General features: G+C 46.2%; 4 protein-coding genes across 8 annotated transcripts in view; 3 read left to right on the forward strand and 1 right to left on the reverse strand.

The window, feature by feature from the left end:
• Positions 1–10,751: 10,751 nt before the first annotated feature.
• Positions 10,752–36,397, reverse strand: PRKAG1 (protein kinase AMP-activated non-catalytic subunit gamma 1). 2 transcript variants are annotated; one of them, XM_060272149.1, is made up of 12 exons: positions 36,287–36,397; positions 28,144–28,192; positions 26,004–26,110; positions 20,787–20,868; positions 20,354–20,412; positions 19,825–19,870; positions 19,425–19,479; positions 18,817–18,943; positions 18,495–18,660; positions 15,063–15,100; positions 13,982–14,128; positions 10,752–12,414 (listed from the first exon to the last, which is right to left on the reverse strand). In XM_060272149.1, the coding sequence occupies exons 3-12, from the start codon at positions 26,073–26,075 to the stop codon at positions 12,310–12,312; spliced, it is 897 nt and encodes a 298-aa protein (XP_060128132.1). In that variant the 5' UTR covers positions 26,076–26,110; positions 28,144–28,192; positions 36,287–36,397; the 3' UTR covers positions 10,752–12,309. The 2 variants fall into 2 exon arrangements, with proteins under 2 accessions (XP_060128132.1, XP_034958737.1); XM_035102846.2 differs by lacking the exon at positions 36,287–36,397 and adding an exon at positions 34,128–34,269.
• Positions 34,294–55,477, forward strand: INPP1 (inositol polyphosphate-1-phosphatase). 2 transcript variants are annotated; one of them, XM_035102837.2, is made up of 8 exons: positions 34,294–34,529; positions 36,560–36,802; positions 38,132–38,170; positions 41,102–41,308; positions 42,713–42,773; positions 44,366–44,566; positions 45,467–45,641; positions 47,075–55,477. In XM_035102837.2, the coding sequence occupies exons 4-8, from the start codon at positions 41,105–41,107 to the stop codon at positions 47,568–47,570; spliced, it is 1,137 nt and encodes a 378-aa protein (XP_034958728.2). In that variant the 5' UTR covers positions 34,294–34,529; positions 36,560–36,802; positions 38,132–38,170; positions 41,102–41,104; the 3' UTR covers positions 47,571–55,477. The 2 variants fall into 2 exon arrangements, with proteins under 2 accessions (XP_034958728.2, XP_034958734.2); XM_035102843.2 differs by having other exon boundaries at positions 34,294–34,453.
• Positions 55,478–58,754: 3,277 nt separating this feature from the next.
• Positions 58,755–117,722, forward strand: ESYT1 (extended synaptotagmin 1). 2 transcript variants are annotated; one of them, XM_060272151.1, is made up of 32 exons: positions 58,755–59,234; positions 83,768–83,809; positions 83,948–84,082; positions 85,530–85,603; positions 86,369–86,441; positions 86,989–87,078; positions 87,654–87,709; positions 88,230–88,353; positions 88,440–88,616; positions 88,918–89,000; positions 89,315–89,363; positions 89,677–89,766; positions 90,462–90,554; positions 93,755–93,826; positions 94,503–94,589; positions 94,673–94,822; positions 96,002–96,154; positions 96,819–96,995; positions 98,537–98,619; positions 100,428–100,476; positions 100,571–100,660; positions 103,988–104,083; positions 105,405–105,476; positions 106,265–106,351; positions 107,509–107,652; positions 108,007–108,170; positions 110,512–110,571; positions 110,980–111,078; positions 111,984–112,115; positions 112,434–112,536; positions 112,626–112,675; positions 115,125–117,722. In XM_060272151.1, the coding sequence occupies exons 1-32, from the start codon at positions 58,866–58,868 to the stop codon at positions 115,156–115,158; spliced, it is 3,357 nt and encodes a 1,118-aa protein (XP_060128134.1). In that variant the 5' UTR covers positions 58,755–58,865; the 3' UTR covers positions 115,159–117,722. The 2 variants fall into 2 exon arrangements, with proteins under 2 accessions (XP_060128134.1, XP_034958712.1); XM_035102821.2 differs by lacking the exon at positions 110,512–110,571.
• A 9,290-nt stretch (positions 117,723–127,012) lies between these two features.
• LOC118078799 (myosin light polypeptide 6) overlaps positions 127,013–142,435 on the forward strand; it is a 17,362-nt gene continuing 1,939 nt past the window's right edge. Inside the window, exons 1-5 of one of the 2 annotated variants that reach the window (XR_009557231.1) lie at positions 127,013–128,088; positions 135,207–135,234; positions 137,140–137,283; positions 139,260–139,437; positions 141,255–141,327. Coding sequence is in view for 1 of the 2 variants with exons in the window: in XM_035102808.2 (XP_034958699.1) it covers positions 127,903–128,088; positions 135,207–135,234; positions 137,140–137,283; positions 139,260–139,433; positions 141,250–141,327 (610 nt within the window). In the remaining variant the exon portion in view is untranslated. Of the gene's footprint in view, positions 128,089–135,206; positions 135,235–137,139; positions 137,284–139,259; positions 139,438–141,249; positions 141,328–142,435 lie in introns of both variants that reach the window. The other variant, XM_035102808.2, reaches the window with a different exon arrangement.

The raw sequence follows: 142,435 nt of genomic DNA on the forward strand, positions 1-142,435 counted from the left end.
ACTGGGACAGAGCAACGGGAGCTCCCTCCATTGCGGGGATTCAAACCGCTGAGCTTCGATTGGCAAACTCAGGAGGCCCAGTGGTTTAGTGGTTTAGACCCTTATAAAGGAGGGTGTAGAAGTGCCTTAAATAAAGAACTGAACTTGCGTTAGAATCATGTGGGACGCAGCTTTCATCCATTGCAAGCTTTCTTGCCGCAGCTTGACTGCATTTCTTTCCCCCCTCCCCTGTGGCTGCCTGGCCAAAGGCCATGGTGATGCCCAGGGGATGTGAAAGGGGGTCATTTGCCACACTCTGATTCCTGACAGGAATTGACGGCCTTGTCTGTGTCACTAGACTCTGTTTCCATTGACATTCTATAGAATGCCCTTTTGAAATATTCAGCCATCACTCACCTTGTGCGTGTCAAACCCTCCCATTTGGAAAGGCTGCAGCTCGCTGACAGGGAATATCCATTTCGTGTGCAGGAGGTCCCAGGTTCAATCCTGGCATTTCCAAGCAGGGCTGGCCAAGAGTCCTGTCTGAAACCCTAGAGCATCACTGTCAGTCTGTATAGACAGTACTGAGGTAGGTGGACCAATGGCTTTGACTCTGTCGCTGCTCAGGTCAGTGGTAGGGCCGGCCCGATTGTTAGGCAGGATAAAGCAGCTCACCTCTGACCACAAAACAGTGTGAAGCAGCTTGCTCAGGCACCTAATTCTGAGAGTCATAACTGGGCAGCAGGTTGCTGGCTCTTTTAAGTTTTCATTGTTCTTTTGCATCTTTACTGCCAGGGAGGGAGGTGCTTGTAAGATTTTTCTACCACAGGTGCCAAAATAACTTGATCACCTAGACTTGGGAGGGTGGCTCCATTTGCTGCTTCCCCCCCCCCCGACACCAGAGGTGAAATCTTGGGGTTACCATTAAAAGGCAGCATATGGTGAATGTTTTAACTATTGAGTCTCACCATTTGGATCTTCTGCCTTGAGGTGCCAAAACATTTTGGGCTGTCTCCGCTTTGTGGGTCCCAAACTGCAAGCACTTTGCACGATAAAAGATGCCTTGGGAATCAGGCCTCACAATGTCTAAGGAGGGGAAGGCACCATAGGGCAGCACTGAAGGTCACCTGCAGAGCCCCACACGCCAATTTCAGGTCATGCCTATTTCTGCTTTGCCACCTCCTTGCTATTTCTGCCTGCCCCAGGTCTCCCCCCCCCCCATGTGACAAGATGAAGCGACTGCCTCAGGTGGCAGGATCCACTAGGGTAGCAGATCCCAACGCTATTCTTTCTTGTTCCCTCACAAAGGGGCCAAAGTGTTGGGCCCTGATCTGCCCTGTCTTGGAGAGCAAGGAGAAGGAAAAGTAACCTCTGCATAGCTAAGCTATCCGTTCTCTGGGAGATGGTTGGGCTTCAAGGGAGAAGCCAATAAACGAGGGGGACCCGCTGAGAGGACCTTGTCCAAGAGTCCTCAAATCTTAGAACTGGCTTCCTGCACGATTAGTAGTGGTGCCGCAGGGGAGTGTTGGCAGATAGGCAGGTGCCGTAGACCAAGTCACACTGTTTGTCTGCCTGTCCCAATGTTGTCTGTGCTGATGGAGGCTTTCCAGCTTTTCAGATGGGAGCCTCTTCCAGTCCTACCTGGAGATGGCCAGGATTGGACCCAGGACCTTCCCCAGGCAGATGCTCTGCCACTGAGCTGTTCCCCATGTGCTTCGTCTCCCATCACTGCAGCACACCAAGGAGGAACTGTTAAGGAACTGCAATAGCTGATGGAATAGGAATGGGAAAACTGTGGCCCACCGGTTGGACTCCAATTCCGAGCAGCCCCAACCCACATGGCCAATGACCAGGGATGATGGGAGCTGGAGTCCCGCAGCATTGGAGGGGGAACAGGTTCCCCATTCTTGAGGGAGACTAGGGGGTGCAGCACATGACTTAACATGCACCACGTTCCTCGCTGGCTCAGCCCCTGAGAAAGAGGACCCCCCCTTTTGCTGTGGTACCTCCAGATGTGCTTGGGACTCCCATCAGCCCCAGCCAGCATGCCCAGTGGTCAGGTGTGGTGGCAGGGCAACTGCAGTCCATCAGCGCTTAAGACAGCGACCCAGGCTCCCCATCCCAACGGAGCCTCCTAGACTAGAGAGGGGCTGGGAGTTGACCCAGAACTATGGCTGCACCCATAGCTCAGAGATGCTATTCGCTGAAGTGGTGCCTGGTCCTCTCCCCGCTGCAGAGGGAGGCACCTTTCTCTCTTCTTCAGCCCCCACCTTCAGTGCGTTATAGCTTACTCTCTGGAAAATGGATTCACCCCTCACCCCAGCTAAATGCAGCCTCTCCCTCGCCTCCCCCCGCCAAGTTTCCCAGTAAATGAGAGAGTTCAGTACAAACTCCCACGCCAGCTCCGAGTGAAACCTAGCAACTGAGCACCAGCATGGCAACTGCATTGGCAACGGATGGCAACAATGGGGGTGGTTAGCAGAGCTGCCAGTGACACAGCCCCATTTATTATTGGGGGTGGGGGAACGGGGAGAGAGAGATTAGACCTTGCATCCTTTTGTCCCCCCCTGCCCTGGAAGCAGCCATAATCTAGGTTCCGAAGGGCCAGGGATGGACTCGGGGAAAGGAATCCGGGTTGTTGATATCCAATCTAATAGTAGGGGTGGCTTGGAAGCACTTTTTTAGTTCAACGGCCACATTCCAATCTAAGCAGCCTTCCAGGTGCCACCTGCCCATGGAGGGGTGGAGCCAAAGGCAAAAGGGAGCAGAATGATAAATAAGAAGTTTTACCTTTTCTTTCTACACATGCTCCCACACCTCTCTCTGTCCTCCATGCAGGCAAGACAGAAGCACCGTTGGATTCCATTGAGATATTCCAGCCAGGCAAAAACACTCAGGGGTGGGGCAAAGCAAAGCAGGTTTGGGAGGGTGCATGGTCTGGGGAGACTCTTGAGAGCCAGGTAAAGAAACCTGGAGGGCCACATTGGGCCCATGGCTCCTCATCCCTGATCTATATCACGTCCCTGTGCAGAGCACTTAATAAATCTCATTGAATTCAGGCCCACAATAATCCTCCAAGATAGGTGACTGTTATTCCCGTCTGACTGATGGGGAGCTGTCTCAACAAGGACAGCACATTCAAGGCATATTTCCTGTCTCAAAGAATTATGGGCACTGTGGTTTGTTAAGGATTGCTGGGAACTGTAACTCTTTGAGGGGTAAACTACGGTGCCTAGAAGTCTTTGAGGATGAAAATATGCTTTGAATGTACTGTTATACTAACTATGTACACATTAATTTACCTTTCTTTTCTTTTCAACTGGCCCTGCTCCTGGGCCTTAAGAGACATCTTTTTGAAGTGATTATAGAGACTGTAATGTTTGTTTTTAGCACTATTATTATTATGAGTCACTTGGAGCTCAACATTGTTGTTTGAGAAGTGGACTACAAATATTAAATTCAAAAAATTTTCACACAATAACATTTAGCCAGAAGCTTTCCCTGGCTTGGAGGGAGTTCACCTGTTATATTTCTGGGGGTTGGGCTGTGTTGAAGGCACAACAATGGGGCCAGTAAGAAAAAGGAGTGTGTCAAAGGACAGGGATAGCTGAGCTTGGTAGAGCATGAGACTCATAATCTCAGGGTTGTGGGTTCAAGACCCATGTTTGGCAAAAGATTCTTGCATTGCAGAGCATTGGACTAGAACAGGGTAGACAATCTAAGGCCCATGGGCTGGATGCGGCCCAATTGCCTTCTCAATCCAGCCCGCAGATGGCCCGGGAATCAGCATGTTTTTACATGAGGAGAATGTGTCCTTTTATATAAAATGCATCTCTGGGTTATTTATGGGGCATAGGAATTCTTTTCATTCCCCCCTCCCCCCAAAAATATAGCCCGGCCCACCACATGGTCTGAGGGATGGTGGACCGGCCCACAGCTGAAAAAGGTTGCTGACCCCTGGATCCTTGCAGTCCCATCCAACTCTATGATGTGAGGTGAACTTCCAGAATCAATTAACCAAACCCTGAGCCCCAAGGCCACACAGGAAAAGCTTAGCCTACCCAAGGTTTAAATATACTGTGTCTCATGTATTCATGTTGAACACAACTCCATCTGATACCAAAAGAAGACTTCAGTGTGCAAACGGAGGAGGTATGTCGCCAGCTTACATCTCTGCCAAGCCTTTGTGCCCATGCAAGTGTTCAAATATATGATTCCCATATCTAGAGCGTGCTTCTGCACTAGGTTTGTATACGTTCCAAAAGTTAACAGAGGAAACTAGTTACCCTAGTTTTTGCATGGATGGGGGCAGGTGGGGGGAGGGGGAGAGAAGAGCATACGAGTTTGCTAATATGGAAACAAGGAAACCAAGTGAATGAGCTGCTATGGCTGGTTGCATGAGGTTCTGCAACTCCAAACTATCTCATTTCCCTGCCTTTTCACAACCGTATTTTCACACACATGCACGTGTTTACATTGTCATATAATAGCCCCCCCCCCAAAAAAACCTAATCTTCACACATGAGAGCTAGTTCTGAAACAGACACAAGCCATTTGGTACAAATTTTGTATTCAACAACAACCTGACTGCATGGATAACCTGTTACAGTGGGGGAAAGAGAAGAGTGTCTAGATCTAGTTTACTCTATCCTAGGGCTGCCGTATTTCAAAAAGTAAAAACCAGGAACCCCAAAAGTTGTTCACTTTTTTCTTTTTCTTTTTACAAAAACACAAAAATAACCCTGCAATTTTTGGTTGACTTGCCTAAGATCCAGGACAAAGCACCACCTTTTGGGAATTCCCCCCGGACGTCAATTCTGAACTTAAAATCCTGGTAACATCCAGAAAAAATCCAGAAGTATTGCAGCCCTACTCCATCAACCATCACCCCACCTTCCCCATACCCAGGTGTTTATCCAATGGTCTGTGCCAAGAGCAAGCCATGGGTGGAGGGGACAATTCCTAGAGATCTAAATCCAGGAAGGTGTGTGAAGCACAGACACCCTCCGCCCAGCGGCATGCTTTTCCACGCACGGACTGTATCCAGGAAGGTGAACTGGTGTGACAACCAGTTTCTACAGTCGGATCACTCTTGCTGAATCAAAGCAATCATGTACTGTACCTATTGAACAGCAACATGAGTTTGCGTCGGTGAGGTTGAAGGGCAGCTATCTCGTGCACAATATCCTGATCTTTTACATTCTCTTCAGCCAGCCCTAAATCTGCTTCTAGATCCACTCCTTTCGTCCATAGTCACCGAATTCCCAGCTCCCTTGTGTTATCCAAGACAGAGCAATACCAGCAAGCCCAAGATTTCAGGAACCCAACCTGCTCCACGTCATCCCAGTTCTGTGCTCTGTCGGTTTCAGGCGCAGCACGCTTAAAGCCAAAGGAGCTCCAACCAGCGAGTGCAGCCTTAGCCACCCTCTGCTTGTCCAGCTCCCACCCTATGGGGAATGTGCTGTGTCAACAATGGAGGGGGGAGTGAGTGGAGGGGACGCCAGGACTCAAAAGTAGCTGTGTAAGCTCACAATAGAATTGAATGGATACCAACGCCAAGCTATGGTGTAGGGCTGCTCTCATGTCATTTGCTCTGTGGTAGCAAAAATGCTTTTAGGCGAGTCCCTTTCACTCTGCGCTTTTTATACCTGGCCCATCAAAGAAGGATTGTGGGTCAACAGTAGCCCACAACACTAACTCTGAGAAGCCAGGCCCACGGCCATCGACTCAACTGCTTCTCACTCCATTTAGTGTACACAATCCATTATTGGTCTCCACAGATCGCTTGGGCGCAGCACCCCCTTGCCCAATGTGAAACAAGTGTAAATGGTGCCTTGCATAAAGATCTAGACCGGGCATGGCCAAACTTGGGCCTCCAGCTGTTTTGGGACTACTATTCCCATCATCCCTGACCACTGGTCCTGTTAACTAGGGATGATGGGAGTTGTAGTCCCAAAACATCTGGAGGGCCAAGTTTGACCATGCCTGATCTAGAGCAACTGCTTCTAGCTCTGCTGGGGTCTTCAGGCCTTAAGATCTTTCCATAGGCCTTGAGTGGAGGGTTCCCTGGGCACACAAACTAGTGGGGGAAGAGAAGCTCATCAGGGGAGGAAAAGAGATTCCTGTCTCCAGTGCTCTGTGTGGGCAGAGCTGAGAATCCAGGCTCCCTGTGACAATTGGCCTCATGGCATATTCCCATAGCAACCTTTGCAGCCCATACCCCATTCACCCACTGTGTGTCCCCAGCCGTTTTCAATACTTGGGGAAACCATTCGGGAGCTGCAACCACATTCACCACAAGCTCATCCGATTCCATCTTTCCTCGCTGGCCCTTCTGCTAGGCGGTGCCATCACCACCCATGGCTCCAGCTGGGTGCCTGGGAGGATTTCCGCCCTTTTAAAAGCCACGGGCAGAACAAACAGGGATTTGGTGTCTGAGCGGTGATGCTGGCTCAGCACATTCCTAGTCCTAAGGCCCCCCCCCCCCAGCAGCAGTGGAGGAGGGAGGGAGAGGAGGAATGACGGGGGCCAGGCAGACAGCTATACTGGCCTGGTACCTAGATACAGGGCAGGGTGAGAACAAGAGTGGCCACCTTTGAAAGAGAGGGTGGAACTGCTTCAGGTTGGAAGATCTTTGGACCCCACCAAGGCAAGAGTTGCCGGGGGGGGGGGGGCGGTTGTCACTCCAGCCCCACAGAGGGAGCAAATCCTATGCATGAGCAGCCTTACATGGCTGTTGAATAGTTCCTCTTCAATGCCATGCTTTCGAACACAGCGCATGTAAGAGAGGTGTGTGACACACCCTTGTATTGCAGCAGGGCCCAGAAGCTTCCCAAGTAAGCTGAACACCAGTGATGTGGTGGGAAATTCTTCATGACAACCCACCCCCCAAACACACACACACACACACACACCATACAACAAAAATGAACTGGCCAGTGCAAACATCATCACTTCAACATATTAAACCAGTTTCCCAAGGACTCTCTGTACAATGAGTGAATTCAGAGGAAAAAGCTACCAAGCCTCTGGTGCTTTTCTTGGAAAAAGAGTGGAAGAAGCATAAATGGAACGGGTGGTCCATCTCTTTCTGTGTGAGACAAGGATTAAGAGCTACCTTTGAGAGAGGATTCTGCATTTCATTTCATTTTTCTGCTTTTTTTTGGATTAGGTAAAGGTAAAGGGACCCCTGACCATTAGGTCCAGTCGTGACCGACTCTGGGGTTGCGCGCTCATCTCGCATTATTGGCCGAGGGAGCCGGCGTACAGCTTCCAGGTCATGTGGCCAGCATGACAAAGCCGCTTCTGGCAAACCAGAGCAGCACACGGAAACGCAATTTACCTTTCCTCTGGAGTGGTACCTATTTATCTACTTGCACATTGATGTGCTTTCGAACTGCTAGGTTGGCAGGAGCTGGGACTGAGCAACGGGAGCTCACCCCGTTGCCACGGGGATTTGAACCGCCAACCTTCTGATCGGCAAGCCCTAGGCTCAGTGGTTTAACCCACAGCACCACCCGCGTGCCTTTATTTAGATTAGTTCGTTTTTAATTATATTATGAAATAACCTTAATAAAATTTTATGGGGGGGATACCAAGTCATTTTCCTCCCGCCCCTCACCCCCAAACATGCAACCCAATGGACTCAAAAGCTTGCTCAGTATTTTGTGACATTTTGGTGGGTTATAATCAAAACACTTTTGCAAAACAAAGCAGGCACTTTTACTGCTTCCTTTTAATAAAAAAATTCCTTCAGTAGCACCTTAAAGACCAACTAAGTTTTTATTTTGGTATGAGCTTTCGTGTGCATGCACACTTCTTCAGATACAGTGAAATGGAAGTTTCCAGGCACTTCCATTTCACTGTATCTGAAGAAGTGTGCATGCACACGAAAGCTCATACCAAAATAAAAACTTAGTTGGTCTTTAAGGTGCTACTGAAGGAATTTTTTTATTTTACTTCGATCCAGACCAACACGGCTACCTACCTGCTTCCTTTTAGGTTAGCTGGTGGGTTTCTGAGAAAAAGGATTGCCTCTGAAGATGACGTCCTTTAGTCCTTGCATCACAGCTGAGGGGGGGGGGCAGGTGGTTCATCCTGTCTAGTGGAAGCCAAAGTAACTGCTTGCTTGCACGAGATGGTGGGGAGACTCTCATACAAATATCAGGTCTGTGAGGAAGGAGGAGCCCCCAACCCAGATCTGCCACAGGATGCTGCTGCTGACATTTTGCTCCCCCCCCATTATACCATGTGTACTTGTCCAATTTGTTCTTTGTATTCCTTGTTATATCGCTGTGTGGGCTGCCCCCCCTTGCAGTGCCTGGTTGCCTGGGAAACCAGCCAGAGGCCGATGTGGACAAGCCCCATATGGTGAACTGGATGTGCCTCTTGGGGCTGACGGTTGGATTGACAATACCAGGTATGTCACCAGCTGAAAACACTTTAAAGCCTGTTAAATGACTCCCTCAGGTGAAGGGGGTCAGCAGAAACTGAGCCAAAACAGGGTGAGAGAGGCTTTATCTACAGTGGAAGCCAGAGGTTTGTAGGCATACCAAGTATCTCAGGAAGGAGATAGGGACCCTGTGTGCCCCCTCCCCCCGGATGTTGTTGGGCTCCAACACTTCCATCCCAGCAGCCAGCATGGTCAGTTGTAGACCTTCCTCATTGGACATAGCCTGGGGAACCTCTGCATCCTCTTACTTCCCCTCCAGCCAGCAGTCCCAGGCTTGGAAAAGCAGAAACGTCTAGGGCCTCATCTCCCTGGGGGCTCCTGGGGGGGAGCAGTGAAGCCCATGAGGGTCCTGGCCTCAGGTGAGTTGCTTGCCAGCAAGTGAGCATACCCTCCAACATTTCTCCAATGAAAATAGGTGCATCCTAAGGACATTCTGGGATCAAATCAGAAACAGGGATGGCTTCTCTAAATCAGTAAGTCCCTGGACATTAGGAACACTTGGAGTATCTGGGTGAGATGGGCCAGAATATCGGGCCTCTCCAGACCCCAAAACGCCTGTTATGCACCCCTAAAAGCACTTTTAAGAAACAAGAGTTCTCAGGCCTCCAGCATAGAATTACCGTACGTTCTTTTCTTGCCTTCTGCTAAACTAATCTAGATATGATCCTGGCCACACGAGTGTGAGGATGAGGAGTGTGGGACATGCAGCTCCCTCTCTTTTTATTGTTGCTAAAAATAGAGATTGTGTGGGGATTTCTCATAAAACTTAGATTTGCTTTAAAGATGTAGAATGTGTACAGCCTTAGTTTTTCCTGCTGTTCAATAAGCTTTGTTTATTGTGTGGTATGAAACATAAACAGACTACAACTATGTACACACAATACCTTTAATGCCCATTTTAAGCACCTTCTTTCCCTCAAAGAATCCTGGGCACTGTACAGTCATACCTCGGGTTACAGCCACTTCAGGTTGCGTGTTTTCAGGTTGCGTACTGCGCCGAACCAAGAAGTCCCGGAATAGGTCACTTCTGGGTTTCGGCGCTTGCGCATGCACAGAAACACTAAATCGTGCTATGCGCAGAAGCACCGAATCGCGACCCTCGTGTGCACAGAGTTGCAAACGCTGCAGGTTGCGAACATTCGCACCCCGAGCGTCCACTGTAGTTCACCCCTGAGTTACAGTTCCCAGCAACTTTAACAAAGTATAGTATGCAGAATTCTTTGAGGCAGGAAACATGATTTGAATGTGTTCTAAAGGCATAGTGTGCTCTCTCTCTCTCTCTCACACACACACAAACACACACACACACCACATCTTTCATGCTACCTAACCATTGCCCATCTCATCAGCACCCCCCCTCCCTATGCCATCATGCCTACCTCCAGCTCACAGGCACTGCCAGCACCATAGCAGTTGCCTCCTGCTCCTCAACCCTGGTAACAGTGGCCGCATGGTCAACCCAGGGCCAACCCGAAGAGAGCAAGGAGGAGGAAGATGGCAGCCCAGTGGCAAGTAGAGGAGCACATCAGTGGTGGCAGATGCACAGAGGGGGCATGCACCACCCCAGGCACCCTGTGCCCTAAGTAACCGCTCAGCCCTGGTGCAGTTACTGTCCCTCTCAAGGGTTTCCAAGCGTTTCAGCCTCTCTTTCAAGTCTGTTTGACTTGGAGGATGGCTGGTACATGTGGAAAACTACAAAGGACCTCCTGAAGGGGCTGCCCACCCCAGAGGTCAAGGTGTATTGCACCTATGATACGGATACCAGCTCTGGAAACCTACATTTATGACCAACGCTTCCCCTATGAGGACCCCATCAACTACAATGCACTTTGCATAACAGTGTACATTTTAAAGAGGCAAATTAATAAAATGTCCTGGGCATGGCACAAAGAGGCTAGGATGGGGAAAGAGAGAGTATAGGCCAGGCCGCTGGATCTCAAACTATCAAGAAATCCACAAACCCCCGTTGCCTCTGCTGCTTTGCGTGAGAGAAGGAAGGAAGGTTGATATTTTTAGAGTGAGGCAGCTGAAAGGGCCACAAATGGTTATTTATTCTTAATTGTATTCTTACTGCCCGAGAGGGAGAGGCACTTGCAGGATTTTCTGTCTCCAGTGCCAAAGTAACCTAACTGACCTTGGGTATTTGGGAAGGGGGTCGCCTCAGGCAACATACTGCCTTGGTCTAGCCCTGAATATTTCCTGCTTAACTCAGCCCTAGAATTGGAGTCACCTGAATCAGGAAAGTGTTTTCATCCCTTGGGGGGAAATCTTTCTGTTGCTTGCGATGATTCATTTGTTCTTAAGACAACACAAACTGAAATAGGATACCTCAATTTTTTATTAAGTACAGAATCTCAATAAAACAAATAGTAATTGACATCGCACAAAGGGAAGGGCCCCAGAAGGATCCCCTGCATGGACCTGAAATCATTTTTAAAAGTTCCAAGTTGAGGCAGAGCATGGAGAACGAGTGCTGCCACCCTCCCAGCAAAAGAAAACAGGAAGAGTGTGGACAGAGCGTCAGAAACGTGGCTTTACAAAAATACATGTTGTACAATTTACAAGGGGAGCAGTTGTAGGAATGTGCAAAGAGGTGAGTTTTATGGCAAGAAAAATACTCTTGTGCAGTGGAGAGACTACGCAACTGCCTCTGATTTGGTAAGGAAGAATTAGGTGCTGATTCTCAAAAGCACTCATGTTTCTGCCTCAAAAGGAGAACTTGAATATGCCTATGGACAACCACATTTCTCTCTGCCTGAGCACGGATACAGAGTCCTATCATTGCTAAGTTGATAGGCAGGACTGATAGGCAATATATTCAAGACCAAGGTGAGCAGGAGCTACTGAGGCTGTCCCCAAACAGATCAGCAGGAATTCAGGGACTCTGGACAGCCAATGACCACCGCAGGCTCATCACAAGGATCTGGAAAGTGGTTTTCAGCTCCTGCGAAGGTCTCGTTTGCGCCATTCAGGAGCTTATGGAATGGGGCTTGGTTCTGCTGCTGGGAGGACAGCGCAGGGGGTGGCAACTCTGAAACAGAACCCTCCCCCAACCTGTGCAGAGACTAAGAGGGAAAGAGTATTGCTTGGTGGAAGTGACAAAGTGGCACTAGGATGGAAACTTCTCACCTACAATTCCTGTCTGTGCACATATGGCAAGCAGAGATACAGGGGTTATGCAAACACACAGTTTGCCCACTCAAGAGTTGCCATGACTGATGCTGCCCACAAGGCACCTGCAGAGGTTCACCTCCTGAGTGTCTGTGTGTGTTTGGGCTTTTGAGGTGGCCCCTTCCCCATGTACAGTGGTACCTCTACTTACGAATGTTTCTACTTACAAATGGAGCTCCGTCCACCATCTTGGATGCGGTTTAGATAGGATTTTTTCTACTTACGAATTTTTTGATAGGATTGCCTCTACTTACGGATTTTTTCTCCCAATGCATTCCTATGGGATTCGACTTACAAATTTTTCCGACTTACAAATGTGCGCGCAGAACGCATTAAATTCGTAAGTAGAGGTACCACTGTATCTCCTTTGCACTCGTCCTAGGAAGCATGTTTCCCTTTTCTTCCCCTCCAAGTGTGGCAAGTATAGCTCCCCTGAGCCTGCAGCCGGAGGGGCCCCCTCAATACACCTAGCTCAAGGGAACAAGCAAGCCTCAAGGCTCCTTTGCAACCAAAACAGAGAAGGAGGAGACACACAACCTGGTGAGGTGGGAAATACCAAGGGAAGTAGCCCCACAAAGGGTTGGTTGATGACTGGGCTGGCTGCACAGCCTGCTCTGGGCTTCAGCTGGTTGGCCAAAAGGGCGATGCAGAAGGGATAGCTGCTCCACGCTTCAGGTTCACAGTGGGGGGCTCAGCCCTCCTGCAAGTCAGGGCTTCTGACCGCCAGGCAGGACCAGGGCCTGCAAGATATCCGAGAGGGACACGATGCCTTTCACCACATTGCTTTCATCCACCACAACCAGCCGATGAACCTGTGGGTTAGCAGAAAAGGCCTGTGAGGACTTGCTTGACACAGCCAAGATTATGGGGTGGTAGTGATTTAGAGAGCCAGACTAGTTTAGTGACCAGAGAGCGTTGGACTGGGCCAGTCATCTAACCTACCTCACAGGCTGTTGTGGGGGCAAAATGCAGAGGGGAGAAACTGTATACTGACCTGAGCTCCTTGTAGGAAAAAGTGAGGTGAAAATGTGGTAAATTAAGACATAAGTACAAAATTTGTATCTATTTGTCCCCAAGTCTATATGAAAAAGAAATTTGGTGTTTTGGTACTTGCAAATACTCTCTCATGCTATTCAAAGCCTTCCAAGTTTCTCCATGGAAATGAGAATCCCATCCTTCAGTGATAAGCAACCTTTTACATAACAGCTTCGTGGTTAAGCAGCAAGTCAGGGGCACCTTGGGTTCCTTGTCAATCTGCATAAGGTTGTATAACGTGTGGACTTCACTAACTGACAAATGCTGTTCTGAAGTCGTCCTCACATCTCAGGTTTCAGGCAAGACTCTCCCCCAAAAGAGCCCCACTCACCAACTTTCCCTCGTATTCAGTTGTCAGATTATGTGTGCACCAAATTTCAGCTGTTGTAGAAGCACCTTCATTTAACTACTTCCACAAAGAAACCAAAATAACTATTTCAATTTCATCATTACCTTTTCCAGGAGGTGGGGAAATCAACCCATACAAAATCTGGCACTTATGGGTACCCGGAGTTGAAGCTCCCCGACTGCAGGAGTGGGGAATCTTTAGCAACATATGGAGGGCCAGAAGTTCCCCACAGCTGCCTTATTGAAACAGAGTTGCCAAGGAGCAGTTGGAGAGGAAGGGATTGTGCTACAACTCAGCTTGCATGGGAAGGAGGCAGCAGAGAGAGGAACCTCCAAGTTTCCTAGACTGTTGTCCTTGCTGACCTAACCTGTGCTGACCTTCCATCAGGTGCTAGGCTTGATACTCCATTCCTCCCCCTCCTCCTTTGTCCTCAACTTGGGAGAGGAGACACTGTTTGTATCTCTGCTGTGAAGATGTAAGAGCAAGCATGGCTCAAGGAATCTCCACCACAGCTAGAAAGAACTAGGATCTTTCCTATCAAACATATATTCCCTGTAATGTCGCGTTCTTATTTTCCTGAACTCAAGATTGCCTTGGTGTGATCATACCCAAGGTAAAGTGTGCTCCTCCAATCGGGATTCAATACAGGCAACTCCCCATTTATGCACATTCAATACACATGCAAACACGTATCACTGCAAACTCGGAAGTTACATGAAAAGGGGCAAAAGCGTGTGAAAATGGCAGAAAACAGTGCCCGTGAGCGTTTGCAAGTGCAATCCCAGGAGGCCTGTGGAGAGTTGGAGTCTGAGCAAGGAGGCTCAAGTAGTGTTTGCAGGTTTTTTAAACTGTGTTCTCAATATATGTGATTTCACATAAACACATGGTGCCTCAGAACCTAATCCCAGTATAAAATGGGGAGTTGCCTCTACTGTATTAAGTTCAACTTTGCTGAGCATTTTAACTCCAGATAGGGAGTTACCAACAGGGATTACCTCGGCCTCCACCAACCGGTTGATTATTGTCTCCAGAGTCTCATGCTTGTAACACTTTAGCACACCCTCAAAGTACTGTGAGCGATGCTGCAATGCCTTGGTCACCGTCACATCCAGGTTGTTGTACGTTTTCTCTGCTGCCAGGTTCTAGTCACAGAGAAGACAGAAAAGGTGAGGAGATCTGGCGGCAGACTTGACCTTCAGGTGACTCCCAAAGTCTGTTCTCCCCACATCTGTGTGAACTGCAAGAATGTGGGAGAATGTTTTTCCCCACTCTGTGAAATTTGAATCTGCATGATGTGTTTCCATGCTAAGGCTGCTTGCAGCACATTTACAGAAGACAAGACAGAAAGACCAGAGACACATTCCTTGCAACAATACAGGATCATCCTTTCATCAGTGCTCTATTATGCCAACACAAGTTAGACCCAGTTATATCTGCAGTCAACAGCTGCATTGCAGAATGTCAACAAAAGTAAATTCCCACAGGCGATTTAAGGGAGTGAGCCGAGTCATGTTCCATGGCGGAAAGAGATAGGAGTCCTAGGTCACAAAGGCCACATTCACAACCTACATTTAAAGCACTGCAGTGCCACTTTAACTGGTCATGAAAGGTAAAGGGACCACTGACCATTAGGTCCAGTCGCGGACGACTCTGGGGTTGTGGCGCTCATCTCACTCTATTGGCCGAGGGAGCCGGCGTACAGCTTCCGGGTCATGTGGCCAGCATGACTAAGCCGCTTCTGGTGAACCAGAGCAGTGCACGGAAACGCCATTTACCTTCCAGCCGGAGTGGTACCTGTTTATCTACTTGCACTCTGACGTGCTTTTAAACTGCTAGGTTAGCAGGAGCTGGGACTGAGCCAAAGGGCCTACAAACAAAGCAAAATGCACTCCCATACAAAGAAACATAGAACTGCAGTTGAAAGGGACCCAATGGTCATCTAGTCCAACCCCCTACAATGCAGAAATCTTTTTGCCCACCGTGGGGCTCAAACCCACGACCCTGAGATCAAGAGTCTCATGCTCTACCAATTGAGCTATCGTAGCTGCATTAATCAAAGACAGGGGAGATACTTACAATGACATCAAACTTGGAGTAAATGTCTACAACCCGGCCTGAAAGACAGAGATAGGAGTTTTGTGAGGTGATCTCAATATTTTACTCAGTTCCCTCCCCTGATAGCATACGTTGTTCATATCTCTGCTGCAATGACTGTATTGGCTGCAGTGCATTATAAGCAAAAAGCAGGTGGGTTAGGAAATGCTGCTTATAGGATCAACGGCTGGAGGTGGTTCTGAGAAGAATAGCAACCCACACAGGGGAAAAACACTCTTAGGTCACTAGCCAATTAGAACTGGGCAGAGGAAGAAATTCTTTTCTGACCCCACACATAGTAGCCAGATCCTGAACATGAACAGTTATTATTTCATGGGTACAAACCCTTACTTTTCAACAGCAAAACAACAACAACAACAAAAATGAGCACGTAAAGCATTCTACATTTTTTAAAAAATAAAATAAAATAAACAGCCAAGAGAAACCACACATATCTATATATATAAAAATGTAGGCTTTGTGTGCGCAGAGGTCACAGCCTTTCTCTGTAACCGCTGAACTCTAATGTAACAAATTTGGCCACAACGTTCCATGCCCATCAGTGAGGGATCTGGCATAATTTTTTTTCCAAAAAAGCACAGCTTTCACACCTAAAATAGTGAATAAACGCAAAAAAGTGGTGCCCAAATTAGACATCACCACCAAAAGCTCTGAAGACTCCAGCAGCATCCAATAGGAAGGCAGATTGCACGCTGTTAACAGCAAAAGCTCTGAAGGGCCGTGAGAGGGATTCCCAGTTTCCCTCACTGCTTTAACAACAGAGTGCTTCTGTACTGTGCTTCTATACAAACGGGGGTGAACCTCCAGTGTCCAAATTGGACCTGTCCCCAGGGTACCTCAGGGCTCTGCGTTCGAAACCTATTGCCACCAGTGGGGTCTCCCTCCCATGGACCCCTACTGCTACAATTTGCAACTATGTGGCTCCCTTGGCTTCACTAACCAGCCCTTTGTATGACAGGAGAAAAAGCAAACAGTTTCCTCTTCCACAGGAAAGCTTTGTTCTCGCCTCTTAGTCACACCTCTGAAGGTACTGAGACACTGCCGAGTCAGTGAACGTTTAAGCACATTTAACTTTTATTATTTAACTTGAAAACGTGGATTTCTCTGGTTCTTAAAAGTGCATATCTTCTTTTCATATAACACAGACTTGTTAATACATCTCCTGCATCTTGATAATAACAGTTACAGTGGTACCTCTACTTACGAATAACTCTACTTACAAATGTTTCTACTTACGAATGGAGCTCCGTCCGCCATCTTGGATGTGGTTTAGATAGGATTTTTTCTACTTACGAATTTTTAGATAGGGTTGCTTCTACTTACGAATTTTTCCTCCCAATGCATTCCTATGGGATTCAACTTACAATTTTTTTCGACTTACAAATGTGTGTTTGGAACGCATTAAATTCGTAAGTAGAGGTACCACTGTATAACCTTTCTTCCCATCCACCCAAACCTAACCTCCTGTTCCCTCTCTAACCCTCCACTCCCCAACTGCCAACCCCCAACGGCCTTTCAAGGGTTGTTCCCCCTCCATTTAGAACGCCGTCTAGCTCTGCCTCCCAGGGAACACCTGCCTATTATGGGAGTGATAGGCTAACCCATGATGAACCAGAATCATCATCAGGCACTATTCTGCCACAGGCAAATAATGACATCATCAACTGAAACCACCAAGGCGGCCATTACCAGACCCCTAGGCCCCTGCCAGGCTGCTAGGCCCCCACTAGGTCCAGGGGGGAGGGGGGAGCGCTCGGATCGCAGGTCGCAGCACGGCCTTTGTTTTATGTAGGCCCCTAGGCTGCCAGGCCACCACTAGGCCCGGGGGGGGGGGAGAAGGTGGTTGTGTGGGGAGAGGGACAAAACAATAAAAAAAACAATCCACAAACAAAAACATACAAAATACTCAACAACACATACCAAAATCTCTAAAACCACACACCACACCAACTACCCACACTACAAATACACCACAACACACAAACACACCACACCCACATCTTAAAAAACCCACAAAAAAAACCCACAGCAACGCGTGGCCAGGTCAGCTAGTAGTTTTATAAAACACCAGTACATCATCTTCCTTAAATAATTTCCTAAGCTCCATAAATCCATAATTTCCAAAAATACAGGTTTCCAAGCAATTTTTCTTCCTTTATTTATTATAAAAGGTATTTAATTATAATAATAAATATACTATATGATATTAAAAGGGATGTGGGTAGTGCTGTGGTCTAAACCACAGAGCCTAGGGCTTGCCAATCGGAAGGTCAGCGGTTCGAATCCCCACGACAGGGTGAGCTCCCGTTGCTCGGTCCCAGCTCCTGCCCACCTAGCAGTTCGAAAGCACGTTAAAGTGCAAGTAGATAAATAGGTACCGCTACAGCAGGAAGGTAAATGGCATTTCCGTGCACTGCTCTGGTTCGCCAGAAGTGGCTTAGTCATGCTGGCCACATGACCCAGAAGCTGTCTGTGGACAAAGCTGTCTGCCAGCTCCCTTGACCTATAGAACGAGATGAGCGCGCAACCCCAGAGTCGTCCGCAACTGGACCTAACGGTCAGGGGTACCTTTACCTTTTTACTATAACTTTACAATAATTATAATTATGTTATAAAAAGATATTTATTTAATAATTATAAAATGTATCTTCACTCTGCTTATAATTACACCAGTTATTCTGCATCACTGATATACATGGGTTTAAGCTAATCCTTTCTTTATTAAATTGTGTACCATACCATGTTATTCTTTAAACTTGCTAAAATATTAATCTGTTCTAAGACCAATAACTTGTCAGAATAGAACCACATTCTTGGGTGAGCAAATATAGCCTCTTCATAATATATTGTAATAGGTGGAACGGCTATCTCTCTATTTTTATTCCTCTGTTTTTATGGCTACTCTTTTCATTTGCCAAATAAAATCCTTAAAGTTCTTTTGCTAGTTATCAAGAATTTCAGGAAGAACTCTTATTGGTAAATTCAATAGTATGAATATAACTTTTGTTAGGATTATCATATTTAGAACCATGGTTTTCTTTAGCCAAGGTGTATTCCACTGTGACCAGCAGTTTAATTCACTTTTAACTTCAGGTACCAACTTTTAATGGATTTGGATGGGTTATTTAGATCTTGAGATATCTATCTACCCAGACATTTGACTGGGGAATCTTTCCAAGGTATTTTAGATCACTTTGTAATTCTATCGTTGGAAAAGTTGTTCAAGTTAAAGGTTTGAACTTATCCAGTTCTTTTTAACACAGTGCAGCTTCTCGCTCATACTGCTGTTTCCAAGAGACTGATTTAAAGTATAAGCCACTGATAGACAAGAAGTGCTTGAACCCTAACTGTCTACATTGGCTGAGCTCCACTCTCTGCAGAGATCTACCTCACCTGACTCATCCACCACAGGCAACGCAGAAACCCGCTGTTGTACAAAGATGCCCAGCGCCACATAAACAGGGGTGTTGGTATGGACCATGGCAATATTTTCATAGGTGCCAATCTTCAGCTCCTCGATGCTTTTGGACATGAATTCTGGCTTGGGAAACTCTGCAATCTGCAGGATAAGAAGATACAGTTTTTTATAGCAACCTGGAACTCTGTGGACAAAAAGGAACAAGATGGCACCTCACAGCTATGCCAAACAGCAGAGAGGTGGGGGGAGGAATGCAGCAACGCCAGTTTGAAGTGGCCTGCACCAGGGGTCACTCACAAACAGCTTGAGGAACTTGAGGATGCGCTTGTGGGTCAGGATGTACAGCGTGTTCCCAGAGTCAGGGTCGATGACAGGCAGGCGATGGATCTTGTTCCGGATCAAGGAGGTGACTGCATCATACAGGCTGGAAGTCACAAGTTTGGGGGAAGCATATCACAGATGAGAAGCACCAAGGACACTCAGGGGCCTGACTCCACAAGGGACGTGTCAAAAGCTCAGGGAGAGAGAAAGAGGAGGTGCAGCTGGGATTCTTGGAGGAGAGGGAATGACTTCTGGGTTTTGCTCTATTTATAATGGATGGTTCAACCTATCCCAAGGAGAGGACAGAGGGAGAATGAAGGCACAGGTGAGAGTTGGAAAGGAAGGCTGCCACAAGTGGGAGGTGCAGCTACTATTTATCTTGCTAAGTCTTGCTAAGTTTGTTTATGAGTGACTAACAGACATGATTGAAGAGCTTATTGCTGCTGTGTTTTTTTCTTTTCTTTTTACTGAATGTATTATTTTTAGATTTGTTATGCTCTGTTTTCTACTGCTAACCATCCTGGAACTGACTGGAGCATAGAAATTATTGAACGGAATAATCACATATTGGCAGAGCTTCTTACCTGGCACTAGGTGAAATGCAGACCAGGGGCTTGAAGGAGTCCTGCAGGTAGACTTCTGCATGTGGGAGAGAAAGTCTCAGTTATGCAATGGAACCAAAGTGTTGGGAGGTAGCAGAGGAAACACAGGTCCTGTGTTATCCTCAGGGTCCCTTCCAACTCTACAATTCTATGATTCTATGCATGGGGAGCAAGAGAAACCTGCAGCTCCTCCTGCTGGCCAGGGGAAGGAGGGCATGAATTGGAAACCATGGAGAAAGAAAAGCGCTTTGCCAAATGCATAGCAACCCCTTCTCCACCATGGCTGGAAACACTCAACACACTTTCTTCTGGATCTATTTCTTCCCCTCCAGAAGTGCTCCATATTGTATTTGCCACACATCATCACCCTCCTCCTCCTCACCTCGCCATGTTTCGATCTTGTGCTCCTCCAGCTCATAGATCTGCACCTGCATACACCAGAAACAGAGCAGATCATCAGCGGAACAGAAGCCACAGGCCTTTGTGCCCACCTCTGCAAATGTTGGGAGCTCCAGCTTGCTTTGGGAACTCAGGGTGGAATTTAATATCCCAGCTATGGAAGAAGTCGTTCCCCCACCAATATCAGAGGCAGGACCCAGTTGGCTACAGCTCTGGACTCCAGAGAGTGACACCAGTGTCCACAATGATTGAACGGAATAGAAAAACACTCCTGAGACCAAACCTGAAGTCGAGCCCAAGACTCACCCTCTCTAATCTGTATGTTTCCACTCACTCATTGCAAAGGAAAATTTCAGAAGTCCTAGGGGGCTAGAAACTTGCTCTTGGGAAACTCAAAATAGTCAAGATTCAATGGCAGCTGACAATTCTGTATTAAAGACCACTTTCCATACAAAATCATCACAATATATTGGCTTTTTATTGGGGCTTTTTATTGCCCCAAATGTACTTACCATGGCTGATTTGTAATAGCGATGCAGGATGTTGATGAAATCTGTGATTGTGAGCATTCCTATATGGCAAAGAAAAGGGAGGAAAGAGTTCAGCTTTAGCAGACAACTGGGGGTGGGCAGGAAGACAAAAGATAAGAATAAGAATAAGAATAAGAATAATTTATACCCCGCCCATCTGGCTGGGTTTCCCCAGCCACTCTGGGCGGCTTCCAACAGAAAAATAAAATAATCGATTAAACATTAAAAGCCTCCCTAAACAGGGCTGCCTTCAGATGTCTTCTAAAAATCTGGTAGCTGTTTTTCTCTTTGACATCTGATGGGAGGGCATTCCACAGGGCAGGCGCCACTACCGAGAAGGCCCTCTGCCTGGTTCCCTGCAACTTGGCTTCTTGCAAGATTGAAGCCTTGTGTGCTTCAGAGGAGAAACACTTACCTACAAAGCTTTGTGTTTTGCTGTCCCAGAGTGGGGCGGCTCTCACACCATTAGTCACCAGCGCAAAGAAGGCTTTCTTGACCTGAAAGTCAAACGAAAAGTACAGTCACACAGTAGGGCCGATTCAGCTACTCGATTCTGTTACTGGAAGCTCAAGGACTCCTGCTAGCACAACAGGGCTTCCTCCCCTCCTTTCCCAAATCTGCTCTTGCGGGGTGGGAGAACCCCCAGAACAGCATGCGACAGGAGGAAAGAGAAGCTGGCTTAGTTGGGCAAGCAGAAAGGCTTGCCCTGAGGGAACAACCTCCAGAGCTCTAGTTACAGGTAGGTAACCATGTTGGTCTGCCATAGTCGAAACAAAATTAAAAAAATTCTTCCAGTAGCACCTTAGAGACCAACTAAGTTTGTCACGGGTATGAGCTTTCGTGTGCATGCACACTTCTTCAGATACACTGAAACAGAAGTCACCAGACCCTCATATATAGTGAGAGGGTGGGGAGGGGTATTACTCAGAAGGGTGGTGGGAATGGGTGATTGGCTGATGGCTGTGGTAAACCTGTTGACAACTGTTAACGGCTGCAATTGTCTTACAGGAAAAAGCAAGGGGTGAGATGGCTAAAAATAGTTTTACCATGTATAAGATGAACAATTAAATAGTCCTGAGATGGTATGTTTGATGTTGTTGGGGCCAGTAATGGTGTTATCCGGGTGTATGTGGCAGCAAAGTTGGCATCTGGGTTTACTGCAGGCTCTGGTACCAGTGTTGTATTATTGGGGGTGAGGAGTTGTTTCAGATTGGGTGGCTGTCTGTAGGCAATGAAAGGTCTTCATCTCAGAGCAGATGTGGAATCTCTGTATACCAACATCCCACACAACGATGGTTTACAAGCCATAAGGAACACCATTTCAGATAAAATCACAGCGGACTTTGCTACCAAACTCTGCCATTTTGTCCTTACCAACAACCACTTCAAATTTGGTGATGACCTGTTCCTCCAGATCAGCGGCACAAAAATGGGCACCCGCATGGCCCCACAGTATGCCAACATCTTCATGTCAGATTTAGAACATTGTTTCCTAAACTCCTACCCACCCAAACCTCTCTTGCACCTGTGATACATTGATATTTTTATTATCTGGACACATGGACAACAGACCCTGGACACCTTCCACCAGACATTCAGTGACTTTCACCCCACCATCAGCCTAACAACGAACCAATCTATGCAAGAAATACATTTTTTGGACACTACGATAAAAATACAGGATGGGCGTAGAGACACCACCTTATACCATAAACCAACTGACTGACAAACATATCTACATGCTTATAGCTACCACCCCAAACATTCATTGCCTACAGACAGCCACCCAAGGGTCTGGTAATAATAATAATAATAATAATTTATTATTTATACCCCGCCCATCTGGCTGGGTTTCCCCAGCCACTCTGGGCGGCTTCCAACTGAATATTAAAAACAGTACAGCACCAAACATTAAAAACTTCCCTAAACAGTTCCGCCTTCAGTTGTCTTCTAAAGGTAAAATAGTTACTTATTGCCTTGACATCTCCTGGTGCGGGTGGAGACGCTCCTTCAGGTATACAGGACTGAGGCCGTTTAGGGCTTTAAAGGTCAGTACCAACACTTTGACTTGTGCTCGGAAACGTACTGTTGATCTCTCAGGACCAGTGTTATGTGGTCTCGGCGGCTGCTCCCAGTCACTAGTCTAGCTGCCGCATTCTGGATTAATTGCAGTTTCCGGGTCACCTTCAAAGGTAGCCCCACATAGAGCACATTGCAGTAGTCCAAGCGGGAGATAACCAGAGCATGCACCACTCTGGCGAGACAGTCTGCGGGCAGGTAGGGTCTCAGCCTGCGTACCAGATGGAGCTGGTAGACAGCCGCCCTGGACACAGAATTAACCTGCGCCTCCATGGACAGCTGTGAGTCCAGAATGACTCCCAGGCTGTGCACCTGGTCCTTCAGGGGCACAGTTACCCCATTCAGGACCACCTGCCCGCCTCCTGTCCCCCCAAAACAGTACTTCTGTCTTGTCAGGATTCAACCTCAATCCGTTAGCTGCCATCCATCCTCCAACCACCTCCAGGCACTCACACAGGACCTTCACCGCCTTCACTGGTTCTGATTGGGGGAGAGAACGGAACCCTGAGGCACCCCACAAGTGAGTGCCCAGGGGCCTGAACACTCATCCCCCCCCCACTTTCTGAACACGGCCCAGGAGGAAGGAGCGGAACCACTGTAGGACAGTGCCCCCAGCTCCCAGCCCCTCTTGACGGTCCAGAAGGATGTTATGGTCGATGGTGTCAAAAGCCGCTGAGAGATCCAGCAGAACTAGGAAACAGCTCTCACTTTTGTCCCTAGCCTGCCGGAGATCATCAACCAGTGCGACCAAGGCAGTTTCAGTCCCATGATGAGGGATCCAAATGGGATCCAAATGGTCCGCTTCTTCCAGGCGTGCTTAGAGTTGTTCAGCAACCACCCACTCAATCACCTTGCCCAAGAATAGTAGATTTGAGACTGGGCAATAGTTGGCCATATTAGCCGCATCTAAAGATGGTTTTTTAAGAAGCTGTTTAATGACCGCCTCTTTCAGCGGGGCTGGGAATACTCCCTCATAGAGGGAAGCATTCACCAACCCGTGAAGCCCATCACCCAGCCCTTCCCGGCTAGCTTTTATTAGCCAGGATGGGCAGGGCAAGGATCAAGGAGACAGGTGGTTGGTTTCACTCGTCCAAGCAGCCTGTCCACATCCTCGGAGGTAACAGATTGGAATTGATCCCATATAACATGACTAGACAGGGCTCTAGCACTCTCCCGCCCTGGCCCTGCTCCCATGGTGGAGTCTACCTCCTTCTGAATCTGAGCAACTTTATCTGCAAAAAACTTTGCAAAAGCATTGCAGGAGATCTTGGGGTCCCTACCAGACCCCGATGATGAAGGTGGTTCCGAAAGACTGCGAACCACCTGAAAAAGTCTCCTGCCGCTGTTTTCTGCAGATGCAATAGAAGGTCCTCTTCGCCGTCACCATTGCCACTTGGTAGGCTCGATGTTGAGCTCTAACCAGTGTCCGGTCTGATTCAGAATGAGTTTTCCGCCACTGGCGCTCTAGCCGTCTCAGCGATTGTTTCATCACCCTCAGCTCCGGGGGAAACCACGGGGCTGTCCGGGCTCCATGCAATCGGAGAGGGCGCTTCAGAGCCAGACAGTTAATAGCCCTGGTTAACTCCACATTCCAGTGGGCCACCAGGGAATCAGCTGAAAGGCCATCAACATGGGATAAAACATCCCCTACTACTCTCTGGAAGCCAATTGGATCCATTAAGTGGCGGGGGCCGACCATTTGAATCGGTCCCACCTCTCTGCAGAGGGGAAGGGTTGCGGAGAAGTCCAGTTGCACCAGGAAGTGATCTGACCATGACACTTCTTTTGTTTCACTTTTACTTAATGTCAGATCACCAACATCCATAGAGGTAAACACCAGGTCAAAATCCTCCATCCACAATCAGATCATGGATGACAGTGGTTTTGTTCATCATTGACCTGGCATTACACAGCAACACTTTCAGGTCATGTGGGTATCCCTTGCTGATTCCAGTATCTTTCCGGCCAGGACCTGGAGGCAGGTATAGTCCTCAGACGACTAAGCCTGCCTCCTCGGTAATGACATGGTCTGGTCTTAGCGTAACTCCTCCTCCTGAGATCGGGTGTCCCAGTACACCCCCCCCCCTCTGTGGAACCTGCCCCAGCCATTCTGGTGACTTCTGTTTCAGTGTATGTGAAAAAGTGTGCATGCACACGAAAGCTCATACCAATGACAAACTTAGTTGGTCTCTAAGGTGCTACTGGAAGGAATTTTTTAAAATTTTGTTTCCACCTCCACTGTGTCCCGCTCAACTTCACCCAAAGGCAGCTCCTTCAGCTTAATGTGCCCCTTCATGCACTTTCAACTCAGTGTGCTACTGAGAAAGGAGTGTGAAGAAGCAGGAGTATCAATCTGTCCATGGAGATTCCCAGAGGAGCGGCTGATCAGCAAATGATGCCTGGCGTCCTGTGGCAACTTCAAGGCTAACACATTTATTGTAGCAGAAGCCTGCCAGTGGCACACATCCAATTCCAGTTCTCCCCGTTAGAATAATAGAATTGTAGAGTTGAAAGTGACCCCAAGGGTCATCTAGTCCAACCCCCTGCAATGCAGGAATCTCAACTAAAGCATCCATGACAGATGGTCATCCAACTTCTGCTTAAAAGCCTCCGAGGAAGGAGAGTCCACAACCTCCCGAGGGAGATCATTCCACTGTCAAACAGCTCTCACTGTCAGAAAGTTTTTCCTGATGTTTAGTCAGTATCTCCTTTTTGTATCTTGAAGCCTTTGGTTCGAGTCCTACCCTCCAGAGCAGAAGAAAGCAAGCTTGCTCCTTCTTCCATGTGACACCACTTGAGATACTTGAAGATGGCTGTCATATTTCTCAGGCTCATCATTTTCCAGCCTAAACATCCCAGCTCCCTCAAGTGCTCCTTGTAAGGCCTGGTTTCCAGACCCTTGATCACCTGGTTGCCCTCCTCTGCATACCTTCCAGCTTGTCAACATCCTTTTTAAATTGTGGCACCCAGAACTGGACACAGTACTCCAGGTGTGGTCTGGCCAAGGCAGAATAGAGTGGTGGTACTATTACTTCCCTTGATCTGGACACTATACTTCTGTAGATGCAGCCTAGGTAGCTTCTGTGGATACAGCCTAGAATATCAATAGTAGTAGTAGAATTTGATTTATTACCTACCCTTCACTCCAAGGCCCCAGGGAAGTTCATAACAATTCAAAATACAACATTAAAACATTAAAAAAACAAATTACAATAGCAGAATAGAGTGATCCCTAAAAATATGCTCTCTAGTGTCCATCAGGCCCCATAAATTAGATAAGTAAGCAGCAGGCCACCTGCTTTTGTAACACACGGATGGTTTATGCCTATGACTGCCCTCATGCTGCCGGGGTTCTACGGCACATAAATGCCGTACTTATATGCACATACATGCATGCGCGCACACACAGACACCTGCTCAGTCTTCCAAACTGATCTCTCTCTGCACCCCTGGGTGTCCCCACTTTCCAGCCGAATGTTAAGAAGGAATCTTGGAAGCCTGCCAGAGGCTCCTCCTCCTCCTCTGCCCTCTGGAAGAACATGCTGCTACCCACCTGCAGAGAAGTGTCAAAGACCACAAGCTTGGAGCTTGTTGGAATGAGGTCGTAGCAGCGATGCGATTTCATGAAGCAAGTGTAGATGCCACTGCCAGAATCCTCATCTGTTGTGGAAAGAAGCACAAGGGGCCTATGAGTGCAGACTGCCAAAACACTCCTCCCCTCTCAAAAGTGAACAGAAGGCAAAGGAGGAGCATGAGATTTGGAGTTTTCTATGGTGCAGAGTGGAAGTCTGCAGAGCAGGAGTTCCCATTCATCCAATGGTTAGAATGGGGAACTTCAAGCTCTTTTATGTCTCATTATTATTTATTCTTTTTATAGCTTCATTGCTTTACAGAATAATATAAACAGGGTGTGGGGAGGGGGAGAGAGCCCTGCCTCAAGGAGCTTACAATAGAATAGCAATTATATTATTCTCAGGACTAAATCAGCCATGCATTATAACACTCGTGGAAATCAAGCAAATCTGTATTTCTTTGTACAGCCTTTTACACCTTCCATTCTGCTTTTTCTACCCACCAAGGAATTAGTCAGAGCACCCATGCCTCCTTCCAACCCCCCTGCCCTGGTTCAGGCCTTTCTCCTGAGCTTCCCAGCTTATCTTCACAGCCATAAAATATCATTTGCTTTCAAAAACTGGAAGCAGAGATTCTCAGGATGCTGAGGCCACAATACCACCGAGCAAGAGGCTGGGAGACTACCTGAAGTGAAGGCCTACCTTGGTAAAGAAAGAGTATTAAAGAGACTAGAAGCTATGAGCCCAGGAAGGGGTAGTGGCCATTCCTGGAAAGACGGGAATTGCATCATTTACCTCTGCTCTGAATTGCCCAGACAGCCACTTTGGGTGGGAAAATGCTATTTTGGCTTGTTCTGGAGAGAAAGACTGTGATGAAGAAATCCTCGACATTTGGTGAGGTGGCAATGCAAGGCTCAATGGCTGGTCCACAGCTCCCATCATTTCTGACCATTAGCCATGCTAGCAAAGGCTGATGAGAGCTGGAGTCCCAGGGCCACAGGTTCCCCCTGCCTGGAGTGACCCACTCTGGGGATTGAGGAGTAAGCTTGAGGGGTGTAGGAAGGCATATATTAAAAATGTCAAACTTCAGTAAGTGCAAAAACACATGAGACTGAGTCAGCCTATGGCCATGGCCAAGTGTCCACAAATCACTATCTTACCAGGGACAAGTGATCCCAAGCCAAAGGAATGCCCAACAGCCTTATCCACCCTTTCACTGGGCCTGGGACTCATGTGCACGGTGGTTTGAGAAAGAAAAATTTGCAGTGAGTCTTTCCCTTCATTCCTTTTCGTAGTCAAGCCTCTGTGCAAGTGAGATACAACTCCACATCTCCAGGCCTTGCAATCATAGAGTTGGAAGGCACACAAGGTAATCAAGTCGAACCCCCTGCAATGCAGGAATCTTTTGCCTAACTCCCAACCCTGAGATTAAGAGTCTCATGCTCTAGTACCAACTGAGCTATCCCTGAAGGCACAAAGGAGCACCTAAGACTTGGGAGTAAAGTCTCCCGCTGTTTCTTATTTTCTTCCCCCACCTCACCTAAACATGAATGAGGGAAATCCCCAACTTTCCCCCCAAAACCTTTTAAGGATGCCAGAAGACTTGTGGATGGGGAGGTGATGGCAAGGAAAAATGGAGGCTGGTTTGTAAGCCAAGCAAATATTGGTGAACCCATGCTCAAAGTGAGTCAGAATCCCTTAGGAAAACTTTAGCGATCCAATAGGGCAGTGGTCCTCAACCCCCGGGCCACGGACCGGTACCGGTCCATGGATCAATTGGTACCGGGCCACCCAAGGAACATTAAATACAATTAAATTAAAATTATTAAATCAAAACAATCTAAATAAAATATAAATAATCAACGAAAAAATCAACGGCCCCCCCTCAGCGGGCCGCAGTAAAATTATCAAACGTTGACTGGTCCGCGGCGATAAAAAGGTTGGGGAGCACTGCAATAGGGCCTGTGAGTATCCTGTCATCCAGAAGGGTCTTGCTGACTGAAAGGTGAAGAGTGCTCTCCAAAGGCACATTACAAGCGCCATATCTTCATAATGTCATCACACACATAGACCATCCTCTGCTCAGCAACCCAGAGCATCCTCCCGAGGTGTGACACTCACCTTCTGACGAGGGCAGGCTTTTCTCCAGTCCACTCTCAGGAACAGTGGCCTGCAAAGAATAAAACACAGAGAAATAGGAGATATGGGGTGATTAGCTACAACTCCTCCAGCATCCTGCAGCTGCCAGCACAGACAATGGTCTGGGATTATGGGAGGTGTAGCTGAATGCCACCTTGAAAGTCACAGCTTCCCCAAATCTGAGCTAAGGGAAGATTGACTGACTCGTACACACAAAGACAGACATATGCAAGAGAGATGCTTGACTGCAACTATCGTATGAACAGTTCAGAAAGGAAAGAAACAAGGGTCTTGGACATCCAGGCTATCAGGATTTGAACGGGTTCATCGAAGCTCACCTTGTCGCTATTACTCAGCCTAGTTCCTTCACAGGATGGTTAGGATGGTGCAAGGAAGAAAACCTATGTACACACAGATACAACCCATGCACAAACACAGGTGCACAAAGCACATGGTGGCACAGCAGGAAGACATGCCTCAGAGATTGCTTCTGTGCGTGAAGGGGGAGGACACACTCATTTTTCATGTCCAGGATGCAACTAAGACCTCCAGCTCAGGAGACCCACCTCCTTAAAGCCAGGGAATGTGAGCACAGCACGGGGAAATGCTGACAATAGCACTTCTGCAGGCTCCTTCCCGGCAGCTGGGAGGGTGAAACTGTGCCCTCGGTGACTCCTGTCCCCTCTCCCACGAAAACTTCATTGCGCTCCCACAATGGTCAGCAGAGTTTCCAGGGCATGACAAACCCCAGCTGTCCACTTCCAAGCTGGGAAGGAAGCCGCCACCATTCAAAACCTGCCCGGAGAGCCTGGCCATGTTAAAATAGGAAAGGCCTCCACAGCAAAGGGAAGTGTGGCCAAGCCTCACCTGAGCAACAAAACCTGTACAGTACAATTTAAACTGAACTCTGGGCCAAGATTCTTACTGCAGTCTAACCAGGAGTCTGCCTACAGAAAGACGTTTGTCTACCTCACACACACACACACAAAACGGTGTTTACAGGAGAAAATGTAAGCCAAAGATAACCCAAAAAGCAGGCTTCCCAAGCAGATTGCACTGGTTGAAACCAAAACTAGCAAACATCTTGCTGCAGGTGACAAGAAGGTGTTCTGAGATGAATTTGTGCTGAACAAAATTATTTCAGAAATGTGGTGTGCAAAATTTTTCCATGTTCTCAGTCTCAAGGACTGTAAGTAAATCAAACAAAATCCAGATTGTTGGAGACACACACACACACACACACACACACACACACACAAAAGTTCTCAAGAAGCGTAACTTACACGGCAGTATTCCAGCGTCATGACAGTTTTCTTAACATACATTCTGCAGGAAGTTTGTAGCCTTCAGTACAGACGTGGGCACTCCAGAACAATTCTACATGGCCTCTGGCACCAGATTAAACGTGAATCAAGAAACCTCCAGGTACAGTGGCACCTCTACTTACGAATAACTCTACTTACAAATGTTTCTACTTACGAATGGAGCTCCATCTGCCATCTTGGATGCGGTTTAGATAGGATTTTTTCTACTTACGAATTCTTAGATAAGGTTGTTTCGACTTACGAATTTTTTTCTTCCAATGCATTCCTATGGGATGCGACTTACAATTTTTTTTGACTTACGAATGTGCGTTCGGAATGCATTAAATTCGTAAGTAGAGATACCACTGTATAGGGCAGAATATAAATTCAATAAATCATCTGTGCATAGCCTCTCATGTAAGGATGTGGGGAAAAATATTTTTAAGAAAGAGAAGGTTTCCACAGGGTAAGTTTCTCTTTCGATTTTGCATAATTGAAGCTGCTCCAGAAACCGGCTAAAGGGCAAGATACTACAGGAAGGAAGCAGCTGGAGGAACGGCTTATGGTTTCAGTTGTCTGTCTCTACACAAATGCACACAGTATGGGAAACAAATTGAGCTTTTAATACAGGATGGCAAATATGTCCTGGTAGACATTACTGAAACCTGGTGGGATGAGAATGAAATGTAGGAATTGAGGGATATACAGTCATACCTCAGGATATGACCACTTCATGTTGTGTCTTTTCAGGTTACGGACGCACCGAACCCGGAAGTCCTAGAACGGGTTACTTCTGGGTTCAGCGCATCCGTGACCTGCGCGCATGCACAGAAGCGCCACATTGCGTCACATTGTGTAGACTTGTGAAGAAATCCATGATGTGGAGCATGAAAAGCAGATTGAGAGTATATGAGTAAAAATTGTAGGAGAAAGAAACAACAGTTACATAACTGTGGGTGTCTGCTATAGACCACCAAGCCAGACTGAATACTTATAATGCCTTACTAGAGCAGATTACCAAACATTCAAAAATGAGAGATATAGTAATCATGGTTGGACATGACCCTTGGGTCTCTTTCAACTCTCACGATTCTATGAATTCAAATTGCTGGTGCTGACCTTTAAAGCCTTCGCCCTGTAGGCCTGAAGGAGCCTCTTCACTCCCATTGTCCAGCCCAGACCCTGAGGTGGGCCTTGCTCCGTGGGCCTCGGGGGGGGGGGGTTTCCTCACTGCGAGACCTGAAGCCACAGGGAACCAGGCAGAGGGGCTACCCTGAAGAATGCCCTCCCAGCAGAGGTCAAAGAGCTGGACAACTATATCATTTTTCATAGATATGTGAAAGCAGCCCTTTACTGTTAGTGAAGTTTTTCATATTTGAATGTTTCACACTGTGTTTTTATATTTTGTTGTAAGCTGATAAGAGTGGCTGGGGCAACCCAGTCAAATGGGCAGGGCACAATATTATTATTATTATTATTATTATTATTATTATTATTATTATTACCACCACCACCAAGTTCATGCGCCTTGTAACTATAAATCCTTGAATGTGAATTGCAATCACCTTTATAATTTTAAAAAGAATTACCGGTATTACTTTTTTTGTTTTGTATCTCATTTAAAAAGACAATTCCCACTACAGAAGCCTCCATATGTGCAGGGATTCTTTAACTACAGTCCATCTGTACATAAACCCAACATTTAGCTTCAACACACACTCCGGCAGGCAATCTCACATAGTGTGAGCAATACAGATAAATATCTGCATTTAAAAGAAGCCTGTTTCACTGCAGCCCAGCCCTTCCCCACATATGTAGCCTGCAAACCTATTGAACCCCCATCACCCATGTATGTGTGCCAGCTCTCTCTGCTTGCCAGTGTCCAGGACTGGTGGGCTGTCACTCCTGCTGTAGTCCCACACCAGTTTGTGCGTCATGCAGGAGGCACCATTGGGGGATATAAATAAGAATTAGGATTAGACTAGGGAAGGTCACGGGCTCAGTGGCAACAGGCCTCGGCTCACATGTAGCAAACAGCAACAGAAACAGAGAGGAGACAGGCTCTCATGAGCATAGATAATTGGATTTAAAGGCAGCTGGAGAAATTGCCCTCCTCCTTTTTCAGAGAACTTGAAGATTTGCTGTTACAGTAAGGCTTCTGGCCATGATTTCACCCGTTGGTATCTAATACTCACCAGAAAACAAGCTGAGCAGGCTTTATGGCTTCCTATTCCTGACCACGCCTGAGCACACCAATAATTCTGCCATGCCATTGTTTCTCCCACAGCCTCCACAACACAGGAAAGAGGCACCCAGCAGCCAGGGTTTTTTTAAAAAAAAAATAAGCAAGCTGGCAGGGCAGAGGCAACATTTCAAATTCCTTCCAGGGGCACAAAGCTTTGGCAAATTATTAGGTTAGATCAAATGCCTCCAGTGAAATACACCACGACTTAGAATTATTAGTAACTCTTCAAAGTGAGAATATCACAAGACCTCCAAGGAGAACAGACCGATACTTACAAAACAAAACAAAAAGGGGCATGTTATTATACTCCAATACTAATAAGTATTCTTCTTCCCAGGATTCTGAATGCAGCAACTCAAACTTGAGCCACTCTCCTTTTTATGTTTAATTTTTTCTTTTAACTATGGTATGTTGTATTTTCTCTCTCCATTTCCTTAGTTCTTACGTGATATAGAATTCCATGTTTTTGATTTAATGAAAAGAAATATTAAAAAGAAAAATTGAGGTGGATTTAAAAGATGCTTCTGGGATAATAATGCCTCATAACTATTTTTATAAAAGAATGTTAATAGCATATTGCATTATGCTTGTTGCATTGAAGCATCGCCATGAATAGAACACACATTACTGTATCTTGAAAGGAGGATAAGCACAGAGACAGTGCAGATATTTCACAACGCCACAACATGCTAGGCCACATCGCACCCTATACTCATGGTTACTCAGAAGTAAATCTAATGGAGTTAATCTAACTGTGCAAAGGACTGTGATCTTTGCCTGCTCCACGTTCCCTCCAGGAGGAATCAGAAGACACTGCTGCTGTGCATCCCATCAGTGCACACAGTTCTCAGAGGTTAAGGCTGTCTTTGCAAAGAAGTTACTTTTACTGACAGCAGTTACTGCCAAGGCAAATGGCTTCTTTGCTGAGATAGTCACAGTGGATGGTTAGCAGCACTGGTTCCGCCTCCTTTTCATTCCCAAAGAGGGAAGGAGGTGGCTAAGTTAACTTGCAATCCTATACCCAGTTAAAATAAGTGGGTTTTTTTTTCATTGTGGTCCAAGGTATCCTTAAAGAGAAGATAGGCAGCAGTGATCCAGATCAGCAAATGTACTTGAGGAGATAACTGCATCTTAAAGCTTTTCAAATCAGTCACAGAAATAGCTGCTAGCATTTTTATGTGCCCCCGCCAACACCCCAGACATTCTTTTACACCCCTATAGCTCTGTCTTAAGCATGAATAGTTACAATCAGGCTGCAGTAACATTTGCATTGACAACCAGGAACAAGTTAAAACAGTACAACGCATCATCAGAGATCTACAGCCTCTCCTGGACAATGACAGCTCCCTTTCTCAAGCTCTGGGAGGAAGACCTTTCATTGCCTACAGACAGCCACCCAATCTTAAACAACTCCTCACCCACAATAATACAACCACCAGACTTAACATGGACACTGGTACCAGAGCCTGCAATAAACCCAGATGCCAACTTTGCTGCCACATACAGAAGCTGGGACCGAGCAACGGGAGCTCACCTCGTCACAGGGATTTGAACCGTCAACCTTCTGATCGGCAAGCCCTAGTTTCTGTGGTTAAACCCACAGCGCCACCTGTGTCCCTATATATCTATACACACACACATATACACATGCAGTATATAATATATACATGTGCTCACTCGACCATTTTGATCAGCCTATATGGTACTACTACAGATGCCACGTAATACCCATTCTGCACTTGTAAGAACTCAACCATTTTGTAATATGGCAGCTATGGAACTCCCAGGCTATTGAGAGCTCAAGCAGGCGCCTCCACTGTGCCCTGGAAAGATCCAGCACCTGCTGAAACTTCTGCTGTTTAGACAAGCCTACCCAGATGCTTAGGAAGTTGAAGTGATTCTAATCTGTTCTAGTCTCTTAACTTCTGCATGTTTTAGGAGGGTCACGAACCTTTCTCGATTTCACTGTTTTATCTTTTTGTTAAGTGCTTTGAGGCTTGGTCTGGTTTTTTACAATCAAGCAGCGCATAAATTTTATGAAACAAAGTAGACGGAGACATATAGCTACACATATTGACACAACACACACAATCTAGCCCTGATGTGATAGCTCAGTCGGAAGAGCGCGAGACTATTAATCTCAGGGTCCTGGGTTCGAGTTCCTCGTTGGGCAAAAGGGGTTGCACTACTAGACGACCCTCGGAGTCCCTTCCAACTCAGCCATGATTCTGTAGCCTCACCCACTCGCTTAAAAGACCCCCATCCACCTAATGAAGTCCATGCCGGGCGGCCCCCAGAGCTCTCTATTAAGGGTGGGGAAAGGGAGCAGCAGCAGGAAACCTCCCTCCCTCCTACTAGCCGAGCGGAAGGAGGGAGGGAGCACGAGACGGAAACATCCGAGCCCCGCTGCCACTTACCGCCTCCATTATCCCCGCCGCTGCCCCCGGAGAAGGGCTGGCAGCTCCCGCTACAGTTGCCGCCCAAGCATAAACCTGGACGTCCGCCTTGACGCATCACTGCCCTCACTTCCGCCAGAACGCGGCGTCACGTGAACGGAAGCGGAAGGATAAAAAAAGAAAAGGGCGCTGCTCCACGTCCGGACGTAAAAATAAGGCGGTTTCCGCGCCCGCCCGCCTCCTACCTTCTACTTCTATGGCTCCACCTAACAAACCTGTGCACAAATCTTACTCGAGGCTCAGAAGTCTACGAATATAGAATCGTAGCGTTGGAAGGGATCCTCACGGTGAGCTAGTCCAACCCCCTGCAATGCTAGCGGTTCTTTAATTGCTGTGCCACACAAGCTTCCGGCTTCTTTGAAGGTAATAATTAATCAACAACAACATTTATCCTTACCACACAAAATAAGACCCAAGTTAGAAAGAGAATAAACTCCTGGCTTCTAAATTCTCCCTTGATGTTTCCACTATTTCCTGTGGGCAGCTGCCTCCAGAGGGGAATGGTGCCAAAAGTAACCAGGAAGCCCCCACTTCCTGATTTTAATCTAATTAAAACCATTAAATTAATCTAAAACGGATTAAAATTACCTCAATTTCCTAAGATATGAGTTGTGACTTTCACTGTGGCAACCACCCAAGGGATCAGGAGGCAGCTGTGGCCATCCAGATGTTGTTGGACTACCAGCTCCCTGGGACCGATGAGCACTTGGACATTCCATGTTCTAGCCCAATTGTATCCCCTAATTTTGTCCTTGTAGCCCAAAACAGCTGGAGAGCACCACTTTTAGAGAAGGCTGCCTTACAGTTGCACAGCATCCAGTCTTTATGAAAACATCCACTCAAGGGCTGCAATCATAATCTAATTTACCTGGGAGTAAACTGGGACGCGGGTGGCGCTGTGGGTTAAACCACAGAGCCTAGGGCTTGCCGATGCTCGGTCCCAGCTTCTGCCAACCTAGGAGTTCGAAAGCACGTCAAAATGCAAGTAGATACAGTAAATAGGTACCGCTACAGCAGGAAGGTAAATGGCGTTTCCGTGTGCTGCTCTGGTTCACCAGAAGCGGCTTTGTCATGCTGGCCACATGACCTGGAAGCTGTACGCCAGCTCCCTCAGCCAATAACACGAGATGAGCACTGCAATCCCAGAGTCGGTCACAACTGGACCTAATGGTCAGGGGTCCCTTTACCTTTTAAACTCAGTTTAATTCAATAGTGCTTACTTCTGAGCAGGCATGGTTCACTATCTTTCAGAAAAAAATTAGAGAACCACATATGCTACCTTGAGCTCCTTAATTAATAAATAAACCTTAATTCTTCATTCAGACTGTATTGGCAGCTCTAAACTGATAAAGGATCTGTGAACTGCCAGATAAGGAACTAGGATATCACATACACAGCCCAACAAGAAGACAGCATATGAATCAATCTGGCTTACCTGACCCAACAAGCCCTCCCCCCCCCATGCAAACAAACCCCACTGCAAACAAACCCCACTAATACCTCTCACCACCAAGGAAATGTATACAAATAGAAAGAGAACTTACCCAGTTGACACTGACACAAAACCCCACATGTACACTATACAAAAGAATATAAGCCTCAACACCCTACCCCTCCTCTCCCCCCCCCTTCTTCCCCAACCTTATACTGTACTCAACACTAATGTCTCACAACAAATGTAACTGATTTGTAAGAAAGACTGTATGTACAACCTGGAAAAAGAGACAAGGCATGTACTTTTGTAAACCAAGAAAATCTTTAATAATTTTTTTAAAGGAACTAGGAAACAACTCACCACTTTGTCTGTGTGCCTACAGAATACTTTTTTCTACAGCAGTAAATAAAACTACAACCTGGGATTAGGATATTCTAGCTAAAGTGCAGACCAAAGCTGATGTTGTTTTTAGGAAAAAATCATAAACATAATCACTGGGAGTAGGAAGTAAACGCTACTGGGTGGGACTTAATTCTGGGTAACCCATGTGTAGGGTTGCACTGTCACTTTTTCTACAGCACCTGGAAATTTTAGGAATAATATACCAAGAACTTTTGCTTGGCATGCAGTGACTTCTAGGCAGGCATGAGCCTTGGCACTACTTCTGTTAGAAATTAATGCTTACCTGCGACAAAGTCCCACTGAATTCAGTGTGATAGGATTGTACTATAGTCAATGCTGCCTGCAGCTCTTTGCATACAACCCAGGGGTTGTATTCTATTTCACACAGTGGGGCTTTCTTCTCTAGACGAATGTGCTACGTGCCAGTAATTTGCAAACGGTATGCTGAATGAATGAATTCAATTATCAAAGACTCCCTTGAGCCTTGATCCCCGTTGATTGCACCGTGTCTCGGTATGATTTACTGCTCTTGCCTTGCCTCGCTCTTCCCCATCAGCCACGCAAACCACAACAGCCCCCTTTTCGGTGTCAGGGTGAAGGAAGGGTGCCTTCGGGGAGATCCTGAGCGGAGCGCTGCGTCGCCTGATGTTTCCCCGCCCCTGCGAGGGGCCGAACACAGAATCACATGTTTCAGGTCCGTCGGGGCAGAGTTGGGCATCCGCCTCCTGGCCCGGCAGGCGTGGACTCAATGAAGTGCGAGCTGCGATCCAGCCGGCGGCAGTTCCTCTCCTGGAGAACTTACCGTGTTTCTCACATTTTAAGACACCGTCTTATAACTTTTTTCCCTCAAAAAAACACTGGGTGGCTTATTTTCAGGGAATGTCTTGTTTTTATTACGTCAGGAGCAGTGCCCCTCTTGCTCCCTGGCTCCCTGCGGGGCAGGATTCTTGACTGAAAGAAAAGGACGGGCAACAGCCACCACCAAACTCCGTGAGAGGGAGTCTGAGGGAAGGGAAGTGTGTGCGTCCCTGGCCCAGCCCTCTCTCCCCGGCCCTGGGATGTTCGTGAGGGAGGGAGGGAGGGAGCTCCTCCGAAGGGCTGCTCTCTCTCTCTCTCTCTCTCCTCCCAGGTGGGGACTCACTTAATAGCAATCTGCTACACTGGAGCTTCTTAAATTTAAACCAGTACAGTATAATGGAATCTATCTGTGTGATGCAGTACGTATAGCAAATAAGGATCTCTACCAGCCAGCCCAAGACTTAAGAGCGAAAGTTCCAACAATGTAGCACTTTGTAGCACTGATAGCAAAGAGGCTACCGGCTGATAAGAGATACTGTAGAAAACAAGGCAGTTGAGCAGCAATTAAAATGGTAAATGGTAGCAATTGTAGCAATTGAGCCAGCAGGAAAGCGGGGTGAGATAATCTGCTGGTCCTAACTGCTTCTCTTACCCACAAAATGTTAACTTTTAGCAGCTCCTAAACAGCGAGAAGCCACCGGCAGCGATCCCGGTACCAGTAAAAATCCTTAAAGGGGCAGCTCTACAGACAAGCAATAGAAAGAAAAAGAATCCTCACTTTTTAAAAGGTTTTTAAAAGGGGGGAAGGTGGGGGGAAGCGAGAGGTGGGCTCTGTGTGTGTGTGTGTGTGTGTGTGTGTGTGTGTGTGAGAGAGAGAGAGAGAGAGAGAGAGAGAGACACGCAGGGGAGAGAGAGAGAGAGAGAGACGCGCACACAGAGTCTCTCCCTAAAGGGGAAGGCAGCGTCTTCAATCGCCCCTCTTTTCTTCCTCCTGTTTCATCTCCTCCCCACCGCAAATGCCACTTTTCTCCTCTTCACTCACACAGCCTAGCTAAAAAAAAAAAAATCGAACGGGAGGGGAAATCACGAGTCTGCAGCAACCAGCAGCTATGGCTCTTCGGTGCATTTTTACAAGCTTTTAAAAGAAATACGTGTCTTTGGAGCGACAGCAAAATGGGGAGAGATTTTTAGGGGGGGGAGTTTGCTGGCGGGAGGGGGGAAGGGTCTATCACTATGTCTTATTTTCGGGTTATGGCTTATATCGCACAATTGCTTAGAAATCCTGCTATGTCTTATATTATGCCTACGTCTTAAAAAAGGAGAAACACGGTAGGCGCTAGAGCTGCGCGGAGCCCTGGCCGGGAGACAGGTGAGAAACGGGCGCCGCGGGAGCGGGGAAGATGCGCCGCGGGGCTTCCCCCTCGATTTGGCCCAGCGCCGGCGGATCGAAGGGCGGGGCTGCCCCGGTTCCTCCAGGTCTGCGGGTGTCTTGCCCTGCCCTGCCCTGCCCGGCCGGCCGGGGAACGGAAACTGGCGCGGGGCGCGGCAGCAGGCGGAACGTCGAGCGGCTTCTCATCCGGCAGCGAAGGCGTTAATTTCCGTGACGTGGCACGCCGGCCGACGCCGGGGTGTATTGGGGTCGGGGGGGGGCTTATTTGGGGTCCCGCGGGTGTGTGGATCCCAGTAATAATAATCGGAGTGGGATGGTGCTGAATAGGAAGGTCGAAATTTAGGACACAGAGCCATGGTTTACATGGGCTATGAAATATGTAGTCAAAGCTGCTTAAAAAGTTCTAAAGTGGAGATGGGGAACCTTTGGTCCGCAAAATGTTGCTGAACTACAGTTCCCATCACCCCTTGTCATTGACTATTCTTGCAAGGGCTGATGGGGATTGTAGCTTGACAACCTCTGGAGGGCCAGAGGTTTCTCACTATTGTGCTAGGAGAGAGGTTCTTGCCCCTTTATTGAATACAGTATGCATAAGCATAAAGAGGGATTCTAGCAATTAATAGGAAAGGACATTCAAATCCACTGTTCCCTGCTCCATTTCCCCCTCCCTTTTAACCTCCTTTTCCTCCTCCTGTGTGTGTGTCTGTCGCCTGTGGCTGTGGACCAAGAAGAATATTGCCAAGGGTTTACTCTGGAATGTCCCTAGTGTCCTTCCCCTAACTACCTAATATTTGGCGTTTTATCTTTTTATGTTGGGGTTGCAACTGAGAGCTTTTCATAGCAAGAGAGGTGTGTCAGGATACTGGATGCTGTTGGCAAAAGGCATCTGTAGCATAGAGGTGCTAATTGCAAGAAACACCAGTGAAATGAATTTTAAGAGCTCATAAAAATGCAAAGTGCTATGCTTCCATCCATTATTCTTATCAGATGATAGAAGCCTGGGCAAAATCCCAGAGCTTTTGTTGGTCATTCACTCCAGCACTGTTCTCAGAGGTGGGAATGAACACTATGTCTTCCTGCTGTATACATCTCTAACTCTCCTTGGTAGTTACAGGTAGGTAGCCGTGTTGGTCTGAGTCGAAACAAAATTAAAAAATTCCTTCAGTAGCACCTTAAAGACCAACTAAGTTTTTATTTTGGTATGAGCTTTTGTGTGCATGCACACTTCTTCAGATACACTGAAACAGAAGTAACCAGACCCTTATGTATATTCAGAGGGTGGGGGGTGATGGGAATGGGTGATGGGCTGATAGGAGTGGTAAACCTGTTGATGACTGTTAACGACTGTTAATGACTGCAATTGGTCTTGGGGGGGGGAGCAAGGACTGAGGTGCTAAAGAAAGCTTGATCATGTATAATGAGATAAGAATCCTATGTCTCTGTTCATACCAGGTGTCTCCATGGTCTTAAGCTTGGTAATGAGTTGCAATTTAGCAGCTTCTCTTTCCAGTCTGTTTCTGAAATTTTTCTGTAATAAAACAGCTGCTTTGAGATCTTGTATAGAATGTCCTGGGAGATTGAAGTGTTCTCCTACTGGTTTCTCTGTCTTGTGATTCCTGATGTCAGATTTATGTCCATTTATCCTTTGGCGTAGGGTTTGGCCTGTTTGTCCAATATAGAGAGCTGAAGGGTACTGTTGGCATTTGATGGCATACACAATGTTAGAAGATGAGCAATTAAATAGTCCTGAGATGGTATGTTGGATGTTGTTGGGGCCAGTAATGGTGTTGTCCGGGTGTATGTGGCAGCAAAGTTGGCATCTGGGTTTATTGCAGGCTCTGGTACCAGTGTCCATGTTAAGTCTGGTGGTTGTATTATTGTGGGTGAGGAGTTGTTTAAGATTGGGTGGCTGTCTGTAGGCAATGAAAGGTCTTCCTCCCAGAGCTTGAGAAAGGGAGCTGTCATTGTCCAGGAGAGGCTGTAGATCTCTGATGATGCGTTGTACTGTTTTAACTTGGGAGCTGTGTGTGATAACTAGTGGTGTTCTGTTATTTTCTTTTTTGGGTCTGTCTTGCAGCAGGTTCTCTCTGGGTATCAGTCTGGCTCTGTTGATCTGTTGTTTAACTTCATCAGGTGGTTATTTTAGTTCTAAAAAAGTTTGCTGTAGATCTCTTAGGTGAGATTCTCCTTGGTAGGAAGTACATGTTCCTTCCTTTAGTGCTGTGGAGTGCATCAGTGCATACTTTCTCAGGAGATGAGTAAACATGCATAGGGTCGCACTGTTAATCTTTCTCTCTGCCCCTCCACTTTCAATAGGTAGCACTGTATCTTTCTGGGTTTATTCTCTTCAGGGTGGCTAGCTAACTGAGTGACACTGGAGCAATTAAACAGCAACACAGAATCCCACCCCCCAAAAAAGGCTCCGTACTGGTCTGCACATAGGTGACTTTGCAATCCTATGCCTTTTTACTTGGAACAAAGTCACCCTTGTTCCATAGGGCTTACTTCCCAGGAGTATAGGATTGCAGCTGTACTTGTTCATATTTTAACCCTTTCCTTCCTTCAAGGAACTCAGGGCTACATACAAGGTTCTTCTCCCCATCCCTCCTTATCCTTCACAACAATCTTGCCATCTCATTATTAGGTGTGGGCAGCTTGGTGCCTGACTGAGGATTTGAACCTGGACCTCCATGGTCCAATACTCTAAGCACAGTACTATGCTGGCTTCCACTACACCCCAAGCGATGGAACAGTAACCTAGGAATCTTGTCTCCTGCATCACTGCACCTTTCCCTCTGGGCTTCTCCATGCACTGTAGCAAATCCGAGAGGATGGGGTTTAGGATGAAGGAACGTGACTCTTGAATTTGCAATCACGGTTGCTTTTGCCTTCTTCCTTCCCCTGCCCCAGACCATGGTGGCTCTTCTGAAGAGTCTGCTTGCGGCATCGGAGAAAGCAGCCTGCATTGCCCAGCTTTGCCGTCAAGAGGAGGCGCTCTTCAGCTTGCTCATTGAGGAGAAGAGAGGAGCAGACAAGAACAAGAAGTTCTTGCAGGACTTCAAGACGTTGGCCGACGTGCTGATCCAAGAGGTTATCAAGCATGATGTGGGGCAAAAGGTATCTGCTGTGGGGAAGGGGCCCCATCACTGTAGGATACATAAAGAAGGGCTTATATAGCAATCGCAGGCCAGAGCTAGGGGAAATGGAGAAGGGGAAAAGCTCATAGTGGCTGCTGCACTTCTCCTAAATTGCAACCCAGCAGGACCTGGGATTGAGCTGGAGCCATAAGACTATCAGAAGACCATCGCACCATCTAACTCTGCATTACCCACACTGGCTGGCCTTGGTTCTCATGAGCTTCAGACAGGCTCCTGTCCCAGCCCTGCCAGGAAAAGCCAGAGATTGAACCTGGGACCTTCTGCATGTAAAGGAGATGCGCAGTCGCTAAGCCACACTGCTCCCAATGGTTGTGATAGTGGGAACATCCAGGTGCCTTCATTCTTCACCTGTTGGAATAATAACAGCTCACATCTATAAAGTGTTTGTCATATATTGCATGGTGTTTGCATAATTTACCCAGTAATCCTCAAAATTACTCTGTAAGGCTACCTTACGAAGGTAGGCCATTATTACTATCCACAAATTAGATCAAGAGAACAGTGGCTTGCCCAAGAGTTGTGTGGTATAGAGTGTTAGACTAGGAGACCAGGGCTCAAATCCATGAAGCTCCCTGGGTGACCTTGCACCAGTTTTCCTATGTCAGCCTATCCTACTTCACAGAGTCACTGTGAGGATAAAATGGGGGGAGAGAGAACCAAGTATGCCTGCTTGAGCTCTTTGGAGCTCAAGATAATAATAAGATTATGTCATCTAATCATGGATGAACAATTTGAAATGGGGGAGGAAATTTTTGGGGCCATAACTCAGTTTATTAGACACATGGGAGTGCCTGTAGAGAGGATTCTTTCCCTGGGATTGAGAGAAGAATTAGATCTAGTCACAAGCCTGTGTGTGTGTGTGTGTAAGGCTGCCCAACCTACTAAGAACATTACAGAACGCAGACATGTCAAAGCAGGACCAGCCATTCAAATAGTGCTAGTGCATTAAGGAGAAAAGTCTGGGTTATTTTAAATACTCCAGTCCATCAACACAGACACACACCAATTATGAACTTAAAACATAAAAGCCCTAAGGGGTTAAAGAGCTAAAAACACATATGAGAGAATGAACTTGAAAATGAATTAGAAATTGTTCAGAATTCTGTCCTAAAATGAACAGTTCACCTGACAATTATGGAAGCTACTCTCACATGCAGTTTAGAGATATTTGTCCTAATTCCATGAACATCATTAAACCGAACTAATTGATTCCAAGCACTGATTTGCTCTGATGCACAGTTGTCTCTTTCTTGGGGTGATGGGGCAGAAAGACCAAAATAACATTCTCTTAGAACTGACTCAATAGTGTGACTAAGCCACTCTCTCTTCTTCCTTTCCCCTTCTCCATTGTTGGCACTACCAGTTTCCAGAATTACAAGATCATATCCGTGGTGAGGAGTCCAACAAATTTGAAAATGGCCTTGGTGAGTGATGGCGTCCTTAAGTGGCAGGGAGAGGGCAAATTTTTAGTAATTGCTCTATCAAACTTCTGGTCCTCTTTCTCAACTTTATCTTAATTAGAATCATTGGCTGATCCATCATCTTCTGTTGCTGCAGACTCTGATGTACTTTATGCTTGAAACAAAATTACAAATTTCCTTCCAGTAGCACCTTAGAGATCAACTAAGTTTGTCATTGGTATGAGCTTTCATGTGCATGCACACTTCTTCAGATACTTTATTATTGAAATTAGACTCTGTTTTCTATTCCTAAAGACAGTTCTTCCACCTCCAGGTCCCTTTTGGTGCCCTCAAAAAACTTTTATGAACTGCACTTGACCTTTCTTATTGGCCTTATATTTTTCAAATCTACCCTTTTCACAACAACTAGTCATCTGAGGAACCCCTATGCATTACCCCTTGTAGTTTCTCTGAAATTTGTTTAGATACTGCCTTTAATTGATTGTACTGATGGCTATTTGGCTATTCACTTATTTGTTTTTAATACTCATAACACTTCATGTCCCACTGAAATTAAAATAACTCAAAGTGGGTTGTTCCTAACATGCCATTGATAGCAATGGGACATAAGGACAGATGACTTTCACTCGAATTGGGGGCTTTGCCTCCTAAGAGCTGCATATTTCCAGTGCTTCTAAGAACAGAATAGATGGTTTGAAGCCAATAAATATAACTCTAGTCTTGCAGTCTCTTCCTTCCTACACCAGAAGAGCCTCTCACAGCAGGAGCATGTCCTTAAATGCAAATCTGCTATACTGCAAATCTGCAAAAATGCTATACTGAGCCAGCCTGAATGCTGCTATGGTGCACTTCAGCTCATGGACAAGCATGGAGCGTAGGGAGTTTCTGTCAAGCCCTGTCACACGAGGTTGTGGAGGTCTTTCCCACCAGTGAGGAGCTTGAGGTAGAGATAGGGCTACAAATCTGGGGGGCAGGCTTATTCTGCCCCATCCTCTCACAGATGGGCAGGCCTTATTCTAAGGTTGGCACAGCCTAACAATCTGGCCCTCCAGATACTCTAGGACTCCAGATTCTGTCAAGCCCAGCCAATACAGCCAATGGCCAGCGATAATGGGAGCTGTAGTCCAGCAACAACACCTGGAGGGTCATAGCTTCCCTAACCTTGGCCTAATTAAGGGGTTTCTGTGGTATAGAGGACCTGCGCTTGCATGGACTGAGGTCATTCACTGAGGGTGGAGTGAAATAAACCTGCTCCCTGAGAGATCCCTCAAGAGGCAGATTTGCAGTGTGTCCTTGCTGTTCCAGAATGTACGCCATGGGAGCTGACTCAGGTTAGTGATTGATCTAGCTCAACATTGTCTATGCTGACTAGCAGCTCTCTTGGGTTTTTTGGGTGGGGGCACTTTCCCAGTCCTGTCCGGAGATGCCAGGGATTGAACTTGTGACCTTCTGCATGCAAAGCAGATCCTCTTCCACTGAGCTATATTTCTTTCCCAAGTGGTGTCCTAGAAGAGCGAGAGCGCAGCATTCTTTCTTAGCCAGGAGTCCAAGGAAAAGCCCTCCAGCACACTAAACTTTATTTTTTGGACTTCTAGGGGAGACGGTGGTGGTGCAGGTTTGCGCCACACAACAAGAAACTGCTGCCCTCTTGGAAAAAGTCCTTGACCGGAACCAAGCAGCAGCCGAGCTGCTGGCTGCAGCTATTCATCAGGAAGTGGTGCTTTCAGACCCAGCGCTGAATGATGTAGCTGTGACTATCTCCACAGAGAGCATGGCTGTGTGGATCGATCCCATAGGTAAGCCATGCGTCAAGGGCAGGTGTTGGATTGAGCACTCCATGGGGTCGGGAAATAAGAGTTTGGGCTCAGTTGGGCAAGAGGATCTTCCTCCATGGGGATTTTTGCTTGCTTGCTTTAATGTATCTACGTGGGGGTGTTTTGAACTACCACTCCCATCATCCTCAACCAGCATGGCTGTTCTGATTGAAATGGATGGGAGTTTTCCTCCGAAGCCCCTGGGTGATGCACCAGGTCGGCAATGGCTGCTCTGCTCTGACTAAAAGTGGCTCTCCAGGGTCTCGGGCAGAGAGATTTCCTTAAAAAAAAATCAACCAATCAATTTTGTTAGTTTATAGAGAAAAATACAAAACTTAATATCAAATATCTTTTTAACCCAACATTAGTCTAAACAAGATAAAAACATAGTGGAAAAGGACAGAAAAGAAAAGAGAGAGAGAGAGAGATAGGAAAAAGCTTTAAAAAGCTATAAAAAAGTTTTTCCTATCACCTGCTACCTCCTCATTTACTTCCCTAGCTGGAAATGCTAAGGAATGAACCTGGGACCTTATGCCTGCAAAGTCTGGGCTCCAGACACAGAGAAAGCTGCCCAGCACTTGGGCGAGATCCTTAGTCCATCTCAGCCAGTGTTGTCTGCATTGGCCGGCAGTGCTTCTCCTGATTTCCAGCATGGGGTTTCTCCAGGCCTACTTTTAGATGCTTGGGAACCGACACCCGGGACCTTCTGCATGCAGAGCAGGTGCTCTACCACTGAGCTACGGACCTTCCACCATGAAGGGGCCCTTCTGCTGCCCATTTAGAAAATGGGAATTCTGCTGTAAGGAGGAGCTCTTTGAGCCTTACTCTCAACTTCCTTCACCAGGCTTGGAACTGGCGATCTCACAGGTTCTCTCTCCTCAGATTCCACCAATCAGTACATCCGTGGGCGTGGCGATGTGCTGCCTGTGGATGGCATCCACCCCTCAGGGCTGCGCTCGGCGCTGGTGCTGATAGGCGTCTACAACCGTCACTCAGGCGAGCCTGTCCTAGGCATCATCAACGAGCCCTTCTTCCAGGAAAAGCTACCAGCACGCAGGTAACAGCACCACCACAGGGCACTCTTGCACAGGTGCCCGTTGGGTACCCATTGGTGCATGCTGAGGGAATAGGCTTGACCCAGACTTGCTACTGTGAAGCTTTGCTTTAATCCATGTTTCATCTAGAGAAGTTGTTGCTTTTCAATTCCACTGGCTCAAGTGGGGAGGCTTGGCATCAGGGCTGTCTTTACCTGGGGGTACAAGGGGTGCGGGGCACCTGGGTGCTGAATTCTGGGGGGCGCCAGGCACCTGCCGCTGAAGCCGCCTAAGCTCTTAACTACCTGTTATGAAATAATAAATAATTTTGATCAAGCTGACATTCAAAGCCGGCTGCCTCCTCCTCCTCCACCCTGGCCACTTTCTCCACCCCAGAGCCCGCCCTGCATGGAGAGGCATTCCTCTCTCGCCTGCTGTTGGTACGGCTGCTGCGTCACTCTTCTTCTCCTTCCTCCTCCTCCTCCTGGGGAGCTTTTACAAGTGCCTGGGTGTGAAGCTGCGCGCCTTTGCGGAGCTCGGGTGCCCGGTTCATGAAGGGCGATGGCAGCGTGAATCAGAAGAGCACGGCACCGCTGCTGCTGCTGTGGCCTCACCTGCAACCACGGAGAAGTATATCTTGGGTGTAGACGTGGGCAGCACTAAATTTGGGGGCGCTGGGTGGATCTTTGCACCCCGGCGTCACATATGCTAAAGACAGCCCTGTTCGGCATTATCACCTGATCTAGCCCATGTCTGCATATGGACCCCTCTCAAGCCAGGTGTGTGTCTTGGTGGTAGAGCGCATCTTATGCAGCAGCAGGTCCAGATGCCATCCCCAGCATCACCTGCCTGAAACTCTGGAGAACCCCTGCCTATCAGTGGGGGCAGTCCTAATCTAGATGGACCAAGTGTCTGGCTTGGTATAAAATTGCTTCCTGTGTTCTTAATGCATGCTGGCCGCACCCGTGCAGACCCGTCTGGATGGCCCTTGTGGTCTCTTCCAACTCTATGATTCTACATGCAAGGAGTGTAGTGCCTCGTCACTCACAAAAGCTCCAGCTCTCACACCGTCTGGCTATAAAAAATACCCTGCTGAGCTGATTCCAGGGCAATTTGTCCCATCCCTTAATAATAGAATCGTTGAATTGTAGAGTTGGAATGTACTTGCAGTTCATCTAGCCCAACTCAAGGCAGGGTCCAAAGGACATTCCTTGGTTGTCCTCTTATCCCAGTTGTGTTTTTCTATTCTAGCAATCAGTGTGCTACAGCCTCGTCCTTTGGCTTTCCCCTCACACAGCACTGATGACCACCCCATCCGTCTTCCTTGCATCAAGGTTCTTGTTGGGGGTGGGAAAAGCATCATCAACCAGTTGCTGTCTCCACCAGGTCCTAGTATAGTGTGACTCTCTGGTGCTTTTCCTGGCTAGCCTTCTCCGACACATCCCTTTTTTTGCAGGTGGCAGAGCAAATATCACTGGGGCATCTCCTATGGGGGCACCCGCCTGAGCTCGCTAAGCCGGCCCCAGCTGCGGACTTCCCCTCGTGTGGTCCTGAGCAGCAATGAGAAAGTGGGGCTGCAGGAAGCCCTGGCCCCCCTCTATGGGCAGCAGTTGTGCTTTGCCTCCGGTGCTGGGTACAAGATGCTGTGTGTGGCGCTGGGGCTGGCCGACGCCTACGTCCTCTCGGAGGGCAGCACCTTTAAGTGGGACTCCTGCGGCCCCCACGCCATCCTGCTAGCCCTTGGTGGAGGCATGGTTGACCTTTCGGAGGCCTTGAAGTCCTGGCAGGCTGGGCAACGCAAGCCGCTACCGGAACTGACCTACAACAAGCCTGTGGAGGGCGCTCTGGGTGCCGAGCGCTGGGCCAACCAAGGAGGGCTTGTGGCCTACATCCACCGGGAGCATTTGGAGGCTGTGATGGCCACTCTGGCAGCAACAGCAGACACCTTCTAAAGCTCCTCCTCTTCCTCCCTCCAGGGGGACGGGGAGCCAATCTCTGGGCAAAGGGCCCCGGCTTCCTCACCTTCCAAGGGACCAGAACGTTACTGACAAAGGCAACACACCTGGATCAACTGAGGTTGTACCTTTCACCTCTGGCATTTCTGTGCCCTGTTTCCGCCACGTGCCAGTGGGGAGGAGCAAAGTGATCACAAATCCCTCATGTACCGCAAACCATGGTTTTTATCTTAACTGTAGCCAGGAAATGTAACCTCCATGCATGCAGAGGTGGCTGTGGTGACCTTAAATTGTGCCCCCCCCCAATCCTTGGTGCATTGCTCCTTTTACATGAGTAATATGTATTATTGTTATCAAATTTAAACTTAGTAACTGCGCTGCGGAAAGCATGCTGAGGAGACTACATGTTCTGAGCATAATTAAGAGAATTGTTTTAATTAAAGAAAATAACAGAAGTTACATTAACTCTGCAAAACGTTACAAAAACATGACCCACCCACCAGGATACTGAGAAGTACACAGACCTCCTTATATACTATATCCGATTGCTGACACAGCTTAATTAAACACAAACATATCCTCACCTGCTGTACTGCCCCACAGCTGCAAAACTAGGTCATGGCATTTACTTCTGGCTTTTAAAGAGATACACATTCTTGTGAAACAGTAATGAACCTCAAAACTTAAGCCATTCAACAGTTATGAGTAATGCAGTAGACATGCATTGGGGACCGTTCTATAGCTTTCAATCAGCATTCTCTGCTTCTAGCATCTTGCATAGGGCCCTGTGACCAGCACTGCTTTTAGCTGTCCATTGCACAGGCCTGTTTTCTAAGGTGCGTCCCCTGCTTTCCCTGCTTGTGACATGTGATCTGGATCATCTACAGCTTGATCCATGAGCAGCTAACAGTCGGTTGGTTGGTTGGTCCTGCTTCCCTGCTATGAAGACAGTCTAGGTGGCCTTCAGCTCTGTGAGGAGTGTCTGCACCAGTCTTCTGTAACACAAACTCCAATGGGACAGTGTTTGGTTGCGGGAGGCTAGGCTGCAGATCTGTAACAAAGAGTTCCTCAGGATCATTTGTAAGGAGCAATGGCAGCTGAAACAATCAATCAAAGCATGTGCTGTGATTCTGGGAATATCCTCCCAAATTTGCCATTGTATCAAATTGCAGCTTATCCAGATGGATTCACCTTTACAGTTCTATATGAGCTCAGTTTCATGCAGAATAACTGACCGTTTCCTGGGAGTCCCAAAATCATGTCTCCAGCCCCTTTGACAAGGATGGGGAACATGGCCCTTTGGATGTTGCTGGCTAGACCTGGAGGAAGTTGAGAGCCCAGCAAGATCTGAAGGCCACAGGCAAGCCATGTCAGGAACACAATTCTGGGGAGGGAGAGGGAAGAAGGCCTGGCTGCAATTCACCCATTCATTGTCCTTGTCCTGGAGCCACCCATATTTCAGATGTTTCTAACACATTGCTTTAGAAACCAACCATAAATTGCTCAGCTTTTAAAAAGTATTTGCAATCAGAATAAGAAAATTAAGGTTGACCAACTGTATACAGATGAACACACAAACTTATATATGGTTTCTGTAATTTACTTTGAACATATCATGTGAGTGTTCTTTGAGCAGAATTTGAATTTTAAAACATTTCTTTTTACTTGTTATAGCAGTTACCCAGTATTTAAATACTAATAAACTGTATCTAAGATTGGAATTGCACAGAATATTCTCAGATATTTTTTTAAGTAGGTGAATCTGAAATATTAAACACAGCTGAATATTCTGATAACTGCTAAAGTGTGTGCTTGGGGAACACAAGTACCAGTTTTTCTTCTACCAAGGAATCTAACCTGCAGTAAATAGATTTGCCTCCTTTTCATGAAATGCTCAACATAATTTTACCAGCAACAAAGATCAGATATAAAATAAGTATTTTAAATAATATGAGATCAAAACTTAAAGTAAAACAAGGAATATGTCCGAGCAGCAATAGTATAATTGGCCAAAATACACTCTCACTTTAAAAACACAAATTGTATCTCTGAGAATTTTGAGGGCAAATTGTGTTTTGTTTTCTAGAGTGCAATCCGATGCTTCAGTCTCACTGTGTGCTACATGAGAGGAGCACAAATTGCAGTGCTGCGATGATTGATTGTTTGTTTGTTGTTTTACCTGTCCTTCACTAGCAGATCCCATGGCTGGTGACAACAATTTAAAAATTAGTATTAAAAAATGCTGAAACCAATTACAGTCACAGGAATAGGGTGAGTCCTGAAAATGCATATGTCAGGTGTCAAAGGCCAGGGGGAAGAGGTGCGTCTTCAGCATTTAGCAAAAGGTTCCTGGTGAAGGGGCGAGATGCGCCTCTGTGGGAAGGGAGTCCCACAGCCCAGGGGCTGCCACAGAAAATGGACTGCAGCTCCAGCTCCATCTGCCCCAGCCAAGGTACCAGGTTGGGGAAGGCTAAGCTACGGGAAACTGCCTCTCTGGTGTGATTGATTTTTAACAACATTTAATTGGAATAACTAAGAATGCTGAGGATGTTGTGATATATTGCCATCCTCTCTGGGCACAAGAAATATAATGGTTTAGAAATCTTAATGAATGACTTAAAGCAGCCTTGGGACCACAGGTGTCTGTGCTGCTCCTTCGCATTAAAACAAGCCGGCAGTCTTGCAATACTCTTGTGCCACTAGATGGCACGATAGCCCCTGGGTGATATTTATTTACCAAGAGTTGGATTGAGAGCCTGGAGCTGAGCTTTCGCCTACGACAGTGTATTTTATAACACAAACCTGGCTCAATTCCATATTTGCTTGTTGCATATTCTGTTTAAACTCTAACGGAAAGGCAGATGTAATCAGATCTGCTACGGTCTTCTTTTAAAGGAAAGAGCACAGACCTGGTACATAAAAACACTTATGCGCCATGTAAAGTGGAGCCACATTTGTTTTTACTGTTCAGCTGATGATTTATATTGACCCCTAATTATTCTGTGCAAATTCAGGCTTCTAATATTGTGCAGCCTGAGAATTCCAGCTGCTGCTGCTCCCGTTTCCTCCTCCTCCTCCTTTAAAAAAGCTGCTTTGAATAAGCAAAATGCAGCACAATCCCAACTGTGTCCAGAGAAGTATGTCCTATTGAATTCATTGGGGCTTACTCCCAAGTAAGTTGGCTTCAGATTCCTCAGTGGTGAAGAACAGGAGCCTTTTCTGGCTGCTTTGGACTACAACTCCCATCAGCTCAGCCAGCATGGACAATGATCAGGCATGTAGGGAGTTGCCATCCAATAATATCTGAAAGGCCCCACCTCCTTATGGCTGACAAGATAGGCCAGGTGTTGTAGGAAATCTCAAAAACCCACAAGGGGATTGAGTAAAATCCCCAAGTTAGACGGAACATCCTCAGGATCAGGAGAAAACAAAAGGGCCTGACTGAACATGCAATATTGCATCCCTAGATACTCCCAGTTGCAGAAATTGGACATGTCTTCTTAGAGTGGCCATTGACACTTGGCCAAATGAATGGACACCAATTTGCATATGCTGTGTGTAGAGGCGCAATTAAAAATATTAGTAGGTTATATCCTACTAAGTCATAGTCACTAGACCCATTGATTTCAGTGATTCCAAGTACAACTTAGTTGGGTATATGATATTATGACGGATGTGTTATGTCACCCTATAATTCTACAAGGGAATACTATACATCTCACTCTAGTGGGGAAGACTCTGCCTCTGTGTTTGTACTTAGTCTGCTGCCAAGGTGATATCTGTTGATGGGCAACTTCAGGGCCCCTGCTCTTCCTTCTGTATCTTTAAACCAGACCTGGAATGCAGGGCCATTCAAATAGAGGACACCTTCGTACAGAGAACTGTCACCTGTCCTCATCCTAAGCTTCTGATAGCTCTGAAAATCGACAACGATAGGACGTGGCGTGCTGCCCACAGGGGCGTGGCATGCGTCAAGGGGGCATGGTGCACCGCCTGCAGGGGTGTGGTGCCCAGTGCGGGGGCAGCCACAATGGCACCCCACTGGGATTGTGCCACCGGGGGCAGTGTGCTCCCCCCACACCCCTGTTCCTCTACCAGTGCCAGCCCCTTCAAATATTTTATTGGGGAGGGGGCTTAATTTATTATTATTATTATTATTATTATTTTATTTATACCCCGCCCATCTGGCTGGGTTTCCCCCACCACTCTGGGCGGCTTCCAACAAATAGCAAAATACATTAAAATATCACAGACTAAAAACTTCCCTTAACAGGGTTGCCTTTAGGTATTTTCTAAATGTCAGGTAGTTGTTTATCTCTCTGACCTCTGATGGGAGGGCGTTCCACAGGGCGGGCGCCACTACCGAAAAGGTCCTCTGCCTGGTTCCCTGTAGCTTTCCTTCTCGCAGTGAGGGAACCGCCAGAAGGCCCTTGGTGCTGGACCTCAGTGTCCGGGCTGAACAATGGGTGTGGAGACGCTCCTTCAGGTATACAGAACCGAGGCCGTTTAGGGCTTTAAAGGTCAACACCAACACTTTGAATTGTGCTCGGAAACGTACTGGGAGCCAATGTAGATCTCTCAGGACTGGTGTTATGTGGTCCTGGCGGCCGCTCCCAGTCACCAGTCTAGCTGCTGTATTCTGGATTAATTGCAGTTTCCGGGTCACCTTCAAAGGTAGCCCCACGTAGAGCGCATTGCAGTAGCTTAAGAGGGGTTAGCTCCTAAGTTGGGGTATGTGTTGTTCGTGTATCAATGTCTTTGGTTGCTTGGCTATGTGTAGCACCTGCTGTGCCTTTGAACAGCATTTTGCCCATTTATCACACTGATCTGAGCATTAAAGATTTTGGTAGACACTGCAACCTGAGTTTGAATTCTTCATTGAGTGGGAGACGGGAAACTCCCCTCCACAGCATGCTTTTCTGGAGATTCTCCTGACCCTCCCATAGCCAGCTTTTGGGGGGCGGCATGTGGGTGTCTGTGCTCTTCCCTTTCCCTATAACAATATGTTCTTGTTCCTCCCATAATTTCTACCCAGTTGTAATTGAAAGTGGCAACATGAGCAAGCATCTCCTAAAGGATCGCAGGTAAAAAGTTGTCTTCTAGCTTTTATTTTTTGGTTGCTTGGAAATACTTTGGAGAAGAGGGGACCTAGACACCTGTGGAAAGATGGGGACTTTCAGTCCTTGCAACCTACTGGGGAGAGTTGTTGAGATCATTAGAATCATAGAATCATAGAGTTGGAAGATACCACAAGGGTCATCCAGTCCAACCCCCTGCCAAGCAGGAAACACCATCAAAGCATTCTTGACATATGCCTGTCAAGCCTCTGCTTAAAGACCTCCAAAGAAGGAGACTCCACCACACTCCTTGGTAGCAAATTCCACTGCCGAACAGCTCTTACTGTCAGGAAGTTCTTCCTAATGTAATGTCAGGAAGTTCTTCCTAATGTTTAGGCCTGAATTGTTTTGGTTTCTTTGAACAAAGAATTAACATCCCTGACACTGGTGTTTTTATTGTTGACCTGCTCCTGACTCCTGCTCCCCAAGGTCCTTCCCAACCAATTGGAGACTCCACTGCTATGCCCACCTTTGCTCCTCTCACTTCATACCTCTCTGGGTCCTGGGGGAAGAGGAGGCTGTCACAGCAGGAGGGGAAGACACCCTGGCTTCTTCACCAGCCTGACTCATCTCTGCCTCTTGGCCTCCGTCCTTCCACTTTCCTGCTTCTGCTTCTGCTTCTGGACTTCTCTCTGCCACAGACTCTCCCTGCTCACTAAATCCTGTTACCTCTTCAGCTTCCAACACCACCTCCTCCCCGTCTGTTCCCTCTTCTTCCTCTGACCACTCATTGTTGCCCCACCACCACCACTCCCCGGGCTTTGAGCCTTCTTCCCTTGGGGGTTCCCCAGCTGGTGACTCTCACTATTCCTCTGTGTCCAGCCAGTCCATGACACTAATTGTATGGCATTTTAATACAGAACTCTGAATTTCAGTGCCAATAATATTTGATGAAGACCTCAATAAGTGGCATCATTAATGGTGCTTTTTCTTGTGTTGTAACAGGGTTCTGGGACTGTCTGTAATTTAGGTTAAACAGTAAAACGGGTAAGCCAAGATGGCCTCAGATGTCAGCTGTGTATTAAAAAGCTTATTTGCACATCCTGTGATATCTGCTCGGCAAGTAACAGCTACTCTGTTGCACAAAAAATGCTTCTAGCAAGATAAGCTTATGAGAAATGTAATCACCTAATGCAGGAAGTATTTATTCCTGCCAAGCGCCACATGAATAGTCTATAAATGTGAAAAGGGAAGGGAGCCTGATCCTGTGCAGCATGAGGATTTCAGTGCCTTCGAGCTGCACACCTCACTCTGCATAAGAATAGGGTTATTGATGCGCAGGGTGACCTTGGGAGGAATCCTATCCCTTTCCTGGGCTTTCCTTTTGCTTCTGACAGCAATAACAATGCAGAGCCTTGGTGGCTGAGCAAACCACAGCCCTCTTTAGCTCTGTAATGTCTGTGTATTCTGTAGCACAATTTCCAGGTCATCGAAGTAAAAAATGTGAACTTCCCTGGGATCTGCACCAGCTTGTAAACCCAAATAGGTTAGCCATGGAGAGAAAAGCCTTCATTCCCCCCACCCCTTACTTCAAGTCAGGCATAGGCAAACTCGGCCCTCCAGATGTTTTGGGACTACAACTCCCATCATCCCTAGCTAATAGGACCAGTGGTCAGGGATGGTCAGTAGTCCCAAAACAGCTGGAGGGCCGAGTTTGTCTATGCCTGCTTCAAGTCTAGTGTAGGTAAGGAAGGAGCCCAAAGAATCCATTCCAGAAGCTGCCGTGGCAGCTGGTCAGCAGAGCCAAAGCAAGATACATTACTGTATTGCCTAAGATGGAAGATCCGAATGCTATACACACACACACACACACACACACACACACACACACACACACACACACTTTTCAGTTGGAATTCCACAAAATCAATTCCTGCAGGAATGTGTGTTTTTGATGGATCAGTCTGTTTATCTCCGAACTGCTCTGTTTACTACTTTTGCACGTGTAAAATTGGCTAGCTCTCTGGCAGGACCATGCCAGATAAACAACTGCAATATAATATACCAAATACGTATATTATCGTTGTCAAGGAGTCAATTTAGACCTAGGTTCAAATCCCCACCCAGTAATGTGACACCCAAATATCAAATGTATTACTGTAGCATTCCTTGGCAGAATGGTAAGATAACACTCCCAAGTAGCAGGTCAGTGTAGCTCCTATGAAATTTGTAGGACTTAATTCTGCCCATTTATATAGCTTCTTCTTTCTTTCTTTCTTTTTTGCAGGGGTAGGGGAGGATTCACTAGAAAAGTGGTTCTGAAGGGATGTTATGCATCACACTGGTGTGCCATGGGGATTTAAGGACAATCAATATTGTATTTTAGGAATAATTCGTGTTCTTATGTAGCTGCATTGTTTTAAACTTTCTGAGGTCCCCATGATCATAGTATAAGGTAGTTGTGTTCTGTGTTATAAATCAAGCACTGCTAGGAGCTGTTTCTTTTTGTTTTCCAATGTATTTCTTATCAATAAATAATTTGGTGTGGTGCAAGCAAATTTTTATTCTGAAATTGTTGCCCAGAGAAAAAAGCTTGAGGACCACTGCATTAGAGGAATGCATACAGCTGTTTAACACGCATGGTGTCAGGCAGCTTCCTAGGTGATGAGCGCAATAAACATGGAAAGAGGATGCTGTTGGACCACATCTGTTTAAAGAATGGCAAGAGAGATTATTTCTGAAAAGAAAGATGCAGATCTTCAAGCCTGTTTCAGAAGGTCTTGCCTTTGTTTTTGGTGCCCTCTTCTCCAGCACTTGTGACCTGCCCATTTGTGCCTCGTAGTAAGAAAAACAACTTTTTATATGATTTTTTGCTTTATTGTCAATGTGTTTGAGCCTCAGTGTACTGCTTAAATTAAACCTTGTTTGACAGAGCATGAAGAAGTCGCACAAATCCTCATGGACAGTGTTTGTATTCATAATACAGTGTTAGGTAAAGGTAAAGGGGCCCCTGACCATCAGGTCCAGTCGTGTCCGACTCTGGGGTTGCAGCGCTCATCTCGCTCTATAGGCCGAGGGAGCCAGCGTTTGTCCGCAGACAGCTTCCGGGTCATGTGGCCAGCATGACAAAGCTGCTTCTGGCGAACCAGAGCAGCACACGGAAACCCCGTTTACCTTCCCACCGGAGCGGTCCCTATTTATCTACTTGCACTTTGATGTGCTTTCAAACTGCTAGGTTGGCAGGAGCTGGGGCTGAGCAATGGGAGCTCACCCCGTCACAGGGATTCAAACCGCCGACCTTCTGATCAGCAAGCCCTAGACTCTCTGTTTAACCCACAGCACCACCTGGGTCCCTTATAATACAGTGTTACAAGCAGGCAAATGCATCAGTCTTGGGAATTCAGATGTAGGGACAGTGTGTTTGTTTGTTTGTGTTTCAGTAAGTAGCAGGGAAGGGACGCGGGTGGTGCTGTGGGTTAAACCACTGAGCCTAGGTTTGCCAATCAGAAGGTTGGTGGTTTGAATCCCTGTGATGGGGTGAGCTCCCATTGTTCGTTCCCTGCTCCTGCCAACCTAGCAGTTCAAAGGCACGTCAAAGTGCAAGTAAATAGGAACCGCTTCGGCAGAAAGGTAAACGGTGTTTCCGTGTGCTGCTCTGGTTTGCCAGAAGCGGCTTAGTCATGTTGGCCACATGACCCAGAAGCTGTACGCCAGCTCCCTCGGCCAGTAAAGCGAGATGAGCGCCACAACTCCAGAGTCATCCGCAACTGGACCTAATGGTCAGGGGTCCCTTTACCTTTAAGTAGCAGGGAAGTGGTAAATGGCACAGTTGTTGGTGTGGGGGTAGTGGGAAAGAGGAGGAAATGTATGCAGAGCTGCAACATGCAAATAAGATAAAGCCAGTACAGTTTGCCTGATAAAAGATAAAATGTTACTATGTTTTTTGTAATTGCACATCCAGCCCTTGAACTTGCAGCTGGTCTATGGAACCCATCTAGAGAATTCACCAGCATTAAAGATACCCGTCAACATGACATTAGAATTTTACTACAAAAGTTGTGGTTATTTAACATAATCATATATTTTCTATTTCATTTCTCAATGAAATAACAAATAGGTAATTGGAATATATACCTTGCCATGGATAGTTTTGAATGCCTAAAAATATGGTTACTGAGGTTTAAAGAGGAATGTATTAATTTCATTGATTTTTTTAATGAAAATCGGTGAAATATGCTACCCAGTAATGAAGGTTCCTGAACAGTTTACAGAATTGGACTTTAAATGAAGCCTCAGACTCCAACTAGAAATATTGATCTCACTGAATTCTCATAAGTCTAAACAAGTGTTGTTTAAAGGGAGAGGTTCTCCAACTTTACAGAGAGGGTATTAGAGGCTTCTCATGTCACACTTCATGTTTTGGTTCAAAACTAAATGAGATTTACATCAGAATTATGCAAAGGCAACGGACGTGCTGAGGACACATTTCTAAAATACCTACAGATACAGGATCATCTTCACAAATCAAGAGGGGATAGCAAAGTTTGGGCTGACAGCTAGTGGTTAAAATGAGGCAAATAGTGACAAAGGCCCTTAAAATTGTAGCATGCTGTATGGATAGTCCCTATATATTTAGACTTCATTTAAAAAAAAATGAGTGTAAAATTAAAACATTTGTATTAATATAAGCACATGGTGCTGAGAAGAGTACAATACCAATGGCCTATTCAGTCATTTCCTTTCTCTAAAACTGTTGAGTAGCTAATTTGAATAACATTCCAAACTACACTTATATTTTCATATACTGTAATTCCAGAAACAGAAGGATAGCTCTGGTAAATGGCTATAAAGAGCAAGCAAGCAAGAAGTCTTGCTACACTGGAAAAGAGAAGTGTAAAAAAGATGAATGTGGTTTATTGAATCACAGTGGGGGAAATTAACTCTGCACACAGTAGTCACTATTACAGTGGTACCTCGGTTTAAGTACACAATTGGTTCCGGAAGTCTGTACTTAACCTGAAGCGAACTTTCCCATTGAAAGTAATGGAAACTGGATTAATCCGTTCCAGATGGGTACTACTCAACCTGAAGAGTACTTAACCCAAAGTATGAGTGTAATTGGTTCTGGAAGTCCATACTTAACCTGAAGCGTATTTAAACCGAGGTATGACTGTACACTGCACAGGGACAGTGCAGGGACAGATGTTGCTGGACTATGAGTCTCATCATTCCTCCCGCTTGTCTTGCTGGCTGGCACTGATGGGAGTTGGAGTCCAGCAACATCCAAAAGCCATTCACATGCGGCGCCTCACCTTTGCTGTTGCCGTAACACAGGTGTGCATTGCTTTGATATGTAGAGTTTGTGAAGATTCGGGGGGGGGGTATTATTTTTGTTTGTTACGTATTTTTGTGCTTTTTTATTGTCAACTGCCCTGTGCTCCTCGGGTGAGGGGCGGGACAGAAATTAACCAACTGACTTTCTGACTGTAAGAGCTGATCGACAGTAAAACAGACTCCCGCAAGAGGTGGTGAATTCTCCTTCATTGGCGGTTTTTAAGCAGAGGTCAGATGGCCATCTGTCATGTATGATCTAGTTGAGATTCCTGCATTGCAGGGGGTTGAACTAGATGACCCTTAGGGGCACCTTCCAACTCTACGATTCTCTGAATGGGCTGGAATAGGGGGAGGAGGAAGCCTTGCGCGCTGCTAATGCGCTGGGAAACTTTGCTTTGGAACCTCTTGTAATTAAAAGAAGCAACAGCAACAGCTCCTCGAACTGCGCCCTGAGGCTAAGGAACCACAGAAGGGCTACCACGTCTCCCTCTCTCCCGGCCCAAGACCCATCGGAGCCCTTCAAAGAAAGAAGGGGTCGATTCTTTTGTCTGCCGGGCGTGCGGACAGCACTCAGCCCCGAAGGAACTGCAGAGTGAGAGAGGGAAGGGGGAGGTGCCAGGCTTTCGTTACTTTCTTTCTCTTGGAACGGCAGCTGCCCAATCGGAATGGAGGGGCGCGGCTTCGCTCCGCCGCCTGGCTCCACCTCCTCCTGTGCCCAATCACGGGGCGCGGCGTCCCGCCCAGCCTCGAGCTCGGCTCCACCCTCGGAACCTCGCCTTCCAATCCGCGGGCGGAGGGAGCGAGACTCGTTCCCGGACTGCAGCAGCCGCGGGAGCTGGCGAGTTGCTCGCTTATCCGCAGTGCGAGACTCGCGGGTTGCTGTGTCCAAGGCGGGAGCACCATGGAGCTGGCCCCGGAGCAGGAAGCGGCGGCGGCAGCGGCGCCGGATCCGGCCACGGGGGTCTCCTCCGGCTCCAGCGGCAGCGGCTCGCGCTTGCCTGGGGGCATCGGCTCCGCGGAAGCCCTGGCGGCGCTGGGCGCGATCGGGCGGCGGCTGCTGTGGCTGCTGCCCGTGTACCTGGCGGGCCGGGCGGGGCTCAGCCTGGGCTTCGTGGTGGCCGGCGTGGCCCTGTACATGGGGTGGCGGGGCCGGCGGATGAGCAAGGAGCGATCGCTGCGAGCGGCCGGATTGTTCCTGGGAGACGAGGAGGCTGCGGTGAGCGCCACGGGGCTGGGCCGAAGCCTGGGGCAGAGCGAGCTGCCCGCCTGGGTAAGAGCTAGGCTATGCCGTTTTACATGGGGTGTCAGTGGGGGCTCCGGGATTCCTCCCCAGGGAAGCTCCCCGGGGAAGAAAAGGAGCGGCAAAACAAGGGGCGAGCTTTTGGATCGCAGGACCTCAACCATGCCCCAATCCTCTTGCCTTGGATGCGCTCATACGGAATATTTGCGCATTCTCGCTTTCACATGCGTGGCTGCTTGCGTGGGTGTCGGTTTCCTGCTCCTGCAAGCCTTATTTTGGAAGGGGGTGGGGGTGGGTGAGTGGGCAAATATTGGACCTGTTGGTAAAAATACAGTTGCAGGGCGGTGATCCAGTGTCCAAGAAGGAAGCACGTGAAAGTTACTTGGCCACTCAAATGGTTTCTCAGTTTGTCTGCCTTGCCACACATGCCTGCACCAGCTGCCTCTGAATCCTCTAAATATTTGATTTTGTAAATCTTCCCTGCCTGGTCACTTGGAGGCTGTTTATTATCTGGCGCATTTATATCACCACCCTCCTTCCATGGTGGATCTCATACATACTGTTCTGTCCAAACCGGCTGTGGCCCCAGACTGTCCTCAAAACTTACTTTCTTGCAAAAATCAATCAGGCGTCTTTTAACCTGCATAAAGTGATGCTGAGTATACATTGTTGCACCCCTGCATTTTTGACGCCTAACTCCATGCCCTGCTCCATCCTTAGTTTCCTTGTGGGTGCCTTTACCAAGCCTGTGGAAAGCAAAATACGGTATCTGTGGGTGAATCTCATTGCTTCTGCTGGCATCCCAGGTTTTTCCTTCCTCTTCTCCTTGGCAAAGGAAACAGGGAAGCAGTTAGCCTCGGTCTTCATCTGCAAAATGGGGATAATACTGGCCTATGTCACAGGGCTATTGGAAGTATAGCAGTGGACATGGAAAGCGTTCTGAGCAATAGAAATGCTATGTATTATTAAGCAGTGGTATTATTATCTCCCTCTGCCCACCTTCCAGCAGCTGCTTTGTCTTAGAAGGGTGCTTGTAGCCATCAACCTGTAACTTTCCATGTTTCACTGCTCTGCATGAGGGAAGAAATGAAACTGCATCTAGGAGGGGAAGGGAAAAGGCAGTATCCTCTGGCTAGATGTTGTGGCTTGAGGAGAAGCACATGTTCACACCCTCTTGCAAAATAGCTGCTGCATTTAGCACCCTCCTGCAATTTGCAACTCCTCCTGCTCTCTTGATAGGTTTCCTGCTTTCTAAGGCTCTCCTTTCTGCATCTTTAACTCTTTTGATCCATTATTTTATCATCTGCTTCCCTATTTAGCTCCCCTTACAACTTCTTTCCAGAACCCTCCCCCTTGAGGGAATCCTATTTGATTTTCCTGCTTTCTGGCCTCTACAGTGCTTCTCTAGCTGTGTGGATGCCCTTCCTGGAGACGGGTACCTTTTCCCACCCTCCCATTAGAATCATAGAATCATAGAATCATAGAGTTGGAAGAGACCACAAGGGCCATCCAGTCCAACCCCCTGCCAAGCAGGAAACACCATCAAAGCATTCCTGACAGATGGCTGTCAAGCCTCTGCTTAAAGACCTCATGTCTTCTGCCATGCCTATCTTGCTTCTTTCTTGGCTTTTTCTGTCCTCTCTTTACATAAATACTGAGGAAGAGTTGAATGAGCAACCCTGTAGAATATCTAGCCAATAAAAGGAGTAAAACAGCGGTACTTTAGTTTCTCTCTCTCTGTTTCTTTCTGGAATCTCTCTCTGTGTGTCACAATATTCTTCTATCTTACGTTGGTGTCTTACATGGCACCTTACATGGGTGTAGCCAGGTTTTTTTGTTGGGGGGGGGAAGGACTTATGTTGGGGGGGGCAGAAATGGCATGATTGGTCAATTAAGTATTTTTATTGTTTTACTTGATGGGGGGCAACTGCCCCCCTAAGCCCACTCACTCTATCTGGGTGTGATGGTGGAATGTTTCTAGTCCCATATCTGTGGTCCAAAAGTAAAAAAAAAAGGGGGGGGAAGCACATGTGCTTTTTGGACCATATCTGTTTTCCAAAAAGCACAGGGGAACAGAAGACTGCCCAAAGGGATGAAAACAGGCGACTGGGTGGGAAAGTCCGCCCCTCTGTTTTTTACTGTGTCCCTGATTGTAACCATTTGCAGATTTGAGTGCTGTTGTAGTTTCAGGGGATGTTCAAAGAAACTGAGTATTTGGAAATTGATGATAGTATCTTTCAGCTCTCAGTTCTGTAATGTGGCTTTTAGCACCCTAATCTAAAGTGAGTTCATAGGTTATCATTTTCCATGTGGCAATTGCTGCTCTTCTGAGATAATATGGATGTGCATAGCTGGTCCCAGCATGATGGAATAGAATGTTGTCTCTTCAGGAAACCAGCTAACATTGGGAGACGGTTTTGGAATGTGATACCTTAGCTCTGCTCTTGCTGTCAAATGGAACATGTGAACTTGCCCTTGGTTAACTGTAGCCTGAAACCTCCGTGTGCGCAAGCTGAAAGATCCCCATTGCTTCAGGGGCTGCACCCCTTGCTGGTCCCAAGGGTCACACGGTTAAACTAGTTCTCCAGCTGGGCACTAACATTGGCCGAAGTGCATGCTGGCTTGCCTTAATTCCATCTTAATTGGACCTTTTGTAACTGAAACTGGGATTGCACATCACACACTGAAAACAACTGTTCAGTGCCAAGCTCCTGCGGCTCTAACACCCAGTGTGCAAACTGAATGGCATTTGTGGACATCCCTGAGATGTCAAGGTATGAAAAAAATGGGGGGGCCCTATGAAAATGAAGAGAAGTGGTTAATTCCACCCCAAGTTTTCCTGTGTTTATTTCAGACTTCTAGCTACGCCATTCCATCAGCAGAAAATGAAATGTGGAATGCCCTGATAAATTGCCCGAAATGTGGGAAGGTAGAATTAAATGTGCTGTTGCTGTTGCAAAGTGTAGGTGTGGCCAAAAGATGCCTAACAGGGTTCAGTTATATTAACAAATATAACTCCCAAACCACCTTGCCTCCTATTATTGGCTTTACTTGCTTTCACCTGGCTTGTCCCTTGTCTCCTCTAACTCTCCTCTGCTGGAACTTAAGCTAAAAAACAAAAAACTCCTGTCCATTATGTTTTGCTTGATCAGCTTCCATCCTTCCGATCTTAACATCCCCTGTTTCCCTGAAAATAAGACATGCCCATAAAATAACATGAGTCTGACCAAACTGTGGGAGGCATTGGAAGACAGGAGTGCCTGGCGTGCTCTGGTCCATGGGGTCATGAAGAGTCAGACACGACTAAACAACAACATAAAATAAGCCATAACAGGATTTCTACGCATTTGCACAATATAAGCCATACCCCGAAAATAAGACTTAGTGATAGGCGCAGTTCTGGAGGGGGCCAAGGAAGAGGCGAGGCTGGACACGTAATAAAAAATAAGACATCCCCTGAAAATAAGCCATAGTGTGTCTTCTTGAGGAAAAATAAATATAAGACAGTGTCTTCTTTTCAGGGAAACACGGTAATTCTCTAGCGCCTGATCATCAGCCTCAATTCTCCTTCTATTTGATGGGTGGAGTAAAATAAGATAAGGTGGTTAGGACTGAAGATGCAGCATGTTAAAATCTGTTGTGGCAGGAAGTGATCTGAGGCTCCCCCTTCAACCCAGTGTCTTACTGATAAGGAGAAAAGAAAATCTCACAGGAGATACAGAAACTTCCTCAGCCCTGGGTAAGATAGCTATCCAGTTTTGCAGTGGCTGCTGAAAAGTGAAAAGTGAAATAGTTCTCTTTATAGCCTGATGCAACGAGTATGGCTTTGTTGCATAGTGGCAACAGAGGACCTGATTCTAAAGGGCTATACGGTAAGCAAGGACTCTCTGGTCTGAAGTCTAGATGCAACAAATGAACTTGCAGGAGGGTACTAGGCTCCTTGCACTCCGGGGAGCCAAGACCTGGTGAGTGGGTACCTCAGATTTATTGACTAGTATGGTTATGGGCAGGAATAGGAGCATTTGAATAAAAATTCTGTGCCAAGATTCTATGGCAAAAAGATGCTAAAATGTGCAACCTGTACAAATAATGTAACATGTATAGTGTTACTTGCATGCCCACCTCAAGTGGCAGGATCCACAGGGCAGCGGATCCATCCTCCAAGGAACACCCTGCCAGTTGCTGCTCCCGCAGTGGCATTGGTTCTGATTTGAAAGAGAGGTAGAGCTGGGTATCATCTGCAAACTGATGAACACCCAGCCCAACCCCCCTGATGATCTCTCCCAGCGGCTGCATGTAGATGTTGAAAAGCATGGGGGAGAGGACAGAACCCTGAGGCACCCCACAAGTGAGAGCCCAGGGGCCTGAACACTCATCCCCCACCACCACTTTCTGAACACGGCCCAGGAGGAAGGAGCGGAACCACTGTATGATAGTGCCTCCAGCTCCCAACACCTCTAGACGGTCCAGAAGGATGTTATGGTTGATGGTGTCAAATGCCGCTGAGAGATCCAGCAGAACTAGGAAACAGCTCTCACCTTTCTCCCTAGCCCGCCGGAGATCATCAACCAGTGCAACCAAGGCAGTTTCAGTCCCATGATGAGGCCTGAATGCCGACTGGAAGGGATCCAAATGGTCCGCTTCCTCCAGGCGTGTCTGGAGTTGTTCAGCAACCACTCGCTCAATCACCTTGCCCAGGAATGGAAAATTTGAGACTGGGCGATAGTTGGCCATATTGGCCGCATATAAAGATCATTTTTTTAAGAAGCGGTTTAATAACCGCCTCTTTCAGCAGGTCTGGGAAGGCTCCCTCACAGAGAGAAGCATTCACCAATGCGCGAGGCCCATCGCCCAGCCCTTCCCGGCTAGCTTTTATAAGCCCGGGTGGGCAAGGGTCAAGCAGACAGGTGGTTGGTTTCACTCGTCCAAGCAGCCTGTCCACATCCTCGGAGGTAACAGATTGGAATTGATCCCACGCAACTGGACTAGACAGGACTCTAGCACTCTCCCGCCCTGGCCCTGCTCTGTTGCTCAGTTTTGATGATGCAAAGATGTTACCATATGTTGCCAACTTGCATACTTTGAACTCTGTCTTTGTAGGATCGAGGTCTAGAAGCCTATAAAAACAAAATGAGATTTCCAAGTTGTCAAATGCAGTGCAGGTAGCAGTGTTGCCCCCTCTTTTTAAAAAAAATCAAATTGTTGCATGGAGCTGTGGAATGCAGAGAATCCTTGAAATGGAAACTAAGAGCATGATCTACTGGGGCACAACAAACTCCAGGGCCAGGAAGGTGGAACTGCTGACCAAAACTCTTGAAGCCACAATGCCTTGGTGGATATATTTTAGTATCTTGCTGAGAGTGCAGAACTGTTAAAGATGGAATAGGTTTGTCCATTTGGATGTGGCTTTCAGCAAGAAGGAAGGTCATGTTCCAGGTAGTTTGAAAGCGTATTGTCCCTTGAAATTGATTTTGTAGTGAAACTGTCAAAGCACTCATATAGTATGAAACTTGCTGACTTCAGTTTGTTAGGATAATAACAATAGCTCTTGACCTAAGACAGCAGTAAACATGGGCAACACATTAAAAAGAGGGTCTAAAATTCATTCTTTTTCCTGTTGTAATCAATAATCAAGGGGAGCAAAACTTAAGGATGGTGTCATTCTAGCTGAGAGTGTGATCCTGTGCTTAAAACAACTGTCAGTTGTCTTTAAATTGAATGTCTGCAATCCTACCTAACTTAAGATGAGGAAAGATGAGACAAAGGGCCTGAAAGAATCTTCTTTAAATAAATTAGTGCTGCACAATGAATGTGCAAAACAGCCAACTTATTTTTGTTTCTGGATTAAGAAAGAAGTCAAAAGCAGCTTTTTCCAACCATACTTTAGAAGGTTGGCTGTTTCTGTGTTGAGGAAAGAGTGGCTACAGTGTGCGTGTGCACTTAGTGGTGGGGGAAAAAAACAATTCATTGCATGCCATAAATGGAGAGTTTTCTGCTTTTGCTCGTCGCTGCACTGATGACATCAGGCTCCTAAGTTTGCTCACAGATGCCCAGAACTTGAACTGCTGCACTTGGCCAGCTTCATTTGCTGAGGCCTTTGGGTTGCAGTTCTAACATCTGGAATGCTCAAACCTCTTGCATTAAAAATAACCAAGTTTCATTCCTGGCAGTAAGTGGCTTGAATTGACTTTTGGCTTACTTGCCTTTTATCAGAGATGTCTGAAAGTCAAAAGCAAGGTTGTCTGTGTGCTAAATCTCTCCTGGAAGCATGTTCCCACAGCATGGAGTCTGCTCTAGTTGTGGCCAGCTGTGCCTTTGGAACTGGGGAAAAGCTAACATCATGTCTCTGGATGATCTCTGTGAACAAGCTGTGAAAGGGCCCTTAAGGTATCCCAACTCCATGTTGCAATTGCACAAGAACCATTTAGCACCAAAGGAGAAGGCTGCTTTATATTGGCTCAGATTGTTGGTCCACGTAACTCACTATTATCTAGTACAGTTGACTCTCCAGGAAAATCAATAGAGTCATGTGGCACCTTTATGACAGCATGAAGTCTGTTGCATGAAGTGGTACCCTGAGGTTGTATTTAGGGGATGTGAGGAATTGTAAACAGTGAGGTCGAAGGAAATGTAATGCAGAAAATGGAGACAGTGGAAATTATTAAATAAACAGTGGTAATTCACAAAAACAGTTTTGGGCGGCAAGGCCTGGGCTCTCCAGGGTCTCGGATAGAGAAGGGTCCTGTTACCTCAGGAGTGGAGAACCTCTTTCAGCCCAAGCTCCTCATTCCCTCAGGGACATCTTGGGACCACATTCCAATGGTGGGTGAGGCATGAAGGAAAAGTGGACAGAAAAGTGAAGGTGACACTTACCTTTTTTTACAGTAGGCTACATTTCATCCACACTAGTCAGTAAGTTCTGCACACACCCTCCTTCCAAGCAGCTAAGAAGCATTATTGAAGCCTTCCAGCCATAGAGAGGGGGTGTGACCTGGGGAGAGTCATATTTGGCCCACATGAGGAGATAAACTCCTGTGTTTATCTGGTATTTTTAACTGGAAATGTCAGGGATTGAACCCGGCACCTTCTTCATGAAAAACATGTGCTCTGTCATTGGGCAGGGTTTAGGACTATGGTGTTGTGCAGCCCAAACCTCTTCAGATTTGCTTGGAAGCAAAATCCCACTAATTTCACTTCCAGCTAAGTGTGCATACACTTGAAGCTTGACACCATTTCTTAAATGTGATGAAAGCATGTTTTGCTACTACATTTCCCTCCTCAAGCCTCAATGGCTCTGCTTCCTACATCTCTTCTGTTTTCCCCCTATTGGCTCTCAACGCCATAGCTCCTACTGTGCTGATCAACCCACTGTGTGCCTGTCTCCTGCGAACCCACACACCACACTGCTGTGTTTCCCCAGCTCTTACACCCCCTCTCTCATTGTACTACTTCCTGTGGCCCAGCAATAGTTAGGATAGCAATGCCCCCCTTTCTCTTTGGTCAGTTTTCCTCGTGGATCCACTTTTGTGAGAAACCCTGAAGCTTTAAAACCTGCAAAATGTCTTGTGTGTTTTTAAGTGGAGATGCATTATCTTTCTCTCGGTGATTTTTTTTTTTGTTGAGAGAGGAAAGAGAACCTTTGCAGCAAATAGGAAGCAGCTAGATCGGGTTCAGAGTGTTTACACCAGAAGGCAAGATATTATAACAGCATCCTTTCTCTGATGAATTTTTCCTCTAATCTGGGATTAGCATGGGTCTGTCCAAAATGACCCACTTGCCTGGTTTTATTATTTATTAAATATGTATATTGCCCTTCACCTGAAAAGTTAAAGTGTGGCTTATATTGACAGCTTTATAGTATGCAGCCGGGAGCGCGGGGCAAAGAGTGGCAGGAGCACGGCAAAGTGGTCCCCCATCCTCTCCCCCAAGGCCAGGAAGGGTATTCAGGAAGGAATGGAGTGGCGTATATTTGGGTATTTTTTCTTTTTCCCCTCCCCACGCCCTTCCAATTTTAAAAGTGCGGCTTATATTCAGGTGCAGCTTCTATTTGGGGCAATACAGTAGCATTTGATTTAATACTTAAGGCTCCTAAAAGCTTCACCTGCCTGCTGTATATTTGCATAACTCACTGCTCTGGACACGCCTCCACCAATTGGGCTCCCTTTCTGAAGAGAGCAATTCTCTGTCCGTTGAGTTACCTGTGCTTTCTCTGCCCGCCCACCTTGCAGAGAATATATTGCTTATTTCCATGAGTCACTTCTGTGGGCTTTCTTGCTTCCAGTCAGGGAGCATATCTAGTAGATGTGACTCTTTGGACCAGATGGTCTCTTACTTTTTGCACTTACAGGTAGGTAGCCGTGTTGGTCTGAGTCGAAGCAAAATAAAAAAAATTCCTTCAGTAGCACCTTAAAGACCAACTAAGTTTATATTTTGGTATGAGCTTTCGTGTGCATGCACACTTTTTCAGATACCTTTTTGCACTGTGAAAGTAAATCTTTTCAGCAGTAAGCCTGGAGTAGTGCCTCCAATTTTAATTCAGAAAAACAATCTCAACTATCTGAAGTTTAGAAAATCTCATCTGTCTCCAAATAGCCTTTGGATACTTTAGGGGAAGTTAGAAGGTTTTTAAAATTGATATTATAGCCTTCTGAGTTGCATGGCATGAGTAGGAATTGTGGTTTTAAAAGCACAACTACAGTGGTACTTTGGGTTAAGTACTTAATTGGTTCTGGGGTGCCATTCATAATCCAAAAAGTACTTAACCTAGGCGTTGATAGCGCGCGTGCACGAAGCGCTGATAGAGCGCTTCTGCGCATGTGCGCACGACGGAACCCGGAAGTAAACACTTCCAGGTCTGCTATGTACTTAATGCCATGGGGAAAAAATAGTGGTTCAATTGACTTCCAACAAGCACACAGAGTGCGAACAAGACTGAGTGTATGGGGTGGGGAAGGGGGGGCTCATTTAATTTCACTGCACACAGGTAGTGTAGTGACAATAAAGGTTGTTTTTATTATTATTATTATTATTATTATTATTATTATTATTATTATTATTTAACTCTTCTATGAGAGAACCTCCCTGCCAGATTACCTGGAGGCTATTTTGGTCACATGCAACCAGGCAGGTGGCTGTTACCGAGTGTATTATCTGGCAAGGCTGGTAGTTTAGATCTTGTTAGGTGCCTGTCTAAGCAGATCAAAAATCTCTCAGTATCGGAAAAAGATCCCCTTCTCTGTGCCATGGAATCTGTCTTGGCAGGCCTTAGCAGCAGCGGCATTTGGGGAATGCTTCTGTCTGACTCACCACCTACTACTCACTCTGTTTCTCCTATACAGGATATGCTGCTGCTGCTGCTGCTGCTCATTTTGGGGCCACATGATTAAGAATAGTGGGTGTAGCATTTGGGGCAGGCTGTCGAAGGGAGCTTCTAAATATAAGCTGGTCTGGCATCTTCCTCCCACTTTTTTGAAGACCACCTGCCATTTGCAGCTGAGCTTTCAGAAGAAATGAATAACACTGCAAGCTGTGTTTATGGGAACTAACGAGCCGTTAGATGAACCCCATCGAAACCATGTGCCCACATCTTTCTGTATGGAGTCAGATACTGGAGACATTTGGCTTAGGACTATGCCGACCATCTTCAAGGGTCTCACTGTGACCTGTGCTTTGCGCGCGAGCCTGTCCCTCCTCCCTAAAAGACTTCCACTTGAAACATAGTTCAGTGCAGAGTGACTCAGGGCCTGAAGGACCCAAGTAGGCTTTGCTTTTTGCCTATTTATACCCTGGCTTGATGAAAAGAAGTTCAAGGTGGCTGATATAAACTGCAATGTAAAACATTACAAATGTGGCACTAGTCTTGTAAATTGTAAGCAGGGTGAAAAGGGAGCCTGTCTGCTGGAGTGGTTGGAGTGTTGGACTAGGACCTGGGAGACCAGGGTTCAAATCCCCACTCAGCCATGCTGCTTACTAGGTGACCTTAAGGCCAGTCACACGGTCTCTCAGCCTAACCTACCTCACAAGGTTGTTGTGAGGATAAAATGACAAGGTGGGGGGGGGACCCATCTACCACCTTGTGCTCTGGCAGTAAAGATAGACTGTAAAAATAAATATATAAAATAAAAGATCAGATAGCAGAAACACTCTGCTGAAACACTCCTGTAACTTCATTAAGACACACTGAATGTCTTTAAAAAAATAAAGGAGACCTTGCATGGCTTTCTAAATAATTGCAAGCTTGGACTGAGGCAGGTCCCTCAGTGGGGGGTGGGGGTGGTGTTGCTTGCGTGTATTGTTTGGACCAGGAAGAATACACTTGCTTAGTGAATATGAGTACACATTTACTTTTCCTCCTCAGTATAACAGAAGTGACTTTGAGGTAAGCTATTCATTTCACTGCCACTTGTGTGTAGGGAGCCCCCAAGCCCCCTTCTGCCTTGCAGTGCTCTGGGGAGGGGGCTGTTCAGAGCGCATTCATTCGTAGGAGGGCAGAACTGAACACTTCCAGTTGAACTCTTCCCTACCCTTTCCCTTGCTGCTTTTACCTTGGCCCTCCTTGGGGTGAAAACATCTTGTAGAGGGGCCAGGAGTGCATGGCAAGGGGAATTTCAGTTGCTTCCTTCCTTCCTTCCTTCCTTCCTTGTGAGTAGGTAATTTTAGTGCCTCCTTCATTTAAAGGGCAGTGTCCACCTAATTCATTCCATCAGTGCAAAGATTTCTGCTTGCACAAAGGATCTTTACCCCCTTTCTCTCCACGTGTGCCCTGTGTCCTCTACAAATCTGCTCCATAAGGTTGGGGGAACCCCAGAACAGATCTGGAGGGAGAGGTGGGGGAGTTCCATTACACAAGCAAAAATCCCTGTGCAAACCAAATGAGTTAGTCGTATCCTGCTCAATATCTTTTTTGGGGATAATTGTCCCAGCTGGGCAATGGTTGTCACAGCTTGTGAGCCAACCACCTGGCACTCCTGTTGCCACAATAAGATTTGAGGGTGGGTTTTCTTCCGTATTGTCCAGAGATCATCTTGTGTTGCGTTTTGTTCTGGCTGAAATGAGAGCATATGCAGTGGGGGTGGGAGAATAGTTGGGTGGAGCAAATTTCCAATAAATCTGTACAAAATTTAACCAACAAATGCAAAGCCCTTACAATTAAGTAGGGACTGATTCCCAATATCCTCATTAAGGCTGTTAACTCCTCTGGCAGCAAATCTGTTGCAATAAAAAAGGAAGAAAACTAGACTGGGGCTGTTGGTGTAATGGGACTGTTAAGTAGACATTATCTTCAAACGATGCAACGTTCCATTGTTATGTTTTTAGAATGATCTGTCAGTGGAGTAAAGAAAACATTTACTCTTTGAGGTTCCACAGTATGCCCACTACAACATGTTCAGAGAGGAGATGTGTTTGAATACCTAAAAAGTGTTTATGCATTGCAGCCAAGGAGGGGTGGAAGATATTGTTTGCTATGTACTGCATTGTTCCCTGTATAATTCCCCTAGGGATAGGTTTTTGAAAGAGGCTTTTCAGACACTTTCATTTTATGATGGCATGGTAGGGAGAAAGCTTGTTATTTATGGGTTGATGGGGATAAATTATACTGTATTGGGTTTCAGGGCCGGCCCACCTATGATGCAAAGTGAAGTGACTGCCTCAGATGGTAGGATCCACAGGGGCAGCAGATCCTGAAGTCAATTTTCCTTCCCTCCTTGTTCCAGATGTAAACCTTCCATCACTCTTCCTTCCCTGGACGGAGGGAGGGCGGTGTTGTTTCGGGGTCTGCCTTGGGTGCCACAATGTCTTGGGCCAGCCCTGTTAGGCTTCTATGTTTTCCTCTAGCAGCCCATGGATCAGACATCTCTTCATTATGTCTATATTTTTGTGACGGCCAACAGTATCATGGGCTGTTTTTAGCAAATATGCTTAAGTCTGTTGTTTGTTCTTAGTCATGGGCTGCTCAGGTCATTTGACTCTCTGAATTTGAGAAAGCCCCTTTGTGAGATGACTGTGTGAGGAAGGCAGATGTTTGCCCACCAGCAGGCCCGCCCGCCCACACCACATATCCAGTGATCTAATCTTGTCAAGTGGCACTGCAGCTGAAGTCTCTGCAAAAATTGATTTGCTTCTGCATGTAGCAAAGCGGACTGAGTCAAGCATCTGCTTCTGGTGCATTTGTGGTACTTGCCGTGGTGACCAGCGCAGGCATATGCATAGCTGCCAAGTTCTCCCCTTTTTAAAGGGAAATTCCATTATGCTGAATAGGCTTCCTCGCGAGAAAAGGGAAAACTTGGCAGCTATGGGCATATGACCACAGACCCCAAAGTGCACGTGGCTTCTAGCTCCTTGCTACTATCGCCTTACAGTGCGCTGTCCCAAGGCAACATGGGGAGGTGGCCAGAAAGAACTTGCCCAGAACAATGTTAGGAGAACAATACAGGAGCTGAAGCGTGGTAGCCTGTAAAACCACTGTACATACTCGAAAGCTACTTGTATGTTCAGCTCAAGTTTCTTCATTTAGGAAAGCAAACATCTTGACAATTTCTTCAGCCCCAGAACAAGCCCAGCCGGTTTGGAAGTGGACCTGAGCAAATTTTCTATATATTTTAATAGCTATGGGGCAGAGTTAAAAGGAGGGGGGTGGGATGCAGTCTTTGTGAACCATCTTCAGTATTGCACTGTTACATTTAGTTGGGTTTTTCCTCTCCCCGCAACCAAGCTGGTTGCCAAAATTTGGTGGGCAATTTACATATACCAGGTTTATTTATTTAGATCATTTCTATGCTTCACATTTCCAAGGGAATCTCTCATCAGGCTTAAATAATCAACTAGTAGAACAGGCATCCCCACCTGGAATTCCCCCCCCCCAACTACCATTACAATCTGCTCTGGAGGGCTGAGAGGCAGTAGGGATAAATACTGCTTTAAAAAAACCACAACCAAAAAAACCACAACCAGAGACCTTCTTACTGGGAATCATAGATTCAGATATTCCTAAAAACATATTCCTTTATGCCACTGTGGCTACCAGGATGCTTATTGCATCAAATTGGAAAAGTGATAAAGTTCCTTCAAGGACAGAATGGATTAAAAAACTGGTTGAATATGCGGAGTTGGATAATCTATCCGAAAAAATGAAAAATAAACCAAAACACGTATTTATTTCAAAGTGGGAACTAGTTAAAATATATTTGAAAAACAGTTGTCACAGTCTAAACTCTGTTGTAACATTCGAATAACATCTGTAGTAGTTACCGGTCAAGTAAGAGTTGAGACCATAGACATTTAAATATATGAGGCAGTAGGAGGGACTGTTGGGGGGAAGATAGATAAAATTGCCCTCCCCCTTCTGTTAGGGAGGGCTTCACTGGTTCAAAATGTCTGTTGTATCTCATAACTCATCAGTGGGTGCATTTAGACATGGGAATTATTGTGTTAGTTTTCCTGATTATAATACTAATGCTTTCTATCCCGTATTCTAACCTTCCTTCTAGCCTATTGCTTTATGGAGCTGTAGCTCTTTGATTGATGTATGCCACCATGTCACACTTAAGTTTTAAATAGTGTGAAATAACTGTATGCTGAACATTGCGTAAAATTTCATTGCTTGAAATTACAACGTAAAAACTCCTCATGATTTTCCAGGTTAACAGGGTTGCAAATGTTTGGGGTTTTTTTTGGGGGGGGGAGGAGCAAATATCCTGAAATGGGTGCTAAATTCCTGATAGACTCTGCTAGTTTTCCAGAAGTGGTTTATATGTTGTGTGAAAGATCACACACACAACATGAAAATGTTCAGGTAAGGAGACGTGGGGAAAACAGAATCAAGTGTTGCTGCTGCCTGAATGCAACCATAAGGCTGAAGGCTGTTAAGTTGGAGAAGAGAGAAGAGAGAAATTGCTGCATGTTAGTCTATTCCCAGGTTCGGCTTATGAAATACTGTAGCAGTTTTTTAATACTTTATTCTGGCAAACCCTGAGGTTTTTGGAAACTTATTGGTATTTTCCCAGTGAGAAGATAATTAACAGACAAGCTTCACTGAAAAGCAGCTTGTCTTCCACTCCTGATCTACCTATTATAATATGCAGCCACCGGGGGTTGTATTGTGGGCCCACATTCATTTTCAATGAAAAAGTCTTAAAAGTCTTGCCAGTGTACACCCCTGGTCTGGGAGCCGGGGATAGCACACGAGTGTTCCAGAGAAATGTCCCTGGACTACTGTATTGTTTTTCTGTGAGCAAATTGTTTCTATTTTATGGGGCAGCTTTCAAGTGGCACAATCTGGAAAGGCTCTATTGCTTGATTCTCCTCCACATATAAACTAGACCTCTGCCATCCGAGTTCACAGCCACATTCCATTAGGATGTAGAGGAGGTGTTATACGGTAGCTCAGTGGTAGAACACCGGCTTTGTATGCAGAAGGTCCTGGCTTGAATTGCTGACATGCCTGGGACAATTTGGAAAGCCAGGCAGGTACCGCTTTAAATAGACCAGTGGCCTGACTCTTCAAGTGGGGTGTGTCTCCCTGCCTCTGTGTTGCTCTTTTGCCACACACGCCATTCATGCACGCAAGGAGGAATGAACATGAGGGTAGCCTTTAAGTAGCTGCTCGCCTATGGGGAGTAAGAATTGCTTCCAGCTCGCGCTCTCTCTCTCTCTCTCTCTCTCTCTCTCTCTCTCTCTCTCTCTCTCTCTCTCTCTCTCTCTCTCTCTCTCTTGTTCTTTCAAGGGACAAATGGCAAACAGAGATGTGTGCTCAAGTCAGAACACTTTGTAAGCTACATGCATTTTTGGATGTATTTGCCTGAGTGCTTGAGAGTTGGCCCTCTGCTGTGTTAACCCAGCATGGTGTAGGGGTTAAGAGCGGTGGACTCGTAATCTGGCGAACCAGGTTCGCTTCCCTGCTCCTCCACATGCAGCTGCTGGGTGACTTGGGCTAGTCACACTTCTTTGAAGTCTCTCAGCCTCACTCACATCACAGAGTGTTTGTTGTGGGGGAGGAAGGGAAAGGAGAATGTTAGCTGTTGGGAGACTCCTTAAGGGGAGTGAAAGGCCAAAATTATTCTCCTCCTCCTCCTTGGATCATAGAATTGGAAGAGACCACAAGGGCCATCCAGTCCAACCCCCTGCCAAGTAGGAAACACCATCAAAGCATTCCTGACAGAGCAGTAAAGACCTCCGCTTAAAGACCTCCAAAGAAGGAGACTCTACCACTCCTTGGCAGCAAGTTCCACTGTCAAACAGCTCTTACTGTCAGGAAGTTCTTCCTAATGTTTAGGTGGAATCTTCTTTCTTGTAGCTTGAATCCATTGCTCCGTGTCCGCTTCTCTGGAGCAGCAGAAAACCTCCTTTCACTCTCTTCTATATGACATCCTTTTATATATTTGAACATGGCTATCGTATCACCCCTTAACCTTCTCTTCTCCAGGCTAAACATACCCAGCTCCCTAAGCTGTTCCTCATAAGGCATCGTTTCCAGGCCTTTGACCATTTTCGTTGCCCTCTTCTGGACAGGTTCCAGCTTGTCAATATCCTTCTTGAACTGTGGCGCCCAGAACTGGACACAGTACTCCAGGTGAGGTCTGACCAGAGCACAATACAGTGGTACTATTACTTCACTTGATCTAGATGCTATACTCCAATTGATGCAGCCCAGAATTGCATTGGCTTTTTTAGCTGCTGCATCACACTGCTGACTCATGTCAAGTTTGTGGTCTACCAAGACTCCTAGATCCTTTTCACATGTACTGCTCTCAAGCCAGGTGTCACCCATCCTGTATTTGTACCTTTCATTTCTTTTGCCCAAGTGTAGTACCTTACATTTCTCCTTGTTAAAATTCATCTTGTTTGCTTTGGCCCAGTTGTCTAATCTGTTAAGGTCATTTTGAAGTGTGATCCTGTCCTCTGGGGTATTAGCCACCCCTCCCAATTTGGTGTCATCTGCAAACTTGCTCAGGATGCCCTCAAGCCCATCATCTAAGTCATTGATAAAGATGTTGAATAAGACTGGGCCCAAGACAGAACCCTGTGGCACCTCCTCCTCCTCCTCCTCTTCTTCTTCCATTTAGGAGCAGGTGTTGCAGCTTGATGCTTAAAATGTTTGGCTGGAGTGCCTACAAATCAACCTACTCTTTTCAAGTGGTGAGCTTTTGGAGAACAATGTGTCCTCCAAGTGATACTCAAATCCACAGTGGGAACTCTTTGTGTGTGTATGTTACGAGAAAGGGAACGAGGCTTGATTTTAACTGTGTGCTTTTTATACTTATTGAGCATTATGCATTGATTCTGCATTATCTTGGTATAAATGGGTTTATGGAGCTCCAGGCCTGGCTTTTGCCCATCCTGCTTGCTATCCCTGTGCTTGAGGGTTGCTTAGTTTCCTTTCCCAGAAGCAGATGGCCCTTCTTCTTCTCTTTGCTGCTTCTCTGTGTGCTTTCTGCCTTTGGCTCATGTTTAATCGGAATAACGCATTAATCAGGTGCTCTGAGGTGACAGAAAACAGTCCTTCTCTCTCCAAATCTTATCTTGCTAAGCTGTGGGGTGACTCTTTTCCACCTGGGGGGACTGGAGGTCAGATTTATATATGCACACCTCTGCATATTGTATTGTATTGTATTGTACCATTGTCTGTTTTAGAGTGCATTGAATTGGGTTTACAGCTGCCTTGAGAACTTTGGTGAGTAGGTGAGGATATAAATACTTCTAAATAAATATAGATAAGGGGAGAGGGGATACTTTAATTCTGTTGGGATTTGGCTTTGATATCCAGGGTTGTTTCTTTCTTAGCCCCTACAGCAACACTGAAAGACAGTTACCGTCTCTTTGAAAGCTTTCGAAGATAATGGAAGAGAGCCGTTGGCATGTGCTTGGTTTCCTATCTGTATGTGGTTTCCTCTGTATGTGCCACGGATGGGGAACAGGGTGTCCCTTGGAGAGCCCACCAGTTCATCTCAAACAGCACCTAAAAACTGCGGATCCTGTGTTCAGGACGAGCCCGAAACATTTTGGCACCTGAAGTGAACCACAAAATGGCGACCCCCCTCCATTCCTGCCAGGGAAGAAAGGAGAATGAAGATCTACATCAGGAGCAAGGAGGGGGTACGAATTGTCTCATAGGTGGGCCGGCCCTGACTGTGTTTCATAATCTGAGATTTAACATAAAAATCAGTGCATTCCAAACTCCAAACATGATCCCCATGCAAATCGTCTTGTACTGTACCACTGTTGAGAAGAGATGGCATTTTAAGGTTGGCCCTGTTCATCCCTGTGGCAAAAGTCTGGGTGCTTTATTTCCCAAGTGCTAGTCTTACTGCCAAGGAGGATCCTGCTGCTATCAAGAAGCATGTGGGTAAATGTCTGGCAGTCCCCTCCATCCCTAACCCTCCTATCTCCTTTTCCCACTTCTGTATCAGTAGTTCAACAGTATTTTCTTTAAACAAACATTCTACAATCCTTTACGAAGACCTCTGACCCTCTCCTGTTTTTCTGTGCACTTAATACCTGTTTTGCCGTCTGCAACACAAGCATATTTTCAACACTCTCTCCCTTCCGGGTGTTGCACACCCTCTGGTGTGTTTAGCTGTGCCCAATAGTGGCACATACCTGGCATGCATGCATGCATGCAAATATGATGCGTCTTAAAACCAAATCAGCAAGTGATTTTCCTGTCAGCTCCTGCCCATACACACACAGACACACACACACACAGAGAGAGAGAGAGAGAGAGAGAGAGAGAGAGAGAGCGCACAGAAATAACAGAGCCCTGATTACTATGGAAGGAGGAAGTGGGTGAACTGGGTACAAAACCACTGGGTTAAAATAAATCACCCAGCTATTGAGAAATAAGCATCATGGGCTTGTATGGTGATGCAGATGGCTTGCCTTTGAGCTGCAGTTGTATCATCTGTCCTTGAATGTCTGCAGCAGGGTGTTAGGTTATCTTAAACCAGCAGTGCTGTACAAAGCCTTTCTTCTCCTTGGTCTTTTCTCTCTCTTTCCTACCCCCCTCCGCCCCCCTGCCTGCAACCTTACTATTTCTCTGCACAGAGAGGAAGCGGAAACAGCTGCCCAAGGATGTTCCCTTCTGGCTTAAGGAGCCAGGATTGCTGGCTCCTCCCAAGGACAGTGTGGTTTTCTTCTATTGCTCTATAGATCTGAGAGAGAGAGAGAAATTACTGCAGATGGCAGCCCGAAAAACAACTGTACTCCCCCAGCTGGCAGCTGTGATAAGAGCCAGGGAAGTGGATGCATGCAGTCTCCTTTTTAAAAGTTTGGCTGGCCATGCTGCTTGCATTGTGTGCTGCTGGAGGCCTCACACCCACGCAGCAGAACATAAAGTCCCTTTTGTCCAGAGGATAAAGGAGTCTATTGACTTGCTCCTGTCCTAGTTCTCCTCTGGACAATATTATAGAGAACAAATTGACCTTGAGTAGCTGCTGTACATTCAGCGGACATAATGGGACTGAATCTCTGCTGCCCTCTTCACATTCTCTTCCTCCCCCCCCCCCCATACTGAGTCATGAAGTTACTTGATGCTGAATCACCATCCGTCTAGCCCAGGAGTCTTAAACGTCTTCAAACTGGGGCTTGCTTTGAACTCAAGCCTGCATTTGGGGGGAACCCTTCTTAATTCTTTGACATATGGTAGTTGTGCTGCTTAGACCACCCTGTGACCTGGGCGCGTGTTCTGACCCACCAGTTAAAGACCAGTGATCTGGCCCAGTAGGGACTATTCTGACCCTTATCAGCGTGCTCTCCAAGCAATAATTCAGTTTACCTAAACTGGAGTCCTCAAAGCATCATTTACAAAAATCTATACATTTTAGGCAGCAGTGGTTTATACTGTATAGTGGAAATTTTGGGAAATCAGACCCAGAACCACACAACCTCTTCCAGTAACACTCCATATGCTTTTTCAAAAAGGCAGATCAGGTGTTGGCATGAGAGCTATTTAAAGATAAATAAAAAGGAATACAGATTTTGCACTGTATTCTTTATCACCACACTGTTCTGTATCTGTCCTAATATAAATTAAGTCCTCTGAGCAGGAAATGCGACACTCCCTTAGATACCAGTTGACTCTCCAGTAAAGAGAGCTTGCTCCCTCTTATTTCTTATTTCCTGGGGAGAACCCCCATTGCAGCTGACTACAGAAGGAGCTGAAGGACAGGCCGGAGTTCCCATCCACTGACCAGAGGACCACTTCCTGACGGGAAACTCTACGCCTTGCCCCTCTGCGAGGGCCCTGCTGGTGTGGGGTGCTATTTGTGGAAGGTTTAGGGCAGAGATGGGGGGGGCTGCATGGCCCTTCAACTGTTGTTGGACTCTTAATTCCCATTAGTCCCAGCTTGCTTGGTCAACAGCCAGGGATGGTGGGGAGTTATAGCCCAGCAACATCTGGCTGCCCAAAGGTTCGCCATCCCTGGTTTAGGGCAAACTCTTCTTTTGACCTTGTTTTTCTTGACTTTCTTAATGGAGCTGCTTCAAGGCTACAGTGGAATGTAAATATGGAATAAATGTGAGCTGTGTTCCAGACCAACAGTGAACTTTTTTTGTTTGTGGTGAGGGGCGGGAATTGAGCTGGGTCTTTCACCCATCAGCCCCCATTTGTGTTATTCATATCTGCCGTATCAAAAGCAGAGAGCAAGAATGAGAGAGTTTGGGGTCTGTGTGCAAAATAGGTGGCTCCAGGTAAATCCGAATGAGTAAGGCAACATAATTATTATTATTGTTATTGTTGTTGTTGTTGTTGTTGTTGTTATTATCCTGCCCATCTGGCTGGGTTTCCCCAGCCACTCTGGGCAGCTTCCAACCGAATATTAAGAACATCTGCCCCCCCCCATTGTGGTTTGCTTCTAATACTTTGACCATTATTCTGTTTGGAAACCAAAATATAGGGTTTGTTGTATATCCTCCTTCACCCAAGCCTTGTTCCTATAAATACAGCTTCCCTTTACCCCAATCGCTAGTCCTGTTTTGCCCTGAATAAAGAACTGTTCTCTTGAAGATGCATATCTGGACTTCTTAAGCCACGACACAACAGGGTTCATGAGTCCTAGTTCTAAAAAATAATCTGAAATTACACGGAAGCAGAGTGGGTGGGAGAAACTGGCCGCTTTCATTTTAACTGGCTGGGGGTTTCTTTTTTTCCTTTTTTGAAGTATTTTTAATTAAAGATTTATTGATTTACAAGGGTGTGTGCAGTGTCTCTCTCTCATATTTTTACATGTATCATTTTTGCAAATCAGCTGCATTTGTTGAGACACTGGGAAGAAAGATATATTATTTTACTTAATATATGTGGGGTTTGATGTCAGCGTTGCTTGTGCAGGTTCTCTTTTATTTGCTTGTGTTCTTTTGGTGTAGGTTTCTGACTAAGGGTGGTGGAGCTTGTGGCTGTGGCCTTGTTGTGCCAGGCCATTCCTGTTTGTGTTAGTTACCATGGCAATTTAGCTGAAGTTGGCTGCAGTGCAGCAGGTACTGCACAGGAGGGGGAGTCCGAGAGAGCAGGTGTCTGCAGAGAGGCAGGAGTTGTTCCGCGTCACTGAAGCAGATTCCGGGTATCACCTCATCAGTTCTCTTCTCTCAGTATGAGGCAGACTTAATTCACCCATTGTTGTTTTTTAATCCATTTTTCCAGCATTGCATGAATAGGTATTCTGCACTCCTTCATTGCCTAATTGTAATTGTCACAATTGTGGAACAATTTATTTTTATTTTTACTTCAGCTTCTACTTCCTTGGTAGTCATGGGCAAGAAAACTCAATCTTTACCATTCTGTACAATTTGCTTTGCTTCCACATACAGTGGTACCTCTGGTTAAGAACTTAATTAGTTCTTAACCTGAAACTGTTCTTAACCTGAAGCACCACTTTAGCTAATGGGGCCTCCTGCTGCCGCGGCAGCACCATTTCTGTTCTCATCCTGAAGCAAAGTTCTTAACCCGAGGTACTATTTCTGGGTTAGCAGAGTCTGTAACCTGAAGCGTCTGTAACCTGAGGTACCACTGTACTAGTTCCTCATCATTTTAATCTGCACTTTCAAAAATAGAAATTCCTGAGGGGGACAAAAAGGAGTTTGGGCCAGACTTTGAAGAGAAATGCGCTGTGGAATAGCGGCAGGGTGTGGAAGACTTCTAGTGTTAGGCAAGGAGGTCTGCGGCTGTGTCTTCTCCTACATCCGTGCTCCAACACTGGAATTCCTGTGGATTTCATCAGGTGCAATCTTACTCATGTTTACTTAAGCTTTTCTTCACAGTTGAAGAAGAAAGGCAGGAGGATGCATGTTTGTGTGTGTGTGTGTGTGTGTGTGTGTGTGTGTGTGCATCAAGTTCCGATGTTGATTCAGATCTCAGCCATGTATTTTCATCATTCTTCTATGAAACTTCTCAAATGCATCCATAGCTTAAAACAAAAACAAAAAGATTCCTCATTTAAACTTACCGGTATCAAGTTTGTTGGAAATGATATGCTTTTCCTGTGATACTGCATCCCAAAATAACATGTACTGTACTTGCTATATGAAAGTGTCAGATCGCTCTGTTTGGTGTGAGCCATTGAGAACGAGGAGTTGTTGTGTCTTTGAAGTTCACATTTTGGGAATGGAGAAGGTAAAATTGGGGGAATAAATTAATTTTTCATTTGTTTTCTTGTTCACTTTAGTGTGTTTAAATTCAGTTAAAAAAAATAACACCAGATATTTTTTTCAAAAGATGCAGAACAAGAGCAGTAGAATAAGATATCATTCACAATGACTCAGGCATCATAAAACAGAAGCTGGGAAAGACCATTAGGATCCTAGCGTCCTGATTAATTAAAGCAAAAGCAGGAAGACATTAGCATTAAGAAGCATTAACAAGCCACAATCAGAGAAGGTTTGAGCAGGGACGGCATATATAGGGTTAAAAAGGTAAAGGTAAAGGACCCCTGACAGTTAAGTCCAAACGGCTCTGGGGTTGCCATGTTTTTCTGCGTCATGTGGCACCAGAGCAGCGCACGGAAACGCCAACGCCATTTACCTTTCCTCTATTTATCTACTTGCACTCTGACATGCTTTCGAACTGCTAGGTGGGCAGGAGCTAGGACCGAACACCCTGTCGCGGTGATTCGAACCGCCGACCTTCCAGTCGGTAATCCCAAGGCTCAGTGGTTTACATCACAGCACCCCCAGTGTTCCTCTATATATAGGGTTGTTGTTGTTGTTTAGTCGTTTAGTCGTGTCCGACTCTTCGTGACCCCATGGACCATAGCAAGCCAGGCACTCCTGTCTTCCACTGCCTCCCGCAGTTTGGTCAAACTCATGTTTGTAGCTTCAAGTACACTGCCCAACCATCTTGTCCTCTGTCGTCCCCTTCTCCTAGTGCCCTCCATCTTTCCCAACATCAGGGACTTTTCCACCTCTTCTCATGAGGTGGCCAAAGTATTGGAGCCTCAGCTTCAGGATCTGTCCTTCCAGTGAGCACTCGGGGCTGATTTCCTTCAGAATGGATAAGTTTGATCTTCTTGCAGTCCATGGGACTCTCAAGAGTCTCCTCCAGCACCATAATTCAAAAGCATCAATTCTTCGGCGATCAGCCTTCTTGATGGTCCAGCTCTCACTTCCATACATCACTTCTGGGAAAACCATAGCTTTAGCTATACGGACCTTTGTTGGCAAGGTGATGTCTCTGCTTTTTAAGATGCTGTCTAGATTTGTCATATATAGGGTTACCATATTTCAAACAGCAAAAATCCTGATTTTTCAGGACATTTCGCCAATTTTTGCCTGGACACTGCTACCAACTGCAGTATTCCGGATAGGTCCAGGAACCCTGGGCATACATCATTATCATTTGAAAGGAAATGTCTTTTCCACCTGGCAGAAAGAAAAGAGGCAAGGTGAGTCCCTCTGGGGAGGGAGCTCAGAAGCTCTGTCTTTCTCCCTGACTCCAGCCACACAGATTGACGAAGCACATAAGAAGCCCTCCACTGATGACCTTAGTGAGTGGCAAATTCCTCCGGTTCGGTTCATATGTGTCGGCTTAGTTTCATGTGACAATCTAATCACAGGCTCCTCACCTATTTCCTACTAACAACTGAGCTCTGAATAGGGCATCTGTAATGTGCGAGGCCTCTCTCTCACACATGTATACTTGCGCAGGGCAGAGGGCTCACACCCTCTAAGAAACTGCAGGCTGTGCTCAAGCTGCCAGTAGCATGATTCCTGTGGAAGAGGAAGGGTGTGTGCTTGATAACCGTGGCCTGAAGGTCAGCTGCTTTCCTTATGTCACCCATCACCCACCCACCCTGCGGGATTTCAGAGAATCTCTTGCACCCGCTCCTCTTCAATTCCACCCCACTCAATTCTGAGCAAGCGGATTAAGAAAATGCACAGTCAAAGATAGAATTGCTTCACCAAACAGCTGACATGGGGATGGAGGATGACTAAGTGTGGCATTGGCTCATCCTATCATACCAGGGTCTGAGCTCCAGCCTTGTGGTCCTCTTGGAGTTCTGCCTCCCCCCAAATTGCTCCACCGAACAGCTGACATGATGGACAATGACTAAGTGCAGAACTGTTTCATAATATATGGTCCAAGGGTCTGAACTCCGGATTCATGATCCCTCATCTGGAGCTCTGCCTATTTTCAGAGACATATTTTTCCTGATAACCCTCCTGTTTGTTCATGAGTCTGTTCGTGGAAAGGCTTCTAAACCGAATTGTGTGTGCTAAAGGGGGTCTGGTGTGTTGAAGGTTTCAAAGTCAGCAGCTACAGAGCTCTATGCGTGAATACGCTGAATTAAGTTTAGGTTTGCTGTTTTAGCAATAATCTTAAAAGTTTTCAAGAGTGGGTTGAGACCTCTCTTAGCTGGTGGTCAAGAAGTGAAATCGTGAGTGGCTCATCTTGTCATTCCTGGCGGAATGTTATGGCATACACTTTGAAATACTGTAGCCAACTGTTGAGAACTCGCATTGCTAAATACTGCAACTTGCTTTTTTTTAAAAAAGCTCCTTCCAGCACCAGATACCCAAATTGTGCTCTCTTTCATGGTTCACAGTTGTAATGTGCCCTTCCTTCAAGAAGCACAAATGATGTCATCCCATTTAATCCTGTGTTAGAGATCAGGAAGAGAGATGCTGGCTAGGCCAGGGCACCTCATGATCTTCATGGACCTTCAAGGATCTGAAGCCCAGCCTCCTCAGTGTGTTCCCCATAGACACACACAACATCCAGACAACAAGAGCCATTTGCAGTTCAAGGATCCATTCCTGCCAGGAAGAAGCACTAAGGCAGGGTGTGGGTCAGGGAGGGCTGTGTCCTGGGGAGGAGGGTCCCAAGGACCAGATAAACCTGAAGGCCACATTGGGCCCCAAGACCTGAGGTTCCCTCCCCCCTGCCCCACACCACATTGACTCTTCTATAGTAAAGTCTCACCAATTCCTCTTGCGAAAGTGATCTTGCCTAAGAGTGATGGAGAAAATCTTTCTCTCTGCGGGAATGAGGGAGGTATTTCCTAGTGTGTCTAGGAACCCACAGCAGGTGGGTCTCTTGCAACTGGAGCTAATCTCTCTATATATTTTCTTTTATCTAGGTCAGTTTCCCAGATGTTGAAAAAGCTGAATGGCTCAACAAGGTGAGAATCAGTCAGCTGAGTTGTTCCTGCCCAGCCATGGCAGCATCATGACATTACTAACATCTCTCTCTCTCTCTCTCTCTCTCCCTCCCTCCCTCCCTCCCCCTCCCCCTCCCTGCTTACCCCACGGCATGGTAGATCCTAGCCCAGGCTTGGCCCTTCTTTGGCCAGTACATGGAGAAGCTGTTGGCGGAAAACATTGCTCCAAGCATTCGAGCCTCCAACACCCATTTGCAGACCTTTACATTCACCAAGGTTGACATGGGAGAGAAGGTAATTGTCAGCTGAAAAATAGTTGGTGAAAATATTAAGGGAGAGCATCCCCCCGGGGACAAGTCCATAAATAAGGGGAAAGAAATAATTAGATTGCATCCCATATGTGTGCAGAGGGTTTTTTTCCACCCCAGACACACTTTGGGCTAGTACTTATTGAAAGCATTGAATGATTTATTTATTTTAATGTATTGCTAGTGCCATGGATTTTTTCACCTATTGGGATGCTAGCAGTAGTCTGTACATTTTTTCTTGTTTATTTGAAACCTTACATTATAATCCTGCTGGAACATTTTGTGGTCTTGCATTTTGTATTGCTGTGTAAATGCAATAATAAGATTTTGTGAATCCAATCATTCTGCTGTGTAATCATTATACTTGCTCCTGGGGTGGTGGTGATTCCTTATTAATGGACCAAGGGCCACAATCTCATATCTTGCCTTTCCATCCTAGTCTTATAATCGCTATCTTATTTATGTTCTTCCAGCTTCCGCATTTGAGTTAGAGCTACTTAGGTTTTGCAGTTCTATGGTTGGTGTGTGTTTGTTGGAGGGTTTAGTTTCTAGAACAGAAGCCAGTGTTTTATTAATGTACACATTGCATTTATTACACTGCCTTTTGCAGGGGTGTTTTTAGGGTGGGTAGGGCCTCCTTCCTCAAATCCAAGGTCCTTTGTGCTTCTTCTGCCCCTTTTCCATTTATTTATTTAAACCCTTTTGCTGGAAGCACTGTAAAGCTCCAGGCTGGTGGAGACCCCAAACACACAGTTTCATTTGCCCAGAAACATGGATGCATATAATCTAATTAGTGTTATCCAAATTTCCGCCGTGGGCCTGTATCCAAGGTGTTTAAGTAGCAACAACATTTCAGCTAATGCACTAAGGCTTTTTATTTCTAAATGAAGTTTTCTGGTCTCTGTGACTTTGATGAATGTTGCTGAAAGCTCAGGTTCCCGGGGGTGGCTGGGCAGTACTGTCAATTGTTCACGTTACAGGGATCTAACCTAATTCCGTGTTTCTCCCTCTTGGCTAATGTTTCCTAGCTCCTGATCCTGTAACCTTGGGGTTGCCGTATTTCAAGAGGTCAAAATCCAGACATAAAATTGTTCAGCCCAATAGTCCTGCCAGCGATCCCGAGCACCTGAGCCTGAACCAGAGCTGCCCTCTGTGCAGGAGCCTAATTTCAGTCCTTCTAAAGCCATTTTACCTCTTAGTGGGTCTCAGTTGACCCACTGAGTGGCAGCAGTGTCTTGGAAGAGGAAAAGGGATCAGAGGGTTATCCCAGAGGCAGGCATATATTTGGCAAAGCTTTGACATCCACACACCATTAGTGGGTTAGTTTGCCTTAACAGAGATTGCTGGGGAGTGAGAGGTGGGGCATTGCCTCCCTTGTTTTAGTCTATTTTTATTTTTATTTGCTTAAACAACAACTCTTCTTCTGCTCCTAGCCCCTCAAGGTCATTGGAGTTAAGGTTCACACTGGCCTGAACAAGAAGCAAATCTTGCTGGACCTAAACATTAGGTAAGTTCTAAGGTTTCCTTATGTTGCTGTGTTAGCTTCATAAATGGAGCAGAATCAAGGCGGGATGGGGCAGGGAGAGTGGATTGTTCTTTATTGTAGGGCCACAAAGCACTTGGCACTCTGACAAGCTGCATTTTGGTACTTGAGCATTTGCTACACTTTTCCTGGAATAGCGGACGATCTGAGGGCAAGTCTTGTCCTGCACTGTGGAGGTTGAGCTGCATTGCAGAGGGAAGGTGTGAGGTCCTATTGTTCTCATCCCCTGCTTGTGGGCTTCCCAGAGGCGCCAGGTTGGCCAATGTTGACCCAGAACATGACTGGGTGGTCCTGTGAGCTGCTCTAGCAGGGGCCTCCTTATGTTCTTAGACCCCTTTCCTTTGTTGCAATCCCACTGCCCCTGTCACAGCTGACTTTCCTTTAAAGAGGCAAGTGACTTGCAAGGGAGAGGCATGGGAGAATCAGTTGCTCTGCTGTGAGGCTCTGCTTTGGGTGAAGGTAATGTTTCTTTCTATGCAGAGCCAGAGACTCATTCATGCCTCGTCCCCACACACCTCCTGGCCAAAGGAGAGGGACAGGGTGGGACAGGAGAGCACACAAAATCAGCAACCCCTGGAAAAAATGGTCCAAGAGGGTGGGTGGAGATTAAGGAGGGAACTGTTCTCTTTTAGGGCCTTGGTGTTTCATTCTTGCAGTGTCTTATGGCTTTATTTGTTTTCTGGAAGCCTCATGCTGCTCTCTTGGTCTCCCTCCCTCTCTGTAACACAGCTATGTGGGTGACGTCCAGATTGATGTGGAGGTCAAGAAATTTTTCTGTAAGGCCGGGATGAAAGGCATGCAGGTATGGTGGCCCTATTTTTGGCTTCATAAAGGTAGGTCAGAAATCTCAGAGGCTGATACGGTTCCCAGTAATGGATTAGGGACCCCTGTCTTTTTAGGGACAGTTTGGCTTCTTCTTTTTTTTATAACCCAAGGAACTTCTACTTTGCCATGACACGGGATCAGTCCAACCTCCCAGCAACCGCAGGCCTTCCTTCTTATCCATGGGCTTCCTTGAAACGGTATCACTTCCACCCAGTTCCTTAATTCCTTTGAGCTACTATTTGAAAAGCACTGCAGCTCCTGGTAATTAAAAGCAGAAATCTTTGGGCGCCCCTTCCCTTCAAGAAGCCACATGTGGAGGCAACCCTGCCTCCCACAACCCCTGAATTTAAGGGTGCATCTTGCCGTGGGGCTGTGATTTGTGACAGGCTGCCCCTGCTGCTTGTCAACCTGCATTAGCGGCTGGCATGGTAGGTTCATCATTTGTATTAGAGCACAGGACTATGATAAACGACTAAAGCAGCATTGACTGAGCATCCGACCTCAACCTTCTCTTTTTCTCTCAGCTGCACGGCATGCTGCGGGTCATCTTGGAGCCCCTCATTGGGGATGTCCCAATTGTCGGGGCACTCACCATGTTCTTCATCCGCCGTCCGGTAAGTTTTCAGCGTTTCTCTTGAGACCACAAAAGCTAGAAACTTGCCTACTCCCACTTTAATGAAAGCTTTTACAGTCGCAGGTAACAATACCATAGGGAGAATTTTCATGCTGTCTCCCTAAAAACATGCAGGGGAATCAGTTCCTACATTCAAGGGGCCGGTCATTCCAGTGCAGAAGTGATGCACTTGAGGAGAAGTCTTGGTTTGCAACTGGCAAAGTCTCTTATTAAAATGAAGTACGGGAGGATTCATGCTTTTTTGCAGCTGTGAGATCTCCCAAGTAATTTTGACAAACCCCACAGGAATTGTTATTAATTGAATTTATTTATTTGTCCAAGGAGCTCTGAGTGGCTTAGCAATGCTCTCTCTCACAATAATCTTGTGAGGTAGGTTAGGCTGAAAGAGATGGCGAGGGGCCTGAGGTCACGCAGTGGGCTTCAAGGCTGAATGGAGATTTGAACCTGAATATCTTCAGTCCTGATTGCTTCTTCCCAACCCCCCACCCAAATCTCACCCCCGTATCCAGTATTTCTGTAACTGGTTCTAAATCACACCTCTCCCTTCTTTCCCAGACTCTGGACATTAACTGGACTGGAATGACCAACCTCTTGGACATTCCTGGACTGAGGTAAATGCTTGATGATTGACTATAAAACCAGAGATGGGGAACCTCTGGCCTATGGACTACAGCTCTTGTAGGAGGTCGGAGAAGGTGTTGTCTTGTTTGCTTCCTCCATCAAAATTTACTGCTCTGGTAAAAGAATGAGCCTCCTGTGTTCTCAAGTTTGCTGTCCAAGGTGCTTTTTCTCTTGGAGATAACCAGAGTGAGTGTGTGTGCAAGAGGGCTAAAGGGGGGACACTTCAATCCTAAACCCAGTGGGGTTGGCTGCACTGAAGTCAATAGGACTGGTGAGAAGTGCAATGGAAAACAGGTGAGAACATTTGAGAAGAAATTGGTTGGTGGGAGAACTGGGTCTTGAAGGAGAAGAGCTTTCTGGGGTGCAGTGAGACAGAAAGGTCTTCTGGGAGATTGGAGAGGATGCATGGTGGCAGCAGAGGATTTGCTGGGGAGTCTCCACAGTGGCGATGGGCAAGAGGCAGGGCAGGGTGGTGTATACTGCGTTAAAACAGAAGGCTTTTCTCTGCAGCTCAATGTCTGACACAATGATCATGGACTCCATTGCCTCTTTCTTGGTTCTCCCCAACCGCCTGCTCATCCCGCTGGTCCCCGATCTCCACGAAGCGGCTCAGCTACGCTCCCCAATTCCCAGGGTAAGGCAGACACTGGGGGAAGGAGAGGGTCTTATCCTTGTGGGTGGGCCAGAGCCCTGCACCTGATGCATGCCTCTCCCCTCCAGGGTGTCGTCCGTGTCTTTCTGAGGGAGGCCAAGGACCTGCAGTCCAAGGATAAGTACATCAAGGGGATGATTGAGGGCAAGTCAGACCCATACGCCGTTGTGCGTGTGGGAACCCAGGTCTTCACCAGCAAAGTCATTGATGAAGACCTCAACCCAAAGTGGAATGAGATGTATGAGGTAATTGGCTGCCAACTGAGGTGGCAAAATTGAGTGCAAAATTTTAGGGGGGTGCTCAGCCCCCTTTCCTTCTTTCTTTCTTTCTTTCTTTCTTTCTTTCTTTCTTTCTTTCTTTCTTTCTTTCTTTCTTTCTTCCTCCCTCCCTCCCTCCCTCCCTCCCTCCCTCCCTCCCTCCCTGGCTTAGCTTTTCCTCTTCACGCAACACAACTGTCATTCCTTTCCTTTCTCTGTCTGAAGAGGGCCCCTCCGGCCTGCACAATAGGTGTGTCTGCTCTGACCCCCCACCTCACTATCCCCACAGTTCATTGTACACGAGGTCCCGGGGCAGGAACTGGAGGTGGAGCTGTTTGACAAGGACCCCGATCAGGATGACTTCTTGGGCAGGTGAGAGGCTGGCTGGGCTCTGTTCCCAGCTCCTTCAGGGGAGTGAGACCTAGTTGGGTGAGTAGCTGAGGGGAGGGGAGGAACTGGAGCTACTCTGCTCTTTTTCCTGATGCTGAGAGGACTTGGGGGGCTACAGAGTTAGGCAGGGCCAGTTCAGGAGTCATTGGTTTCATCTCCAGCTCTGGAAGTTAGGTTTTCTTTGTGGCGGGAGATGGGATCTCTATGGATGAGGGTCACTTGATCTGCTGTACCTTGGGCTTGAAAGCAAGGAGACAGTGTTTATGCAAATGTCACCACCTTCTTTTCTTCCTCAGGATGAAGCTGGACTTTGGGGAGGTGTTCAAGGCTCGTGTGCTAGAGGAGGTGAGAGCAGAAGAGGGGACAGGGCTTGCTTCATACATGGTGCCAGACAACAGGATAGGATAGCCTTTGAGTTTGATACCGGATCTGTGGGGAAGAATGAAGAATAGTGTTTCATCATAGATTGGTAAAGAGGTGGTGTTAAAGTCTCTCATGAAAAGAATGGTGGGAAGGGGGAGACAGAGTGGGCCATATCATGTAGAGCTGGGCAAAATAGTTAGAGGGGAGAGTCCATTGGCTGTAAGTGTGATGGTACCTCAGATTCAGACTCTGTCCCTGTGCTCCTAATCCTCTCCCTCTTTCTCCCACCTGGCAGTGGTTCCCTCTGCAAGATGGTGGTCGGGCTCGTGTGAACCTGCGCCTGGAGTGGCACACCCTCATGTCAGATGTCTCTAAGCTGGAACAGGTGAGTGTAACCTTGATCTAATTTGACCTGGAGGCCAATTCAGCTCAGGGGATGTGTCTGGAGTTGGCTGGGCCTGAGTTGCTGTTCTTTTCTGACAAAGCAGGAAGATGCCCAGTATTGTCTACTCTGATTGGCAGCAGCTTTCCAAGGTCTCAGGCAAAGTTCTCCCCACCCCCTTCAATCCTGAACCCTTTTAAAACAGGCGATGCTTTGGGTTGGTTGAGCAAGTCTAGAGGCCCCCCCCATTTTTTCCTATGAGGTATTTCCTTGAAGAAGAGTTTCCTCAGAAATGGGCAATATGTGAGGATTGGGCAATGACCCTGGATGGAGGATTCCAAATTCAGACTCCCAAGTCATATATATAGTAACTACAGCAGGGAAATCGGGACTCTGTTTCCATGAGGCAGGTCAGATTATGTGGGAAACTGGCTTGGAAGACCTAGGGGCAGAATCAATAGTTGGACCTCTTGTGTGGTCTGGGCTCAGATGAACAAATCAGTAAAAGAGAGATGGAAATAAAAAGATATCCTTTGGCAAAATCTGTGTCTCCTATTGTTTGTGTCTCCCCAGTTTGTTTGTTTTTTTGGGATGGCGTGGGGGGAGATGTCCTTCAAGGTGAAAGATAGCAAGGTATCTTAGGAAGAAATGGTGGAGCTGACTTTATGCTTGTTTTGCTTCTTGCGTGCCGTTTAAAGGTTCTCCAGTGGAACAAAACTATCTCCTCCAAACCAGAACCACCATCAGCAGCAATCTTGGTTGTCTATCTTGACAGGGCACAAGAACTCCCAGTGAGTAGTCAGAAACTCCGATGGTAATGGGCTTCCTGATCTCTTCTAGTTGGGGCTGGTTGGAGTGGATTGGTTGTGTATTTAAATGTCTTACTTTGTCATATCCCAAAACAGATATAGGTGGGGTTAAAAAAAAGTATTGCAATATTCTTCTTGATTAGGAATGAGGAACCATTGGTGCTTCATTGTTGGACTCCAGCTCCCATAGTCAGGAATGATGGGAGCTGTAGTCCAGCAACATCTGAAGGACCACAGATTCCCATTCCCTGTTCCAAATAATATACGTTGAAAATGCTACTGTATTAATAGGTTTTTCCCACCTCCCAACTTGGTGCACAGCTAAAGAAAAGACTACCACATATGTACTCCCAAATTTGATGAAGAACAAAATATTAAAGTTGGCCCTTTCCCTTCAGCAAAAGTGGGAGCTTGTTGTTTATTAAATTGTAATCCATCTTATACTTAAGAGAAGCAGTCCCAAGTCTCCAGTTCCTTGGCAGCCCTATTTAACCTGCTTTTAGATATTTGGGGTTTGGCAGACAGCATTGCATCATCGTGAGGGGGCCACCAAAAATGTGCTTCTGTGTGCTCTTGCTGTCCAGCTTCATAAACAGATGGCAGTTTTTAGGGGCTTCTTATTAGGCAGCACCAGAATAACAACTGGTGGGCTTCGCATCTGGTGGCCTGGAATGTGCAAACTGGCATTTCCATGCAAGCTGAGACACGGGCAAATGGCTCTTTAAAATAACCCTCCTCCCCGGTGTAAGTAGCAGTACAGTGGTACCTCGGTTTATGAACACAATTGGTTCCGGAAGTCTGTTCATAAACTGAAGCGTTCATAAACTGAAGCGAACTTTCCCATTGAAAGTAATGGAAAGTGGATTAATCCGTTCCAGACGGTCCGCGGAGTAACTGTTCATAAACTGAAGCGAACTTTCCCATTGAAAGTAATGGAAAGTGGATTAAACCGTTCCAGACGGGTCCGCGGAGTACTTAAACTGAAGCGTTCATAAACTGAAACATGGGTGTAATTGGTTCCGGAAGTCTGTTCATAAACTGAAGCGTTCATAAACTGAGGTTCCGGTTTCCGCCTGCAGGAATGGCGGACCTGTTTTCCATCCCTCTGACCTTCGTAAGGAATTTGGCGGTTGCTAGGGGAGTAAATGGCAACCCCCTACCCTCTTCGGGGGTTACGGAGAGGGGCCGCTGGCCCGCGATGCCCCCAGACCCACTCCGACTGTTTATGGAGTGGGGGGAGCTTGGGCTGAAGCACTTACGAGGGCCAGGACTCCCGGACGCTAATCTGCATGGCGGGGATTTCCATGATTAAAGAAGATAATTAGGCTTAAATCTATGGACATACTTCAGAAGGAGGGGCAGAAGCGCTGTTTACTGCCGAGAAATCTATGCTGCTGAGGGTGAGGAGTTAAAGGCTGTATTTCATCTGGAAGAAGAATTGATGGGGACGGAGCGATAAGGGAAGCGAGTCTTTTTTATTTTTTTTCATATGAGTTACTTCGTACCTTCCCAGACGTGATGTCCTGGCTTGTTTGGAGTGAAAGAGAAGCAAAAGACTGTGTGAGTTGAACTTTATAAACTGTTGTTATTGAGCATATTTTTTGAAGATGAGGAGTTGTTGACGAGAAAAGCCCCCCTCTAGTTGGATGGGAGGAGTGCCTGGACGCGTTCGGAGGATTTATGAGTTGTGACGCACTTTGAATTGGAGCAGCGACCTGAAGCTAAGTTCAGCTATAGGGCAAGGAGATCCATTAATTTACCAAGAGTCTATGCATGGTGTGAGGTCTGGTTCTTCTGCCTGGAAAAGCTGTAAATTTTATAAAGATCGTTAATCTATGAGAGAAAACGAAAGTGATTTGAGTTTTTTTAAGATGGCGCTGCTTCGTGTTGAGAGTCGACGCAATAGGGACGCTCCAGACCAAGAAGATTTATGGGGAGGCTGGACTGATTAACTCACACAGGAGAAAGAACATTTGTGAAACTTTGTTTGACATTTATCTCAGCAGCTGGGAAATAATCGGTTGAAAGAGGAAAACATCTATGTGACTGTAAGGGAAAGATCTGGATTATTATGAACTCGGAGAGACGATTTGAACTTTAGAAAAAAGACGGCAGTGGACGGTTGCGAGGAACCCCCAATTTCTTGAAGCATGGGAACCCAAAAAAATTTTTTCTAGATGATTTGGCATAACATTCGGTTTGATTGATATATATGTGTATAATTTGAAATAATGAATGTGATATACTGTATATTCCTGCGTATAAGACTACTTTTTAACCCAGGAAAATCTTCTCAAAAGTCAGGGGTCGTCTTATACGCCAGGTTGTATTTCTTATACGGCGAGTATATCCCAAACGCTATATTTTTACTGGAAAAGTTGGGGGACGTCTTATACGCCCAGTCGTCTTATACGCCGGAATATACGGTAATTGGTTTTAATTGGAAAAATTAATAAAAATATATTTTAAAAAAAAACATAAACTGAAGCGAACTTTCCCATTGAAAGTAATGGAAAGTGAATTAATCCGTTCCAGATAGGTCCGCGGCGTTCATAAACCGAAAATTCATAAACCGAGGTGTTCATAAACCGAGGTTCCACTGTAGAGGCTTGGGCAGAGCCGGCCCCTTGTTACACAGCAGTGCTGTTCACTTCCATTTACTTGAGCTCAGAAATCAGCAGCCAAGTTTCGTAAGGGAAGAACTCGTGACAGAGCCTGTGTTTCTGTTCATGTGGGGAGATAACAAGGAGCACTTTCTCAGAGTGAAGGAAGGAAGGGAAGGACTTTGCCAAACTAACTTGTTTTGTTGGTGCTGCGAAGGTGAAAGAGCCCTTTGCTTGTATGTCAGCTCATGCAAGAGGGTGGAGCTGGTGCTGGTGGCCCTTCAGCTCTTACTCTGCAACCCTTTAAATGTTGTGGGACACCAGTTCCTGTGAGCCCTAGCCAGCATGCCACCATTATTGGGCCTGTAGTCCAGCAATATGGGGAGCGGGCAATGGGTCCCCTGTTGCCACCTGGCACAATTTAACCAAGGAACTGGATGTTCCATTGAGCCCCATCTTAGGCCAAGAAGGGGGGGGAAGGGGGGTCTCTTAGATATGTTGGGATAAACCTGTTAAGGGCTGTATAGTTAATGGAAAAGTTCTGTGTCCATTATTTCTCTCACCTCATCCTGTACGTAGCTGAAAAAACCCAGTAAGGAGCCCAACCCGATGGTACAGCTCTCCGTTCAAGATGTCACCCGTGAGAGCAAGGTAAGGGTTTGGTTTAATTCATTCATTCTTGTCTTTAGTTATTGCTCACTGGACACCTCCAGGTGTAACCACTTGGGGTGCTGGTGCTGGGGTGTATGCAACAGTCACAACGGAGGTGGCAAGCTTAAGGTGCCTGGCAGGTTTTAGCTCCCCTTCCCTCCGTTTGTTAACATCCCATGATAATCCAGGTCTTGTTGCATGGTGCACTGTATCACAGGCCAGGATGGATGGTGCAGGGAAGTTCTAGCTATAACCTCCACTTAATAATTATCATTAAATAACAAGTAAGACCCTTATTTCTTTATTGTGTTTATTTCCCACCTTTTCTCCAAGGAGATCAAGCTGGCCTACAGTGTCTCCCCTGCCCCCTCTGCATTTTATCCCCACAACAACCCTGTGATCAGGGATAGGCTGAAAGTGTTACCCAGGAAGCTTAATCCCTCAGAGGGGATGTGAGCCCTGGTTCCCCAGCACCTAGACCAGCACTTTAATTGCCACAAACAGAGTGACAATTGCTTACTGGAGGGGTTCTCTGGTGGAGTTGGGTCAGGACATGGGCTCCTGGCTGCTCCTCCTGCTCCTTTTGACTGCTGCATGAAGGACTGATGTTCCGCAGAAATTGGTGATATTTCTGTTTCTTACCTCTTCACTGTCATTCTCCCCGTCACACCACCAGGTTGTCTATAACACTTCTTCTCCTGTCTGGGATGATGCTTTCCGTTTCTTCTTGCAAGACCCAACCACACAGGACATTGATATACAGGTAGGCTCTCCCACCTTTTCCAAATGCTTCCCATAGTTCTGCCTGCACAGAAATGCAAAACCTCTGTTTTCATCCTCCTGCAGGTCAAAGACGACAACCGTCAGACCACCCTGGGCTCCCTCACAATCCATCTGTCCCGCCTTTTGAGTGCCGACAATCTGGTTCTTGACCAATGGTTCCAGCTGGAGAACTCTGGACTCAACAGCCGCATCTACATGAAACTCGTTATGCGGGTAAAACACTTGAAAATTGGGGACTTCAAAGTCTTCTTGTGGCTCTGATGATTCACCTATTCATCCTTCCATGCCAGCTCAACAATTACTGCTCAATGTCCTTTATATAAAAATGCAACAAACAAACAGCATTTTGAACTTCTTCTTCAAGAGTGGGGAAGGGAACGATATACAGTGGTACCTCGACTTACGAATGACTCAACAACCGAATTTTTAGACTTACGAATGGGGCAAATGGTCGCATGCTTACAAATTTCTCAACATCTGAACAGAAACCGCGGCAGTTTTTTCGACTTACAAATTTTTAGATGGGGTTGCTTTGACTTACAAATTTTTCCATTTCCAGCGCTTTCCTATGGGAAATCGTGTTTCCAATGGCGCTTTTCAACTTACGAATTTTTCGACCTACGAAAGTGCCTTCGGAACGGATTAAATTTGTAAATCGAGGCACCATTGTAATCTACAGCAGGCTTCTTCAAACTTGGCCCTCCAGATGTTTTGAGACTGCAATTCCCATCATCCCTGACCACTGGTCCTGCTAGCTAGGGATCATGGGAGTTGTAGGCCAAAAACATCTGGAGGGCCGAGTTTGAGGAAGCCTGCTCCACAGGATGTATTTTGACTGCAGGTAGAGGCCAGGTGGCTTTCTGAGTGGCTGTTACTGTTAGGTCTTGCTTGTGAGACTTTTTATCTCCTTCCCTTCTCCCTGAGATGGAACCATGGATGGGGAATCTGTGGCTCTCCAGATGTAGTTCAACTCCCATCAGCCAGAGCAAGGATGATGAGAGTTGTAGCCCAGGAATATCTAGAAGCCCACCACCCCTGCCTTATGGACATGTGATACAGGGCCACAAAGGAGTGGAAAAAGGACCCAGAATATAGTATGGGGCTACTAAGCATTGAGCATTAAACACAAGTGGAGTCTAAGGGCAAAACTTTGGAGATCTATGAGTGAATCTCCAACTGCGTTTTCTTTTTTGAAAACCAGCTGTTTGAGAGAGGGTCCCTTGCCCCCTGAGCTATCCTTTCCCCTTCTTCACTGATTATCCAGTGTTAGTGTTTATGTTATCTGGTCCTGCAGTTACGTTTTGTCCTCTTCCTTCAACAGGCCGATGCTTCCTAACTATTTTGACTCTGCTTCCTAACCTCATGCTTCACTGTATGCCAATATTTCTGTAGATCTTGTATCTGGATGCCCCTGAGGTTTGCCTCAACCCCCGGCCATGCCCCCCAGGAAATCTGAATGTCACTGAGGGTACCTACGTTGGAAGCAGTGTTGACAGGCCTCCTCGCCCCACCCAGGCCAGCCCAGATGCTGAGTTTGGCACTGAGGTAAAGGTTGTCTCCTTGAGAGAGTTGATGTTTCCTGAGCATGATATAATGTCTGTATTTACATATGTCCATCCTGCCCTTCATTGATTTTACAATCCCAGGATGGGTTATATATAAAACCACAGAAGAATAACAAACTACAGAAAAGTTCATAAAATCAGCAGGAGCAGACAGAAATATCTAAAACAAAGATACCAGTCACAAACAATAATGCTGAATAATAATGCTATAGACAGTCTCATCAGTTAACAGTTCAGCTTCTTCAGTAAAAATAACAGTACAAAGTTGGAGGACCCTTCTAAATCACCAGTTTTATGTTCTTTATTTATATATTTTAAATATATGAAAGATATCAAATATAAATTGCATAAATTATGGATTTTCCTCTTCATATTTAGCTTGGCTTTTTTTGAGTTTTGATGAAATTTTAATTGATTACAGCAAAAATAATTGTATTACAGAAGCTAGGTGCTCCAACCTCTAATCTTAGTTGATTTCTGCCCCCTCCAGCTACTGGGATGAAAATTATTGTGTTGCTCTCATAAAAACCTAGGATGGTTTGGGGACCCCAGAAAAGCAAGATAAGAGACCCGCCGCTTTGCAGGATGATGATTGCGGTTCCCTCAGGCAAATTCTTCTTCTTTTTCTCTCATCCTCCCCTCAGAGTGTGATTCGCATTCACCTGCTGGAAGCTGAGAACCTGATTGCCAAGGATAACTTCATGGGTGGGATGATCAAGGGCAAATCAGACCCTTATGTCAAAGTGCGCTTGGGGGGCCAGAAGTTCCGTAGCCGCGTCATCAAAGAGGATCTCAACCCCCGTTGGAGCGAGATCTATGAGGTGAGAATGCACGCACATATGTCAAGTTTGGATCTGCCAAACCTTCCAGCCTTGGCTGGTGGTGGAGGAGGGTGGGTTTAATGGGGAATTGTTCTGCAACAGAGTCAGATTGTTTTAACTGAAACAGAACCGATACAGTACCTGATAACTCATAGTGTCCTGAGATGTCTTCCTTGTAATCAGATGGATGAAAGGAAAGCACGCAATAGAGCTTTGCATATTTCTGATTTGGACACACACCTGAGAATAAGAAAACCCAAATGAAGCCTGTTCAGGTTTTTACCTTGGTTCTATACAGAGCAAGGATGGCTGTTTAGAGGTTTTTGGACTCACATCAGCCCCACTCAGTATGGACAGGGATGGTGGAGTCCACCTGCATCTGGACTCCCAACCCCTGTCTAGAGTGTCTGTCAGTCAGTTTCAACATTTTTTTACTTCTGCCTAGCAATTATGTGCATGGAAGTTCTTTACATATAGAGGTTTCCACATCAACAGGTGGTGCTCACTCACAGCTGGGTGGAGCATTTGGGGGACACACACACAAACGGCCCCAGAATGGAAGGCCATAAAGCCTAAATGCAGTGTTTCAATCTCAGCTTACCATAGAGGATTCTCAGTGCTGTATAAATGCCACAAAGACCCAAAATACTCAGAAATGTCATACCACCTAAAGGATGCATTGTACAGCAACGTGTCTTGCCTCTTAACTCCCTCCTCCAAAATAATAAAATCATCTGAAAGATCAACTTGGATATGTCTTCAGAGATTTTCAAACTTTCTTATGCATGCAGCTTCCATCTGCATCGTGCCACTGGTAGCCTGAAGTAAAATATTTTTGCACTGAGCTTCTGTATGAATTCCTGCCAAATCCTACTTCTTGCTGGAGCCAAAGATAGAAACCAATAGTCCCAAGTATATGCCCTTCATCTTTTGTTCCCTAAAGGATATAGATCTGTCACCAGGAATGTTAAAATGTTATTTATACATACACACAATACAACACATTCATTTACTGAATCATGCACAGACAGCCATTGCCAAAAAGTCTAAGGTAGATGTCAGCAGAGAATTGTCTCCAAAAAAATCAGCAAGATAAAATAGGCAACAGATCAATAAAGCATTGCTCACTCTCGCTCTTGGTTAACACCCAGCCTCTTTAGTGTATGAACCTAGTTTCACAAACTTGGCCCATCAAAGACATAAAAGCTGTGGTTTAAAAATATTCATAAAAATCTGCTGTCCGGTCTTTTTTAATTAATTGATTCACATCATAGTGCTGTCCAATGTTTGGTTGGCTAATCTAACCAATTATTTGGCCAAACATGGAACCCTACCTAGGCCCTTTCGAAGTGGTGGGGGACAGAATCCAGGAGACCAGGTCCCCCCCCTTCCATTGCTGCCCTAATGAGTATGTTTGCTTTCCAGAGCCAAGATCAGAACCAACCTTGGCTTTCACTCTTAATCTACTAAAGTCCCCTAAATTTCTGCTGCTGGTGGTTTGTGAGGCTCTGTATTGTGACCCACTTTGCTATATCCTCCAGGTCGTTGTGAGTAACGTCCCAGGGCAGGAGGTGGAGTTTGATTTATATGACAAAGATGTTGACAAGGATGACTTCCTGGGAAGGTAAGTCTGGAGCAAAATGAAAAATTGGACAAGCCAGAAACACACTCACCTCTCTTCCTTTGAGTCGGGAGTGGAGGAAGGTGTGTGGGTTGCCTGAGTACCCCCCATGAGATGGGAGGAGGGAGAAAAGCACTCCACTCCCTTCCTATAGATGTCTTCAGTCCCACAGCCACAGAATTTATTCTGGTGAGCTTTAGTAAATCAGAGTGAAGAAGGCAAGTGCTTCCAGGTGGGTGTTTGTTGTGGGATCGGTGCTCTTCATGCATTCAGAGTTTTTTGCAGCATCCACATGATGTCATTGGCATCAATATGCCAATCTTGATTTATACTTTCCTCAGAAAATGTAAGAAAAACGTTGCCAATGGCTTGCTTTCAAAATGTGAACCATTCCTTTGCAATACTAAGACCCCATCTGGATGCACCCATAGTTATTTATTAATTTACAGCTTTATAGGTAAAATTCAGCTACTTTTCAATCATCTCTATGCATTGGCATTAATTGGGAGTGGATTTTGCTCCTTACACAGACCTGGGGTAGAATACTGCCTCCACATTTGTCCTTGTACAGTGGTACCTCGACTTACGAACAACTTGACAACCAAATTTTTCAACTTTTTAGAATTTTTTTTGATGGGGTTGCTTTGACTTACGAATTTTTCCATTTCCAATGCATTCCTATGGGAAATTGCGTTTCCAATGGCGTTTTTTGACTTACGAATTTTTCGACCTGTGAAGGTGCCTTCGGAACGGATTAAATTCGTAAGTCGAGGCACCACTGTATCTTCATTAGCTTAACAACTAGACTTCTAGCTTTCTTAAAGAAAGCTGAACATTCAAGGTGGGACCCTAGATATCTCCATAGGCCCCACTCCCAGTGGATCTGGGCTCATTTTTAGGGGGCGCCAAGGTTGTTGAGTATGTTTTAGGGAGCCACTGAAAACATGTGCTGTATCGACAACCTTAAAAGCGCTGAAAATGCATGCCACGCCAAATCCCAGTCCATCCAGGATCTGCTAGAATGCTCAGGGAAGGTTCCGGAACTAAGTTCCAGAGTGTTTTGACTGAAAAAAGCTCTGCCCTCCACACCATACTAGAATTGGAGGACCCAGGGCTCTGAATGTGAGGCTTTGCAGACTGGGTTGTAAGTTTACGCTTCCAAGAAAGCACTAGAATTGAACACTCTGGCATTTTTTTACATCCTTCTTTCGTATCCCTGCATCAAACCACTCTTTCACCTTTGTGAATCAGGCTGCCTGAAATCCTTGAGAGCTGCAGCTAAACAGTATATGGAGCGATTGTCTCGCTCAGTTTAAGGCAGTTTCCTATGATGATGATGATGTTGTTGTTGTTGTTTAGTTGTTTAGTCGTTTAGTTGTGTCCAACTCTTCTTGACCCCATGTCCAGAGCATGCCAGGCACTCCTGTCTTCTTTTGTCCATGGAGTTTTCTTGGCAGGGATACTGGAGTGTCTTGCCAGTTCCTGCTCCAGGTGGATCACATTTAGACAAAACTCTCCACTATGACCTGTCCGTCTTGGGTGGCCCTGCATGGCATAGCTCATAGCTTCTCTGAGTTATTCAAGCCCGTTCACCACAACAAGGCAGTGGTCCATGTTGCCAGACTGCAAGTTTACACCTTCTGCCAACGTTTAGTAATTCCTGGTAACCTGTGCATGGATTGCAAACTAGGATGAGGCCCTGTGCTTCGTGTCACATGGATCATGGCGTTAATTCAGTTTTGTAGGACCTGTGACAGAAAGAAAGCCATTTGTTCTTCTCACTCACCTCTTCCTCCTCCATCCCCTTTCAGGTGTAAGATCCCTCTGAGGCGAGTGCTAAGCCAAAAGTTTGTTGACGAGGTAAGTCAGTGGTACCAATGGCGCTGGAGAGGCCGGGCAGGAGATACCAATGTTCAGCAGCTGTGCTGGTCTTACCCCCTGCTCTTGGTTTCAGTGGCTCCCCCTAGAGGATGTGAAGTCAGGACGGCTCCATGTGAAGCTGGAGTGCTTGCCCCCCACGCCCAGTGCTGCTGAGCTGGAGCAGGTAATTGGAGAAAGGAGGGAGGAGCATTGAGAAAACCGCCCCTACAGCGATGGAGGTTGGGGTTGTTAAATTTCTATGGCAGCTTAACACTACTAAAAACTATACAAGCATTAAAAGCAGAGCACAAGTCCTCCCACGGGCTTTCAAACTAAGGCTAGGCTACTCCACTCTGAAAGGAGAGCTTCTCCTCAGATTGCCCCTCTAGAGGAACCAATGCTGGGCCTGAGCCCTGCTGGTTTTTCAAAGAATACTTCACTTCCAGTGAAAGAAGTACTCTTTTCACTTCTTGCACAAGAAGTAGGAGGACTTTGCAAAATAATAACAACTGAAGGACAGGGCAGGATGTGTGCTCTTACCTTGGGAACATAGGGCTCCTTTCAGGGCCTTGAGAGTACGTACCGTGAGAGTACGCCATGTCTCATGGTCACTTCAGAAAGCCTTGCCAGGATGGAGCACCGTGCCACTGTGAGGGAATGTGGGCTTTTTCTAATGTTTTAAGAGTTTGTTTTCGGCTTTAGGAAGGCCTCTCTCTTGCTCATTGCAGTTCGGGGTTATTTGAGCACAAAATTCCTGTCTCACAGAGCTTCCTGGAGTAACCATGTAAAGTTGCATGATCACATGTCACTCCAGGAAGCCCTGTCCATCCCAACAGTGAAGAGTCCTGCAACTTGTTCCATCCCCATGTTAAGCACAACAACCTTCCTCAAAAAACAGATGGGTGTGCTTAAGCAAAATCATGTTTTCTCCCAATACCCTCATAGAGGCATAAATGAAAGTACCCTTTCTGTTAGCTCAGGCATTTGGAAACTGTGCGTCGGTCCAGCCCCAAGGATATTAGAGCTGGGAGAGGGAACATGGGGCAGCCACAGGTGGTATAGAATCATAGAATCATAGAATCATAGAGTTGGAAGAGACCACAAGGGCCATCCAGTCCAACCCCCTGCCAAGCAGGAAACACCATCAAAGCATTCCTGACAGATGGCTGTCAAGCCTCTGCTTAAAGACCTCCAAAGAAGGAGACTCCACCACACTCCTTGGCAGCAAATTCCACTGCCGAACAGCTCTTACTGTCAGGAAGTTCTTCCTAATGTTTAGGTGGAATTTTCTTTCTTGTAGTTTGAATCCGTTGCTCCGTGTCCGCTTCTCTGGAGCAGCAGAAAACAACCTTTCTCCCTCCTCTATATGACATCCTTTTATATATTTGAACATGGTTATCATATCACCCCTTAACCTTCTCTTCTCCAGGCTAAACATACCCAGCTCCCTAAGCCGTTCCTCATAAGGCATCGTTTCCAGGCCTTTGACCATTTTGGTTGCCCTCTTCTGGACACGTTCCAGCTTATCAGTATCCTTCTTGAACTGTGGTGCCCAGAACTGGACACAGTACTCCAGGTGAGGTCTGACCAGAGCAGAATACAGTGGTACTATTACTTCCCTTGATCTAGATGCTATACTCCTATTGATGCAGCCCAGAATTGCATTGGCTTTTTTAGCTGCTGCATCACACTGCTGACTCATGTCAAGTTTGTGGTCTACCAAGACTCCTAGATCCTTTTCACATGTACTGCTCTCAAGCCAGGTGTCTCCCATCCTGTATTTGTGCCTTTCATTTCTTTTGCCCAAGTGTAGTACTTTACATTTCTCCTTGTTAAAATTCATCTTGTTTGCTTGGCCCAGTTGTCTAATCTGTTAAGGTCATTCTGAAGTGTGATCCTGTCCTCTGGGGTGTTAGCCACCCCTCCCAATTTGGTGTCATCTGCAAACTTGCTCAGGATGCCCTCAAGCCCATCATCCAAGTCATTGATAAAGATGTTGAACAAGACTGGGCCCAAGACAGAACCCTGTGGCACCCCACTAGTCACTACTCTCCAGGATGAGGAGGAGCCATTGATGAGCACCCTTTGGGTTCGGTCAGTCAGCCAGTTACAAATCCACTGAATGGTAGCATTGTCTAGCCCGCATTTTACCAGCTTCTTTACAAGAATATCATGGGGCACCTTGTCAAAGGCCTTGCTGAAATCAAGATAGGCTACATCCACAGCGTTCCCTTCATCTACCAGGCTTGTAATTCTGTCAAAAAATGAGATCAGATTAGTCTGACATGACTTATTTTTCAGGAACCCATGCTGACTTTTAGTGATCACAGAGTTTCTTTCTAGGTGCTCACAGACTGTTTGCTTAATGATCTGCTCTAGAATCTTTCCTGGTATTGATGTCAGGCTGACTGGGCGGTAATTGTTTGGGTCCTCTCTTTTCCCCTTTTTGAAAATAGGGACAACATTTGCCCTCCTCCAGTCTGCTGGAACTTCGCCTGTTCTCCAGGAATTTTCAAAGATTATTGCCAGTGTTTCTGAAATCACCTCTGCCAGTTCTTTTAATACTCTTGGATGTAGTTCATCTGGCCCTGGAGACTTGAATACATCTAAACTAGCCAAGTATTCTTGTACTACCTCCTTACTTATTCTGGGCTGTGTTTCCCCTGCTGAATCATCTGCTCCATATTCTTCAGGTCGGGCGTTGTTTTCTTTCTTGGAGAAGACTGAGGCAAAGAAGGCATTGAGGAGTTCTGCCCTTTCTCTGTCCCCTGTTTGCATTTCACCATCTTCTCCTCTGAGTGACCCCACTGTTTCCTTGTTTTTCCTTTTGCTACGGACATACCCATAAAAGCCCTTTTTGTTGCTTTTAACCTCTCTAGCGAGCCTGAGTTCATTCTGTGCTTTAGCTTTTCTGGCTTTGTCTCTACACGTGCTGGCTATATGTTTGAATTCCTCTCTGGAGATTTCCCCCCTTTTCCATTTTTTGTACATATCCCTTTTAAATCTTAACTCAGTCAAAAGTTCTTTAGATAGCCAGCCTGGCTTCTTTAGGCACCTTCCATGTTTCCGTCTCATTGGTATTGCCTGAAGTTGTGCTTTTAATATCTCCCTTTTAACAAACTCTTGTTTGCTTGGTAGGTTTTCAAAGTGTCTGTGTGTCAGGCCAGAGCTGTTTTTCCTGACCTGGTGCGCCTCCATATGTTTTTGGGCTACAACTCCCCCCATCCTTGGCCATGCTGACAGAGGCTAATGGCAGCTGGAGTCCAATGACACCTGGAAGGCATGAGGTTGAGGAAGGCTGGGTCAGAGTTAGAAGAACAAGGCCAATTCATGTGACCATTGCCAGGGATCTTCCCACCGACAATTGCCTCTCTTTGATGCGAGAAGGCCATCTTGTGATGAGTTGCTCACATGATGAGTGCAGATTACCAAACAATCATGTGACAATCATAGTTTTGAAGGATGCTGTGTCTAATCTTATTGATACCTTAATGTGTGTCATTTTTCACAGGTATTGATGGTGAATAGCTTGATCCAGACACCAAAGAGCGAGGAGCTGTCATCCGCCCTGCTGTCTGTCTTCCTTGACAGGGCAACTGACCTGCCGGTGAGTGGCAATACAGATCCCCTCTCCCTGCTGGGGCTCTGAGCTCCTTTCACAGGCCAAGAGAGCTGGGAAGCTGCCAATCACTCCTTGGACATCCTAAAGAGCTCTCTCTCCTTCAAGTCTAGCAGAGGACCAATGTGGAATATTGTATTGGACCTTAACTAAGTCCCAGCTCAGCTGCACACTCCAGGCCTAATTAAACATATAATGTACAGCTTTATTTGTGATTCCGTTCCTCTTTTAATACTAAGCAGGGGGCACCAGTGTGCACTGAGATGGTTTAAAATCACCCCCCCACACACACACACTGGGTGCAATCTGGAAGTGTTTTCTTAGCCTAAGTCTCATTGCTATGCTGGTGGGGGGCGGGGTGATTTTCACTGGGATCGTGGCTGGGGAGGGCAGGGTTTTCAGGTTTTTTTGCAAATTTATAAACCACTTCACAGCCAGAAGCCGTGAAAGCAGCGTATAATAATGCAAAATAAAATGCAGCATTGCAGACTTAAAGCAACATTTCTACAATTGTGCAGTTAGGCCTCCCTCTCCCTTCTGCTGCAGTCTGCACTGCATATTAAATTAAAAGCAAGCCCTGAATGGCTCACTCAGTGGGGCAGAGTCACAGCAATGGCACTGATGCTGCTGCCCAGAAGGAGCAAGGTTGGGGTTGTGTGGCCCTACCAGTGGCAATGCTGGATGGGATTGGCCTGAGCACCTGCACGGCCCAGACCTCTCTGCTTCCTCACTCCTCCCCCTCCTGGTCAGCAACAGTGATGCTGCTGCTGCTGGGAGGGTATTGCCACAGCTCTGTTCCACCCAGCAAACCACTCCTGGTTCTAGAGGAGGGAGCAAAAGGCAGTCCTTTTCCTGTCTTACCTAAGCCATCCCCCCACCCCCATCCTAGCTCCAATACAGGAAACCAGCCAGAAGGGTAGGAAATTGATTAAAGCCAGACAGGGCGTAGCAAGATAAGGCTGGGGAAGGGGGGCTACGAAAAACAGACTCGTTCCATCTCCATTGTACAAATGAACAGGGAAGGCACAAGGATTAAAAAAAATTGTGCACTGCTGTGTCCCCCCCCCCCCCCGCTTGCATGGCCTTGGGAAAGCCACTTGTTTCCTCCACCTGTGTGAAATCAATAGTGTAGAGAGGTGCTTTACAGTCATTAAGAGAATACATGAAGCACATTCGAAAACAGAATATAGGGCTTCCCACTTGAGCAAATTGTTGGCCTGTTTTATGTGCTTAGACATGCTTAAAATACACACAATGTCTACTTATAACCGTGCATCCTAGAAACTGTCGACCGTTTTCTCTTTCCCAGCTGCGGAAGGGTTCAAAACCCCCAAGTCCTTACGCCAGTCTCTCTGTCCGTGGGGTCTCCTACAAGACCAAGGTAAAGGCATGGGAGAAGATGTGGTGGTGGTTGTTTTAATAGGGAAAGGGTTGTGCTGGAGTGAATAGTAAAGAATTGCTTTGGGGCAGGATGTGGGTAGGTGGCACACAAGCAGTCTAAGGAAACGGGCATAGAGGGTGAGGTGGAGGGTTGAGAGTGAAAAGACAAAGCCATGATATTAGAGGGCAGTGGCATAGCTGGGGTAAGTGTGTGTGTGTGTGTGTGTGTGTGTGTTTATTCTCACTCACTTTTTTTTCTTTCTTTTTCCTCACTCTATCTTTTTACAAATGAAAATATCTTAATAAAATATTAATTTAAAAAAGAGCACTTGATTTGTCAATAAGTATTTGGAAACGCTTCCTGAGCTATAGATAGCTCTCCTTCAGTTATAGAGAAGTGTTGATATAAATGGATTAGCCCACAGGTGGAGCAGAGCATCTTAAGCATTTTTACTTGGCTCTTCAGCCAAAAAAGGCTCCCAGAACAACATGTCACAAAAGTTCAGAAGGGAGGGTGAGAAAATAAATAAATTCAAGTACTAGTGTTTAGTTAAATTGCTGTAACAAGGGGAAAGAATAGCTTCATCAATCAACTATTCTTGTAACTTAATCTCAAGGCAGTCATCTAAATATGGTTTGAACTAGTTTTCCTTTCCCTTCATTCTTAGTGGGATTTGTTTGATACTGTCTTATAAACAGCTGGTTAACCTCAAATTGTGATATTTTCTTCCCTTTTGTATTTTCTAAATGCTGAGAGATTTTATCACGGCCTTGTGTCTCTACCCTCAGGTCTCCTCTCAGACTGCAGAGCCAGTGTGGGATGAAGCTTTCTCCTTCCTTATCAAGAGGCCCCATGCAGAATCTTTGGAGTTGCAGGTAGCGCTTTCTCATTCTCCCTCCCCCTCTCTTCCCCCCCCTGAAGTCAATCTGTCCTTTCTCCTGGGTGCCACTATCTCTTCTAAAGCGAGCCGTTTACCAAGTCAGCTGGGCCCAAAATGCCTGTCCTCCTTGTTGGGGAGAACATCTGGTCTCCCCTGCTACAGTGGGGCAATCTGGAAGCAGCAAAAGCCACAAGAGATATGCTTATGGCCTAATTCACACAACATCAGGTGAGAAAGTCAAAACCGTTCTGGGAGCTGACCACTTCATACTGCAAGAGTGGATTTCTGTGCTTCAGCCAAAACTCACTGGATGGAGTTACACAAACAAGTCCCTATACTCTGAGCCTTAGCCCTCCTACTGGGTACTTTTAAGGATTGCTGAGATAATATAGGTGACTTGCCCTGAACTCTGAACCAGTGGTAGCTGGTGCCCTTTGGGACTTGTAGGGCGGAAGGCAAGGGAGGCCAACAGTAGGTGGAGCTGATGACAGGCAGAGCCGCCCCCAGTTGTCATAAGTAAGAAGGCAGGCAGGTGGGGGCTGGCTGGGGAGAGACTAAGCTTGGTGGGGCAGTGCCCCACACATTCTAATGGACTATTAACATGCAGTATATCAGAGCAGGGAACCTTTTTGGCTCCACGGGCCAGATCCTTAACAGGAGCATGTTTGCAGGCCAAATTTGAGAGGTGGGTGTGGCTTTCATTCTATCATGTGCAAGGTGTTTTGAAGTCCTGATGTCAGGACTTCAAATACCTTGCAAGGAATGAAAGTTTTTTTCATTTGAGTTTCAGCAGGAGATCCCATGCAGGTTTGCTACCAGGGAACCCAAGAGCACAGGGGGTATGTGTGAGCTCCTGGCAACCCAGGACAGGGACCAATGGCTTGCAACTTGCTTCCTTTCAACCCTTCCTTCTTCTGTGAGCTACGTCCTTGCAGGGCAGGGAAGGGAGAAGAAGCCTTGGAGATTTTGCATGTCCTCTGAACCCAATTCCTACCAGAGGACCCTTTACCAGGCTGTCCCTTGATAGTTTCATCAAAGATTGTAGGGTACGAAAGGGGTTATTCCAATGAACACCATATGTGACCCTCATCCTTCCTGCCTACTTCACCTGTGAAATTTTGATTGGTCCTCACCTGTCTGTCGTTCTCACAGGTGAAAGATGATGGGCATACTCTGGGTACCCTGTCACTCCCACTTGAGCAGCTGCTCTCAGCAGAGGGGCTTGTCCTTGACCGCTGGTTCCAACTCAGCAACTCTGGTCCTGCCATCCAGGTCCTGATGCGAGTGCAGCTGGGGGTAAGTGGTCATGTGGGGAACAGCAGCTCTGAACAGTCTAACAGACTCTGACCTGTTTTCCTACGGATTATTTCCTCTTTTTAATCATTTTTCGTACGTAACAATATGTAAAAAATTCCAACACAGAGAAGTCAGGTCTGGTCTGGTTCATCTGGTACTTAATGCTACCTTTTGTGCCATTGTTCTTATTTTCATAATATGTAGGTGGAATGTGTCGTTTTATCTTCACCTATCGGGTCTCTCCAGCAAAGTTCTGGTGAAGCTGGTGTTGAGGTCCCAGTTCTTGACCACAGGATGAATCCGTACCACTGTCCTAGGAAATCATCTTCCATGTTTGTTTGCCTCGTCCCACAGGTTCTGATCTCTCAGCACTCAGGTGTGGAGGCCCTTCATGCTGTGGCAGGAGAAGAGAATGAGGAGGGCTCCCAGAAGGGATCTGAGACGGAGCTGTACATCCGGGAGGATGGAGACTCTGGTTCTACTCAAGAGCTGCGCCAGCGCCTGCCACAGGCCAACAGGTAAAGAAGGGTGACCCTGTGGGGTATGGAACCCAGCAAACAATTTGATCTTGTTCTTGCACAATAAAATTGAGCTCCTCAGTCCAGGGATTGTCCTCCAGGGGTTATTGGACTACAACTCCTATCATTGGCTATCCAGGCTAACAACATCAAGAGGGCCACACGTTCTCTATCCCTGCCTTAGCTCCTTGTGGAGGGTAAATACACTGCCCTTTATCTTAGTGCCTCTGCTGCAAGGATACCGCATTTTCTGATGCATCAGTAAGAGAGGCTGAGGGTCATTAGATCCCTTTCCTGACAGTCTCTCTGATCACCTGACTCTCACTCTCTGTCTTCTTTGCTTGGGCCCACTTTTCTTGACATGTTTGGCTGATCTGCTCTGCCGTCCCACTGGCAGGAGGGGTGTTGGTGGGGGTCACAGCCATTATGGCTGCTATTGGCCTGTCTTCGCTGATCTCCCAGAGGCCTGTTTAGAGGGAGGCAACTTTTGAACAAGGATGGGGAGCCCTGGCTCGCAGGCTGTCAGATTTCATTCAGCCCTGTCATGCAAACTGTTGGCAGACACCATACACGCCAGGGCTCCGTCACCACCACCGCCCCCCGGGCTGCTGGGTGTCTCAACCCTCCGGTGCAGCCAGCTGGTATCGACTCTAAGAGACTAGATACACTTTTGCAGAGTCCACGTAGCTTGAGCGTCCACACACACACACAGAGAGAGAGAGACGTGTTGGCATATTTACAGGCGTTTATTCATCATATCTCAGGAGAGAGAAAAACAACGCATCCCTCCTTCTACATCAGCACAGTAGAGAACAAAAGCAATATACAACGGAAGTGCACAGCTTCCTTAAGGTGGAACTGAATTCCCAACACAAACTTCACAATTGCAGCTCTTTCCTCAGCAAGAAGATCAAAGTGGAGAACAGCTCTGGCCAGACACCGTGAGCCATGCTGAGCCACGTGGCCCAGGCAGTGCATTGGGAGGGGAAGAGGATTGTGCTGCCACAGGGTTGGCCAATGCCACAACTGATAGCTGCTGCTACTTTACTCACACTTTCATTCCTGCCACAGCTGCTGCAGCCACCCACTTGATCAGCTGCCTGCAACGTGGCATCGGCGCAGGTGGTCTCCACCCCAGGCATTGCCATGACGGCAGCAAATACAGTTTAAAGTACTGTGGCAGAATTTGCAACCGTGCAGGTGGTATTGGGTGCATCCTCAGCTAGAATGCCTCTCTCTAAATAAGGGCCCCTTCTTCAGAGGGAGGGTATTAGACCGCTGCTAATGCAGCAGCCAAACAATGATAGTGAAGAAGAGATGGAGGTAGCAGGGGGAGGAAGGAGACAGGGAGCAGTATCAGGGTGGGCTGCCCCACATCATTGGCCCTGGCAGAGAGGTAGACTTGTGTTCCAAAATTTGTCTCAGTTCATTGTATGCATTGTTTCACATCACCAGAAGTGGTTCGCAGAGACAATAAGATACAAATATGTAATAAAAATAGATTAAAACTAAATCTATACTAAAAAGTACTCATCCACAAAAGCCACCCTACACAAAATAAGTGCCCCACCCACAACAGCCAAAAGCCAGGTCATTACAGCTGTCCAAATGCCTGGAAGGTCTTTTCCTGGCATCAGAAGGAAGGCAAAGTCAGCGCCAGGAAAGCTTCCCTGGGGAGAACATTCCTCAAGCGAGGCACAGGAAAGGCTTGTTCTCACCCTCCAACATCTTTTGGAGATGGACTGCAGAGGAGAGCCTCAGATGTTAATCTCTGAGCTTGAGTAAGTTTATATGGGGGAAGATGGCACTTGAGGTGTTTGACTACCAAGCTGGGCAAGGCTCTATAGGTCCAAAGCAGTATACAGTTTGGGGGATGCAAATATTTATTGAAGTTTGACGCTTTGGATAGCTCTAATGCAGGACTTGTTTTCCATCTATTTATTGGTGTTATCTGCATCATTCTACTGGGAATACTGAGTTCCTTTTGCCTCTTTCACAGTTAAGACAGATCAAGGGTGTTTATATGTATTACAGTCTTTGTTTTTTTAAAAAAAGTTTATGGGAGTAAATACCAGGTGAAACTTGCATGGAGTTACTAAGAGTTAAACATAGACCTGTGTTTCCATTGGAAGTAACTTGTGTTGTGTGATTGTGTGTGGCTGTGTGTGGGTCTGGCCCTGCTTGCTACTGGAATGGGTCCCCCCACCAGGGTAACGCAGCCTTTGCCCCGAAGAAGGTTCCCCACTTCTGCTTTAGAGTCTGAATTCTGAGGGTCCAGGGTCAACTTGTGAAATCAAAGCCAGTACACTGTGGGCTTTTGAATAACATCTTGTTGATGCAGATCGGCTGAGTGGCCTTGGAGCTTTTTGCCAGAAAGGGAACAACAACGCTTGCTGTTTATGTACGTAATATATTTAATACTTTAAAAGATGGGAGCACTACTCTGCTCCATGTCTTGCAGCACGGTTCTCATTTGGGCTTTGGGAACACCAGCAAGTCTGCTTCCCCCCACCCCACCCCCCTGCAGCAATAAGAGCCGCAGGAAAATCTTTAGCCACCCTGCTTCTCCAGCCCTCCCTCACCGCTGTATTGTGTAGCTCCAACTACCTAAACATACTCATCGCTCATTCTGCTCCCTTAGCATCTGTGGGGACAACATGGACGAGGCTTTTACCATCACATTTCCTTCCTCCAGCTGCACGTGCTGCCAAAAAAGTGTCAAAACGTCTTGCCCTTTCCTCATCCCAGCCCCTGGTACTACCACGATTCCCCTAATAATCAGCTGTGCTTGTGTCTTTCTGCTCTGCAGTAACCTGGAGCTGTCAAACTCGCCCCTGGGTCAGATGAGCCTCACTGTCTGGTACAACATGGATGCACGAAAACTCATTGTCATCATACACGCCTGCAGGTAAGGGCTGGAGGGCTGGAGGGTGCAAAGAGGTGGCTTTGGCATGAGCCCCCAAAAAGAGATTTTCTTAACTGCACATAGAAAATGGGTACATGCTACCACCCAGAGGGTTTTTACTTTATGTATGCTTTGACTCTTGGTTTCTACACCAAGTGGCAGTAAAAAAAAAAGGACTGTAAGGGCACTCCCAGGTGACCTGATTATTGAGCACTCATCCCAATTCATTTGCAGAGGGATCAGACAACATCGGTTACTTGATGAGCATGCATTCTGATCTAGTTGCAAAGATGTTATGTAGATGCTGCTGCATCAAAACAAGCATTATCCCACACTTTCCAGAACATTTTCCCGTCACTTTCCTAATTGCTATAAGTCTGATCTTTGGGGAAGTTGGCTTGCTGCACCAGACCAGCTATAATTGTGCAACCTGAATTTCCTGGTACATGGTTGGAATACTAATTAATAAAAGACATCCCAACGTGATTGCTAATCATATAGTTTGCATAGAGTTGTATCTAATCCTAGCCCTTCTCAGAACAGACCCATTGCAATGAATTGACATGACTAACTTCAGTGTGTCTTCTCTGAGAAAGGACCAGCACTGGGTACAACCCCTAGAGAGGATTTCAATTCCATGCTAGTTTGATTGTTGCATCAGAACAAACATTTCTGCCTGACAGGTGGAACAATCTCCCTTCTCCTCTCCCCACACTGTTCTGGGGATTCTACCGGTATGGACCCTGACCCCCAACTGACTGAGAGGAAGGGAAAGTCCTGCTGAACCAGCTCCCATACTTCATTGAATCTGGCCCAATGTGTCATTAGCTTCTTCAAATCCCTCCTTGCATTTCATTTGGGGGCACTGAATGTTCCCACCCACCCACCTCTCTCTGCCTTCATTTCAGAAACCTTAAGTCAGGTACCAAGGATACACCCGACCCCTATGTCTCCCTGATCCTACTGCCTGACAAATCCCGTGTCACCAAGAGAAAGACAACTGTGCGGAAGAAGACCCACAATCCTGAGTTCAATGAGAAGTAAGGGAGGATGCCATTGTGTGAGGGTGGGTGGGTGTCTGAAAGGGTCTATCCGTGACATCAGATAATTTTATTTTGGGTTATTTAACTCAGTGCTAACTATTACTCCCTGCTTCCCTACTTGCAGTCACTAACACAGATTAGATTCCCTGCTCCAATGCTATGTATGCATTCGTATCAAGTGTGTTTGGTCAGTGGGAGGGTTGGGATTCACAGCTTTACCATTAAGTAACTCTTCTGTTGACCAAAAGGGGCAATTAAAATTTGTGGGGTAATCTATGTTAAATAGGCCTTGATACTCACTTGCCCTTTCAACAGGTTTGAATGGGATCTGACGTTGGATGATGCCCAGCGGAGGAAGCTGGAGGCCTACATCAAAAACAGCGTGTCTTTCATGTCCCGAGGGGAGCCGATAGGAAAGGTATGGAACTCGGGAGGAGCTGTCATTTCAGGCTCCTCATTGGAGAGGAACCGGCATGTGACTGCTTCCTCTGTGCTTTCCCCTCCCAGGTGCACATCGATCTCTCGCAGAAGGACCTGTCGCATGGTGCTCCCCAGTGGTGAGTACAGCAGGAGGGGCAATTGCCCCTTAGCGTATCCAGTATCAGTGGGCAGGCAGAGGAGGTCCTGCTACCTGGGCCGTCGTTTTCATAGAGGATGCAAAACGTGGTTTGAAGGAGGGATCCTCTCATTCTTGGGACTAGGGTAGGAAAACAGATTGTTCCGTATGCCATGCCACTGAGGATGGACCTGGGATAGCTTCGTTGGTAGAGCATGAGACTCTATCTCAGGGTTGTGGGTTCGAGTCCCACGTTGAGCAAAAGATTCCTGCGTTGCCGGGGGTTCAACTATAAGACCCTTGTGGTGCCGCCCAACTCTACAATTCCATGAGTCTCGATTCTAAAATTTAGTCTTTTGTCCCATAAAGGTCTTTCTCTGTCTGAGGGACAGTGAAGTATTCCAGGTGGAATCCACACTGAAGCCCCTTTGCTTGCAAGCCACTGTGGCACTTGCAGTTTTCACCAATGCAGTTGCTGCTCATTGGGCACATTCTATGGAATACAACATTGTACCTCCCTTGTCTTCCCACCTGCTTGGAGCGTTAGAGCAAGGTAATGGAGCAATCCCTCCATTGACTTGCATAGGAGGAAAGGAGAGGCTAGCTTCCTAGAAGAATCGGGGGGGGGGGGACTTCACTTACCCAGCAAAGACCCTGTTTACCGCAAGGATCCCTGTTGGAGGAGAGGTAAGATTTCTGGGGTTCTGTCCTCTTATTTCTTTCCCTTATGCAAGTTGCACTGGGAGGAAGAAGAAGCTGAATTCTGAAAAACGGCTGGTGGGAGGAGATGTCCACTGCCACCAAGGACTTTGCAATGACAGGGCCCTTGCTGAGGGGGTGGGATTTGCACCACCCTCAGCAGCTGTTTCTTGAGATCCAGCCTCTTTCTCCCCTACTGTGAATGTCAATGGAGGGGGTCACACTCTCAATGAACTTGCATGGGGGGGCAAGAGGATGCACCCCAGAAACAGCTGCAGAGTGAATGCAGCTACCACCACCGTTACATTCCTACTCACACTGAAGATTTGGGGGGAAAGGGCTTTTAAAGGTAACCACAGTTGCACAAGTGCACTTTAAAAGGAGCAGCATACAAAACAAAACAAAACACAACCCTGTGATGTCCATCCAGTCAGAGAAAAATGGGAGGATAAAACGCCCCCCCCCCCACAAGGTTAAGTATTAAAGATGGAGCAAGGGAGGAAGGTTGGGGGGTGGGTGCCAAACTAGTTCTGTGAAGCCACGCCTGTTGATAATAAACAACATGCAGCTGTTTTATGTGAAAGTACTCAGTGAAAGAATCATGCAATAGCTAAAAGAGGTCCTGAAGGAGTCTGGAATTCATTGGGGGGGGGAGAAGTACTGGTGGTCTCATGAGCAAAAGAAACCAGAGTCCTGAACAAAAATGTGCAGAGCTAATATGGATTGGACCCTAGTCCTGGAGGCACTGTCCACTATTTTCCTTTTTCCTCACTCACCCATCCCTTTCCCCTCCATCCGACCTGGAATGTGGCTCTTTCGTAAAACTCTCTCCTTGAACTTGGAGCCTAGGCTGCAAGTACATATACAATCATTCATAAAAAATCATAGAATTGTAGAGTTGGAAGAGACACTGAGAGTCATTTAGTCCAACTTCCCTGCAGTGCAGGAACCTCACTTAAATCATCCATGACAGATGACCATCCAACCTCTGCTTAAAAACCTCCAAGGAAGGGAGTCCACAATCGCCCAAGGAAGTCTGTTCCACTGTCAAACAGCTCTTACCATCAGAAAGGTCTTCCTGATGTCAGAATTTCCTTTCTTGTAAATAGAATCCATTTGTGAACACCCAAAGCCCACAGATGCTGAGATCTCTAGAGTAAAGCCACAGTTGTCACAAAATCACATTGAGCATTAATTCTGTGATTGGAACAGAGTGATGCAAATTGCATGACTACCCAGGCACCTACCCAGGCTGGCAAGCTGGGACCTCCTGATTCACCCTCTCCTTCAAACATTGCCGTGCAAGCCTGTGTAGGGGACAACCTTGCACACAACCCTCTAGCAGGATGGGGGCATTTCTTCTGGTGGGAAAAAGGAGGGTAGCTGGAAGATGTGGAACAGGAGATGCTGTACCAAATTCCCTCAGACTTCCACTGCCATAATTAGGCATTCTTGAGAGTCCTCTGTGTATTACAAGGGCAACAGATGCTGCCCAGTCTATTGATGTGTAAATCCAATGACAAGGAAAGGAGCTTGGAGGAATGTGAGCTCCCATGGTTCTTTTTAGGGTGCATTCAGTGACTTACAAATGCCAGGATTTACATCCTTCAGCCTCCCCCAAAGTGGTATGAGATGTGGTTTCCCTTATTGTAGTGATTTGGAGGGTTTCAGAGTGCCTTAATAGCCTGAGAACCATTCCTTTGAGGTGGTTTTGTGCCAGAAGGACAGCAAAGGCTCTCCTTATCTTGCAGGTATGATTTGAAAGATGACAAAACCAGCTCCTAATCTCCACGGTGCCTCCTGTCTTGAAACTTCACCATCCAGGGAGTTAAAGAGCTGCCATTGAGACTGCTACCACCGTCACCTTTCGCTGGAGGATTCAAAGCTCACCCACCTGCTGGACAGACTCTTCAGTTGTATCTGGTTTTTAAGCAATCATAGTGTCGTGTTCTTAGAATCTTCTTTTTCACCAAGAAGTGACTCCAGGGTGGGTTTTTGAGGCGGTGAGGGATTCGCATCCTGCATTCACTCTGTGTGCTTCTCTCAACACTGCATACCGCATGCTGCCTTTTTTTTATTGACCAAAGAAGTGGACCTTTTTCATCCTTCTGTGAGGATGAAGTTCCTTACAGGCTCTACAGATACCGTAGGCCGATGCTTTTTCAGCAGCCACTGGAGAAGAAGCTAAAAGGGCCAGGAGCGAATGGAGCCTGGGAGGTTAGCTAGAGAGGTACTAGCAGATCCGCATGGAGGTACCAAATATTCCCCCGGAATAACACTTGGGCAAATAACCTCCTTTGGAACAAAGGGCTCCACATCAGATCTTTTATCTAGAAAGGGAACATTCTGCAACAACCCTCGTCCTGGGTTTGTTTGGCTGGGAAAAGCAACTTGAATTCAGTTGTCCTGCTAAAACACTTTTCAAATGGAATTCAGTCGTTTTGAGTGACAGGATTTGAGGGGTGGAGAGTGCAGTGGCCAAGCCTTTTTTCTTTTCTTTTTTGCCTTTTTATCATTCTTTCCCCATTGTGGGGAATCCATGGCCGTGACCTCTATGCATTTAGCTGATGCCTGTCAAGTGATGTGGTGTGCAGACCCACAACCTCCTGGTAGCAGTTCATGCTAACCTTGCCAAACGTCACCTGCTCTGTCTGATTCTGGCTCCTTTGAACTGAATCAGTTTGTTTTTGGCTTCTTGTCCCACCCAGCTTTATGCTGCTAGTCCAAATGGACCGACAGCTTTCCTGAAGTATTGTTATTTGTACCACTCACGTTGCTATTTTAAAAAAACGAATGTTGTTTGGTGCCTTCTTGCACTCCAGTCCTGGAATCGGTGTGTGGAGTGTCAAACCTCCTTCACCCCAGCCTCCCACACCAAGTTCTAGGTCCGTGTGTATTCTGTAGCAGGAAATTCATATTCCATGCTCCAAATCAGATATACAGATATGCAGAATTTATCTATCTACCTGTACACAGAATTAACTTGCAATATTTGCATTTTCTGACTGACTTTGAAAATATATTTGCAAGGAAGGACGGGCATGAAGGCTTTGGCGCTGGAAAGGAGATTTGCTTCAAGAATCAAAAGGACACAGAGGGTGCCTCTCTTGACATACACCGCATGCATGATTTTAAGGTTTCCTCTGCTAGCATGAAATTTTTTAGAGCTGAGCTTTTAGGACCATTGCACACATGAAGACTAAAGGGCCCTTAGACACCCCCTCCTTTTTCAGAGCAATAAATCACTGCTTGTAAATTTCAGTGCTGTCCTACTATAGTGGTGGGGAAACGGCTTGATTGCTCTTTTAAAAAAATAGACCCCAATGGTTGGGCCTCCATTTATTCTTTGCCTTTCCCGTATCCCCAGGCTATTCTCGCTTGAGCTGGGCTTGGCGGAGGCCCCTTCCAGAGGGCTTGAGGGCGGGATGGATTTCCCCTCATGGAGCTCTTCAGCAGCTGCACTTGGGGTTGTTCTTGTTTGCTTTTGTGGAGGTTTGTTGTCTGCAGTGTTGCTATGAGAAAGAATCAAACCGCTTTGGCGATTTAAGCTAAATCCACAGGAAGCTAAATCTTGATAGATGCCTCAAAGTGGCTAGATTTATTCCGCCTCCGCAGACCCTGTAATCTGGGCCAGGTGGGCAGGATCATAGCGGCAGAGCAGCTAGGCGGCAGGGCGTGTTTCTAGCCTCTCCAAAATATGGAGGGAGGGGGAGCACTGTATTTGCTGCTCTGTCTGAAGCTCCACTGCTGAGCACTCTTGCCTCTTTGCTCACCTTGTTCCTACTGTTCCTTCCCTTCACAACAGGGAGCTACCAACATGGAACTCTCAAGTCCTAGCCCCCAATTCCTTTCCACGCATGTGCACTCACTCTTCGTCTCTGAAGAAGCCAAAACCATTAATTGTGGTCTATTTATGAAGAGTTTTTTAAATTGCTTGTTTCTACACGTATGACCGTAGTGAATGTGTTTGACACAGCAAAAGCACCGCCTTGTTGAATCTTCCCTGCTTCCCCCCAAGAGCATGTTGAAAGATTTGGGGTTGGGGGGTGGGGGTGGCTGAGTGTGCCTGTAAAGAGCTCAATCACTTGTTGCCTTCCATGCCAAATCAAAGCTCCCGAAAGCACGGCTTTACTGCACGAGTGTGTATCTGGCACCTGGTTACAGGTAGGTAGCCGTGTTGGTCTGGGTCGAAGTAAAATAAAAAAATTCCTTCAGTAGCACCTTAAAGACCAACTAAGTTTTTATTTTGGTATGAGCTTTCGTGTGCATGCACACTTCTTCTTTCTGGCACCTGTGCCTCTTGTAGCCGCCACTGTAATTTGTTGTAGCAAATAAAGAGAGGAGGAATATGTGACTTTGCTTTAGTTTTTATTTACTCTTCTGCTGCCGCCGCTGCCATTACCCAAGCACTACCAATCAAAAGCTTGGTAGGAAAATTGATTTTATGCATGCAATCAGTTTGAGGTCCTGCAATTTCAGTGCTCAAAGTGTGTCTTCAAGATTTGAGAGTTTGCACGCACATTAGGACAATGAAGTCCAAAGAGCAACTGACATTATTCACATTTTGAAACATGCTTAACCAGTGTATTTTGGGGGTGCGCTACCTCCTAGTGCTGATGTCTTAAAATCTCTTCAGGCTGGTTCTTACACAAGACCCCATCCACCCACCCACCCTGTGTGCATCCCACACAGCTTGCATAGGCATCTAATGCCATTCTAGGTAGCTTTTCAGTGTGGAGCTGGAATCAGAGGACCAACTGCACACTGAAAGCGTGTTAGGCAGCAAATAGGGTGAGGCTTGACCTGCCACTACCATTAGGGCAGTGCATCTCCTGCAACCCCACCTGAAGCGTGCTGCTTGATATTAAAATTTCACTTTTTAAAATAACAAAACTGGCACAGTAGAGCTGATTCAATCTACGGCCTTCACAAGTGCTGCACATTGTTCAGGAAGAGTTATTGCAGTTCAAATGGCTTGAAAAAACCACCATGATCCCTTGCTAAATTTCAAACTTGTTTCTTGATATTGAGCTTGTGCCACTCTCAGCGTGTTTTATAGCCAATAACACATTAAGCTCACTTCTCCAGTTCACCTGCATGCTGAAGTCTTCACATCCGAAGCTTGCAGTATCTGACTCTCCATTCTGACAGTGAGACTAGCATGGCACCATCAAATCAGCTGGTATAAATTTTGCATGGGTGAAGTCGGTGGTTCTGAATTGTGGAGGAATAGGGCCAGAGACACTGAAGCTACAATTGCTGCACTTTCTTAAACATGCCCATTTGTCCCACACTTCGGGAACAATCTGGACTTTTAAATATACAGTGTATCTTTGATACAGTTCAAAATAGTATGTAACGATTTCCCTGTGGGAACAGTATGTCTGTGCTTTAGCAAGCTGGGAGTGTGACAAGCTCTCATATGTAGGGCATAGCAGATAACACATGCATTCTTTTCTGCTGGCATGAAGTCAAAGCAGGTGACTTGATTCCTGTTCTGGAAGGAAAGAAGAGGACTGCCCTTCAAAGAGAGAGACAGACCCCACTACTACTGGACAATTACTTTACCCCTGAAGAATCACCACCATTTCTCATGTCATCCCATCACTTAACTAGTAGCCAAGCTCCATCTCTTGGAATCTACTTCTCTTTCCAGCCTTGAGCTACAATATAATTTGTGTGTTCTGTGCTCCTGCAGTCACCTCTTATTGGTGACTTCATCAAAATTAAGTGGCAAAAAGGAACAGGCTTCCCACCCCCAGATCTGGCAAGGCAGCTTTGTATCTGGGTTCACTTCCAGACAAAGCATTTACTGAGCAAGGAAATTGTTTTCACAGATTTGAGTGGAGGTTATACAACATCACCGTCAAACAGAAATTATCTCACACTTTCCATTTTCCAGTCACTTTCTTACCACAAAATACCATTAAAAGTGGATCTGTTGTGCAAAAGTGACACACACACACACACACACACACACACACACACACACACGTCAACCCATGACTTGTTTTTAGCTGACTTGTCTCAAATTCACCAGCATTTTAAAAGCCACCTACTGTTTTGAGATTTGTGGTCGTTCTGTTCCCTAAACCAAGGTAAAGGTAAAGGGACCCCTGACCATTAGGTCCAGTCACGGATGACTCTGGGGTTGCGGCGCTCATCTTGCTTTACTGGCTGAGGGAGCCAGCATATAGCTTCCACGTCATGTGGCCAGCATGACAAAGCCGCTTCTGGCAAACCAGAGCAGTGCACGGAAATGCCGTTTACCTTCCCGCCGGAAATAGATACCTATTTATCTACTTGCACTTTGATGTGCTTTCGAACTGCTAGGTTGGCAGGAGCTGGGACTGAGCAACGGGAGCTCACCCTGTCGCAGGGATTCGAACCGCCAACCTTCTGATCAGCAAGCCCTAGGCTCTGTGGTTTAACCCACAGCGCCACCTGCATCCCTTAAACCAGTGTAGGTGGATATTTTTTCTAGTCGCCTATGTCTCCTTTCCCTTCCTCACCAGACAAGGCCAGCTCTCGAATGTGTTGTGGGCAGGTTGCCTGGGGTCCAAGTTCAACAAAGGATCCACGCTCCAAACACCATTGGTATTCTCATTTTGCGTGGAACAACCAGTATGAGCAATGGGATCCGAAGCCACCAGAACCCTCAAGTTCGCAGGGCCCCATTATTTTTGGCCCAACAATCCTGAAGCCAGATGCAACCCACTAAGGGAGGGAGGGAGGGAGGGAGGATTTCCCAGGCCTGTGCAGAGCAGCATTTCCAGGAATCAGCCGGAAATGTCCATGGGGCAGAGTCTTGCCTCCCCAGTTGCTGAACCACACATAAGAAACAGCAGGCTATGTTACTGCAGATAACCAGCAGGGCCACAAAAGGGGAGGCTTTTCAAAGTTCACCCTCCTTTGGTGCCTATACAGTAATGTCTTTCAGCCAGGCTGAGAAATGCCTGCACTGCCATTGGCTTTGTCACCTGTCAAAAAACCCTGCTAGGATCTTAGCCAGCCTAAAGGATGGCGATAATTAGCATGCATGCCTGCACACAAACACACAAATCTGATTAAAGGGAAGGCGGTTGAGAGGTTCTGCACCAGCCTAAAACCTCCTTTAATAAAGTTGTATCTGGAATGTGCAGAGGGGGGAGTTTTGGCACGACAACTGGAGCCATCAATCCAATCCTCCTTAGCACTCCGCCAGCAGGCTTGCCTTGTGCTTCTCAGCTGCCCTGTCACTCCTCATCTCTTTTGTTAGCGGTTATAGGATAATGTGTCCGTTCTGGAGTGGGCATCTGGGAGTTGCAAAGGGCATTCCCCAAGCCTCTTGGACAGAAAATCAACACATTCGTGGGGAATTAATGGCTTCTTTTAGCCAGTGCTGGCTTCCAGTTGTTTCTGAGCACCAAGCAGATGCAGCTACATCTGGGGTGGGCCAGCTATCCATGCACGAGACACAGCTGCAGGGTGGCATTCTGGAGGGTCTCTCCATTGGCAGCTCCTCAGGTCCCCCTGCTTTTTTTTGGCAATGGGCTGCATTTGCTCTTAATACAATAGCAATTGTTTAAGCATGTTTCTGCTATTCCGAGCACTTCAGCTGGCTTATCACAACAATCCTTACAAATGGCCTGTGTAATAGGTCGCTACAATCATTCCTCGATTACAGATTGTGTTGTGTGTGTTAGCATGGCTGAAGCTAAGGCTGACAGAACAGTGGCTTGCCTAAGGCCATCCAGTGAAAGAAGGGCGAGAATAAGCTGGAAGCAGGGACTCCCAGGTCAATAGCTCAGCCTCTTAGCCACCACTGCCCTGCACTGCGCGCACCTGGGCTTGTCTCATTTTAAGTTACAGTAGGAGCAGCTAACGCTCAAGGCTGGGGATTCTCCCTGTTACAACTAAAATGCAAATCCTGCCCCAAGAAAAACTCAATTCTACAGGCTCCATTTATTCTGCATTTTTAAAACCTTTTCCCCCCCTCTAAATTTGCTCTGGCTTTGCTAGTCATTGAGGGGCAGGGGGAGCTATTCTGTGTGGGTGCATTACCCCCGCCCACACTCACTAGATCTCTTGTTAAGACACCTCTCCTGCATCAGCAAGCATTGCTCAAGCACAGTTTCAAGTGTATCTTCACCACTATAATGGCTAGAAACGTTATTTATTTAAATGGATAGAGAGATCTGGATTCTGCAGCCCCTACCATATTCTGCAGTTTCCCTAAACTGATGTGGAACTGCAAGCCTACATGTAGTTCTGCCAGCAACCTGTTTCTCCTATTCATAACCTTCCCACCAAAGTCCTAGGAGTAAAACGAGTCAGTTGCCAAGGTAGGTGTCTGCTGTGTGGAATTTTAATGGCAACATTTTTTTTTAGAAAAAAATCCTAGAATCAACTAAGGAGGAGCCTAGTTGGCCTCAATCTCCCCAAACGCTTGCACCTGTGCTTTTGCCACTTCCTGCAAGCACCTCCAGGAGAGGGATGTGGTACCTGCTTACGTCCAGTGGATAAAAACAAAATGAGAACAAAAGTAAGTTAACAAACTGAGATGAGAGCCTGCTTTGAAGTTGGCCTTTAGCATCAGTGAACTGAACCACAGAATAAATATTGAGCCTGATGGCTTGATAGATGAGCACTGTGCTGCATCATAGCTGCTCATCCCCCCCCCCCAGCAAAATCCTGGCCAGCTCTGTCAGACCTTTGTATAGGCCACATTAATGATCTTCTATGCATGCTGTTGATATGTATAGAGGCTCACTCACATGGCCCATACCACCTGAATGCAAAAGATGTAAGTTTTTTTCTTCTTTGACATAATTTGCTTTGGATCAATCAATAATAGAAACCAGCATTCCAACCCCTATATCTACTGATGCCACAACAGATGGGGGAAAAGAAAGGAAGGATGACATTCTGAAGGGCTTGTACTAGAAGGAGTCACGGGAACTTTTTCATAGAATCATAGAGTTGGAAGAGACCGCAAGGGCCATCCAGTCCAACCCCCTGCCAAGCAGGAAACACCATCAAAGCATTCTTGACATATGCCTGTCAAGCCTCCGCTTAAAGACCTCCAAATAAGGAGACTCCACCACACTCCTTGGCAGCAAATTCCACTGTTGAACAGCTGTTACTGTCAGGAAGTTCTTCCTAATGTTTAGGTGGAATCTTCTTTCTTGTAGTTTGAATCCTCATAAGGCATTGTTTCCAGGTCTTTGACCATTTTGGTTGCCCTCTTCTGGACACATTCCAGCTTGTCGGTATCCTTCTTGAACTGTGGTGCCCAGAACTGGACACAGGACTCCAGGTGAGGTCTGACCAGAGCAGAATACAGTATATTACTTCCCTTGATCTAGATGTTATACTCCTATTGATGCAGCACAGAATTGCATTGGCTTTTTTAGCTGCTGCATCACACTGCTGACTCATGTCAAGTTTGTGGTCTACCAAGACTCCTAGATCCTTTTCACATGTACTGCTCTCAAGCCAGGTGTCTCCCATCCTGTATTTGTGCCTTTCGTTGTTGTTTTTTGCCCAAGTGTCGTACTTTACATTTCTCCTTGTTAAAATTCATCTTGTTTGCTTTGGCCCAGTTGTCTAATCTGTTAAGGTCATTCTGAAGTGTGATCCTGTCCTCTGGGGTGTTAGCCACCCCTCCCAATTTGGTGTCATCTGCAAACTTGCTCAGGATGCCCTCAAGCCCATCATCCAAGTCATTGATAAAGATGTTGAATAAGACTGGGCCCAAGACAGAACCCTGTGGCACTACTCTCCAGGATGAGAAGGAGCCATTGATGAGCACCCTTTGGGTTCAGTCAGTCAGCCAGTTACAAATCCACTGAATGGTAGCATTGTCTAGCCCGCATTTTACCAGCTTCTTTAGAAGAATATCATGGAGCACCTTGTCAAAGGCCTTGCTGAAATCAAGATAGGCTATATCCACAGCATTCCCTTCATCTACCAGGCTTGTAATTCTGTCAAAAAATGAGATCAGATTAGTCTGACATGACTTATTTTTCAGAAACCCATGCTGACTTTTAGTGATCACAGAGTTTCTTTCTAGGTGCTCACAGACTGTTTGCTTAATGATCTGCTCTAGAATCTTTCCTGGTATTGATGTCAGGCTGACTGGGCAGTAATTGTTTGGGTCCTCTCTTTTCCCCTTTTTGAAAATAGGGACAACATTTGCCCTCCTCCAGTCTGCTGAAACTTCGCCTGTTCTCCAGGAATTTTCAAAGATTATTGCCAGTGGTTCTGAAATCACCTCTGCCAGTTCTTTTAATATTCTTAGATGTAGTTCATCTGGCCCTGGAGACTTGAATACATCTAAACTAGCCAAGTATTCTTGTACTACCTCCTTACTTATTCTGGGCTGTGTTTCCCCTGCTGAATGATCGGCTCCATATTCTTCAGGTCAGGCATTGTTTTCTTTTTCGGAGAAGACCGAGGCAAAGAAGGCATTGAGGAGTTCTGCCCTTTCTCTGTCCCCTGTTCGCATTTCATCATCTTCTCCTCTAAGTGACCCCACTGTTTCCTTGTTCTTCCTTTTGCTACGGACATACCCATAAAAGCCCTTTTTGTTGCTTTTAACCTCTCTAGCAAGCCTGAGTTCATTCTGTGCTTTAGCTTTTCTGACTTTGTCTCTTCATACTATGCCTATGAAAAAGTTCGCGTGACTCCTTCTAGTACAAGCCCTTCAGAATCAAGAATCTCAGCTTAGACCCAAATTGCTTCTGCCTAGCTACCAGGACAGAAGATGAGAAGACAACGAGTGCTCATGGGTGCAGAACCACCTTAAATAACAATCAACAGTGGTTGTCCATCCTGTTTCACCGAATGAGGCAAAATATGAAGGTGTCACCCAGTGGCATGCACTCTGTTTCATGCTCCCCCACCAAAGCGTAGCTTATCGGGGTTGCACAGCTGTGGCTTCTGCATTCCAGAAAGATCTCATTGAGCTTGTTGTCGAAGAGACAATGGAGTGCACGTCAGGAGGTGAAGTCACACTGCTGGAGAATCACAGCCCTGCTGTGGCTGCAGAGACCAGTAACTCATAACTGCTGCCTGCCATGTTGTTTTTGCTGCGTTAGCAGCACAGAAGTGACTTCCCAGATGACAAGACTCACTGATGTGGTCCAAAGGAAAGCAGAGCAAGATGTCTGGCACCAGCTGGGCTGCAGGAGCTGCTGGAAGGAGGCGTTCAAGGCGCCATCCAACTGTCTTAGGGGCTCCACTCTGGATTTGTGCAGGGTTTACTCCCTAGCCTTTTCTTCTCTTGAAGATGTCCTGCAAGGCAGCGGCAGGGGTGGAGCTAGCTGCTCCGACACCTGGAGCGGCACACATGCTGTGCACCCAGGGTGGGGCTAGCCAGCCATGGGGGTGCCACGGCAATGTCACCCCCCTCAGGGTGGGCCGCACCTACCGCACCCCTTTTCCTCCGCCGGTAGGCAGCGGGTACAGTTTTTTCCTTGGAGTTTACTCCCAAAGCCTTTCTCATGAATGAGTATAGCCACAAGGCAGTGGAGATAAACATAAATACTATAAATAATAATAATTATAATTATTATAATTATTATTATAATAATTATTATAATTATAATTTGTTGTTGTTATTTATACCCCGCCCATCTGGCTGGGTTCCCCCAGCCACTCTGGTGGGAGGGTGTTCCACAGGACGGGTGCCACTACCGAGAAGGCCCTCTGCCTGGTTCCCTGTAACCTGGCTTCTCGCAGCGAGGGAACCACCAGAAGGCCCTTGGAGCTGGACCTCTGTGTCCGGGCTGAACGATGGGGTGGAGACATTCCTTCAGGTATACTGGGTTGAAGGCCATTTAGGGTTTTACAGGTCAGCACCAACACTTTGAATTGTGCTCGGAAACATACTGGGAGGTGGCATTGCAATGTCTAATGTTTTACTAAATCAGTATCACAATTTAACAGATGCAAAAGCACAAATTGTAATGACATCATCTGCATAATAATAAATTCACAGCAGGATAATATAATATACAGTCCACAGATAACAGGGGGCTGCTCTCAGCTGCTGTATACAGTATTGCATAGCTCAGTGGGAAGTTGGGCAGCCAGCCCGTTTCAAAACAACGCATGAAAAATCGTACAGTCCATTTATGGGAGGGGAGGCATTTACATCAGAGCAACATCTGCAATATTTTAGAGCCCCTCCGTTGCTGCATCTTGAGCATAGGACTCCACACTTAATAATGAGGACAGAGTACTTCAATACAGTACAAAGATCAATACAGTACTGGATAATACAATAAATCAATACAGTACTAGATAATACAAGAAATCACTACAGTACTCTGTTGAATTAATGTATTAAGAAATTGTAATTATTTCACGTGCTTAAAAAAGTTATGGAATTGCCAGTTTCAAGTAGGCACAAAATAATACTTGCTTGTTGTCTTCGTCTTAATGCAACTGTGACTTTAAATCATGATAAATAAAAAAACTCATTGAAATAACTAGCTATATTGTGAAACAATGCACCTTAAATAGATGCTGGGTCTCGCTACTTCCATAAGTTAATTTTTTTATATTAAAAGTTTTAATTTTTTAGCTATTAAATACTGTACTGTAATTCCAAAATATTTAATCCTCATCCATTGCTGAGTCATGGCACAATGAGCGCAACAGAACACACACTTCCTGAAAGCGTTAGATTTTATAGAAAGGAAGAGCCTATGACAACCCCCATTACTCCACCCTCTTACTAATTACCCTGACCATAGGTATTAATTCTAATTATTATGTGTGCCAACAATGCCCTTCATGGGGAAGTGAAACTGGTCGGTGCCTGCCCCAAGCTGCTCAAACTCTAAAATTGCAACAGGGAGAGAGAGAAAACAGAGGAAGGGGAGAGTCAGAGCCAGAAACAGATGTATGTACACAAAGGCAGATACATTTGCTGCCAGGAATTTGGGGCACTTTCAGACTGTCACTATTTTGGGGTGGGATTCAGTCGCACCCTGGCAAATTCAGGCAGCACAATTAAAGCTCATTTAGGACTCTTGCAAAACAAACTCCAAAGATCAGCTATTTTGCAATAAAGAAGGTGAAGGGGAAATGCTCTGGGATAACACTTACTTGATAGAGTGTTGTTTAATCTCACCATAAACAAATTGGGATAAATGCTCATTAAACTTGGAAGCGGTCTTAGTCCAACCTTTAAGGGAAACAGAGGACTATGATGAATGTCTGTCTCAAGCTTTTACCTCTGTTGATATTTGCACACAGAGGGAAACCCACCCAAATAAAACACTTCTTACAGACAGAGGCCAGGATCACAAGACTGTGCAACTAATTCATGTGAAGTATTCTTTACATCCATGCAGTGCCAGTTTTACGTATAAGCTAAATAAGCTATAGCTTAGGGCCCCACTCTCTTGGGCCCCCCACAAAAATTTAAAGGGGGAAAAACTGGATGTACATTTCCAAAATATAAGATAGAAAACAAATAAAATAAAACCTACATACAGTTAGAGCTTAATAATTATTTCACTATTAAATTACTTCTTATTAATTGCATTTCACTATTAATATACTGTAAATTGTATTTCAGTTCAACAATTACTTTGATAAAATAGATATTTTGTTATGTCCAAATGGATTTAGACATCTATTACCATATAGCATATATTCAACACAAAAAACAGTGACAATTTGTTGTTGACTAAGGACAGCTGGACATATAAAGGGCCCCATTACCTTCAGCAGCTTAGGGCCTCATCAGACCTCAATCCGGCCCTGCATCCATGTCTAAGTTCTGTATCTCCAATTTCCATCCAACCCAAACCGAATATTTTGCAGAGCGAAAAGCATTGTGTTTATTGTGCCAATCAGGCTGCAATGATTCTAAAACAGCCTCTAGCTAAACAAGTTATTGCTTTTCCCAGGGTCTGTACTGTATTGTGATGTGTGCAGCCCCTGCATTCTGAGTTGCCAAGAAAAGGGGTGGGGGTAAGGTTGAAGAGATCAGTGCAACTAGAAGAATCAACATACTCCACACTGGAGAAGCTCCTATATAATTGTGCCCTAATTGCACCCTCCCCACAATAGATTAGGTCCTATGCTGCTGCAGTTTACTTAGAAGAGCAGTTAAGCCAGGCTGGACGCAATGTTAATAGAAAGTGAATCCTACCCCCCTTTGCCTTCTGCTAGGCCATATGACTGGTGCAGAGAGAGAGCCAGAGGATTTGCTGTGTGTGCTGGCTGGCTTGGTGCCACAAAGGCACGTCCAAGGCCTGGCTATTCAGAAAGGATGCTTAGCTGTAGCAAAGCCCTTTGAGATATCTCTGTCTTGAATGGAGGGAGGAACTAGCATTGCTGAAGGTGACTGATGCTCCCATTTTTAGATGCATTCCCACTCCATACCCAGCTAGTCCTCTTGGGCTGACATCACAGTATCCACAGAGCTATTTAAACTGCAGCAGGGCAGAGCTAGCCTGAGCTGAGGATCCTGCCTACACCTGCTGACTTCCCCTCTGCTTCACTCCCAGCAGGAGACACAGAGTGAACATGCCCCCAAAGAAGGATGCCCCAGTGAAACGGCCAGTACCCCCGCCTGCCAAGCCAGCAGCTAAGCCAGCTCTAGCAAAGCCAGGAACCCCGGCAGCTAAAGGCAAAGCACCAGAAACAGCTCCTGCAGCACCAGCAGTACCAGCAAAGCCCAAGGATCCTCCAATTGACCTCTCCAAAGTTGTGGTGAGTAAGACGTGGTTAAAGGGACAGGACACCTGCGGGAACCCTTTTCTCCTTGGGAAGGAAGCCGGTTAAAGGCAGCAGCAGCAGGAGGAGGGGTTGTGGCCAGGATCTGAGGCTATTTTATCTGGATCTAAAGTGTTTTCTATCCTTTTACTAAATAGACAGAGTGCTTTGTGGGATGATATTATTGTAAGAGGTAACTAATTTGAGAAGTGTTGCAGCAGGGCATTACAAGTAGATAAAGGGGGGTTACAGGTTACAATAATTAATTAGGAGCACCCTAATATGAACTGCCAACCTAGCAGTTTGAAAGCACATCAAAGTGCAAGTAAATAAATAGGTACCGCTCCAGCGGGAAGGTAAACGGCGTTTCCGTGCGCTGCTCTGGTTTGCCAGAAGCGGCTTTGTCATGCTGGCCACATGACCTGGAAGCTGTACACTGGCTCCCTCGGCCAATAATGCGAGATGAGTGCCGCAACCCCAGAGTCGGTCACGACTGGACCTAACGGTCAGGGGTCCCTTTACCTTTTTAATATGTATTAGTGGGTGCAAAGAGGGGGCTAAATAAATTAAGGCAGCTACCACCACCATTTTAGAAGCCTAGCCTAGCCCTGTTCCACTCACAAACACCCACCCAGCCCGACTGCACAGAAGGTGTTTGGAGTATTAGATACATTTGGGCTTGAATATTATCCTCAGCCTGGGCAGAGACAGACAATAGTTTTTAGCAGAATTGAAAGAGATTTGAAAGAGGCTTCACTTCTCATGGTACACATGTTTCATTTGTCTGTTTTTCTTATCAAACAGGTTTTTGAAACAATACAAAGCCACTTTATTTGAGGCAAATGGTGGGATGAATGAACAACATACCATGAAAAGATATTCTTGGTTCAGACCACCAATTCTCTGAAAAACTTGTCAGGCTCTAGACTTCCAGACTTCTGTAAACTACTTTCCAACAAAGCAGTCAGGTGTTTCCCCCTGGCAGAAAGATCAGAATGAGTTAAAGCCAAAGTAAAACTGAATTGGCAGCTCGATAAAGATGGAGCAGTGTGTGCTTATGCACACACATTGCCTATAAAGCTGGCCACCAGACAACCCCATTCCTATGGGATACCCAAATAGCTGGCAAGACCCTACTACATTATCTCCATCTCCAAGCTCAACAGCCCCTCTCATGAACAGCAAGGGACCAAGTAGGTTTCAGCTGGGTGTCAATTGAAAGGTGCTAATGGCATGCATAACTCTTATCTGATCTGTTTATTTTCATTCCTTTTTACTGAGTCCCCATATTCAGTTTTACATTTTGCAAAAATGTGTGTTTAAATTTGCCTAGCTAACTCTGGCTGGAATCAAAACATGAGAAATCTGGCCTCTCTTATTGGAAGTAGTCAGCACTGGGTCGGAAGCAACAAAAAATAAAATGGAATGAACTACTGTAGGATTTAATTGCAACTTATTTTGTTGTCTCCAGATGAGGCAGCTGGAGTTTTGCTGCTCTTTAAAATGATTTGTTTCATTTGCCCTCACAGCTATTGTTCCATGTTTTTCAGAGAGGCAGCTAAGGAGCACAGATGCTTGGTTAAAGTGCTCTAGTGAATTGTACATCAGCAAGGATTTGAATCCAAGTCTCCTTGGTTCAAGACTAACACTATCTGTTGGACTAAATGATACTGTGTTGGGAACTGGAGCTCCATATGGGAAATGAGAATGTCTAAAATCAGGCATGTTTCTTTCTCAGTCCATTCTGAGTTCACTGTGTGCCTTCAAGGCTGATAATGAATTCTCGTTTTAAAAAGAAAGAAAGAAAAGGCAGGACAATGACTGTGCAAGGTGTGGATTTGTGTGAAGCTAAGTTGGCCACTTGACCACACTCTGGACTTTTAGTCATGATAAATAATTAGCCCCCATGTCAAGAGGCAGCATATTTTGGGGTTCCAAATGCTGGGGGCATGCAACCAGAAAGGATCTTGAGCACAATATCCTGCTGTGTGCTTCCAAAGAATTATTGCTGACTGCTATTGGGAACAGAATGTTGAATTCGATTGCCCTTGTTCTCCAACTTTTGTGCTGACATTCAGTGAATTTTCCCAGTTTGAATTTAGTTTTATGATACATACGAGATATAAATATAGTTATATCCTCATATTTAAAGATCCTTAATCTAGGTTTATCTTTTTTTCTGACACAAGCTTTTTGCAGGCACAAAATCAACAGGTGCTGCTTCCCCATCACTATCTCTCTGTGCTGGGGAAAAGCTGTACCTGCTGGATTTTGGTCTGCCATGCAGCTGGGTAAGGCTACAAATAAAGGGTAACAAAATTAAGAAATGGGTCTCTTAATACATGTTTAGTCTAAAAGTGGGTGAAACATCTGAAAAGCTGAAGACTATCAGCCTACGCAAAGCTGCACTACACTTAGGTAGCTAAGAATAGAGTTGAGTCTGGGTCTTTCATACAGTATTTAAAGGAAGTTCCTTGATCTCTGCACCACACCAGACCTCAAGGCCTTTAGGGTTCATGGAAAGCTGGAGCTGCTTCTTCTGTTCTTAGTGTAGGGCTGCCATACATCTGGAAATAACCGGGATTAGGCCTTCGGAAGCAGCGTCCAGGCAGAAAGTGCTGAAATGTCTGGGGAAATCCAGAAGTGTAGTTTTTTCGAATTTTCTTTTTCCCTTAACAAGATTTTTCAAAAAGCAGCTCAACAACCTTTGTGTCCGGATTTTCACTTTTTGGAGTATGGCAACCCTGTCTCAGTGCTGCTTCTAGGCAGCCAGGAAAGAAAGCCATTTCCCCCATCTCAACAGACAATGGTGAGTGGGAAGCTAAGGTTAGCGGGTTAGAGGGGCAAGATAAATTTAGCAATTGAAAGGGCTCCTGTTATTTTAACGACAGGTCCGAACAGCAGGCGCAAAAGCCTGGTATTTGGCCTGCATTCTCCGAAAGCCCGGCCAGGGACAGGTGGCCCCCAGCAGGGGGAGGGAACTTAGCATATTCCTCGCTTTTTACAGGGAACAGTTATTTCAATCCTACCTCTATCCCTTTGCTGGGATGCCACCTTCTGAGACTGGGAGGATCAAGTTGCGGGAGGATTGGGGCATTCAGTCAACAGCCATGTCCTCGTAATGCTGCAGGATTCCTGAAACAGTGAGGTAGGGGCTTCAATAAGGAGAGTGATCACAGAGAGGGGAAAGCGAGCCCTTATTTAAACCCACTGTAGATTCCAGTCCTAGAAACCTCCTGCTGAACTGGCCTCCCTGGCGCCTTAAGCATCTCCTCTGTATCATCCTGTCTTTGCTGGTCACAAGGCTGAAAGAGCCAGCGAGAAGCCTGCCTCTGATGCAGGAAGAGGCAGTCTGGCCTAGCAGTTCCAGGCCTTGCCACAGCAGCACCTGCATGTGTGGCGAAGAACCGTTCTTGGTCCTACGTAATATGCAGGGCTCATTTGCACTGTCCATGGGCCACAGAACAACCATAAAAAGAGTACAGTACCTGTAAAATGTGCAGATCCACAGGAAATGCAATATGAATATCTGCAGGGTCACATATCACAAAACCCTGGTTTCCCTCCACTCCTGCCCTGTGCTCCAAAGTCTCCCATAAGGAAGCCTCCCCATGAGACAGCCAGCCTTAGGGTGGGTCCCATCTCCAGCCATACATGGCCACCTATGCGTAGCCTTGGCGAAAACAGTTCCTTTCTCCAGGATCGACTCCCAAGCCTGTGGGAAGCAAGATGAGCAGAAGCCAGGGTTGAGCTCCTGTGAGTGACAATTCACCATTTGAAGCTCAGCACACCTTTGTGGTGGGCAACACTTTTTTTATCACCCTGCTCCTTTTCCCCACTGATCTTTTTAGCATATGACACTTTTCTGGCTACATTTTCTTCAGTTTTTAAGCAAAAAAATTGATGAATTAAAAAAAAAATCAGAAACACATATTAGCCCAATTAAAAGGATCAATTTAAAAATGAATAAATGTCATAAAATAACACCCATTGTAAAGTTTATAGTGAAAGTGCAAAAGTGCAAAGCTGTGAGAGATTCACCTGAGTAGTTGGTCACTGCCCACATGAAAACTCTGCCCTTTAACAGATAGTGCTAAGGGAATCTGCAGCTACAGAGAGTGCTCTACTCTTCTGTACTTCTGAAAAAGCAAAGACTTTATTTGATTTGGGGGGAAGGGCATATCTAATGCAGGGAAGACAGAACAGACATTAAAGGACAGTGGTGTCATATGCATGTCCTGTAAAAAATAAGTGTATGGAGAGTGGCAATTCCACACCTTGGTCTGCATCTTCTTCATGAGGCATTGAAACTGGAATTGACCTGCCTTCTTCACTGACATTTTACAGGGGCCCACAAGCAGCAGCATCCATTTGTGTTTTCTCATGACTTTCCCCCTAATTCATAGAATTCATTATTATAATTTTAAACCCAGAAGAGAGGCACAGTCTCCAGAGGCATAGATGCTCTTCCAACTTGTGCAAGAGGTGTGGCTTCTATGCGTGCAGTGGCATTGGGGGAGGGGCAAGAAATGAGCCCTATCACTCTGCCCCCCCCCCCACCACTTCCCATACCTTACTTCTGTATCTGGTAAGACCATTCCACATATTTTAAAACACTGATTTCTTATTTGAATGAACATGCTAGAAATGAACATGCAGTAAGCCCCTATATCTTATCTAATTGCTCTGTGCTGCTTTAAAATGTGGGTTTTTAACTGTATATTTTTAAATTTGTGAAATGTTTGTAACATTGTAAACAGCTTTACCTTGCACAACTCTCAGAAAAGCTGCCAGTCTCATTTTATTTATTTTATCTTAAAAACTCTTATACCCTTTTCATTAATGCATTTATGAATCTCAAAGTGGTTCATTGCAACTGAACTCAGGAAGTGAATTAGCAGATGAAGAGGCAAGTGAAGAAATCCAGCAGGCGCTGGGAGACTCTGAATGAGCACGTGAAGACTCAGCAGAGACCGTCGGTTGAGAGAGAGTGACCTCACCTGACCACTGGCTCCTCTGGACTCTTCAGTGGATTCAGGTTTTAGCAGAAAATTTGGAGAAGTTCTGGGGAACTGATTCTCCACAGTTGGGAAGGAAGGCAGAGAAATGGAAAGCACATGTTTGCCTCTTTGTTTGTTTAATGACAAAGTACTTGTGCAACACTGCAGGAGAGCGAGTATTTATTTTATTTATTTTATAAGGCTGAGGAAGCAAGTTGCCCTTTCTCAGTGGCAGGAAAGAAAGTGAAAGGCTGCTGGATCTCTCATCGGGAGTCCAGCCAGTCAGTCAGCAGCAGACCTCTTGGCCCAAGGCTTCAGAGGAGCTGAGTGGGCAGGGAGCCGGGCAGGGTGCATTGCCTCCCTTCAGAGAGATGACATTGCAACTCCCCAGCTACCTTGGAGCTGGGGTAGGAGGGGAGGGCGTGGAAATCTCCTTGGCATGCACTGCCTTTGTAGCACTCTGTTGACTCTCTCTCTGCCTCTCCACCCTCCCCCCCCCCCACTCCTGCCCTTTAATAAGCTCAACTATGAAAGGCAGCCATCTCCCAAGAACCTAGACAACAGTAGAAAGTAGCTGGGTTGCCTCATAAGGAAAAATCCAAAACCCATTTTAGGGCAATGCCTTCATGAGGCCAACCAAAATGACACAAAACAGTGTGCAAGCTTTCAAGTTCCACAGAACTGTTTACCACCTGGCCTGGTGAAGAATTTTGGAGAACTTGGAAGCTTGCATGCTTTTTTGTGAGAGGTTAGTTGGACTAAAAATGGTATACCCTCATATGGATTTTGGAAGTTCTTTAAAAGTCTTGGGGTGAGAGTGACAGAATGGAGGGAGGGGAAGGAGAATGAACTGTCGCACACAGCTGTGTCTCACCCACTGATATGAATGGAACACAGCAGAATGTGGAGTGACAAAAGAAAATCCCTGGTCCTGGGGGAGAGCAATTGCAATTCCACTTCTGGTTTACCACAAAAAAACCCCAAGATTGTATCTTTCTAGGAGCTCCTTGTCTTGGAAACACCCTTTGTTTGAGAAGATTGAGAGAGAGATCTGAGGAGAAATGAAAATTGGAGAAGAGAACAGAGAGACAGAGAAAGGGAGTAAAAACGAACCATTCAGAGATGACCATGGAGGAGACATTTGTGATATATAGACACACAGGTGGCAAACCTTTCTTAGTGTGAGGGCTGCATTCTCTCATGAGGTAACTTCTGAGGGCCACCTAGTGATAGGCAGGGCCAGAGAAATGGGTGTGGCTCTTTCCTTTGTACAAGAGGTTGCATTCCAGCCATGGGTGCAGCAAGGATTTTTGTTCGGGGGAGCAGGACTTGGTTGGGGGGCAGGACTTTTGGAGGGGGGCAGAACCACCGTGATCGGTCAGTTAAGTACAGTGGTACCTTGGGTTACAAATGCTTCGAGTTACAAACGCCCTCGGGTTAAGAACTTGACCTCAGGATGAGAACAGAAATCGTGCAGAGGCAGCAGGAGGCCCCATTAGCTAAAGTTAATAACAGTTTCCAGTTTCCAGTTAAGAACGGACCTCTGGAACGAATTAAGTTTTTAACCAGAGGTACCACTGTATTTCTATTGTTTTACTTGATTTGGGGGGGGATCTCCCCCTGCCCCCCCCCGGCTACGCTCATGATTCAAGCCACAATAAAGCCAGAGATTTCTACACTCATCTCAATATCCAGGCTAGCAAGAGCCAATATCACATTTAGAGAGTTTGACGAAGGCACAGAGCAGGACTGGTGAGGAGTCGTGGTCTGCAGAAAGGGGGTGGCCTAGGGAGAGTCCTGAGAATTTTACACATCTACTCGCCAATGAAAATTGAATGATCAAATGTTAAAATGGACAAAATACATAGCATATCTGCCCAGTTCCATCTTTAGTTTTTCTTTGGGAGCTTTACCATCTGCTCTGGCCATTTATCTCTGGCTGAAGAAGTTTTCTGCGAGTCCTAATGCTTCCTTTTTATAACTTGGCATTTCTATCAACAACTTGGGCTTGACCACCTTCCTATCACCTTGCCCAGGCTCTCTCTCTCACTTCGATACCTTTGCCCCTTTCCTGTGACTGTCATGATCTCCAACCACTTTCTTTCCTCTTCCTAGATTGAATTCACTAAGGAGCAGTTGGAAGGTAAGCCAATTTGATTCTCCAAAGGCACCAGGAGCAAGCTTTCCTGAGATAGATGCAGAGGCGCTGACATGGCATGCGGCCCGCAGCATGCTGATGTGCATGCATGCCCCTGGCACCCACAGTTGCTGGGCCAAGTTGGTGTGCCTGGATGCACACAAGTGCATGAACTTTCACCTCCTGGCAAAACTTTTTTGATTCACTTCTACAGCCCACCTCAAACAAGATAACTGCTTTGTGTGCATCTTGGTGTTTGCTTTTTACTTCTAAAACCTCTTAGTTTCTTAGGCCAGAAATAGATTTCACAGGACTGGGAGCTATTATCAAAAGCAATGGCCCCATATCACCTTCTCCTCTCCCCATAACATTTAGAACACAAAAAAGCACAACATGATGCCAGCGTTCTGCAAGGTCCTCCACCCCCACTTCATTTAATTGGCTGCTGGGAAACCTGAAGTGGTGATGAGATCACATCACAATTTTTGTAGTACTAGATATAACCGGGAGTGGGAGAGAAGAGGAGTTATAGCTACTGCTGGTCTCATGGCATAAGCAGCGGAGAAGGGAGTTGCTGGATTCAAGTCACTCGAAACACAGAAGCCTAGTCCATCCTCTTGGACAGTCACACAATTTACCCCATCCCTAGCTTCCTCCTCACATAGACTCCAGTCCTCCAGGTACAGACCGTGCAAACAATAATTACAATTGTCCTTTCTTCCCCAATGCACCTTTGTAACTCACCCAATATCGTCACACCTTTAGTTTCAGCTTTCTGATCTGACAGCTCCATGCACAAATGCACACACAAACTTTTATTTCAAAGGCATTCATAATTTCCCTCATGACACAAAATAAATTATATATTTTTTCTGGAGGTATGGTTTTCTCCAGGACCACTTAACATTAATTCTTATTTTTAAATCTTATATCGATAAACTGATTTTCTGCCCCAAAAGCCCTGACGCCGATTACAATATATGTGGGCTCTTTAGCTGGGAGCAGCAACCGTTTAGTCTGCAACCCTTGCCACACTTTCCTAGAAACAAGTCCCATTTAACTCAATGGGGCTTACTTCTGAATAGACACATACAGGACTTCACCATTAATAAACTTAGGAAGTGGTTTTACATTTACATTTGTAATTCAGGCAAGTCCTTAGGAAGCCTCACCATGCTCACAAAACCACCCCTCTATTATTTTAAAAGCTGCCGTAAGCATTATGAGAGAAAGAGTGTACATATTTCCAACAAACAGAACGTTGTAATCACCTATAGGTACCTGATTTAACTATCTTGCACTTTCAATTGCCCTTACCACTGAAACCTCCTTTAGCAACTTGAAGGAATGTCTCATTAGCTCAGTTAGTAGAAGCGCTGGGGGCCTGGGTATCTAAGAGATGCCGTTCCTCTTGGTGTGCCTGATTAGCAATGCCTTTGTGCTGTCCAAGGTTGCTATGGGATTAGAGGTGCTGTCTAAATATAAAAATGATTCCTTGGCAACTAAAACCCTCCCAAGATCAAGGTGATGCCCCTTTGGAAGGAAAGTCCCTGAGATCCTTCTTTCGTTTAGAGCAAAGACTAGCCAGAGTTTTCCTTTCAAGATTGCCACTATCATTTTCTCTTAGACGCATCCCAAGCAGAGCTTGCCCTTTGTTAGGAAGCAACCTCCCTCCCTCCCTCCCTCCCTTCATATTGGCTGTGATGAATGATAGAAACTGGGCAGGTTAAACAGACCTTGCAGACAGCGGTGTCTAGTTTCTTGGGATTATGTGAACCATCAAGTTGACAGCTGGCATGACAAGCTTGACACTTTATCCCCCCAAAAAACCCTCCGGTCCCTGGCAGCTTGCCCAGTTCTGAGACCTCATCACAAAATAACCACATTAAAACTTTGGTCTAATCTCCCTAGATTACAAAGAGGCCTTTGGGCTCTTTGATCGGGTTGGTGATGGCAAAATCCAGTTGGGCCAGTGCGGCGATGTGATGAGGGCCGTGGGACAGAATCCCACAAATGCCGAGATCATGAAAGTCCTGGGACACCCCAAGCCGGATGGTAAGTCTTGCTCCTTGTCTCACAAGTAAAAAGGGAAACATACAGTATGGCCACTTGAGGGCAATAGATTCCAAATTCAAGCATGTGTACAGTATGTACGGTAGGCAAAAACTACATACAAAAATGTGTATATCAGGAGAAAGGGCTGCTAAAAGGCTGAATTTTCTTGAGAACTTTTTTTAAATAGAAAAAATAGCAAGTTGACGTGGAAATATGGTGAACTGTATTTAAGATTGGGAAAATGAGAAAACAAATTTGAGAGGTCTGTCCATTTTTAGTTAGGAATGGGGGAAAGGGTGGGAAGCTGTGCAGGACACACCAGCCCTGAAGGGGCTGACATCTATTTAGAGCTTCAGCATTCTTACTAGTTCTACCATTCAGGCTGGAGTGCCGATGTTTATGTAGCCAAAATGGTACCACCAGCATGCAAGAAGGAGATCCGTGTGCATGGATGTGCCCTTTTGGCTGCATTAGCCTAGGCACTCATGCCTGAATATCAGAAACAGAGATAACGTATCAATTAAAGGAGAAAAATAAGGAAAGAAAATAGGACAATAGTAGAAACATAAACATAGTATTCTTTCTTTCTTTACTTCTGTATAATTTCCATACTTTATATAATTTAAGTATGCATTACATCATCATCATCATAAACTTTATTGCACTAGCCATATTGCACTAGGAAACAAAAAGAAAAACAACAATAACCATAAAGACCATAAAAACATCAGGCACTGCAGATGCAATAAACCACAATCACGTCTCCTAAAAATTATTTGTTGCATACAATAGAATAGCAAGGGGTTCTCAGGTAGGATGTGCTAGCTTAGATGTCCAAATCACCTTTGCAAATTGACCGCTATTTTATCTAGTTCTTTTCTCCTGATCTTCTTAGCTGCCATCGCATATAGTGCTACTTTATAAGTTATGAAGTCATCAGTATCACTCAGCAGCAATTTCACCCTTTCCACCCTGTTCTAGTGTGTTCTATACTAGGGTTTTTATAAATCGGTCTCTTGGTTCTATACATAACGGGCATTGCAATAAATAGTGGTACAGGTTTTCTACGCAAGGTTGCCCACACAGACAAAGTCTCTCCTTGTACTGTACTTTGTCGTACTGACCATCCACCACCGCCGAGGGCGTCAATTGGAATCGTAATTCTGTAAAAGTGATTCTTAGTATGGCAAGTGGGAACTTTGTCAGAAACTAGCTTGGATGTGCTCCGTTTTGATAAGTGGGAAGCATGGTGAACTTTTGGTAGAGGCAATCGTGGCTAAATCCCTTTCTGCATTGGACCTGAAGAGACAATCTCTTAAGTGCCTCTTATCCATCTTCAGGATCACCTGAATTGATATTGGGTCAATTGATATTGGATGCCATCCTTCCAACATTTGGTCTGTTCTCGTTCTGTGTGGGACATAGCGAGGAATCTCTCCTCCGAGAGAGATTGAAGTCTTTTCACATACTGTAGTTTAGACACAGATAGTCAGTTCTAGCCCTTCTTGTTGTCACGTCAGCTTCCATGTGGAGAAGAGCAGCTGGGGTCCCTTTGGGGAGCGAGAGCACTTTCCTGAGGAATTTGTTCTGCACTATTTCTAAGGCTTTGTTAGCATTTGGATCCATGCCCCATATCGCTACTCCGTAGAGCATCTGGGAGACCACTTTACAGTATTACATAGAAACCCAGTATAAACACTGAAGCAAAAGAAGTTTACCTATAACCAACTCCTTCCAGTTCTGAGCCTGTGCTCCATCCTCCCCAAAAACCATATGCTAAGCAATTTTCAGGATGCCAAATACAGTTTCGGATTCACATTCTAAATGAAAGAGTGCAGTCCCCATGGAATGCATACAATCAATGGACACAGATTTCTGAGGGTATAGGCTGGGAAGTGCCACATGAAATCTGTGACGCAAAGTGCTTGAGACTAGTTTGCTGTTGACAGTCTTTCCTCTTCCTCCTCCTCCACTAGAGCTGAATTCTAAGCGGGTGGAGTTTGAAGAGTTCCTGCCCATGTTGCAGACTATTGCCAAGAGCAAAGATCAGGGAACCTACGAAGACTACGTGGAGGGGCTCAGGGTCTTTGACAAAGAGGGAAACGGCACCGTCATGGGCGCAGAACTGCGCCACGTCCTTGCCACGCTTGGTAAGTGATGCCAAGTGAAAAGGCAAAACTTTCTCGCCAGTTTGTTGCCAGAAGGCCCAAGCAGCTTTGGGGGCACACCAAACATGAGGAAGCCATGCTACAGCCCAGAGCCAGAAGGATCCCATTTTCAACACAGCCATCATCCCATTCACTTATTTCAGCTTTGGGTGCGGGTGGATGTGCTAAACTAGCCAATGGGCAACACTGCAATTAATCCTTGTTTGAAATGATTGTTCATTCATAAATGAACTGGATGGCCTTAGGCAAGCTAGTGTTGCTTAAGTACTGTCTCCCCCAGTGCTGGATTTATGTATAAGCTACACAAGCTACAGCCTCTTGGGGGCCCCAAAAAAAATTAAAGGAAAAAAACTGGATGTACATTTCCAAAATATAATATTAAAAAAACAAATAAAATAAAACCTACATACAGCAACAGTATTTTGTGTTGTGTAGGCTCCTATTTGTTATGTGCAAATGGCTTTAGATACCTATTAGGTCCATAAATTACTATATAGCATATATTCAACATAAAAAACAGTAACAATTTGTTGATGACAAAGGACAGCTGGACATATAAAGGGCCCCATTACCTTCAGTAGCTTAGGGCCTCATCAAACCTCAATCCGACCCTGGTCTCTCCAGCTACTGTTTTGCATCCTGATTTCCCCTTACCTTGGTACTAACACTAGCCCCACTGTAGACTCATTGTACCTCTTCCCCCTTAAGGTTTGGGGGAGTGGCCTTTATATAGAGAGGGTGCCCTCAGGGCCGGCCCTACGTGCAGGCTGGGTGGCGCAGGGCACCACGGCGCCGGCCCGCCAGGAGGGCGCCACGAGCTGCGCCCACCCGCTGGCCGGCTGGTCCGCCGCGCAGCTGCGCCCACGGCAACAGCGCTGCGCCTGCCCGCCCGCCCACCACGCAGCAGCGCCTGTGGCTGCCCACCGCGCTGGGAAATGGGGCAGGAGGGCGCCAGAGGGATCCGGTGCACCACGGCGCCAGGGGCGCTTAAGACGGCCCTGGGTGCCCTTGTGGTAGGGAGTTGTTGCCCTCTCATCCACTACAGAATGCATGCATTAATAAATAAGGACTTGCGCTTCTGTTCCAGGGAGGTGCAGTGCACAGCCTGCAAAGAACTATTTAAAAAGTGAAAAGTCTATAAAATGGAGAGATACTTTTGCTGCCCTTTGTCTTTTTATTTTATTTTAGTAAAGGGATACATGATCACTGTTACTCTTCAATGTACAGTGCAAGAGGGTTAGGCCTATAATAATGCAATTGAGTTCAATGAGCTCACAATGGCATATGATAGAATTTGCTCCACAATCCTGTGAAATGGGTCAGACTGAGAAATAGTGACCAAATGTCACCTTGTGAGCATCGCAAACGCCATGGATTTGAACCCAGGTCTCCCCATGCCAAGTATGGCCCTCTAAAAAATCAAAATCAAATGCCTGTTTATATATACACACACACAACACATACCAACATTTTGTTTTGAAGATCAACTGTAATTGATTATAATTTAACAAAGGTTAGGTAAATGTGGTCTATCACAAATATCTCAAAATCAGATTTGATTGTTGATGCCATTTACATCAAACCACCTTCAGTGCAACAAACAATATAGCTTCATACACATTCTTGAGGAGTTATTTCAGCGCAAGATGCAGATTGAACTACAGTACTTGGTATTGCAGTGAGCTCCAGGTGGGGCTGAGCTACTGCTCCCATGTTGGCTGGGGTTATGGGGACTGAAGGTAATGTAAAGAACCTGCCCCCTTCTTCCATGTGCTGTTCCTCCTCCTTCTGTTTCCAGGTGAGAAAATGACTGAAGAGGAAGTAGACACTCTATTAGCTGGGCATGAAGATGTTAATGGCTGCATCAATTATGAAGGTGAGAGACTGGGTCTGTTTTTGCATGAGCAGGTAGGCCCAGTGTCAGAACACTCATAGTGGACTCATCCAGACTTCCTAGGCACAGGGCCACACTTTGAAGTACTGTATCCAAGCACTCTTTCCCCCCCTCCCCCCTTTTCTTTCTTTCCCAGAGAAAACTTTATCACTGAATCAGAGCAAATGGCAATCTGTGGGTAACACAGTGTTAAAGAGCAGGTTCTCACAGGGAAAGTGGCGGGAAAATTAAAAAGAGTGCTTGGGCAGAGTGCTTTCAAACGTAGACCTGTGCCTAGAAAGTGTGGCACAAAAGAAAGTCTGGATGAGCCCATGGCTTCGGCAGGGGGGCGGGGGGGGGCATCTCCAATCAAGTAAATAAATAGAAATACTTAAGTAACTGATCAATTGCGTTGCAGATAACTCAGTTCTGCCCCCTAAAATACAGCCTGAATATGGATGATCACTTAGAACAGAAGAGTGTACAGTTTAGTTTGATTCAAGAGAAGCAGCAACACTTCCCAGTTTCACGGGGAAATGTGGTGATAAAAGTGTAGATCCCGCAAGCTTGTATATCGCAATTAACTAACTAAATTTATTTCTCACCTCTAAGCTGTTTATAAATGAATATTAAAAAGCAGGTAATGTACAGAACATTGCACACATTATCTACAAGTTGTGGTAAAGCATCTGCTTTGCATGTGAAAAGTCTCAGGTCAATCCCTGGCATCCCCCCCCCCAAAAAAAACCTGGAGAGACACAGCCAATCAGTGTGGACAGTATCAAGCTTGGTCCGTCTAAGTATAAGGCAGCTTCCTCTGTTCCTAAGTTACATGGGATGCTGGACTTTGCTTGTCGCAGTTTTCATATGCAAACAAATGTGCAACACTGTGTGGATGAGGCACTTACGGTAAGTGCCTAGTACTGTTGGTACCGTATATTCTGGCGTATAAGATGACTGGGCGTATAAGACAACCCCCAACTTTTCCAGTTAAAATATAGAGTTTGGGATATACTCGCCGTATAAGAAATACGACCCGGCATATAAGACAACCCCTGACTTTTGAGAAGATTTTCCTGGGTTAAAAAGTACAGTAGTCTTATACGCAGGA

This window comes from Zootoca vivipara, chromosome 2, assembly GCF_963506605.1.
Source record: "Zootoca vivipara chromosome 2, rZooViv1.1, whole genome shotgun sequence".
Lineage (NCBI taxonomy): Eukaryota > Metazoa > Chordata > Lepidosauria > Squamata > Lacertidae > Zootoca > Zootoca vivipara.

Coding starts and splice junctions, on each gene's coding strand:
- INPP1 (XM_035102837.2), top strand. CDS start 41,105: ATGGTGGCTCTTCTGAAGAGTCTGCTTGCGGCATCGGAGAAAGCAGCC. Junction 41,309..42,712: donor AGCATGATGTGGGGCAAAAG/GTATCTGCTGTG, acceptor TGGCACTACCAG/TTTCCAGAATTACAAGATCA. Junction 45,642..47,074: donor GAAAAGCTACCAGCACGCAG/GTAACAGCACCA, acceptor CTTTTTTTGCAG/GTGGCAGAGCAAATATCACT.
- PRKAG1 (XM_035102846.2), bottom strand. Junction 20,413..20,786: donor CAAAACACAAAGCTTTGTAG/GTAAGTGTTTCT, acceptor TTTGCCATATAG/GAATGCTCACAATCACAGAT. Junction 18,944..19,424: donor TGCATTTCACCTAGTGCCAG/GTAAGAAGCTCT, acceptor TGTGACTTCCAG/CCTGTATGATGCAGTCACCT.
- ESYT1 (XM_060272151.1), top strand. CDS start 58,866: ATGGAGCTGGCCCCGGAGCAGGAAGCGGCGGCGGCAGCGGCGCCGGAT. Junction 96,155..96,818: donor ATGCTGAGTTTGGCACTGAG/GTAAAGGTTGTC, acceptor TCCTCCCCTCAG/AGTGTGATTCGCATTCACCT. Junction 111,079..111,983: donor GTCATCATACACGCCTGCAG/GTAAGGGCTGGA, acceptor CCTTCATTTCAG/AAACCTTAAGTCAGGTACCA.